This window comes from Bubalus kerabau, chromosome 21 (assembly GCF_029407905.1).
Source record: "Bubalus kerabau isolate K-KA32 ecotype Philippines breed swamp buffalo chromosome 21, PCC_UOA_SB_1v2, whole genome shotgun sequence".
NCBI classification, from domain to species: domain Eukaryota; kingdom Metazoa; phylum Chordata; class Mammalia; order Artiodactyla; family Bovidae; genus Bubalus; species Bubalus kerabau.
In genome coordinates this window covers 44,701,893-44,807,404 of record NC_073644.1, presented here as the reverse complement: position 1 = coordinate 44,807,404, position 105,512 = coordinate 44,701,893, and the positions used below count along the sequence as shown (strand labels likewise).

The 105,512-nt window shown below is 43.8% G+C and overlaps 2 protein-coding genes and 2 long non-coding RNA genes across 10 annotated transcripts in view; 1 reads left to right on the top strand and 3 right to left on the bottom strand.

Moving 5' to 3' along the window:
* Positions 1-11,282: 11,282 nt before the first annotated feature.
* On the bottom strand, positions 11,283-52,435 carry RALBP1 (ralA binding protein 1). 7 transcript variants are annotated; one of them, XM_055559759.1, is made up of 10 exons: positions 52,303-52,435; positions 30,165-30,461; positions 28,383-28,841; positions 24,822-25,171; positions 23,263-23,424; positions 22,137-22,268; positions 17,221-17,328; positions 13,461-13,582; positions 13,103-13,226; positions 11,283-12,707 (listed from the first exon to the last, which is right to left on the bottom strand). In XM_055559759.1, the coding sequence occupies exons 2-10, from the start codon at positions 30,406-30,408 to the stop codon at positions 12,501-12,503; spliced, it is 1,908 nt and encodes a 635-aa protein (XP_055415734.1). In that variant the 5' UTR covers positions 30,409-30,461; positions 52,303-52,435; the 3' UTR covers positions 11,283-12,500. The 7 variants fall into 7 exon arrangements, with proteins under 7 accessions (XP_055415734.1, XP_055415731.1, XP_055415733.1 ...); XM_055559756.1 differs by lacking the exon at positions 52,303-52,435 and adding an exon at positions 51,802-51,944; XM_055559758.1 differs by lacking the exon at positions 52,303-52,435 and adding an exon at positions 51,417-51,563.
* Positions 52,436-66,835: 14,400 nt separating this feature from the next.
* LOC129636077 (uncharacterized) lies at positions 66,836-73,367 on the bottom strand. The gene is made up of 4 exons (XR_008706622.1): positions 73,236-73,367; positions 72,666-73,114; positions 72,303-72,355; positions 66,836-67,326 (listed from the first exon to the last, which is right to left on the bottom strand). It is a non-coding gene; the product is annotated as an uncharacterized LOC129636077 (long non-coding RNA).
* Positions 73,368-82,863: 9,496 nt separating this feature from the next.
* TWSG1 (twisted gastrulation BMP signaling modulator 1) lies at positions 82,864-103,232 on the bottom strand. The gene is made up of 5 exons (XM_055559206.1): positions 103,017-103,232; positions 101,394-101,550; positions 91,022-91,121; positions 87,456-87,722; positions 82,864-85,975 (listed from the first exon to the last, which is right to left on the bottom strand). Exons 2-5 carry the CDS (start codon positions 101,514-101,516, stop codon positions 85,794-85,796), a joined length of 672 nt encoding a protein of 223 aa, XP_055415181.1. The 5' UTR covers positions 101,517-101,550; positions 103,017-103,232; the 3' UTR covers positions 82,864-85,793.
* Positions 103,233-103,489: 257 nt separating this feature from the next.
* LOC129635883 (uncharacterized) overlaps positions 103,490-105,512 on the top strand; it is a 34,929-nt gene continuing 32,906 nt past the window's right edge. The window contains exon 1 of the long non-coding RNA XR_008706512.1: positions 103,490-103,668. This is a non-coding gene — a long non-coding RNA (uncharacterized LOC129635883). The remainder of the gene's footprint in view (positions 103,669-105,512) is intronic.

Here is a 105,512-nt window from a genome sequence, read left to right as displayed (position 1 = left end):
AGGGGGTGGGCGCCAGGACCCTGAGGGGTGGTGAGGGGCAGTGTGTTGGAGATAGGGAGCAGCCAATGTGAAACTGACCCCAACAGGAAAAGCTCTGTGTCTCAGGCACCAGCTGCCAGCACTGCCCTCTCTGAAGTTCCAGGAGATGGAAGCAGTGGGCAGCAGGAGGAAAAAGCAGAGGCGCCCAGGAGCCCAGAGCCGAGCCCCTGCCTCCGGAATGGTGGGGGTCCTCCAGCCCAGAGCAGGTGAGCCTGGGAGCAGACGTGGGGGAGCAGGCCTTTGAGGCTCCCCGCCTTTGCCTTTGTGAACGTGTCGAGCCCCGCGGGGCGATGACCTGCTAAGGTCGGAGCTGGACGTGGGGTAGGTGACTATGGGGAGGGAGGTCCAGCTCTCGCCCTCCACCAGCAACTCCAAACTGGGGGTTTTGTGACCACTTGAAAGTGAGGGTTTTGACCCGGTGGAGATTTGACCTTGAGGACATTTTGACTATTTATAAACACAGAGATCCTACTGTGACCCATTTTTGTTGAAGGCCTCTTCTGTGAACAGTACTAAGTCATTATTCTGCAATGTTTACGTAGAAGACTAACCGGCTAGTTTTAGTCCGATCTTAACGACAGTTATTTTCTTTTAAATTTTTTTCCTAGAAAAACCCTAAGTGATCAGATTTTAGTCCCTGGAACGTTTTACAGCACTATTATAGCTTGATTTCTGCTGAATCTTTTTGAGGGCACATTTTGCTGGTTTAAATTTGACAAAATCGGACACAGTTTTAGCCTAACCATGTGACTCTTTCACCCTCATCAGCTGTGTTTCGTGTTCAGGAGTCAGCAGTGGTGGTTGATTGGCTGCAGACGTCTCCTGGGGGGACTGGTGTCTTCAGATGCTTCATGGCGGAGGCCATCAGCCGCTCCTGCACTGGGCTCATCCCGGGGTGTCCCAGCGAGAGCGGGTGGGCAAAGGGTGATATGGGGACTGGTCCCCAGGCCAGATGCCCAGGGGAGGACGGCCTCACAGCGAGCAGTGCCAGGCCTGGAGGACATTTCCTGTGGTTCAGACAGAACAGAAAAAGAGACAGTGGAGAGTGCATGCCTGTGCACGTGCGGGGCTGTGTGTGTATAAGTGTATACATCAAGCGGTCACAAAACCCCCAGTTTGGAGTTGCTGGTGGAGGGCGAGAGCTGGACCTCCCTCCCCACAGTCATCTACCCCACGTCCAGCTCCGACCTTAGCAGGTCATCGCCCCGTGGGGCTCGACACGTTCACAAAGGCAAAGGCGGGGAGCCTCAAAGGCCTGCTCCCCCACGTCTGCTCCCAGGCTCACCTGCTCTGGGCTGGAGGACCCCCACCATTCCGGAGGCAGGGGCTCGGCTCTGGGCTCCTGATATGTCTTTGATGGTCCTTCATTTGGAGATTTTTCTGGACTCTTCGTGTGTTTTGGCTTTCAAGTATCTTGAGTAGGTGATTTAGGACAGTGCTGCTCAAACATCACTGTGCATTCAGTCACCCTGGAGCCCGTGAAAAGACAGCCAGTGACCCAGCAGGTCCAGGTGGGGCCTGAGGCCAGCACTCCTACCAGAGCAGGGGGACCCCGTGGCTGTGGGGTCTTGCCTTACCCAGGTTAACACTCTTTCCATAACTTTATCTTAACCCCCAACAGCACAGAATCAAAATGACTGTTCCGCACTCAGCATTTGCATTTTATTTCCTCAGTTGCAAGTCAGTGCTTTGAGATGCTCTGGGTGTCACGCCCACAGGCGACAGGTGGTCACAGCCACAGCGGCTGCGATGGCAGCGCAGAGGTGAGCTGCAGGTGGGCGAGCCCAGAGCCCGGGGTTCCCAGGGCTGCCCTCCTGCACGCCCGGCGGGCACGGGGTGAGAGCGGAGGAGAAGGATGTCTCCTATTAAAGCGGCTTCTCTGGTGCCTGAATACAGCCCCCAGGCGGCAGCATCAGCCCTGGTGCACCTGCTCAGTGGGTGTCCCCACGCTTTTACACACTAGGCCAAGAGCCAAACCCGATCAGTTGTAATCCGTTCTGCTCCCCCAGGCCCACCTGCTCGAGCTGTCAGCGGGCCGTGCGTGCTCTCCTGCACTCACTACACTGGGTCCCCCCACCTCCCCCAACCCATCTCCCCCAAGTATTGCCAGCTCTGACCTGCACACCGCTAGGGACCTATTTACCCTTTTGTATCAGGGTCATCAGCCCAGTCGCTACTTGAGATGCTAAGGCAGCACTGAGCTAAGTCACTCTAGTCTTGTCCGACTCTTTGCGACCATATCCTGCCAGGCTTCCCTGTGCATGGAATTCTCTAGGCAAGAATACTGGGATGGGTTGCCATTCCCTTCTCCAGGGCATCTTCCCAACCCAGGGATCGAACCCATTTCTTAATGTCTCCTGCATTGTCAGGCGGGTTCTTCACATCAGTGCCACCTGCGCCTTTAAGGCAGGGCATGCCAGACTGAAAATAAACATACAGAAAAGAAGAGGAAAGCCAGTAGAGACAGCTTTTGAGGTCACTGCTTTAGGCAAAAAGGCTCAGGAAAAAAGAAAAAAAAAACAGGACACCCAATGAAGTGGAACAACCTTACATTCAAATACTAGTCACGGTTGACCTGAAATTCCACTGTAACAGGGCATCCGTGTACATGGCTGCCTCCTGGTAAGGCCAACCGATGTCAACTGTTGTCTAACTGGGAGCCACACCTCTGCTTGGGGCCTCTGTCCCCAGGGGGGTGGACCGTGTGTGTTGTGGGCACCCTGCCACCAGCTGAGCTAAGGTTTCATCCAGAGAACATGCAGGCCCTTCCGCACTGCTGCCCCTGGTCTGAAGCCTTACAGCAGTAAAGGATACACTTTTTTATCCCCACGTGAGAAGCAATGGAGTTTGGGGTGGGCCCTCCTTCAGAAGGCTGCCAATACCCCCTCCACCCTGCAACCCCGAGTGCAGCCCTTGCTTTCTCCAGTTGCAGCCGGAATGTGCAGCGCTGCCTGCAGCTGTGAGGCCTGGGACACTCGGCTCAGATGAGCACCATGCTTGTCCCTTCTCCCCACGCCCAGCTGTTCCGATCTCGTTGGAGGTTGGGGCCCAGTTTGTCGGCTGGTGCCAGCTCATCCCCTCTCGGACTCAGGGTATGTGCGGTGCCGGCAGCTACACCCAGGGGCTCTGAGCCTCGGTCTCGACTCAGGCCCAAGATGGAGAGAGGTTTATGTACAGCCCTGGCCTGAATTAACCACAGCTTCAGCTCTCCCAGAAACGAATCTTCAAGCCAGTCAATCAGGAAGCACCTGACAACCCCCGACATCTCCTAAAGGCAAGTACACACCTCATTTCATTGCGCTCAGCAAATTTTTTTTCTTTAACAAACTGAAGGTTTGTGGCAACCTTGAGTCAAGCAAGTCTATCCAATAGCAACTTTTAAAAATTAAGGCATGTAAATTGTTTTATGCAAAATGCTATTGCACACTTAACAGACTACAGTGTAATGTAAATGTAACTTTTATAAGCACTGGGAAACCAAAGCCCTCCTGTGACATGTTTCATTGCAATACTCTCCTTACTGGAGTGGCCTGGAACCAAACCCACCATGTCTCCAGGTCTGCTGATGACCTCACGATAATCCACGCACCTTTAGCCCAAGGTCACTTCCTGTTCCTGCTCCTTGGAACTCCTTTTAGCTGCTAGAGTGCGTGCCACCTGCTTCAAGTCACTTTTATTCAAATCAACTTAAAATGTTTTTCTAGGCCCCAATTCTTAACAGTTATGGCATCAGAAGTGGGGCCCAGAGCCCCCGATGGTCCCGCGAGCAGCACACTGCCAGGCACAGGTGCTCTCTGGGCCCCACAGCTTTGGCATCCTGAGCTATCAGACTATCTGAACATCTCTTCTGGTCTGGGTCCTGGAAATCAGCTGGTGTCAGACTAGGTCAACCTGGAAACAGGACTGGGTTCAGGTTTGACTGGGTCTGACTTGTGAGCCAGCCACATCCGTGCTTAAACCGGGTCTGACTTCGGCTCAGCTGGGTCCTTGAGGCCTCAGGTGAGTAAAGGTCTGAGGATGAATAAGCAGGTTAATGCTCTATCAGCGTCTGTAGAGGAGAGCTTCTAATGTAGAGGAGTTCCTGTCTCCTCCACAGCATCCGTTGACCAGAAGACACCCCCGGACACAACTCGTCCCAGGGCCTGCAAAGGGAACCCTGGGGAACCTGGAGAAGCCAGCAGGGTGAGAATCCTGCCAAAGCCAGCTCCGCCCGCGTCCGCCGCGGCGCCTGGTGGGGAGGGGGGGAGTGTTCTGTTGTCACCTGCTTTCCGGATCCAGACCAGCAGGCAGACAGTCCTTGTGACACTTGAGTGGTTAACTGTGCTATGTGACTGCTTCCAGGCACCCACTGGTTGGTGACCTTTTCTCTCCCAGGGACAGATGTTACCTTCTTACTGGTCTCATTTTGTGTCCTGAGAACTTCGCTTAATTGCCATCAGGTCGGAGATCAGGCAGAAGTGAGGGCCGCACCCCAGTTGCTGCTCGGGTCCTACTGACTGTCCAGCTCTCAGGGGAATCATCTAAAGAGCTCTTCCTTTGGGCCCTTTAGGGGTGGCTCTGGATTTTGGGGGCATGTGTTGCACCCTCTTTGGGGACACCCCTTGCATTCATGGGGTTGTTGGAATACTTACCGAACCTGAACAAGATATGTGAAAGTTTTTTTTCTCTAGGTAGCTCTATGGTCAGAAGTTGGCCAAATTAGCAGCTCATATTCAGAGCCTAATATGAACTTTTTGTAAGCCTTCTCTCCAAAGCTGGAATGAAACTGTATACCCACAGGGAAAGAAAAACATTCTGAAGCCTTTAGAATGTTTTAGTAAGTCCTTCTGCAAAGATACACAGCTCTAAACCTAGCACATGGGAGCTTTTGATTTTCATCTTGACAGACCCTGACCTTCTCGCTGATATGAAGAAGCCAACGGAAGATGATGCAGTTGGGAGGGTGGGCAGCACCTTGGTACCATTACCCATCTCTTGGAAGAATTTAACAACTGCACTTGTCTTACAAACCGAGTCTTCCCAAAAACAGTAATGCGGCTCTAGAAACAAACCAAACCTCCACCTGTGCTTTTTCTCCAGCCCTCAAACCTCCCTGTTCGCCCCAGAAGGCGTGCAGACATTAAAAAGACAGAGACTTAGGGAGCGGAAGTCCTTCCCCGGTGGGAATTGCATTCTTTCTCTGTGCCTCTGGGCTGTAAGTGCTCTCCCTGCTTTCTCTAAGCAGCTCTCATCAGAGGAGAGGCTTCTGAAGACTAGGGCTGTGTTACACTCTACTGTATAGCAGTGATTCAGTTATATATTCATCTTTTAAATATTCTTTTCCACTGTGGTTTATCACATTGAATACAGGTCCCTGTGTTGTACACAGGACTTGTTTATCCATCCTGTATGTAATATTTGCACCTGCTAATCCCAGCCTCCCAATTGTTCCCTCCCCCTTGGAAACCACATGTCTGTTCTCTGTTTCATAGATAAATTCATTTGTGTCATATTTTAGATTATATGTATAAGTGGTAACATATTTGTCTTTCTTACTTACTATAATAATCTCTAATTGCATCCATGTTGCTGCAAATGGCAGTATTTTGTGTTTTAATGGGCTTCCCTCATAGCTCGGTAAAGAATCTGTCTGCAGTGCAGGAGACGCCGGTTCGAGAGGATATGCTGGAGAAGGGATAGGTCTATCCATTCCAGTATTCTTGGGCTTCCCTTGTGGCTCAGGTGGTAAAGAACGCACCTGCAATGAGGGAGACCTGGGTTTGATCCCTGGGTTGGGAAGATCCTCTGGAGAAGGGAAAGGTTACCCACTCCAGTACTCTGGCCTGGAGAATTCCTGGACTCTGTAGTCCATGGGGTTGCAAAGAGTCGGACACGACTGAGCGACTTTCACTTTTCATGGCAGAATAATTTTCTATTGTATATGTGTACCACATCTTTATCCATTCTTCTTGATGGACATTTAGCTTGTCATGTCTTGGCTATTGTAAATAGTGCTGCTATGAACATAGAGGTGTATGTATTTTTTTGAATCACAGTTTTGTCTGGATATATGCCCAAGAGTGCACTGCTAGATCACATGGTAATTATATTTTTAGTTTTTAAGGAACCACCATACTGTTTTCCACAGTTCCTGGACAGTTTATATCCCTACCAACAGTGTAGGAGGGTTCCCTTCTCTCCACACCTTCTCCAGCATTTTTAGACTTGTTAACGATGGCCATTCTGACTGCTGTGAGGAGGTACCTCATTGTAGTTTTGATTTCCGTTTCTCTAATAGTTAACAATGATGAGCTATCTCCTCATGTGCCTGGTGGCCATCTGTTTCTTCTTTGGAGAAATGTTGTTTTAGATCTTCTGCCCATTGTTGGATAGGATTATTTGTATTTTTTTGTTGAGTTGTATGAGCTGATTATACACTTTTGGAAGTTAAGCCCTTGTTGACCACATCATTTGCAAATATTTTCTCCCATTTTGTAGGTTGTCTTTTCATTTTGTTTATTGGTTTCCTTTGCTGTGCAGAAGCTTGTAAATTTGACTAAGTCCCATTTGTCTATTTTTATTTCTATTCCCTTGGAAGACTGACCTAAGAAAACATTGGTATGATTTTATGTCAGAGAATGTTTTCTCTCCGTTCTCTTCTAGAAATTTTACAATGTCTTTAAAATCATGGCTAAAATTTTAAAACAGACACTACAAGGTATCTCCTTATGTCTACCTCCAAATGGTATTGCCAGAGTTAATTTGTAAAGAGCTCTATTTAGGTTATATAGACAGGTGTGACATAAATCATATTCTCAGAAATATGGAAATTAACCTAAATGTTTTTCAGGTTCATATGATCTAGGATAATATTCAGTAAATAAAAGCTAGTTTAAGTCTGTTGGTTTAAGTAAAACAAGCATGTCATTAAAGTTATTGGCATAAAATATAATATTTTTATTCTACCTAGGTTTACTAAAAAATAAGCTGTTATCTCTGTTACAGAATTTGTCAGCAAGAAAGATAACTTAAAATGATTAGCTGTTTAATTAACATCCTGTGAAATTTTCATGACTGAACGTAATTGTTGAGAACAAGTGAATTAAATAGAGGTAAGATAAACGTTTATAAATCAACTTTCCAACAATAGTTTTATACTTTACTGGTATGTCTACTTAAAAATAATTTCCAAAATCTTTTTGGTAACTTGAAACCTTAAAGTTATACTGAGAGAAGTTAAGTGATGGACATTCATTATATATCACTGAATATCTAGATCATTTCCAAATAAGATAAAAATTCTGACACATTAATTACTGAACAAATTTTTATCCACTTTTGGTTTTAAAGATATTTGGGTCTCTCTGTACACAAGTTTTATGCCACATTGGAAAATTTAACGAGGATAAATGTGCTTCTAGAAATTATAAAATTATTATTAACTTGCCAGTCCACAGAATGCTAGTGCTAAGGTAGTGTTCACTAGGAATTAAGGATTCTAAGGGTTACGAACTCTAATCACTACGTCAGTGATGGTAACTGCTCAGTATGAAAGTAGATAAGGGAAGTAAAATGGCAGTCCCAGGATGAGAAAAGAGGAGAAAATCTGGGACAGAGCATGGATGGACAGCACAGGCTGCAGAATGTCTGTGGAAAAGGAAGTGTGTATGTGGTCAAGCAGGCTAAGATTGAAATGGACTCAAGTTTTTCTAAAAAAATTAGTTTTTATCAGTAAAATTCACTGGTGCAAAATTAAGAATTTGATTTTTCCCTCTGTTAAAAGGATAAAAAGTTCTCTTCAATTATTTTTCTGCTCTTTATAAGATATTGTAAAGAGTTTGTGTTTGTTTTACCTTTTAAGTAATCTGTGTGGACAGCAAAAATTTTCTGTTACCAGAATAACTGACTCTGTTTCACGTTGTTTTTATCAGGTCTTTACTTAACAAAACCCAGCCTTCTAAACATTAAGAGCACTAACTTTTAAGGTAAACTTCTGTATTTCCCTTTAATATCTGCTACTGTCACCTTGCTTTAATAGACAATTAAGTATCATTGTATCAATGATCTGTGATCCTACTGAATTAAATATTCAATTCTTTTGACATTTTCTCATCAAATTACTAAATAGAGGGATTTCCCTGGCGATCCAGTGGTTAAGACTCCCCATTTCCACTCCAAGGGGTGCAGGTACCATCCGTGGTTGGGGAACTAAGATCCCTCATGCTACAGCCAAGAAATTTAAAAACAAAGAAAAAAAATTACTAAGAGTTTTTTTTACCTCAAAGTAAACTCAGGTTTTCCAGGAGCCCTCTGGGAAATCAAAAGATTTGCCTCTCATCTTATAAATGAGATGTTAAATACTTGGGTTTAGTTGATACAATACGTGGGAAGAATTGTCAAATAAGAAATGATAATGATAAACCTTCTTAGGTTATATTTGTATGGACATATGTTCCTAATATATATATGGACAGTTATGTTAAATTAAAAAAAAAAAAAAAAAAATACCATTTCACACCAGTCAGAATGGCTGCGATCCAAAAGTCTACAAGTAATAAATGCTGGAGAGGGTGTGGAGAAAAGGGAACCCTCTTACACTGTTGGTGGGAATGCAAACTAGTACAGCCACTATGGAGAACAGTGTGGAGATTCCTCAAAAAACTTGAAATAGACATGCCTTATGATCCAGCAATCCCACTGCTGGGCATATACACTGAGGAAACCAGAAGGGAAAGAGACACGAGTACCCCAATGTTCATCGCAGCACTGTTTATAATAGCCAGGACATGGAAGCAACCTAGATGTCCATCAGCAGATGAATGGATAAGAAAGCTGTGGTACATATACACAATGGAGTATTATTCAGCCATTAAAAAGAATACATTTGAATCAGTTCTAATGAGGTGGATGAAACTGGAGCCTATTATACAGAGTGAAGTAAGCCAGAAAGAAAAACACCAATACAGTATACTAACGCATATATATGGAATTTAGAAAGATGGTAACAATAACCCTGTGTACGAGACAGCAAAAGAGACACTGATGTATAGAACAGTCTTATGGACTCTGTGGGAGAGGGAGAGGGTGGGAAGATTTGGGAGAATGGCATTGAAACATGTAAAATATCATGTATGAAATGAGTTGCCAGTCCAGGTTCGATGCACGATACTGGATGCTTGGGGCTGGTGCACTGGGATGACCCAGAGGGATGGAGTGGGGAGGGAGGAGGGTTCAGGATGGGGAGCACATGTGTACCTGTGGCGGATTCATTTTGATATTTGGCAAATCTAATACAGTTATGTTAAGTTTAAAAATAAAATTTTAAAAAAAAAAAAAAAGAAATGATAATGATAAACCTTCTTAGGTTATATTTGTATGGACATATGTTCCTAATATATATTCCAGAAATTGTCTGAAGTTTCTAGAAATGTATCAATACTTTAGGATAATCATTGGACAGTCAGAGTATTGTATGCCACAGAAATAACTGCATTTCCTTATCAGATGAAACCTCATCAGCTCTTTAATCACAGGCATTTTTAAGTCTTTTGTCCTTTACAGACAGTTACTGTTTTACACGTATGCTTTTGGAAAGAGTAGATTTATGGAAAGCACCCTACAAAAGACTCTTGACCACTAACACCACTGCCAAGTTACAAGGTGTGGAACCTTGGCTGTGTATTTCACAGCTGAAGAGGGCCCCACCAGACATCTGGTCCTGTGCAAATGCTGGAGACCATGAATCAAACCAACCAGGAAGAGAAGTGGCTGACATCATGGTAGGACGCTCCCTCCCAAGAGGACTGAGAACATTTCTCTCCACACCTTTTCCCAACTGCTGCCCCAGGAAGGCCTCTCTGGTCTTCCTACTCACGTTCTGTGAACCTTCCTCCAGCCTGGAAAGAGAATGCTATTGTTATCACACAACAGGGTCTGACACGCATCGGAAGATCCCGTAGTTTGTCCATCACAAACTCTGCCCTGATGCCCAGAGCGACAGTTTCTCTGGAGCAAACTCAACCTTCTCTCTATCATATCAAGACCCTGGGTCTATTTCTCCACCTCTGGTTGGCAACCCCCAAGCCGAGGGAATACTGCATCTAGGTGCTGGGTGGAGAAAGGGACACCAGCACAAAACCACCCGTGCAGATCCTGGCATTTCCCCTCCTGAGCCTCAGACTCAGCCACAGTTAGCAGAAGGCATTCATGATTCAAAAATCCCTTCCCTTGGCAGCTCTCCACTGCCCTGGCTAGGAGAAGGTGCACGAGTCTGTGGTCAGGGACCGCTCCTAAACTCAAGACACTGTAGATGCTGCTGCTAAAGCAAGAGCTGCCCAACAAAACCCCAACTGGCCGGAGTTGTTCTTGACTCCAGAAAACTGCACGGTTACCTTCAGCTGAGCACTGAGGTGTCCGCTCTGGCCAACACTGCTTGCTGTGTCTGGATTAACAGCCCTGGGGAAGTGGAAACTCGGTTCCCTGAAGTCACTGAACAAGCCGCTGGGCTGCAGAAAGTACTGCCTTCAGCAGGCTCTTTCCTGACTTACATGACTTTGGTGTAGGTCTCAGGGCCCCAGACACTCACTGGTGCTGATCCTGCTGGGAAAGCCTTAATGTGTGTGTGTAGCACTCACCAGCAAGCAGACCAAGATCTCCCTAAGACTGGAGCAACAACAGAAAAGGAGCAGAAAGAACCACCAACTTAGACTGTGAACCAAGGTCAGCACCAGTGAATGCCACAAATGCAGCAAAACCTGCACGAGTTCCAATGTGGCAGCTGAGAGGAGCTCCAGTGCCTTAAATCTCAATCAGGATTCTCAGGCTGAGTCTGATTATAAGGTAAGTTAGCAGGCCCAAAACAGAGTCGCCTAAAGGAAGCCCCGCCCTCACCAAACTTGAGACCATCAGCGTCGGCTCCCCCAGAACCCGAGCCTGAAACCATCAGTCTGGAATCACGTGACCTGCACCAAAGAGGTGACCCACTGGACAGACAGACCCCTGCCATCACCTACAAGAAAGTAACCTGGCCACAACCCACCTTCCTGCCCAGTTGGGCTGGCTGACCGGGCATCATTCACAGAAGCCACTGCAGATCCAGTCCAGACAGCCGCTCAGCACCAGCCGGGGTGGGAAGAGGACACAAAGTGAGTTAGCACAAAACATCCTGCTCACAAGCGGACCTTGAAGGGCACTGAAGCACGTCAGACCAGCTTCAGTGCACTCAGGTATTTCAAAGAAAGAACGGGTACAGAAAACAAGAAGCCTTTTTTTCTCCCTCAAATGGCTGTTGAATTTATTTGCTTGATCAATAATGGTCCTGGCAAAAATTAGTTTACCAACGCTGAGACAACTGTAATGAAATACTGATTTTAAAAATTCATGACACCATGATAGAAATTAGAGTTTACACAAACAAAAAAGAAACCTTCAGTATTGCCAGCAAATATAAAATAAATGTAACATGACTGACAGGACAGTAAGAAGGCTTTTATACATTTATATTTGACACCTGACCATATTTTCAGTCACCATAATATCTTCTCTCCAGGTTTAAAAAAATAGTATGCTGATTTCTATAACAAAGCTTTTTTTTCGTACAAAAATCAAATAATGGCCAACAAGTCACAACAGTGCAATAGGTAGAGAATAAAAAACCGCATTAACCAGGTGCTGAAATAAATACTAACCAGGAGAAGAGGATGTGCCCTCATGGGGTGTTTCCATCACCGGGACGTGTGGGTTTGTCTTCACAGCCCAGAGCCTCTTGGAGCCACTTACTTGGACCCAGCGGCACTGGACCCCGGTGCCTGTGAGCCGGAGGCCTCAGGTAACCAAGGTCGTGGGGGGAGGGGGGTCAGGACCACGGCTGACTCCCGAGGAAGTCCGATTCCTAGTACTCAGCCTGGCCCACCGGGCGTCCAGCAGCAGTTCACCGAGCCTGTGTGGACACCGACTCCAATCCTGTGTGAGCGCGTGGCTACCCATCGATATGGCTTATGCAGGCAAAGACACGCTTACATTCGGGCCCGAGCAAGCCACCCACGGCGCTCTGTCCTAATGGAAGGTCGAAGAAACATGCTGTGTGGACGCCCCGGTCCTCCCATGACCCAGGCCACCGGGGTGACTCGGGCGGGGCTGAGGGGAGGGTGGGGGGGCCGGCCGGTCAGGAAGGAGGCCCCCAGGACCCGCACCGCGGAGGTGTGAAGGCACGGGCGAGTGGCGGCAGCGAGATCCTGGGGACGTGGCGGGCGGGGCGGCCCTGTGTGGCTCCCCCACGAACGAGAGAAAAATCCTGATTCTGCCGTAATAAAAAAGCAAAGAAAGACGATTTTTGGTTTAAAAAGAAGCCACTCAAGGGTTAAAATAGTTATTTAAGTTAACAAAGGAAATGACTCTTCCAAGAAGCCGACAGTCTGGGACACGTCTGGGACACCGGTGTGCCGACCAGCCGTCTCTGGAGGTCCGCGCACCCCGGCCGGCTCTCAGATGGGCGTCTCCTTCCGCTCCCTGCCTGGCGACGGCCGCGCCTGCTCCTTGGCGGGCGGGGGCGGCTCCCGGGCGCCGGGCTCGGGCTCAGCCAGGGGTTCGGAGCGCGCGCGCTGCAGTTGGAGCAGGCGAAGCTGCACCCGCAGCTCGATGATGGCCTCGCGTTCCTCGTGAATGGCCTGGTTCAGGTGGTTGTTCTTGATCTGCAGGGACAGATGCAGCGGCCGGTCAGTGAGGGGTTGCGACCCAGAAAACAGGCTGAGCCACTGCCCACGGTCAGCAGGCCTGCCTCCCTCTGGGCAGGGCCCCTCCCCCTCTGTGGACCTGGAGGGCTCCCTCCTTCCCGGGGGTGTTTTCCTGCTCAGCACTAACACGATCTGTCAACTGTGGGGCAGAGCGAGCTGCTGCACCGGGCCTGTCTCCCGGCCCCCCCAAATGGCTCTGGGGCCAGCAACCCCGAGTGGGGGGTCCCGGGTGGGATTCTGTTGTGTCCGAGCCCCTGCCGGAAGGAGAGACAGCAGCCCAGGCCCATAGGCCCCATGTGAGGAGCGATGCGGACCCCAGCGCTCCCGAGGGCATCAGCCCCGCGCATGCGCACCTCCAGCTCCTCGTTCTGCCGCTGCAGGTCTTGCAGGATAAGCTGCAGCTCGTCCTCGTCCTCGCTCTCGCTCTCACTGTCTGACGAGTACTCCTCGGTCTCGCTGCGGCCGTGCTGCTGGCGGCTGTGCGGGGACAGGACAGTGCAGGGAGCGCGTGACCCACCCGCACAGACAGGCTGGTGGTCTGCTTCTGGACTGCCAGCTTTCTAGCGGGTCCACTCGGGATAAGGCCCACCTCAGAGGTAATACAGAAGGTATGGAAGGGGGCGCTCTGCCTGGCCCCATCACAGGAAGGGCTGAGGCTGGACCGCCCTGCTCTCCCCAGAGTCCAAGTGGAGCCCTGACCCCTGCCCTCACCTCTGGATCTCCGCGATCTCCGCCCTGAGGCGCTCGATCTCTTCCTTCTCCGAGGCAATCTGTCGGCGCAGGAACTGCTCCATGGCTAGGAGCTCCTCCTGCTCAGTCAGGATCTCATTCTCCTAAAGCAGTGACACTGGTGAGCACCTCTGAGAGTCTAGGAAACGTTGCTCTTCTGGGGTCTCCTCTATCACCCTGAACTGTTTACGCCCATACACACAACACTGGGGCTTCTCAGGTAGTAAAGAATCTGCCTGCAATGCAGGAGACCCGGGTTCCATCCCTGGGTGGGGAAGATCCCCTGGAGAAGGAAATGGCAACCCACTCCAGTATTCTTGCCTGGGAAATCCCACGGACAAAGGAGCCTGGCAGGCTACAGCCCGTGGAGTCACAAAGAGTTGGGAGTTGGACAGGACTAAGCGACTAACACTTCATACACGCACGTTAACACACACGTTACAGGAAAGCTTGTAATGCACAACCCTAAAATACCCAGTTTCCCTAATTTCAAGAAAAGCTTTGAGCAAAGATAGACTAAATTGTTTGGAAGGAATGACTAGATTTTCCTCAAGACATAAAACGCTACTTAGGAATCCTTGTTATGTAAAGGATCCACAAGAGGCCAGCTAGCAGGCACACAGCAGAGTACTAGGGACTGTTTCTACCCCCAGCCTTTCTGAACACCTTCTCACAGAGAGTCTGAGGGCCACAGGGGCCTTCGCCAGTCACAGGGAAGAAAGGCCCCGGCGGCCTGCAGCTGTTGTCAGTATCACCTGAAAGCAGAGCTGGTGATGGAAAAGTGTTCACAGAAGAAATCTTTCCTCCTCAACACAAGCTACTGTCCTCCTCAACCCATGTCCCCAAGGATAATATTTAAACAGTAAATATGCATTTAACAGAATATGCGTTTCTAAAACTGACATCTGTCCAGGATCTAGCTAGCCCCTCCAACCCAGAGAAAAGAACCACAGCAGACAAAACTTAGGAGAGAACAGAGATGGAAAGCTATAGAAATGAGCTGGAAGCAGCCAAGGCCTACATTTCTTTCCAAACTAACAGGTGGCGGGAGGATAAGAACCTGTGATCAAATGTGAAAGGCGCTGCGGTCAAGTTCACTTCAAAGTCAGTGGCCCCAAGTCTCCCGTGTGCATAAGAAACCCACAGAAGTCTCCAGTGTGTATAAGAAACCTCTCTTGGAGCTGTGCTCCTCACAGTCCCCAGCGTTTCTAAACACAGATGCTTATCCTTTTTATGAAAGCTAATGTTCCAAGAAACACCAGGATGAAAACTCTGAAATAAAGATGCATCTGGGACCTCACTCTCTCTTCAGGGGAGGAGAGTTACACGACCCTGGTAGGCGTGACAGAAAAGGACTGAAACTTGTAGGACTTTAGTTATCTCTGGGATACAAGGATGGTTCAACACAAATCAGTAACTATGATACGATTTTTATCCTTCATTTTGTTACTGTGTTGTATCTCAAAAGAGTCAAAGAAGCACTTGAAAAAATTCAACATCCTTTCACAATAAAAAACAAAGTGAGTATAGAAGGAATACGTTGCCATGATATAGCTGATATGACAGGCCTACTACAGATAACATGGTATCCCAGTGAAAGGCTCAAAGTATTTCTTCTGAGATCAGAGAGAGGACAAGAGGCCCAGTCTCACCACTTCTGGTTATGCAGTACTGAAGTACCAGCCAGAGTAACTGAGCAGGAACAAAGGTGTCCAAATTGTAAAGAAGTAAAATTGTCTGTTTACAGACAACATGATCTTATACACAGAAAACCACAGAGTCCATCAAATAACTGTTAGAAGTAATAAATTTAGGAAAGTTGCAGGATACAAAATCAACATACAAAAATCAGTTGCATTTCTACACACTAACTACTATCCAAAAAAGAAATTAAGAAAACAAATCCATTAAACAAAGAGGTGAAATATCTATATACTGAAAACAATAAAATACTGATGAAAGAAATTGAAGACACTAAAGATAAAATGAAAGGTACCTCATGTTCATAGATTAGAAGAAATAATATTGTTAAAATTTCCATACTACCAAAGTGATCTACACATTCACTGGAATCTCTATCAAAATTCCAATGGGGTTTTGAGGTTTCCCCCAGAAACAGAAAAAATAATCCTAAAATTCATTCAGAACCACAAGACTGTAAGAACCACAGCAAACTTTTTTTTTAAGCCAAAGCAATCTTAAACAAAAGAACAAAGTTAGAGGCATCACCCCACAACCAAAACAGTCCAGTACTGGCATAAAAACATACATATAGACCAATGGAGCAGAACAGAGTCCAGAAATAAATCCACACATTCACGGTCAACTGATCTTTGACAAGGATGCTAATAAACAATGGAGAAAGAACAGTCTCTTTAATAAATGGTGTTGAGAAACTGGTTTTCCACAGGCAAAAAAGTGAAACTGAACCCTTACCTTCTCTCACTACACACACATCAATCACCTCAAAATGGACTAGAGACTTAAATATAAGACCTGAAATCATAAAATTATTAGAAGAAAACACAGAGAGAGTTTCGTAACATTGGTCTGAGCAAGAATTTTTTTAGGTATGACCTGAAAAGCACAAATATACAACAGACAAATGGGATTGCATCAAACTAAAAGGTTTCCACACAGCAAAGAAAGTGGAGTGAAGAGACAGACTACAGAATGAGAGAAAATACTGCAAACCTTACATCAGATGAGGGGTTAGTATATATAGGAAGAAGTCAAACAACTCTATAGCAAGGAAACAACCCAATTAAAACATGGGCAAAGGACTTAAATTGACATTTCTCAAAAGAAGACATTGAAATGGCCAACAGATCACTGTCACTCATCATCAGGGAAACAAACGCAAATGAAAACCACAATGAGCTATCACCTCATACCTGTCAGAATGGCTTTTACCAAAAACACGAGAGGCAACAAGTGTTGGTGAGGATGTGGAGAAAAGGAACCCTTGTGCATTGTTAGTAGGAATATAAATTGGTACAGCGACTGTGGGAGACAACATGGAGGTTCCTCAAAAACACAAAGCAGAGCTATCACAGTTCTAGCAATCCAGCTTCTGAATGTATAAATGTAAACAGAACACTCAAGGGAGCTGTTCACTGCAGCATTATTCACATCAGTCAATATATGAAAACAGCCCAATGGCTGATGGATGAATGGATAACAATGTGACATGCACATATTCATAAAACATAAGTATACACATGCCCACATAAATATACAACATAGACAACATAAACATAGATACATATGTAACAAATATATTCTGACATAAGAAGGAAATCCTGGCATTTAATAGCACAGATGAACCTGGAGGACATGATAAGTGTAACAAGCCAGACAGAAAAAGACAAATACCATATGATTTCACTGCTTATTTGTGGAATCAAAGAAAAAGTTGAACTCATAGAAGCAGAGAGTACAACAGTGGTTACCAGGCCTTGGAGAGGGAGTAAAATAGGGAGGTACTGGTAAAAAAAATACAGCTGCACTTGTGTTGAAGGACTGTCTAGAGAGGTAATGCTGATGACGACGCTGTACTCAATGGTGGATTATGCCACGAGAGAGTGTCTTTCAGGTGCTCGCATCACAGAAGGTAACTGTGAGAGGGTAACTGCAGCAATCATTTCACTGGGTGGAGGTGCATCAGATGTTTATACCTTAAATATATATTTTTCTTTGTTTTTTTTTTAAAGATCTTGCAAAATAGAAGAGGTACACTTACCTGGGCAAGAAGAATATTTATGACTTCCTCGTTTTCATTCATTTCTTCTTTGGAAACATCCTCTTTTGAAAGACTGGCTATTTCTTGGGCAATCTTAGTTTCACATTCCTGTTCAACAAGAGAAATGGAAGCACTGCTCAGCCCACTGTAACACAGTCAATAAACTTACACTGCCCCCATTCCTGAAATTTCCTCCTCAGCTTCTGGAACTGAAAACCTAAGAGTGGCACAGCCAGCAGACCCTCCAGACGGGGCATCTGCTAACTGGGCTTTGACAGTAACGTGTGGATCTCACGCTGGGGATGCACTGGAGGAAAATGTTCGGTTCTAGCTAACGTGCTCAGCATTTCTGGAACCTTCCCATATAAACTGCCTTCCGTGATCCTTCCTGTTTGGAGAGGGTCTACTTTAAGCCTACTGTTAGCTGGTTTTGCCGATGGTACCAACGGCAAGTAGCCATTGTCAAGTCAAATAGCCACTGTCTATCACAACACCAAACGTCTCCAACACCACAAAGTCCCCTTGGGCTCCTCCGCCACCTGTTGCCGCTGGAAACCACTAACCTGCTTTCCATTGCTCTGGTCTCACCTTTTATGTTTCATATAAACTGAATTAATCAGTAAGCAGTCTTCTTCCTGGCACGTTAAATTTCACAACTCATCTATATCAGTAGTTTGCTGAGTAACATGCAAGGATATGAATGTACCCCAGTTTGTTTATCCATTCACCAGCTGGTGGGCATTTCAGTCCTTTCTACTTTTGAGCTACTAATAAGACCTGTAAAAACCACTAAGTATCTGCTCTGGGAGGGAACATGCCTTCTTCTGCTAGATAAACACTTAGGAGTGGGATTGCTGGGCCAGATGATAACCTGATGCTTAACTCTGAAAGAAACTGCCAAACTGTTTTCCAAAATGACTGAAACCGTCAAGATCAGTAAAGCAGAGCTCCAGCTGCTCTACATTCCTGTCAACACTTGGTATTTCTGATAACCAGTCATTCTGGCTGGTGTGCAGCGGCTTCTCACTGTGCCTGTGCTCTGCACTTCCTCACTGATGAACGATCTGCACATGTGCTTCTTTATCATCCACATGTATTCTTTGGTAAAGAACTTCAGTCTTTTTAAAATTGAATTTTTACTGTAATAATCGTACATTCTGGTGGGGGATATTAACAATGACGGAGGCTGAGCATATGGAGTAAAGGAGTATGAATTCTCTGTACCTTTCCCTCAGTTTGGCTGTCAACCTAAAACGGCCCTAAAAAAAAAACAACTTAAAAAATTGGTTTGTCTTATTAAGTCTAAAGAATTTTTAATATATTCTAGTTCAAGAACTTTTTCAAGTGTCTGTTTTTTGCAAATATGTCACAGCCTCTGGTCTGCATGTTCATCTTTCTAACAGTGTCTTTTGAAGAGTATATTTTGATAAAATATAGTTTATCAAATTTTTCTTTTACAATTCATGAATTTTTGTATCCTATTTAAGAAATCACTCAAACAGCTCATACAACTCAATAACAAAAATTAAAAAAAAAAAAAAAAAAAAAAAAAAAACGAATCAAAAAATGGGCAAAAGACCCAAACAGACATTTCTCCAAAGAAGACATACAGATGGCCAACAAGCAAATGAAAAGATGAAATCATCATTGCTAATTATTAGAGAAATCCAAGTCAAAACTACAATGAGGTATCACCTCACACTGGTTAGCATGGCCATCATTAAAAAGTCTACAAATAATAAATGCTGGAGAGGGTGTGGAGAAAAGGGAAACTTCTTATACTGTTGGTGGGAATTTAAGTTGGTACAGCCACTATGGAAAACAGTATGGAGGTTCCTCAAAATACCAAAAAATAGAGTTGTCATACAATCCAGTAAGCCCATTCCTGGGCCTATATCCAGATAAAACTATAATTCAAAAAGATACGTGCACCCCTAATGTTCACAGCAACACTATTCACAATAGCCAAGACATGCAAACAACCTAAATGTCCATCAACAGATGAATAAAGAAAATATATATACATATATCTATATATAAACACATACAATGGAACACTATTCAGCCATTTAAAAGCAATAACGCCATTTGCACCAACACAGATGCAACTAGAAATGATCATACTAAGCAAAGTCAGTCCCCTTATATGTGGAATCTAAAATGACTCGAACTTATTTATGAAACAGCAAAAGACTCAGATACAGAGAACAGACCTGTGGTTGCCAAGCGAATGGGAGCATGGGGGAGGAATAGACTGGGAGGCTGGGGTTAGCAGATGCCAACTATTACACACAGGATGGATGAACAACAAGGTCCTACTGTACAGCACAGGGAACTCTATTTATCCTGTGAAAAACCATAATGTAGAAGAATGTGAAAAAGAATGTGTATCTGTGTGCATGGCTGATTCACTTTGCTGTAATTAAAACAACACTGTAAATCAACTATACTTCAATTAAAAAAAAATTACTGCCTAAGCCAAAGTCAGTAAGATCTTCTCTGTGTTATTAAGTCTTAGTCTACGATTCATTAGGCACTTATTTCTATATATATTGTGTGGAAAGCGGGAAAAAAAGCTCTCTTTTTTGGCATCAGTTCAGTTCAGTTGCTCAGTCGTGTCCGACTCTTTGCGACCCCATGAATCGCAGCACGCCAGGCCTCCCTGTCCATCACCAACTCCCGGAGTTCATCCAGACTCACGTCCATCGAGTCAGTGATGCCATCCAGCCATCTCATCCTCTGTCGTCCCCTTCTCCTCCTGCCCCCAATCCCTCCCAGCATCAGGGTCTTTTCCAATGATAGATATCCAATTGTTACAGCACCATTTGTTGAAAAGAAAAAACTTCCCTAGTCAATTGTCTTAGCATCTTTGTTGAAAATTACCTGCCTACACATGTGTTGGCCTGTATCTGGACTTTCTATTCTGTATGCCCATTCTTATCGAATACTGATCGTATTGATCACTGTAGCTTTACAGAAAATCATCAGGTGATGAGAGTCTTCCAATGTAGTCCTTTTTCAAAATGGTTTAGACTATTCTAGGTCATTTATATTTCCACATAAATTTTTTTTTTTTCACAGAGATTTTAGAAAAGCTTACTAATTTCTACCCAAAATCACCTGCTTAAATTTTGATTGGAATGGAATCCACAGATGAACTTGGGAAAACCTAACATTTTAACAATATTGTGATAAAAACATATTTCTAATTTATTTATGTATTTTTTTAGGTGCGCTATCCAATATCCAATATTGGATTTTTGCAATATCCAATATTGCAAACATACGGAATACAACAGATGTGTATATCTGATCTTGTATGTTACAGCACTGGTAAACTCACATATTCAATTTTGTATAGATTTCTTAAGATTTTATACAGAGACAATCACATGATTTGTATATAAAGACTAATTTCTCTCCAATCCATATGCCTTCTTTTTCTTGTTTTGCTGCACTGGCTAAAACACCTCCAGTACAGTGTTGAACAGAAGCAGTAAAAGCAGAAATCCTTGCTTGTATACCCAATCAATCCCAGAAGAAAACATTCAGACTTTTACCATGAAGTACAATGTAAATCACAAGACTTTTTTTCTGTAAATGCTCTTTATCAGGCTGAAAAGATAAAGAGTTTTTATGAAGAAATAAATGTCAAATTCTGCTACACACTTTTTCTGCATCTACTGATATGATCTTATCATTTTTCTTATTTTTACTCTGTTAATATAATGAATCTTTAAAAGTCATTTATTCCTCAAAGTTGAAATCAACTTGATAGAACCTTTGGAGCATTCTGTGAATTAATAAGCAGACATGAAGACAGCTTCAAGAAACTAGTAAAGCAGAGGTAAGCCATCCCATTCTGTGTTGGCTCTGGTTTGTTATGTCACAGTTCCTTTATCCAAGAGGGATGCAGAAGCAAGAAAGGAAGCCGCACCCTCAGGGGTCAAGACCCTGTGTTAAAGGCTGATGGGTGACACCACACGGTGGACAATGACCACACGAGGCCTGGCTGGTCTGTCACTAAAACCTGATTCCAGGCCAAATCATGAAGGGAATAATTAAAAACAGGCATTGTAAGCAAAAGATAACCTGGTAAGCAGAGGAGAAAGAAAAATGCACAGAGGGCATCTGCAGGTCCTAGAGCACAGGGCAGACATCTCGTCGCTGCGTCCTCTCTGACAAAGCCACCGCCACGTCCATGCACACCACCAGCCCTCGAGCCAGAGTACTGCACTGTCTGGACTCTCAGCAGAACCACAACTGTGACCACCACGGACCACGTGGTCCCAGTCAGACGAATGCCAACTTGTGTCCCTTGGAAGTGCTCTTGGACCCTGATATTGAATGCGCACGTAGGTGTAAGAGGGGCCAGAGATGTGGGACCTCAACCTCAGACTGGCTGGGACACTCACAGAGTCCCAGCGCCAAGCAACACACTGAGCCAGAGGGAGACCGACAGTCGGGCTTGCAAACCCTGAGCTCATCCGGCAGAACGTGTCACCTGCCTGCTTCCAGGAAAAGAAAACCCCTCCTGACCTTCGGTACCTCCATGTGTAAGGCCTCCAGTTCCCCTGCAGCCTGTGAAATGTATCACCACTGCACTGCTTCTCACCCTGGAAACCTGTTTACAAGTCCAACCAAGCCAGAAACAACAAAACTGACATCTTTTAGTCAAACAGTGTAATTCAAAAACTCAACTTCCTAAATTAAAGGCAACACTTCCCTGATACCAAGCTGAAGGATCAATAATCAAGAACTGGAAACATGTGAACAAATCTCCCATCAGGGAACTTCCCTTCAAAAGGGATTTGTTGTCATACTTAAAAAAAATAAAATGGTATATAAAAGATTTTAGTGCATTCTTTTTACATTTCATCATAAACATGATATACCAAAATAATAAATTTACTCACTTGTCTTTTAGCTTCTCTCAGTTTTCTCTTGAGGGCTGTCAGAATTCTTTGTACTTCCCATAATCTCTCCTCTTTCGATAAATCCTTTATCCCGCCCTGTAGATCTCGATGTAAACAATTCAAAAGAAACTCCTAGAAAGTAATACACCACACACTGAATAGGATTTCACGTCTTATCATCTTAAAGCCACATGCCATTTCTAAAGATGCAAAATCAACCACTTTTCAGTTATCATTAAAGAAATGACATAATGGCACAGATTGTGTTTTCAAGGCTATGACTGAAAAATCCTCCTTAGTTTTTCTGCCTGAGCACCAGGTTCTAATCCATCAGCACACATTGGTTCCCAGCAGTCAATTCACATCCCTTCCCCCAAGAATATCAACTACTAAGAAACAGGAACTTGGAAATGACAGGGAAGAAAAGCAAGTAGGGATCTGATGTGTTACATGCAAAGAAAAGATGCAATAATAATCAAATGTAAGTAAATATCTTAGTCTTGAGTTTCTTACTAGGCTTGCCAAGCACACACAACTGACCAGCTCTATTTCAGAAGGACTGTGGGAAAGCACAGGACCTGGGGTTAAATCCTGGTTGTAAAACTTGGTAATAAACCAGGTGACACAGATTTACCTCTGCCAACTTTCATTATTCTCACCTGTAAAATAAGGCCAATAAAAGCAGCCTTGTTCAGATAAGGCAACATTTTTGGACTGCTTACAACATACCTGGCACCTTGCTGAACATTTTTTAACACATTATTTCATTTAAAGTCATCTTCAGATCAAACCTAGGAGAGGACTCACTTTTAAAGGCAATCCCCAAGTCTTAAGGAGGTTAAGCAACGTGCCTAATTCAGTCAGTCATGAGCAGAGCAAGAATTTCAAGCCAGGTCTTTTGATTTCCAAACCTGTGCTCTGTGTACCATGATATCCTGACTTAATGAGCATGAATCAGCACCACAAGGGAAGTTCTGGCCTTGGTGTGCCATGAAGAGAGTGCCTGAAAGCTACATACACACAGGAAGTGCTCAAGGACCAGGGACTCATGGGCCGTCAGCACCCCAGTCTCCCACAGGGTCAGCGCGAGGGCAGCTCGGGGGCCGGAGGGCGGGTGCGCACACACCTGTCTCCGTATTTCCTCCTTGATGCTCTCCTGGGTCTCGGGCAGTGTGGGCATCGTGGCCATGTTAGACCATCGCAGGGGCTTCGTCACTTGCTTCAGTGTCACATTTCCAAAGAGCTCTTGCACATGTGTGAAAAATACATACAGAACACGATTGCTAATCTAAAAAAAAAAAAGGATTTGCAAGAAAAATATTAAAATCATCATTTCATTTGTGTCTATTGCCTAAGTACCTTCTTTAATCTTCAGGAGTCACAAGACATGCTTTGCTACTTAATGGCCAATTTAAAGAAGAGAATGAGAAAGTACAGGTTAAGTGGTAGACTCAGCACTATGAGGGATTGGGGGAAAAGCCAAGAAAGGGACGCAGAGGCTGGTTATCATTGATTTATTCTGTTTTAGCACTAGAGCATTAACTGATTTTTTAAATCCTATGTTCTTTATTTTCCAGTTACTATGAGGCATTCTAACACACGCAACTGGATCAACTAAGAAACAGGGGAGCCTGTGGCTACAGAGGTGGGCTGAGCATGGGCACCCCCACTCCAGGGACAAACACCTTCCAGGAAACTCCAAAGCTCAGGATGGAGAGGCTAAGACATCAGGATGTTAGGTGGCTAAATAGCTGGTAAAAGAAACTGTTTCCTACCTAAAACTTACTCTGACAACACACCTGCATTTTCTGTGACACCATCATCCCTATTATAGAAATACTAAGTAACAATGTAATATTTACCAAATTCTGAAAACTTAACTAACAGGAAATTTAAGGAACATCTTCTTTCCAAGCTATAAGCAATGAGCAATGAAGGAATCTTCAGTGAAAGAAAATACACTGTTATACATAGCAGTGTGCTATAACAGTGACCAACAAGTGACCTGGTGTATTCACCAAGAGGGCTTAAAACGAAAACTATAATCCCTCTCATTGTTCTGCCCTCTGTTTCTGGCCAGAGTGAAGTATCAGTAACTCCAATAAAGGAACTCACACATTCTATGCCAGCACCAAGTGAGTAGCAGGAAGCGAAGACCAGGAATTTACGTTATAAAGAATCACCACCCACCTCCTTGAAATGCCTCCCCAGGTTAAGATTCTATAAAATACTTTATATAATCTTCATGACTGAAATCTTCAGGTTAAGTCCCTGACCAAATGAATAATGTTAGGCCCCCTTGGGCCTGAATCTGTATGTCTGTGTGACATGATTGAGCAGTAATGCTATTTGATGGAGTAACTGAAATCTTTAAAATTCTGCGGATGAACTGGGACTGCAGGTACCCTGGCTCCTCCTCCACTAAGGACAGGTCACTATCATCAGGAGCTGCTTACAGACCTACACTCAAACCTGGACAATACTCGTATTTCACAGGCACAGCTCAAAGGCCAACCTGATCACCAGCTTTCACGTCAACACCATCCATACTATGAAAGAAAACAACAACACTCAGGCCAAGCCCTTGCCCACTGTCCCTGGCCCACCGCTTGGTATGACTCGGCAATAGGAAGCGCCCTCGCCCCAACCCTAAGGGCCCACATGTGTGCCAGGAAGGCTGTGTACCTGCACAGTGGGGCTGAGCACTATGGAAATGTTCTGGATGTTCATTTTCGTTTCCAGTTCCTTGGCAATAACATGGTCCATGTGCACGATGAGCCAGGAGATGAGAAGGCGGCTGCACTCAGGCAGCTCTTCCAGCAGGCGCTGGAACTCCTGCACCTTCTCGGCCTCCGAGCTCCGGCCACACGCCTCCTCGAAGCGAGGCAGGAGCTCCTTGGTCAGCAGGTTCTCAGGCAGGTCCCGCAGGTACTGCTTCAGCAAACTGGCCACCGTGTTCGGTTCATACTCTTCCAAGTTTGGAGATTCCTCTCTGTCGTAGGCTGCTTTCAGCTCATCCACCTTGGATTTAATTCCTGAGAACATTCAAATTCAGAACAAAAAGAAGTGTTAAGAAAAAAATCAAACACACAGCTTTCTTCCCCAGCATGCCCATCATCACCCCTGGGGGAGATGGGAAAAGAGCCAACCTGGCATGTTAATTGTTTATCTGCATATCATTCACACAATTCCTCCATAAATAAGAGAGAAGGCTACACTCTGAGGACAAATTTAGCCAAACACTAAATGATAATGGAAAAACAATATTCAGAACAAATATCACAGCAAACACAGAAACATTAAGCAAATATGCCAATCGATTCAGGGAAAATATGTTTTTAAAGATTACGTAGGCAAAAGTTAAACTACAATTCGAGAATAAGCCTTCCTCTACATGAGTGGCCAACTGCTTTTTCTAACCTGTCACAAGACTGACAATATAAAATACAACTCAGTACACACAAGCATGCTGCAAAAAGGTGTGGGTGAGTACTTTTTTTATAAATAAAAATTGTATCAAATGGAAAAGGTGAGCTCACCATCTAAATAAACTGTCTGAAAATTATTCCCCAATAAATACCTAATTTCTAATAATACCTAATATCTAATTTCTACATTTAAATTCTTTACATGTTTTCTTAATCTGAAACAGGGCTAGAACCAAAAAAAAAGTGAAACCTGGGTTACTAAAATCAAATTGTTTTGCTTTTCTTACTGGTCAGAAAGAAACACACATAAATGTTTTTAAGACACTAAGTATGTAAGTCTTGACACCAATCTGCATTTAAGACAGAATTCAGTGACACTGACTGCTCGCTGGTGAGAGCACAAAGTAGCTTCCGCTGTCTTCAATACTAGAAACTTCAGGCCAAGGTGTGACGCCACACACACAGAATACCACTCGGCTGTAAACAAGAAAGAAATCCTGTGGCTGGCAACAGCATGGCTCAATCTGAGGGTGTTAAGCTACATGAAATAAGTCAGAGAAAGACAAGGACTTCCTTTATGGAATCTAAACAAATAAAGCAGTGAATGTAACAAAAAAGAAACAGACTCAGAGGTAGAGAACAAGTTAGTGGTCACCAGAGGAGAGAGGAAGTGTGAGGGCTAAGTTAGAGGTAGGGAACTAAGAGGCACAAACTAAATGTGCAAAATAAATACACTCCACAGTGCAGCACAGGGAATATGGCCAGTATTTCACAACTATAAATGGAGTATAATCTTTAAAAATACTGAATCACTGTGCTGTATCTCTGAAACGTCAAGAACACTGTACATCAACCATACTTCAATTTAAAAAAAAAAAACTTTAGGCCAGTTATTAAAAACAAGCCATGAACTGAGGCTGACATTGTAATGGTAAACATTACAAAACTTTTTAATGGCATCACAATAAATCAATAACTTAATCCAGCACTGACAAAATAAAACCAGCAATTCCAAATAGGAAAATAATAATATAGATTTTATTTTGCTATAATCTTCATTTTGAGGTGGAAAAGTTAGAAAATAAATCCTATTTTCTTACTTTTCTGAATAAAATATGGTGAGTGATAACTTTGATTAAAATTCCTGACGCCCTCCTCTCTCTCTCATCAACACCTTGCAGATACATAATTTTGCCCCAGCAGTGCCTGCTTAGAAAATGGCACAAGTGAACAATTAGAATATGTGTTTAGTCTGTTACTCTGAAATTGTTACCAAAATGCTTTCCTTTTAAAAACTGAACACTTCAAAGTCCCAGGTACAGAAAGAGCAGATGACAATAGATTAGTTTTAAAACTAGAACTTGGACATGAATAAGTGTGAATCAAAGTTCTCCATGAAAAAGCGCTACTACTGGCATTCGAAAAGAAAAGTCACAGGCACGGTTCTGCAGTCCAGAATGCTGAATGCAGTGTTCTGCCAGGGCCTCACAAATAAATACAGAACTGATCAAAGCAGGTGCTCGTTCTCCAGGAGCCAAGGACCAGGGGAGCAGCTCAGTGTCAAATAGACAAGACATTCCACACCTCCAGCTCCAAAAGAATACAAACATAAAAAATCAGGACAAAGTCCAAAGAATCCTCTGAACAATGCTGTAGGAAACTTCAGAGAAGCTTTCACCTAAAATGAAATTTCCTCATGCCTATCAAAATCATGAGCGAGAAGCAGCTATGTTAGTACTGTGTAGATCTTTAAAAATCCATCTAATTTTTCTTAAAAGGCAAGTTTTACATGCAGTTAAATATGTTTATGTAACTAAGAAATTGTAAGTTAAAATTCAGTGCCTAATTCATTTTCTTATTTTCTATAAAATAGCAGCATATTAGCCAAAATACTCTTAAATAAATGTTATCTGTGGGCTATGTAAAGGTCTCCCCAGTTATCAAACATGCCTGCCTTTCTTAATAAAGAAAGGGCATATCAAATCTACCTTCATATCAAATCTACCTTCAAGAAATGTGCATGAACCAATTAGATAGAAAAACTAAATCTAGTCTCTTTATTCTAAATGTTTCTAACTCATCATGAACACGCATGAGCAACGACGCATGTACAGCCTTAGTCATAGGAAGGTGATGGGCGACAGCACGGATGTCGCACAGGTAGGACTTGCATCCTGCACCAACACCAAAGCCACACCACTTTGTAAGAAGAGAGTCTCAGTTTTGGACCACACATGTCTTGTTTGACTTTAGACACCCAATAGGAATCACACTCCTGCCAAGTATGAGATGTTAGTTTTCACACACACAGAATGTAGGAAAATGGAACCTAGACTTCACTAGCATTATGTCAGAGCCACATCTAACCTAGAGGAATCCACCCTGCGGTCTAAACACTTAGCAAGAACAGCCCATCCCTCAGCTGGACTGAGGAAAAACTCACATGACAGCGTTAGCACTGTGTCTCGTGGCCAAGACACATTCTGGATGCAGAGGCCAGACGCCTTCCCTCCCCGCTGACCTCCTCCCGGCACCCAGCCTCTCGGGGGTGCCCAGGTGAGGGGTGCTGCCCACACGGGCCAGGCACTGCACAATGAACCCACGGTGAGCCCGCCTAATGGGGGTGTGGGGATCGAGTAAAAAAGGCAGCGTGCGCGCGCGCACACACAGACACAGTGTGGGGGCCTTCATTCACCGGGAAGGACCAAGGACATGAATGAGGCTTAGGACCCGTGTCACAACCTTGCTCACAAGCACTCTGCTCCTTCCTTTGAAACACAGAGGCAAGCCGACCGGTAGCAAGCAGCGCGGCCCTCACCTGACACCCTGTAGATGCCCTCGCACTTCATGCCATGCTTCTCCACGTAGTCCACGCACTCCCGGAAGACCGCGGGCAGCCGCACGCCGTCGTACATCATGGTCCTCTCCACCGCGTCGGCCAGCGGGATCCCGAAGATGGGCCTGAGGCTCGGGACGTCCAGCTGAGGCACCTCTGGCTCCTGAATCGGCTTCTTCTTCTTCTTCTTCTCCTTCCACTGTTTAACCACGTCAGCTGCTGTCAAGTCTTTTGACTTCTTCTCTTTATGCTTCTCCTCTTTGTGCTTTTCTTCTTTATGTTTTTCCTCTTTGGGTTTCTCTTTTATTTTAAAATCTTTCTCTTTCTTTTTAGAAAAGCTGGGCTTCTTGAAGACATGGATCCCCTTGGACCTCTTCATTTTGGAAGGACTTTCGGCTTCATCCCCCGAACTATCTTCCTGAAAGGCAGCATAGCCCTCAGCTGCCAAAAAAACGCAGGAAGCGTGAGTCACAGTCTGCTGAATGTCACACTGTCCATTTTCTATGTTTAAAACAGGTCCAAAGAAGAGTCACCTGGCCTTGGCGACCTAGCTTTCCACCTGTGGCCCAGCCCTCCTGTTCTCCCAGCCACTCATCTCGGCTGAAAGGTGTTGCTGTGACATCTCTCAACCACAAGAGGGCAACATGCCCAGAGCTCGTTACCCTTGCAACTGGTTTTATTTTACACATGTGTGCAAGAGGAACTTTTACAAACCAAATTACTGAAAACAATCATTTATTATTTCAACTTACTTGGAAAGAATCCCACCATCACACACAACATTCCTTCACAGTCGGAAGAACATCCTCTAACCTACACTTCTCTTAGCTTAGGTTTTCCTATTTGGTTCCTGGAATCTGAAGCCGGCTCCAGTCACAATTGGAGATGCAGGACTATGTAGGTGCTCTTTTCCTCTCCACCGCACCTGGCTCCAGGGTCTCTGGCTGGTAAGTTCTCTCTGGGGCCAGCAGCAGGGACGGAGCCTCCTCTGGGGAGGACCGACCAGGAAACCCCTAACCTTGAGCGTTGGCCACGCCCCTGAGTCAGAAAGCCTGGGTTTCACACTAACAGCTACTCAATATCAGAGCTGTCCTAGTTTGGCTTCCTTGTTTTGGGGTTTTTTTTTAAACATCTAAAACTCTCCTGTTCTTTTCTTTAGCCAAATATCTTACAAGCTAAAATAGAAATTAATAATAGAGATTTTAAAATAGAGATTAAAGGTACTGCATAAATTTCCCTCTGGTTAAAATACCACGAACTCCACACCAACCAGAATGGCAAAAGAAGAGCATGATATTGGGTGGCCAAAAAGTTCATTTGAGTTTTCCTGTAACGTCTTACAGGAAAACCCGAACTTTTCAGCCAACCCAATAAAAAAAGCTATCATCCTCCCTACAGAACAGGAATCCCATATGGGTGTGTCGTGGCATCTGCTTAAGAAAACAAATACACTATCTTTTACCATGTGCCCCAACTAGCCTACAACCTCATCAAGACAGTAAGACTCCATAAGCACAAAATTTCAACATTTATTTTTCATACATTATTTTAAAAAACCAACTTAAGAAACCTCCACCAGAAAACTTTACCACTTCTGGAAATTCAGTATTTTTACTTGTGATAGTAAGACCCTAAAATACAAAAACTGAGACCCTGAAAAGAAAATATAAAACAGGAGTCCCTGGATCTAGGATGGCAGGTACACGTGACTAGAGCAGAAATTTACCTAGAATAAAACCACAGCACAGAGGAAACGGCACTTACTCCTTTTTTCCTTTTTCTTGAACTTTCCTTTCTTCTTCCCATGGTCCTTCTCATCGTCAGACACTACGTCGGGAGGCTCGTGGAGGCTGTCGTGGGGGGGTGAGGGCTCACCCGTGCGGTACAGCCCGGGAAACTTGGTGGGGCTGATCTCCTCAGAGCTGGGGGTGCGGGTGAGCCCGCTGCCATGCTCCACCCTGCGGTGCTCACTGGGGCTGCTGGTGGGGGGCAGGAAGCACTCGGTCATGCTGCCTCCCTGATGACAGCGAGGAGGGCTTCTTGGTCACCTACCCATCACACCTGCGGGAGACACAGCATCACGGTCACCTGGTGGCCACCAACGCCCAGGGGCAGCAGATAGACGCACAGCTCGGCAAACTCCCCCCTCAAGAACCGTCGCTGGTTTTGTCATCTTGAGTTGATTCGTGCCTCACACATGCACATCAGTTCTCAAAAAGCTGAAAGCACTGGATCTTCAAATGTGGGGAAAATTAACCAAATGGAAGGACATAGGACATCAAGGCAGGACACAGGGTTTCTCCTAAAAAGAGCCAGCCGCTCTGTAAGGGGTTTCATTTTGATTGTTATCCAACAGAAAACTTTAATTTTTCTTAAGTTATGACCAAACAACCATGAATAACAAGAAGACTCTTGGTATAACTAACACATGAATAGTTCAGTATCATTAGTGAAATTTACAGAACAGTGACAGATGCAGCGATTCACACAGGTACAGGCCATTAGCTGCAGTTACATACCGCATTAGACAAGCCATGTGCTGATACAGCTAACAAAGGAAGAACCTCATTTGCTCATTCCTAAACTATACACAAAACGGTTTTGCTACAATGGACACTACAAAGGACAAATGTGGATAAACAACAAGTTTCTACTGTGCAGCTCAGGGAACCGTACTCAATATCATGTGAGAAACCAGAACGGAAAATAGGAAAAAGAATATATATATGTGTACATATGTGTATAACTGAGTCACGGTGCTGGACAGCAATAATTAACACAACTTTGTAATCCAGCTATATTTCAATAATAAAATTTTTTAAAGAAATAATAAAGTACAAATGTAAGAAAAGTTCAAGATCTGTTCACATTTTTCTTCTTCATAAGACAACGGTACACAGTTTAAGTACCATGTTCAAAAGTGAACTGTGTTAGTTCTTACTCCTCTTTAATGTTTTTATAATATTCATCTGAAAAACTACCAGAATCACTTCTCTTTGCACTGACTTAAGGTGATTCTGAAATTTTAAAAACACACAAACACAAGTGTAACTGATAAATCTGACCATAAACAAAGTCAAAAGACAACCAAATGTGAAAAAAAATGTGTAAATTATGATAGCGAACTTTTCTAAAAAGCAGAGTTCTCACAAATCAATGAAAATTTCAACATAGCAAGAATGTGAAGCAGTTCACAGGAAAATGACTAATATCCACATGAAAATATCATTCAAGTGCAATTGCAATTTTAAGAACATAAGACGGTAAGTTAGAATTTTTATAACATCAGACTGGCAAAGAACAAAAAGGGTCTATAATATACCAGCATACTAAGTGCTGGTAAGGGTGTGAATATTCACTAAGGGAGAATATCCACCAACAGCTGAAGTATAAACCAGCACAGTCTTTTCTGAAAAGCAACTGGCAAAATCTATCAAAATTTTAAATGTGCTCTCTTTGATCTAAGAATTCCTCTTTTTAGGAACTTATCCTTCAGACATCCTTTTACAAGCATTCAAAGATGTGCACATGAAAATAATCATTTTAGCACTGGGAAAGCAAAGACAGCAAAATCTAAATGGCTATCAATAAAAGACACGTTAAATTAGGCTTGATCCAAATAATGGAATGTAAAGTCACACACAAGCCATCTCTGACATAGTAAACCATTGTTAAGTCTCTGAAGTTGTAAAAGAGGAGGGAGAGAAAGTTGTTTTTTTTTATTTTGAGCCTTACCATGCCCATCTATCACTTGTACTGCTATTATCACGTTTTTCAAATGAACAGGCCATGTTTTTTTAGTCTCATAAAAATTGTTTTTGACAATATTTAATATTCTGAGGAAAGCAATTTACAGCACAGTATCAAGTTTTAAATATACAAGCACACAAAAAAATGTAAGAACAAGGGAACCTTAGTAACAATTATCTCTGAATTATAAGGTTATAAGTGATCTTTTCACTTTTTTACGTTTCATCAGTTTCCTACCAGTACAGTATGCCTTACTACTTGCCTAAGCAGGAAAAACATTAAGCGAGAAATTTCATCAAAGGGACTGTAAGCATCGCTGTCACTCTGATTCTCTGGTTTTACTTCATGGGTTCTGACGGCTGGTGTTTTTTTTAAATACATTCTTTTCTTAAGGGATGAGAGTTTAAAGGGAGCTAAGATGCCACCAGCCTATCGGTTATACATCACAGGTGGGGAAACTGAAGTGTGAAGAGCGGAGAACAAAAACACGGGTGCGGGAAGGAGCACAGCTCGCCCCGGCCTGGGCCACACGCCTCCCTGCTCTCTGTCTCCTCCGCGCTGGGACCCGCCTTCCTCCCAGGAGTCCTGCTCAGCCATACTCATCTTTCCACATCAGGCCCGCAGATGGGCACAAGGAATCTTTCTGGAGTGATGCGAACAGTCTAGATTTGGATTGTGGTGATGGTTACGAACTGTAAATTGACATTTTAAGTGAGTGAAATCCTATGGTATGCAAATTACACCTAAATAAAGCTGCTAAAAAAAGGATCAAGTACCAGCACCCCTTTCTCCAGGAATCCCCGCTCATGCCTCACGTGGCCCAGGCTAAGCCGTGCCCCCCTCCGGAGCTACAGAATCATGGAGCACACCTGGACGCCGCACTGGGCCTTAAGGACCTGTGCATGGGGCCATCTTGCCAGTAATTCGCAAGCCCAACATTTAACACAGCACAGGCTGCACGGGAAGTAGTCAGACGTTTCCTTAACCAACTAAACCCACTAACAAGTCTCTCCATATTCTCAATACGCTGTGTCCCGCTGATGACACAAAGATGAGGAGAAATGACTTGGCCCTCAGCCTCAACTTTTAATTACAGAAACAAAGAAAGGAAACCCACATTTCATTTGAGTTCTGTGGCTTCAGGAACTTTCACCTCAACCTGACATGTCCTGTGAGAAAAGTGTTTTTCCAGGTTTACAAACTGTACAACTAAGGCTCAGAGAAGTGAAGTAATGTATCCTACGCCACACAGCAAGAGGTAAAACTAGGATGTGCTTGACGGAAACACACATTCTTTCTACTAAAGTGCCCTCTGTGTACACATGTACACACACACACACACACACACACGAGAGCACACTTACGCCAGGAGGAGCAGCATATTAATGACACAAGCAGAAACGTGGGGCTTGTTATGAGAATAGCAAGAAGACGGGTCTGATGGGAGCAGATGCATGAAGAAGCAACAGAAAAGACATGGAAAGACAAGATGGTTCTGAACTGAAAGCCAGCTGGGGCCGAGCTGAGGAGGTCATCACCAAGTTCAAGTCCAGAAGCGACAACGCTGGGGCTGCAAGGCATGAGGGCAGGACCACGAATCACAGAACGCAGGTGGGTCTGGACCGCCCCCCACTCTGCAATCTGCACACTGGACTGACAAGGAAGAGTCCTGTTCCTGACACCCTGAAGAGATGATCTTGCGAAAACCACTCCAGAGGAACAGCTGCTGCCCTGACTCAGCCTCGCATGGCTGGGAGGAGCGGCCGCCGGCGCACAGGATGGAGCGAGGCCGGAACAGAGGTGCAGGAACGGTCCTGAGCTCAGGGAGCCACACACACACCTCAGCGTCCTGAGTAAGTGGGCAGAGAGACAGGCCTTGAAGGGTCCACGGTGAATTTCAGCATAAACAGCCAAAGGTGAGGGGGGGAAAAAAAGAAATTCCTACTTCTGAGGCAAGAGGAGAAGTAATGTAAACTTGTCAACATTTAAGAAAGATGTCAGCACAGCTAAGAAAAAGATCGCATACTGACAGGCAAAGAAGGCAGACAGGACGGGGCCTCGAGATACGAGGACCAACACTGATCCCAGAGGGTGCTTTCTGCCTCTGCATCGCAGACTTGCAGCAAAACATGCCAGAAACACCAGCGATGACAAAAGCCAGCCCTCTCAGCTGAAGGACCAGAAGGGGGCGGTCCTTCCAGACAGAAAACACAGTCTACTCCAACCAGTAGACAGACAACAGAGTCTACTCCGTGGTCTACTCCACCAGAGACGTAACCATGACAGTATGGTACTGGAGCAAGGGTGGACAGGTTAGTGAACAAAACAGAAACTTCGCAGAGGCTCGCATATACGCAGTCAACTGTCTGTCAACAAAAGTTCCAAAGGAATTCATGGGGCAAGGAAAGTCTTCAGCAAGTGGCGCAGAGTAACCATGTGGGGAAGAGAGAAGGTCAGCCCTCCATTGCATCACCACAGAGTGTGCATGACAAACTACAGACACAAAACTTCACTGCTAATAACTTAAAACTTCTACACAAAACACATTTGTGAGCCCTTGAAGGAAGAATTTCCCAGACAGGAACAGAAAGCAATTAACTACTGAATTAAAAGTCCACAAACTAGACTTTTTATCAAAAGCAAAAATTTTCACTCATCAAAAGATAGTAAGAAGAAAATTAAGAGTCAAGGCCAAGACGTGGAGAACACACTTACAGTGTGTGTGTATGTACGTGTGTCTCACAAAAGACTTAAACCCAGGATATATACAGAACTTCTACAGTTCAACAATAGACAATCCAAAACAAAAATGGGCAAAATCAAGCAAACAATTTACAAAAGAAAATCTATGACTGGTCAATAAGCCCATGAAAAAACCTCCACATCACCAAACATCAAAGAAATGGAAATTAAAACCATGATGAGCTATCAACAGACACCATCCAGAATGGCTGACGTGCAAACAGAACTATAATTCCTAACGCTGGTGAGGATGTGTGGCACTAGAAATTTAATACACTGCTGGTGGGAATGTAACATTTAACCACTTTGAAAAAGTATTACTATTTGGCAGTGTCTACTTAAACTCTTACCATATGACCCAGCAATTCCACTCCTGAGTATCTACCCCAGAGAAATGGAAACATATTCACACATATTCACATGATCAGAGTAACTGTATTTATCACAGATAAAAAACAGAAACACATTGCCATTAACAAGCCTGGATAAACAAGCGGAAATATATTCACACAATAGAATACTAGCATTTTTTGAAATGAACAAACTAGTCAGCCATACAACAAAACAGATGAACTTCAAGATAGCACTGCAGACACCCGAGATTACAAAGTGTATGACTATTTATACGAAGTTCTGGAAGAGGCAAGCTCATCTCCATCGGGAGAATCTAGAACTGGGGTCCTGGGGTTTGGGGAAGAGGCAGGGCCAGAGTACAGAGCAGCTAGAGAGAACTCTCCAGGTTGATGGCTGTGTTCTATGTCCTGACAGGCACATGGGCTACACACACACACACACATTTGCTGAAACACATCTTCATGAAACACCGCAGACACACACCATTGTGTTAGTCTCAGGGTACTGGTGGTTTGACACTTAGGTCCATTTTGAAATGATGACCAGTTGTGAGCCTAGTAACCACCTGTCCCCACACAAAGTTATTTCAACATTATTCCACATTCCTTACGCTGCACATCACATTCCGAGGCTTTCCTTTTAATAACTGGGGGTTTGCACCTCCTGATCCCCTTCATCTATTCAACCCTCCACCTCCTTCCCTTCTGGCAACCACGTATTTGTTCTCTGTATCTATGAGTCTATTTACATTTTGTCTTATTTTTCAGATTCTACACATAAGTGAGATCATATGGTATCTGTTTTTCTCTGTCTGACAGATTATCTCACTTAGCAAAATGCCTCTAGATCTACCCATGGGGTCACCAAAAAAAAAAAAATTAAACTGTGCCTATCACTGAATATACATTACACCTCAATAAAATCTCACAGATAGGGAAAAAACCATGGATGTTATGCAAAGATGATCATGAGCCATTAAAAATATGAACTCTCCTCAAATGTTGCTACTCTCACCCTAATGGTTGACATCCCCTCCCAGCCCCCCACACCCAAAATCACTGCAAGAGGAATGTCTATTTCCAGTTTTTCCCAAATGAAAGCCTATGGCTACCTGGGAAAAATCTCTCTCCAGAGAGAATTTAAGGAAAAAAATGTGACTTCTGTAATAACTAACAAAAACTATTAAAAGTATTTCCATACATCTAGAATTTTACTTTAGAATCCCCCAAATTATACCTTTGAAATTAAATATTTCATGTAAAAAGAACAGTTATGACAGTTTTAACTGGGGTAAAGCCAAAAATAAGTTTCACAAAATCAGACTCAAACTTAATAAAGACTTAAAAAACTTCACTCCTCTAAAGAACCAGGATATACACTGTTTCCAACAGTCTCTTCTGCTCATGTACCAGTGTTAATCAGCACATGTAAGAGGAGCCACTCAACTATGCCAAAGGACAAAGCAGTATCAGCAGGAAAGACCGACTGCTAAACTGAAGTCTCCTGAAATGAGGTTTTGAAAATAACTCCAATGATTCATTAAACTTGATAATATCTACACAGACAAGGGCCTCTTCCAAAAAACCAACAGCTTGCTTAACTAGTTCACAAGTTAAACACATCCAGTATTTATAAATGGATTTTTATTAAATACAGCCTAAAAGTCATTGGAAGCAGCTTTTCCTTATTTTTATGGTTTTAAAAAATAGTCTGTAAGTTAAAAGTCTCTAACCTAAATCTCTACAAGGGACTCCAGTTACTGGCTCGTTAGAACATACTGAGCACTGACCCCCCCCCATAACCTACTGTCCAGGGATGGCCAACTTCATAAGCATATGTCCATGCAAAATACATTCTTGTTCTTCAAATTTTCTCAGAATTAAAGAGCATCCAGCTCACAAAGGGCCACTAAGCACCCAACACCATACATGCAGAGACCCATCAGAGCACACCATGAGGTCTCAGGGTACAAGGGACAGAGAGATGATCCAGAAAGACTCCTAGCGGGCAGAACAGGACAAGCAAATTACAGAAGATCACAATCGATTTGCCAATAGGACCATGGAAATTTACAGACAATAAACAAACATACTCAAAATTCTGATAAGAAAACCAGTTTCAACAACCACCCGAGTGTACAGGTAGAATAAAGATACTTCAGACACACGGCGGCAAGGACTGTATTCCCTGTACACTTGCCCAAGAGACTTGACGACCTGAGATGCGACCTGACGGGCAGCAAGGAACCCAGGAAAAGCAGGCCTGTGGCCAGCTAGTGACACAGTCCCTGTGACCCCGGGGAAGAAGGGTTCCAACACATCTGCCTGTGCGGAAAAGAAGAACAAGACTGTAGCTTTGGGGACAAATCTGTCATAAGAACAGAGTAAAAAGCAAATAACAGTAAGAGACGACCGTTAACTTTAAGAAAAAAGGTAGACAGGAGAATGAAACCGTAGTCCTCTGCCTGGCTCAGGATTACACAGTGCTTCTGTAATAACCACGATGAAAACGATGGATGCTGACTGATGGAACCAAGCACTGTGCAAGCCATGACTATGCTGGAGGGCTGGGGGCAGCGAACCCGGGGAGGATCTCAGAGACCCAAATCCTTATCCACCTAACACCCAGGTAACAGAGGACATTCAAAACTGCCATCTTCAAAAACAGCAATTTAAGGGTATTACTTAGGTAAAGGAAATAAACACCAAAAGAAATAGCTGAAAGGAAAGCTTCAGCTATAAAACTCGGGAGGCGGGGTGCTGGGGCAAGGTGGGGACCAGCATTTTGCCTGAGTCTTGACACTGGGCTGGGGTCCCCAAGGCCACCCCGGGGTCGGCGATTCGCTAGGAGGACTCACATCAGTAAGCACACAGTCACGCTCAGGCTGAGACTTATTACAGAGAAAGGATACAGAGCAAAAAAAGCCAAGGACAAGGGGCCGAGTCCAGAGGAACCAGGTGTATGCTCCCAAGGGCCCGCTAGCAGGGGAGACATAGGGACACATAGGAAGCGCCAGGGGTTTCTGCCTGCTCCTCCATCAGCCCAAGGTCCCCGAGGAGCCCAGTCACAGCGGCATTCTCTGCGGAGCGGGTACTGAAGTCCCAGACTCCCAGAAAGAAGGCAGGCACTCTGCGTCAATCAGGCTATTCTACAAACCGCTGAGACCCAGTAACCACACTTTTCACTTACACAAAATTTTATAGGCCATAAGGAACTTGACTCATCAAAGGATTTCTCTTCAGACATGAACATTACTATTCAAGAAAAAAAAACAAAACCAAGTTTACGAGCTGAGATGAGGCAAATAATCCTTCAGATGAAGCAGATAAGGCTTAGGGAGTTTCCTATCGTCCACAGCGAAGTCCCTGCCACGCTAACACGCGCGAGGTTCACAGCCTATGCCCGTGATGCACAGCAGTATCCACAGGTGCAGAACCACGCACACCCCCACAGACCAACTGTCAGCCCTCTGGGTTGTTACCTGATTGGTCCTTTCAAAACTCCCAACTTTTGTTCAGGTCTGTGAGGACAGATGAGCCTGGCGGGGTCGCAAACAATCGGGCACGACTGAGTGACTAAACAACAAGTACTTTAATAGACATTTTACTCGAGTTACTGTTTCTTTTCTGCAGTCATCTTATATATCATCAAATTTAATCTTTATTTTAATTTCTCCCCAACCCCCAGGCACTTAGCCAAAAAACTTTTAATTAGTGCCCCATATGCCATAGAGAAATTCACTGAATGACACAGTGATTTATGTTTTCCACTCAGCTTCTCAACATTCTCAGTGTCGTTGATTAAAATATGCCTAAGAGGGCTTCCCTGGTAGTCCAGGGTCCAATGCAGGGGACACGGGTTCGATCCCTGACCCAGAAGACTCAACATGCTGCAGAGCAACTAAGCCCGTGTGCCGTAACTCCTGAGCCTGCGCTCAGAGCCCGGGAGCCGCGACCTGTGCTCCACAAGAGGAGAAGCCACCGCAACAAGAAGCCCAGGCACCACTGGCAGGCAGCCCCCATTTGCTGCAACTACAGGAAGTCCGTGAACAGCGATGAAGACCAGCACAGCCAAAAGCAAACAGATAAATAATAAGACATCTCTAAGATATATGTTACCAAAATCAGTTTAAAAGATGTGAAATTCCAAAGTTCATGATAATGAACACGAACGTATGAATGTCTTTTTAAGGCTGACAATAACTATTACATGACTATTAACAAGAAAACAGAAAAATTCACATTTTAGGAAACTGATATAATGCAATATAAAATAAACCTCTGGATGAAACAGAAATCTGCAAAGCACAGACTATTGCCATTATTTAGGTGAACATAAAAACTCTGAGGTTCAGAACTCCAGGTGTCAGGAAATGAGCAGCCAGAACATACAGTATCTAGCAGCCAGAAATAATTCCACCTCTGCCTGGGCTGAAAGGCTGGGGAGGACACAGTTCAGTTCTGCACACAGCTGTCCAAATCAAAGGGCATGTATGTATAGTAAGTATGGAGAGAAAAGTCCACTGCCTTTACATGAAATCCTATAAGTGCTATAGGATAGCACTGAAAGTGCTATATCATAAGCAGTCACAAACACCAAGGACCAAAAAAAAGTTTTCTTATTAAAAAAACCTTGTGACCTAAGTGGGAAGGAAATCCAAAAAAGAGGGGGTATGTGTATACATATAGCCAATTCACTTTGCTGTACAGCAGAAACACAACACTGTAAAGGAACTATACTGCATTAAAAATTAAAATTTAAAAAACTTAATAAATATCATTTGGAATGTAACAATAAAACAGCACATTTTTAAAGTAACAGGTGGGAGACAGGTGGTATCTTTCCTGCCACATCTCATATAATCACATGATCCAGTCTCAAGCAAATCTTAAATCAGAACTTGGCTTGGAAACAGGGGAGCCCAATAAACCTCATTTAATAATTTTTAAAATGCACACCATTGGTTACAATAGAAAGTGGGTAAAAACATCTAGTCCATGTTCCCCAACAGTGCGCAGACGGACCCAGGGCACTGTGAGCAAACTCCACGGGTCTGAGGTAGCTCAAACTAAGGGAAGCACAGTGCTACTCGACACCTGTCAGTCACTGCACAGCTACCAGAAAAGAAGGTGGCTTCAACACTCAACTGTGCACATCCCCTTCAACAGCATACCTTCATAGAGCAGGGCTTTATAGCGGTTTTTTAAAAATCAACATGGAACAAGAAATAAGGGTGGTGATGTTCAATCTGATTGCAAAGTATCATAAGCTGCACAGTGTTTAATGGACACACAGAAACCACTAATTTTAGTTAAGATTAAGATAAAAATGATTTTCTTTTTTAGCTTATGTGTATTATTTTTTTCAAATGGCTACTAAGTTGCCTGTCAAGTGGGCCTTAGTAAGCATCACTAGGAACAAAGCTAGTGGAGGTGATGCAATCCCACTTGAGCTATTTCAAATCCTAAAAGGCAATGCTGTTAAAGTGCTGCTTTCAATATGCCAGGAAATTTGGAAAACTCAGCAGTGGCCACAGGACTGGAAAAGGTCAGTTTTCATTCCAATCCCAAAGAAAGGCAATGCCAAAGAAATGTTCAAATTACCACACAATTGCATTCATCTCACACACTACCAAAGTAATGCTCAAAATTCTCCAAGCCAGGCTTCAACAGTACATGGACCATGATCTTCCAGATGTTCAACCTGAATTTAGAAAAGGCAAAGGTCTGTCTAGTCAAAGCTATGGTTTTCCAGTAGTTATATATGGATGTGAGAGTTGAATTACAAAGAAAGCTGAGTGTCAAAGAATTGATGCTTTTTAAACTGTGGTATTGGAGAAGACTTTTGAGAGTCCCTTGAACTGCAAGGAGATCAAACCAGTCAATCCTAAAGGAAATCAACCCTGAATATTTACTGAAAGGACTGCTGCTGAAGTTGAAGCTCCAATACTTTGGCCACTTGATGTGAAGAACTAACTCATTGGAAAAGATGCTGATGCTGGGAAAGTTGGAAGGCAGGAGGAGAAGGGGATGACAGAGGATGAGATGGTTGGATGGCATCACCGACTTGATGAACATGAGTTCGAGCAAGCTCCGGGAGTTGGTAATGGACAGGGAAGCCTGGTGTGCTGCAGTCCATGGGGTCTCAAAGAGTTGGACGCAACTGAGCGACTGAACTGAACTGAAAGTTGCTAATAAATACATATTTAGTTGTGTGAGCCTAACAATATAATTTAACATACTATTAAACATTTCCATTAGGCTGACACCAGGTCAAATACATGAGATATGTTATGAGGCTGAAATATCAAGTCATAAAAGAAATGAAAGATGCTTGGAATCAAGACAAAAGGACTCAGAAGTCATCTAGAAGATGCTCCCACTGGCCAAAGATGCCAAAGAGAACCAATAAAATTAATAACTGCCACGAACTGAAGTATCAAGTATATTTAAATCCACGAGTTCATAAAAATATTTAAAAATAAAATTCACTGATCACTTTGGAGGATATGAGAACTAGAGAACCAAGTAGTTGTTTGGAATAACTGGCAAATAAGGGGGGGGAGCATTTATTCTGAACCTCCTATACCAAGTATAGTTCAGCCAAGTTTCCTTTTATCAAAATCTTCCATGTAATAAACAAAGAAATAAAAGACTATCACCACTTAATAAGCAATTTAAAAATAGATATTGGCAACAACGGCTGTTAATATCACAGACAAAAAAAGAGACACTGGCCTGGAAAAATTAAACTGATAAAACCTGATTCTGATTAAGTCTCAAAATATAGGGACATACAATTTAGTTTATTTAGCTAATACTAAAGAAAAAGAGGGGAAGGAAGAAGAGTGGGAGAATGAACATAAAAATTAAGAGACTTAAGACCGAGAGGAGAAGGGGACAACAGAGGGTGAGATGGCTGGATGGCATCACCGACTCGATGGACATGAGTTTGGGCGGACTCCGGGAGTTGGTGATGGACAGGGAGGCCTGGCATGCTGAGGTTCAAGGGGTAGCAAAGAGTCGGACACGACTGAGTGACTGAACTGAACTGAAGACTGAGTATGAGAAGACAAGCCACAGACTAGGAGAAAATATTTGTAGAAGACATACCTGATATAGGACCACTATCCAAAATACACAAAGAACTCTTAAAACTCAACAATACGAAAACAAAACAATTTAAAAATGGGCAAAAGCCCAGAACAGAAACATCACCAAAAAAGATACAAATGACAAATGAGCATATGAAAAGATGTTCCATATCATATATCATTGGGGAATTACAAATTAAAACAGCAATAAACATGACAAAAGTAAATCTAGATTTAAAAAAATTTTTTCATAACTGTGTGTGGTGATGAATGCTAACTAGATTTACTGTGGTGATCATTTCATAATATATACAAATTTCAAATCTGGCTCTCAATTTGCAGTGCTTCTGATTTAATTTAGCCTCCAAATGATTATGATCATGCTTCATTTTATCAAGTATCACTCTGAAAGCAACTCCAAACAAGTTCTGCTAGCATTTTTGTTGTTCAGCTAGATTTTTGTTTTTAATTACTTTTAAGGCAAAAGCTTTACATTTAAATATCTATACAATCTTTCCAGGTGATCAGTTTGATGGACTTCATTCAAACTGATCAACTGCAAAGAAAGAGACCTAGCGCCTGGTGTAGAGTAAGCACTCAATAAATAAAAGCCTCATTCCACGATTTACACTATGATTGTTTAGAACAGAAGGTATACATGTTTATACATTCTTTGCTCGTATGTGTATAAAACACCTCTGGAGGAATATACCAGAAAAGATTAAGTTGTGATCTTTTCAGTGTTATCCTTAATGGCTCACCCAGGCCCCCAGTCCTCAGTAAAGAAATTGGGAGAGACCCTGATGGGGAAAGAGAATGTGGCACAGCTGCAGGTCTAAGTACCATCACTCTTCATAGATGGGGTTTCCTTATCTGTCAATATTGACACAGAACTGCCACAGCACTGCCAAGATTAAACAAAATAGTATTCATGGTCTACAGCAGGTACTCAGTAAGCAGCAACAATAATATCTACACAAAAGCAACAATATAAAATTCCTGGACAAAACTTGAGATTTTATAAACTATATCCTCTGCCTATAAAAGTGTGAAAAAGGAAGAGTTTTACTGCTTTTTCTTTCCTTGACTCCCATTTTAAATAACGTTCGGAAAATCATAAGTGCACTGTTAAAAAAAAAAAGTCATAAACAAATGTAAGAAGCCAAGAAGAAACCTGGAGAAAAAGTACTGGCACTAGACATGACAATTACTTTGCAAACTAATAAATAAAAACAAAAAGCGATTGAGGATTTGAATCTGAAGCAAATACTTTTAAAATGAAAAAACAGGGAATTTAAAAGATTCTGTTTTTCACCCACCAATTTTCTAAAGAGGAACAAGTCTGATGCCCAACACTGGAGGGTGTGATGAGCCAGTCGCATGCTACTGGTAGAAGTGCAAACTGATTCATTCAGAAGGCAATTCAGCAGCATCTACCAAAAATTAACACTCCGACCTAGCAAATTCACTGTTAAACCTTGTCCCCAAATAGACAAAAGTAAGCAAAGCACTGTTTTTGATGGCCAAAAACCCTTTATTATGCTGCATCTCTACAAGCACCTCAAATTCTTTAGGAAAAAAGCAAAGAACAGAGAAAAATACTAACCCAACTATATGCTGTCTACAAAAGATTCACGTAAACTATAGTAACAGAGGCAGCCTAATAATGAATGGAGTGCTAAATAAACAGATGGAGTGAGGTTAAAATGATAGCCTGAGTGCTCAGTTGCTAAATTGTGTCCAACTCTTTGCAACTCCATGGACTGTAGCTCTCCAGGCTCCTCTGTCCATGGGATTTCCCAGGCAAGAATACTGAAGCGGGTTGCCATCTCCTTCTCAAAAAATGATAGCTTAAGGAACTCCAAAAGTTTACCCTCAGAAGAGCCAACTAAAATCAGTCAGAATCCACTTTAACCCTGGAAACTAACCAGAAGCCTGTAGCAACAATTCAGGGAGCATTTATTCAAGAAAAACACCTGAATCTTAGTGAGAACGTAGGATTCTATGATATTTAATTCACTCTGATCCTATCCTGGGCTTCCCAAATCAGTGGCAGCCTTGAAAATAATAGCCCACATTCCCAGCACTGGCACAGCAGAACAAACCTCATTCGCAAACAAACTGAATTATTCCAGTCTCTCTGGAAGACCTACCTGTAGAAGCAGCCCGCCTTATCTCACCTAAACGTAGTTACCTCAGAACTCCCCCCACGCCCAGGGCTACGCCGCTAGGGGGCAGCCAGAGAGGTGTTAGCCGCGCTGCCCGCTGAAGCAACAGGCAAGAGCTGAAGTGAACACTCCCTCCAAACCATGAGAAGAAAGGCTGAGCAGGGAGATGTTCTGGGGAACAAAGACCTTGAACTGCTGCAACAAATTCCTGGAAATCAGGATAAATGTGGATGCCCAGCACCACACACATGCTCAGGACACAGAATTCCTGGCTCATCATTTTTCCTTGCAGTAGTGTGACTGTGTCATCCCACTGCCTTCTGGCTCCTGTGGTTTCTGATGAGAAGTCAGCTGATGATGACACTGAGGATCCCTTTTATGTGACAAGCCACTTCTCTCACTACGTTCAAGATTCTCTCCTTGTCTTTGTCTTTAAACCAGTCGATTAAGAATTGTCTTAGGTGGATCTCATGGAGCTCATCCCACCCAGGAAAGCCCTCCCCACTCACCTCTGGATGATCTTGACATCTGCAGACAGAAACAAAGGCTAAGACCAAAGCTGTCAAGTGGCTGAGTGCTGAAGCTACACCCAAGAGATACACAGCTGTCCTGGTAGCTTACTGGTCTGCTAATGACTGGACATTAGCAGCCAAGAGAATAAAACAGGAATAAATGTAACCAAGGAGGTGAAAGACTTATACACTGATAACTACAAAACACTGCTGAGAGAAGTTAGAGTAGACCTAAATAAACTCCTTTTTAATGGGACAATTCAGTACTGTTAAGATGACAAAGTATTGCTGTAATTCAAAATGATCTATAGACTCAGGCAAAATTTCAACAAGCCTTTATTGCAGAAATGGAAATCTGATCCTCAGTATGGAATCGCAATGGGCCTCGAATACCCACACAAAAATAATGAAGAAACAGAGGGGGAAGACTCAACACTTCGTAATATCAAAAGCAATTACAGAACTAGAGTAACCAAATCAATGTGGCACTGGCATCAGGATAAGCATCCAGACCTACAGAATCGATTTGAAGAGTCCAGAATAAACCCAAACATCTATTGTCAACTGATTTTCAACAAATGTGTCCATTTTTACTCCATGGGGGAGAAATGGTCTCTTCAACAGATAGGAACGGGATAATTAGATTTCCACGTACAAAAAACAGGCCCTATCTCAGACCATATACAAAAATTCACTCAAAATGAACCAACACCTACATATAAGAACTAAAACTATAAAACTCCCAGAGGAAAACACAGTGTAAATTTCACGCCTGTGGATTTGGCAATGGATTCACAGGTATGACGCCAAAATCACAAGTAACAAAAGAAAAAACTGATAAATTCTACTTCATCAAAATTTAAAACTTCTGTAGATGAGAAGGCATTATCAAGAAAGTAAAAAAGACTACCCAGAGAATGGAAGATTTGCAGATCACATATACTGATAAGGGGCTTCCCAGATGGCTCAGCTCCTGGAATGCAGGAACCACAGGAGATGTGGGTTCGATCACTAGGTTAGGAAGATCCCTGTAAGAGAAAATGGCAACCCACTCCTATATTCTTGCCTGGAAAACTCCATAGACAGGAGTTTGGTGGGCTACAGTCCATGGGGTCTCAAAACAGTAGTAAACAACTGAGCATATACTGATAACGGTCTACCATCCAGAATATACAAAGGAACTCTCACAACTCAACAACAAAAAGACAAACAACCCAATGCGAAGCTAGGAAAAGAACCTGAATAAATATTTCTCCAAAGAAGATATACAAATTGCCAACAAGCACATGAAAAGAAGTTCAACATCATCAGCCACCAGGGAAATAAATGCAAATCAAACCCACAATAAGTTACCAATTTACATCTACCAGGATAGCTTAAATTTTCAAAAACCAGAAAATAACAAGTGTTGGTGAGGATATGGAGAAATGAGAATCTTTACATTGGAGAGGGAAGTGATGCAGCTGCTTTGGGGAACAATTTAGAAGTTCCTCAAACTGTTCCAACATAAAACTCAGGACATGATCTGGCCAATTCTACTCTTAGGTATGTACCCAGGAACAATGAAAACATGTATCTACAAAAAACGCTGCACATGATTATTCACACCAGCACTATTCAAAATAGCTGTAACAAAGAAACAACTTAAATGTTAAACAACTTATGAATAAACAAAATGTGGAATATTCCAGCCAGTGTAATATTCTCAGCAATGAAGAGGAATGGAGTCCTGACACCTACTACAAAATGGACAGGTTTTGAAAACATGATGCTGAGTAAAAGTTGGTCACAGATGATCACATAGATGATTCCATGTACATGAAATGCCCGGAAAAGGCAAACCCACAGAGTAGAAGTAGATTAGTGGTTGCTAGTGAGTGGAAGCAGGGAGGATGGTGAGTGGCTGATAACAAAGAAGTGCAGAAATGAAAGACTCTAAAATTGATTGTAGGGGTGACTGCAACCCTACACATACTAAAAACACTTTGAATTGTACACTTTAAAAGGATTAATTTTATGTTATATGAATATCTCAAAAAAAGTAGCATAAGGAAAAAGCCTACAATTTCACGCTCTTCTTTCACCCTCATCAAGAGGCTCTTTAGTTCCTCTTTGCTTTCTGCCATTAAAGTAGAATCATCTGCATATCTGAGGTTGTTGATATTTCTCCCGGCAATCTTGATTCCAGCTTGTGATTCATCCAGCCTGACATTTCGCATGATGTACTCTACATGTAAGTTAAATAAGCAGGATGACAATATACGGTCTTGTGTACTCCTTTCCCAATTTTAAACCAGTCAGTTGTTCCATGTAAAGTTCTAATTATTGCTTCTTGACCTGCATACAGGTTTCTTAGGAGACAGGTAAGGTGGTCTGGCATTTCCATCTCTCTTTAAGAATTTTCCAGTTTCTTATGATCTACACAACCAAAGGCTTTCATGTAGTCGAAGCAGATGTTTTTCTGGAATTCCCTTGCTTTCTCTATATCCAGCAAATGTTGGCAATGTGATCCTCTGCCTTTTCTAAACCTAGCTTGTGTATCTGCAAGTTCTCCATTCATGTACTGCTGAAGTCTACCTAGCTTGAAGGATTTTGAGCACAACCTTACTAGCATGAGAAATGAGCACACTTTTATAGTAGTTTGAACACTCTTTGGCACTGCCCTTCTTTGAGACTGGAATGAAAAGTTAAGATCATGGCATCTGGTCCCATCATTTCATAGCAAATAGAAAGGGAAAAAGTGGAAGCAGTGGCAGACTTTATTTTCCTGGGCTCCCAAACCACTGCAGATGGTGACTGCAGCCATGAAATTAAAAGACATTTGCTCCTTGGAAGAACAGCTGTGGCAAACCTAGACAGAGTATTAAAAAGCACGTACACACTTTGCTGACAAATGTCCACATATATAGACAAAGCCACAGTTTTTCCATTAGTCATGTACGAATGTGAGTGTTAAACCACAAAGAAGGCTGAGTGCTGAAGAAGTGATGCTTTCGAACTGTGATGCTGGAGAAGACTCTTGAGAGTCCGCTGGACAGCAAGGAGATCAAACTAGTCAATCCTAAAGGAAATCAATCCTGAATATTCATTGGAAGAACTGATGCTAAAGCTCCAATACTTTAGCCACCTGAAGAGAAGAGCCAATTCATTCAAAAAGACCCTGATGCTCAGAAAGATTGAAGGCAAAAGAAGAGGGCAGCAGAGGAACAGATAGTTAGTGTCACTGACTCAACACACATGAATCTGAGCAAATTCTGGGAAATAGTGAAGGACAGGGAAGCATGGCGTGTTGCAGTCCATGAGGTCACAAAGAGTTAGACATGACTTAGCGACTGAACAACAAAGAAAAAGCAGGCTCAGGTCTTTGCCAAATTAAAAGTTCCTTCCTATCCCTTTATTAACCTCTGGTAACACTTCTTCCTAGTCTTCTCTTCACAGCTGAAGATTTGTTTATTCTTGAAATAACCTACATTGGCTTTCTCCACTCTGACTTTCCATTTACACCTCAATTCAATCGAACAGCGCCCTCCCCAGATGACAGCACTAAGTAGGATGCTATGAAAGTGCTCTCAGTTATCAAACTCAACCAACTCCTAACAACCCAGTTTTCCTCAAGTTCTCAAAGGAAGCATATAGCTTCCTTTATTATTATTTTTTTTTCCTGGAGAGGCAGTTGTGAAGTACAGCTTCCTTCTGAAATGATCCCATTTGGGCTTCTACACCATTTTCTCACAATTTCTCGACATTTCTAAACACACAGGAATTTCCTGTTTCAGTTCTTCTTCAATTTGGCTTCAAATGCGACTATTCTCCATCCAGAAACTCTTCCTATGCTGTGTTACCTAATGAAAAGCTTCAGGTACCACCTATGATAGATCCTGATGACTCTCCCATCAAGACCTCTCCCGTGTGCTCCAAACCCACACACCTGACCCTGTAGCATTTCCACCTGCATGTTCTATAGGTAACTCCTACTCAATGTATCCAAAAGCCAAAATACTGTTCCTCCCCAGACCTGCTGATCTCCCTGAATTCCCTGTCTCAGTGTACTTTCGTGTTGTCTATTCAATCACCCAAATTAAAATCCAGTTATCTCGTCCTACTATTTCTCTCTCACTTCCCAAATCCAATTCTCACTGAATCCTGTTAATTCTACCTTTTTAATATTTGTGCTATTAACTTACTCCTCTCCACTGGAGAAGGCGATGGCACCCCACTCCAGTACTCTTGCCTGGAAAATCCCATGGACGGAGGAGCCTGATAGGCTGCAGTCCATGGGGTCGCGAAGAGTCGGACATGACTGAGCGACTTCACTTTCCCTTTTCACTTTCATGCATTGGAGAAGGAAATGGCAACCCACTCCAGTGTTCTTGCCTGGAGAATCCCAGGGACGGGGGAGCCTGGTGGGCTGCCGTCTATGGGGTCGCACAGAGTTGGACACGACTGAAGCGACTTAGCAGCAGCTGCATCTCCCCTGACCCTACCTTATTTTAGGCCCTTATGTGTCACCTCAAATATTACAAAAACTGCTCACTGTCCTCCTACATCCTGCCTTGTCTTCCCTCCATCCCTTCTGACATCTATATGAGACCAGAGTGATTTTCCTAAGATGAAAACCTTATCATGACTCTTGCCTGGTTAAAATCCATACGCTCTATTATTACCAAGAGAAAAAGCCCTCGAGAACCCTTAGAATGGCATGGGGACCAATCTGTGCAGCCTCACCTTCTGCTACTGACCCCATAAGCCCAATGCTACAGCTGCAGAGAACGACTTTCCATCCTCACAGTCCTCTGGTTCAACTTTCCCTTGGCCTTAACCTCTTCTGCAATTTCTGCCTCCCTCATGCCAAAGCCTTCAAGTTTAAGGACATCAAGTCTAAAACACCTAATACAATGCCTGACACATAGGGGAGAGTTACAACGTAAGTCTGTAACTCTATTCCCTATGAGAGAGGCTTAGGCCTCTTCATCCTGTCTCAGTGACTCCCCTCTGCTTCAAGCTAAAGCTGAAATTACTTCACCTGTCTACAAGACTCTTCCTAATGTGACCTATGCCTACCTCCTGGGTTTCACAGCTTGCCACCACCCTCCACCCTTGTGGGCCATACCTGCAGATCCCACACTCACTCTGTAAGTTTGGACTCCTGGCTTTTCTCAAACAGATCCTCCTACCAAAAAGCCCATCCTGTCTGAGCCTGTCTCCTCACTGTTCCCAGCCCTTCCCATACACTTTTCCCTACCACTGCCCCCTTCCACACTCTCCTCCCTGCCCCATTAAAACTGACCACTACCTCCCTTGTATACCCACTGTGCCCCTGGCCTTCCTCCAGTCAAAGCAATCTAAAAAACACACTGTCTTCATGGAAGTTCAAGTAAGAGATAAAGTCTTAGCATCCTGAAGGCGGGGGCACTACCTTATCCATCTGTAAGTCTTCACAGTACCTGCTACACAGAAATTAAACTAAATGACCTGCACTTTTACTTATTTCCTCTACATATACTAACAAAAGCTTCTATTGGAGATTTTCTTCTAAAAACGAAAGAACATACTTTTGGATTACATTTTGGGCCCAATCTCTCTTTGTAAAGGAAACACCGTAATTACAGTTATTATGCACTTTCTGATACCACTTCTATTTTTCTAAATCTAGGGAGAAATGGTCCCTAGAAGACCTAAAAGGAGGAATACTATTTTAAAGAGATAATAAATTATCTCTCGCAGCTTCGAGATACTCTGTTTAAAAAATTACTTCCCAGCTAGCCCACCTCGCTTCCTTTTATGGGTCACTCTGAAAAGTGGAAGCCCCTCTGCTAACTAACTTCCTTCCTGCCGGCACCATCTGCCGAAACAGCTGACAGCAATTAACTCGTCCTCAGGAAGACACTCAGAAAGGAGTTACCAAGTGGCCAAGCTAATTCGGAAGGCGGAAAATGGATTACCTTTCTCATTTCCAGACAAGACTCCGTGACCAGCGAACCGCCCGTGGCCGGCGCCTTCCGGAGAACGTGAGCGCCTCTCCGCCGAGCACCTGCACCACCACCCGGGCCGCAGGGCGGAGACCCGCGGTGACCCGCTCCAGACCCGGCGCGTCCACGTGAACGCGGCGTCCAAACCACAGCACTTTCACCCGCACCGTCAAAACCGCTCGAGTTAACACTCGATCACCTTCGAGCACTCAACCAGGCCTTAGGATAAGATTCTCTGCTTGCTCGGGGGGAGGCTCTGGAGTCACGACTCCCAAACCCGAGGGGCGTGAGGACTTGAGGGAGGCTCGGGTGTGGGGTATGAGAGGAAACCTGTTTCACTCTCACAACGTTTAAAACAAGAAACAAACAAAAAAACTGAAAGCCACGCCACAGTTGACCTCCACAAGAGCCTGTGGGCACAAGCCCACCTGACGAGGAGTTCTGAGAAGAATTCCCAGCTCGAACTTGCCGGCGCCCCTGGAACACGCCCGCGTCCACCAGCCTCCCTCCGCGCCGGAGACCGTCCAGCATCCCGGCCGCGGTTACGTAAAAGCCCGAGTCCCTCTCTGCCATCCGAGGCCCGCGCCCCGGGGAAGGGCCCGGCTTCCACCCTCCTCGTCCGGACCCAAGGCCGGCGAGCGGAGGAACGGGCTGCGCGGGCCGGAGCCGCCGACCAGCGCCCTGCACAGCCGCCCCGGCAGCCACGCCCCCGCCTCGCCGCCCGGCCGCGATGGCCCGGCCCGCTGCCTGACAGACGCCACGGGGAGGCGCGCGGACGGCTGCAGGCACCGGGCCCCGCCGCCCGCCACTGACCTGCGCCGCCGCCGCCGCGCGACCGCCAGCCGCCGCAGCCGCCGCCTCCTTGCTCTCACGCCGCTGCCGCCGCGGCCGCCTCCTGCGCTGCGCCCCCGGCCGGCCTCGGGCACCCCATTCCCACCCCGCCCCAGCCTCCGCCTGTTTACAATGATTGGGACAGAACCGGGCGAGCCGGCCCACCGCGCACGCGCACTCCCTCCGCCCGCCGCAGCCAGCTTCCCGGCTCCTCCTCCCAGCGCTGACGGCCGGGGCCGTGAGGGCAAGCGCCCCGTGACCCCCGCGCGGGGCATGCTGGGAATAGTAGTCTTCGGAAACCTAATGCCCAGTCCTCAGGCGGCCCTCCGCGGGAGGCGCACTACAACATCCAGGAAGCATCACGCCTGCCCGGCCCAGGGGCCCGCGGGCGAGACCCGGGAGCGCGCCAGAAAACGCGTCGCGCCAGAGCGCTGCCGGCGCCTGCGCAGTTCCCGGTGGTGGGGGTGCCGGATGGTCGCGTACCTCTCCAGCGCGGGCTCTGGGAGGACTGCTGCGGGCAGTGTCGGCCGAACTCCGGAGAAGGGCAGGAGTTGTCCGGTCCGCGCTCGGCACAGCCTGTTCCCTAGCTCCCGAGGCTCAGACCATCTTCACCGCGGGTTTCAGTCCCAACCAGTTAAACCGGCCCGGAGGCCGGCCCAGCAGCCGCGGGGTGGGGCTCATCCCGGGCTGGGTGGGGAGTCTGGCTTGGGGTGGGGACTTGCTGGGAATTTGGACAAAGGAAGCGCCCCGCGCTTCTAATGAGGAACCTGCTAGAATTTCGTGTCGGCCTTGGCCTCAGCGTTCCTTAAACAGGGGTCGACTAGAGCCTCCCTCGATCCTTGCACCTTGTACCGAGGAGCTCTTGAGTTAGCTGCCCTTCGCACGGCAGGCGTGCGCACAGAACTAGATCTGAAGGAAGACGGAAATAACGGCATTTTCTCCAGAAACCCTTCACAAAGGCTTCAGGAATTGTCCTGCAAATGTTCTTGTCTTACAAAGTTTGGCAGTTGACTTGGGGGATGTCTCCTGTCCATCGAATTCCCCAGGGAAGAATGCTGGCGTGGGTTGTCATTCCTTTTTCCAGGGGATCTTCCCGACCCGGGGATGCAACCCCGGTCTCCCGCATTGCAGGCAGATTCTTTACCATCTGAGCCACCGGGGAAGCCCCAAGATTGGGGATAGATAGCCCTTCCCTATCACCTCGATTCCTGCCTGTGCGCCTCTTCCTACAACTTCATTACATGTTTAGACTGACCTCTGTGATCCACCCTACCCTGTTCCAAATCAGCCCGCCTCAAGTCTGACGATAGATCCCTCCCTTGTACCCTGCATCTCGCAACTCAAAAGTTCCGCCCCCTTGGCTTGACGCCCAGGAAGGGCCCACAACAGACCAAGATGGTCTGCGGTAGCCATTGTATTCTGACTTTTAGAAAAGCTTTCTTACTGCCCTTCTGGCAACAGAACCGTGTCCTCTGTCCACTGGGATGGGCATGTTATCTTTCCAATTACAGTACTCTGCCTCTGGCAACATTGATTGGGCCAAGGGATGGGCACTGACCATGTTGGCTATTGAACCCTTGTTGGAAGTTGCTATATGGACACACAAAAGGGAGGAAAGATAGCATCTTATTGATGGTCATGTTATTCACAAAGAGGTCTTTCTCAACTTCACTGGTAGTCCAGTGGTTAAGAACCTGCCTGGTAATGCAGGGGACACAGTTTCAATCCCTGGTTGGGAAAGATCCCACATGCCTCGGGGCAACCCCATGCACCAGAACTACACCCGTATGCCTAGAGCCTGTGCTTCGCAGCAACAAGAGAAGCCAATGAAATGAGAAGCCTGTGGACCTCAGGGAAGACTAGTCTCCACTTGCTGCAACTAGAGGAAGCACACACATAGCAACGAAGACCCAGCACAGCCATAAGTAAATACATTTAAAAAAAAAAGGCATTTTTGCAGCAGCAATGAAAGAGGCTAAAAACAGTGGGCAGTTGGGGAACAGGGGGAGAGGAACCAGGATCTGGCACTAGGCAGACTGGCTTCAGCTTCAGAAGCCATGGTTTGTATAGCTCTTTTGAAGTGCTTTGAGTATGTGAACCTAGCTAGGTGCAATTACTCTGTGGTTATGGAACATATTTGTTGGTTGCCTCTTGAGAGTCATTCCTCCCATTTAAGCCATGCAGCATAATCATTCCCTTTGGTGGCTGAGCCTTTCAGAGGTGGTAACCCAATCAGATCCTGATGAGACCCAATGGGATGTGGGCTGGGGCTTCTAGTAAACTGCAGCATCCTTGCTCTTCCGGCAGGGTATACATTTGTGAAGTCTGGACAGCTGGCAGCTATTTAGCTTCTACAAAAAGAAAGTCTGGAGGGAAAAGGTTTAGGTGAAAAGGCAACAGTCGGGCCTGAAAATGAGGTCAGTACTGTCAAATGTGCCCTGTTGCATCATTAGAGCTGCACTGTCAAACCTCACCTCTTTGACCTGTCTTATAGACAGTCCTATAGACTGTTAAGAATGTCCTGTGTTGATTCAACACGTTTACATTGGGGAGTTTTCTGTAACTCAAAATTCTAAAAGTCCTAACTGATTCTGTTGGATTTCTTTTACATGATGTTAACAGGCCCTGACTAATACAGGTTCCTACTTGAAGAGAAACTGTGGAATAGACTTTCAGCTATGGTTATATGTTACGGTCAACAATTCCTCTGCACACAAAGCAAGTATAACTTGGACAAAATTGTCAAACCCAACCATTTCAGAGCATTGGAAATCAAACACAGACAATTTGAGAATCAGCTAGTCTTAAAAAACTGCTAAAGATTCTAGTAGGAAGAGTAGATACCTGTAACCTTGCCCAAGGCTGCCCTGTTGCCCCAGAACTGAAATTCTGTGTAGGTGGGGCTAGCCAAGAAAACTAGCAGCTTTGCTCCCAGAGGGGATGGACTCGATTTGCTGTGGGAAGTCAAAACCCATGGCTTTGATGGCTGAAGGGAATATATAATAGTGCATCTGCTATGGAAGACAGCACAGTGGTTCCTCAAAATACTAAACATAGAACTACCACTTGATCCAGCAATTCCACTTCTGAGTACATACCCCAAAGAAATGAAACCAGAGAGAGAGAGATTTGTAAATCCATATTTGAGGTATTATTTGCAATAGCCGAAAGGTAGAGGGCTTCCCTGGTGGCTCAGAGGGTAAAGCGTCTGCCTGCGATGCGGGAGACCTGGGTTCAATCCCTGGGTCAGGAAGATCCCCTGGAGAAGGAAGTGGCAACCCACTCCAATACTCTTGGAAAGTACTGTAGTACTCTTGCAGTACTCTTGGAAGATCCCATGGACGGAGAAGCCTGGTAGGCAACAGTCCATGGGATTGCAAAGAATCGGACACAACTGAGCGACTTCACTCAAAGGTGGAAGTAACTCAGGTGTCCATTAATGGATGAATGGGTAAACAAAATGTGCTACATACATAAAGCGAAACACTATATAGCCTTTAAAAGGAAGGAAATGCTTAACAAATGTAAAACAAAAATCATAAGAGCTGAAAGGAGAAATTGACTGTTCATTTGCAGTTGAAGATTTAATCTTAGCCATTGATTGGACAAGATAAAATCAACAAGGGTATAGAAAATCTGACTTACAACATCAAACATCAACCAACTTGTAATACTTGACAACTATAGAAAACCATCCAACAGCCTCAGAATACACATTCTTTTCAAGTGCAAATGACACTCCAGAATAGACCATATTCTGGTCACAAAACACATGTCAACAAATTGAAAAAGATTAAAAACATACAGAATATGTTCTCCATCTACAAAGAGAAATTAAATTAGAAAGCCACAGAAAAGTAATCTGAGAAATCTCCAAATAGTTAGAAATTAATATATTTCTAAATAAGATACAGGCCAAAGAAGAAATCACAGGGAAAATTAGAAAACATCTAATTTTAATTTAGTTAGAAAATATCTAATTAATTGAATTAAAAGAAAAACATCAAATCTAAGGGAGTCAGATTTAATTGCCTCTATAAGTGTGTTTGGGCTTCCCTGGTGGCTTAGCAGTAAAGACTCCGCCTGCAATGCAGGAGTCACAGGAGACATGGGGTTCAATCCCTGGGTCGGGAAGATCCTCTGGAGGAGGGCATGGCAATCCCACTCCAGTATTATTTTTTGGAGAATCCCATGGACAGAGAGTTTGGAGGGCTACAGTCCATAGGGTCACAAAGAGTTGGATACAACTGAAGTGACATGGCACGCTAAAGTGTGCTTAGAAGGAAATTAATAGTCTTTTAAAAACTTAAATTACCAGTTTATATTCCCACTAAGCTCCCCCTCAAGAAAATAGCAAAAAAGGAATGAATCAAGCCTAAATTATAGAGAAGCAAGGAAATAGTGAAGATCAGAATAGAAATCAATTAATTTAAAAAATAAGAAAATAGAGAAAAGGACCCAAATGCTGATTCTTTGAAAGATCAAACTGATTAAACATTAGCTACACTGATGAAAAAAAAAGATAATACAAACACAAATTATGGAAATGAAAAATAAGGATTATAAAGAAGTATTATGAGCATCATAATTTCAATAATTTTTAAAGTAGATGAAAATGAAGGCATTCCTACAGAGAACTAATTACCAAACTTAAAAAAAATAAATTGAAAATCTGAACAACTATATATTGAGGTAAAAAAATTGAATCACTAAATACAAATATTGCCACAAAGAAAAAAAAGCAAGTGTTAGTCACTCAGCCATGTCTGCCTCTTTGTGACCCCATGGACTGTAGCCTTCCAGGCTCCTCTGTCCATGGAATTTCCCAGACAAGAATAATGGAGTGGGTTGCCATGGCCTTCTCCTGGGGATCTTCCCAACCCAGGGATGTTCTAACCCACATCTCCTACATCCCAGGTGGGTTCTTTACTGCTGAGCCACCAGGGAAGCCTACCACAAAGAAAAGCCCAGGTCCAAATGTCTTTACAGATGAATTCTATCAATATTTTAAGGGGGGAGGAACCCTCAACCTAATAATTAGTTCAGTTCAGTTCAGTCGCTCAGCTGTGTCTGACTCTCTGCGACCCCATGAGCTGCAGCATGCCAGGCCTCCCTGTCCAACACCAACTCCCAGAGCCTACCCAAACTCATGTCCATTGAGTTGGTGATGCCATTCAACCATCTCATCCTAATAATAACTTTCTAGAAAACAGAGAAATAAGGAACATTTCCCAGTTTATTTTAGGAGGCCAAATCACCCTGGTACCAAAACCAAGAACATCATAAGAAAATACAGAAGTACAGACGGAAATCCTTCATAAATTATACATCTTAAAGGGATTGATTTTATGGTATGTGAACTGCATCTTAATAATGCCATTATATTTTTTTAAGATATGAGTGTTCAATGAAATATCCTAAAGAAAAACTATACCTTTCAATGAACAGAGTGGAAGAATCCAGCGCCTGTTGCCTGTGTCCTCAGAAGTGGCACTAGGGTCTTGATTCCTAAACGGTTCACTGGGTCATAGCACTGTTACATGATTGAAATGTTCTACTTGTATATATTTAAAATGTGTGGTAAAGCAGATACATTACTTTGCCAACAAAGGTCCATCTAGTCAAAGCTATGGTTTTTCCAGTAGTCATGTATGGATGTGAGAGGTGGACTATAAAGAAAGCTGAGCGCCGTAGAATTGATGCTTTTGAACTGTGGTGTTGGAGAAGACTCTTGAGAGTCCCTTGGACTGCAAGGAGATCCAACCAGTCCATCCTAAAGGAGATCAGTCCTGGGTGTTCATTGGAAGGACTGATGTTGAAGCTGAAACTCCAATACTTTGGCCACCTGATGCGAAGAACTTACTGATTGGAAAAGACCCTGATGCTGGGAAAGATTGAAGGTGGGAGGAGAAGGGCACAACAGAGGATGAGATGGCTGGATGGCATCACCAACTCAATGGACATGAGTCTGAGTAAACTCCAGGAGCTGGTGATGGACAGGGAAGCCTGGCGTGCTGCAGTCCGTGGGGTCGCAAAGAGTTGGACACGACTGAGCAACTGAACTGAACTGAATAAAATAAGCGTCAGAACTGTATGAGTTCATTTTTGCTCTTTGCAGCAATCTGCCCCACAGCTTAATGATTTTAAAGTTTTCTGCTCTTCTTGTGACTGTAGTAAGTGTTAAGTGGAGGTGGGCTCGCTTGGAGCAGCTGCAATGGTGAGCCTGTCTTACGGGCTCTTGGCTTCCCACTGAGGCTGCATTCTCAGTGCACGAGCACTTTTCAAATGTTTGCATGTTGTCTACTGATGGGATACTGGCCAAACCAAGTCACATACCAAGTCCCAGACTCAAGAGATGGAGAATAGACTCCACCTCCAGATGGGAGGCAATGGAAAGAATTTATGCCATTTATTTGTAAACTATGACAAGAACTCTTGAACCTCCTTGGCTCCTATGGAATGATTTTATATCCTCCAAGAATCTATGATAAGTCACTGTGATTGACACCTTTGCTAAACCAGCCTCTCAGGTTTGGCTAACACTGTGGAAGTAAGTACAGGACCAAAAATTAAGCATGTTCACCATTCTACTTCTGATGACTGGTAGAGTGCCTGGCACATAATAGATGCTTAATAAATTTTTCTGCAATGAGGCTGTTAAACTCTTTTTGGTAGCAAGTGATAGAAATCCAATTCAGATTTGCTTAAACAAAAAAGGAGAATTTATTCACACACATAAGCAAGAAGTCCAAGATACTGACTCTCCACACAGCTGGCTTTAGGCTTTAACTGCATCTTGAGGACTGTCCCTTACCATCTTTTGGTTCTCCTTTGTGTTGGATTCATTTTCTGACAGCCTCTCCCCATGTGATAGCAGACACACCACTAAGTTTATATTCTTGGATAGTGTCTACCCTGTAACTGTATATATCTTCTGTGTATGAATAATTTATAAAAGTGAAAATGAAATTTTAGAAAATGTCACAGAAGGTATTCACATACTTTTAGATGCTGAGATTTCTCTAAGAGTTAATGCAATCATGTGGGTCTGATCCAGTATTTATATGACTGAGTCTGCTGCTGCTGCTGCTGCTAAGTCGCTTCAGTAGTGTCTGACTCTGTGCGATCCCATAGACGGCAGCCCACCAGGCTCCCCCGTCCCTGGGATTCTCCAGGCAAGAACACTGGAGTGGGTTGCCATTTCCTTCTCCAATGCATGAAAGTGAAAAGTGAATGTGAAGTCGCTCAGTCGTGCTCGACTCTTAGCGACCCCATGGACTGCAGCCTACCAGGCTCCTCCGTCCATGGGATTTTCCAGGCAAGAGTACTGGAGTGGTTGCCATTGCCTTCTCCAATGACTGAGTCTAGCTCAGGGCTAGTCACAGGTGTGCCATGTAATGAGCCAGGACTGCCTTGCCTTTACTGTACCTTCTATTTTCTGGAAAATTGGTGATTGCTTTTTGACTTTTGATTGATTATTTAGTTTTCAATGTACTTACAAGTAATTTCCTCCAAGTTGTGTGTTCTGTGTATGTAAACACCCAGATGTCTGTTACTTCTTGAGATGTCTCTCCAGGAACTTGTGAGCTGCTTGTCTCCGTGACTTGCTCTCTGTAGGCCTCTGCCGTCCTCTTCAAGCATTCCTTCACCAGCATCCCGGGCTTTCCCTTTGTCTTGCTATGTTGGATCCTTCATTAGTTTCTAGGGCTGCTATGACAAAGCACCACAGACGGGGTGGCGTGAACAGCAGCACATTAGTTTTGCAAAGTCGTGAAGGCTAGAAGTTGGAGATCAGGGTGTGGGCAGGGTGGTTCTCCTGAGGCGTGTAGACAGCCATCTCCTCCCTGTGTCCTCACGTGATTGTCCCTCTGTATGTGTCTGTCCCCTCTTCTAATCAGGACACCAATCATGCTGGATTAGGTCCCACCCAAGTGACCTCATTTTCCTTTGATTACCTCCATAAAGGCCCTACTTCCAGATACAAACATATTCTGAGCTTCTGGGGGTTAGGAGGTCAACATGTGAATCAAGCCCATAACAAACCCTTCTTTCCTGGTCTTACTCTTTCTTAGTTTACTCTTTCCTTTCCACAGAGAACATCTTCCAGTAGACTTTAGAGAATGGATGTGTGGAGATACACTTTTTGGAGACCTTGCGTATCTTAAAGTACCTTTTTTTTCTGTGCTGACAATTAATTGACTTGGTTGGACCAGGTCTACCTCAGATATTGACAAGTCAGCTGCTGTCTTCCCACCGTCTAGTGTTACTATGAAAAAAGCCAATGCTTTTTTGATTTCTGAGCCTTGTTAAAAAAAAAAAAACTTCAACTTCCCCCTTCTTTAAGGAAAAAATATTTTAAAATTCTCTATTTTGTCCCTGTTTTTATAAATTGAGCTGGGATTAGCTTTATTCTTTGTGTGGGTGAGGTGCCTAATGGGCCCTTTCAACCTGAAGACTTGTGCACTTCGGTTGTGTGGCATTTTCTGTATTTATTTCATGATTTTCCTCCCGCACTGTTCTATTCTTTATTTTTGTAACTCCTGTCATTTCTATCGAGTCTTCATACTTCTCCTCTGCTTTTAGGGTCTTACTTCCTATTTGTTATCTCTTTGTCTTTATACTTAAATTCTGGGAAACCTCTCCAACTATGTTTTCAACCTGTTTATTGAACTTTTCATTTCTGGTTTCATACTTTCAATTTCCAAGGGCTCCTTTTTGTTTTGCCTTTTTTGTTATTGTTTTTCTCTTAATTATTTATATGGTATCTATTCTATTCTTATGTAATAACCTGTCTGATCTTCCAGAGACTAGTGAAAGTATGTATATTCCTTGCATAATCTATGGCTATTTTTCAGGTTGTGATTTTTTTAGTTTTGTGGCTGTTGTTTGTGTTTGTTTTGGTCTCTGACTTTCATATGAGAGATTTTTCTCAAATGTTTGGTGATTCTTGGCTGTCCAAGTACATTTCAAAGTGTAGAAGTAAGCTACAATGAGATACCACCTCACACCAGTCAGAATGGCCATCATCAAAAAATCTATAAACACTGTTGGAGGTGGTGTGTAGAAGAGAACCCTCTTATACTGTTGGTGGGAATTAAATTGATACAACTACAATGGAGAACAGCATGGAGGTTCCTAAAAAAACTAAAAATAGAGTTGCCAGAGACCCAGAAATCCCACTCCTGGACATATATCTGGACAAAACTATAATTAAAAAAGATACATGCTCCCTTATGTTCACAGAAGCATTATTCACAATAGCCCAGACATGAAAACAATCTAAATGCCCATCAACAGAGGAATGGATAAAAAGATGTGGCACATATACAATGGAATATGATTCAGCCATAAAAAGCAGAAAGTAATGCCACTTGCAGCAACGTGCATGCAATTCAAGATTATCCTACTAAGTGAAGTAAATCACAAAGAAAAATTCAAACACAATATGGTATTACCTGTGGAATCTAAACTACGACACCAATCAACTTACCTACAAAACAGAAACAAGACTCACAGACAGAGAACAGATTTGTGGTTGCCAAGGAGGAAGAGGGTAAGTGGGGGGAGGTTTGGGAGTTTTGGATTAGCAGATGCACACTAGTATATACAGGATAGATAAACAACACGGTCGTACTGTGTGGCACAGGGAACTGTATTCATTATGCTGTGACAAACCACAATGGAAAAGAAGATGCAAAAGACTATAATATATAAAACTGAATCATTTTCTGCGTAGAAGAAATTATACAACATTATAAATCAACTATACTTTGATAAAATTAAAATATATATATATATATATATTTTAAAAAAAGAACTCCCATCAAGTTTTCTGCAGTCACCTAAGCAACCCCCTCTAGTTCCAAGACCATGGCATATGTATGACTTCCATGTAACTGACTGGGATGACCTTTCCCCACAGACTCTGAATTAGTGACTAATTGTACTGTCGTCCATGACTCTAACTCATCCATAAGGATACTCGAAATACTATCTCAAACTGCAGAATTCTGTTACACAAGGAGCAGGCATAATGAGATGATTTAATGGGGCACAGGTTCTTTTTAATTTAATAAAACTGAGTTTGAATGTTGTCAGGTCTCCGGGGCAGGGGGTGCGGGGCGGCGGTGCCACATGTCTCTCTCCGAGCTACCCAACCCTGCTGCCCTTCTGTCGTGCAGAGACACCATCTCAGCAAAGGAGTGTGGCTACTTCTCTTCCCCCCAAAACCTTTATTTAGAAAAACAAATGAAGGACTAGATTTGGCCCCTGGGCCATGCTTTGCTGATCTCTGCTCTGTGAACTAGTTTATCACAGTTAGATCATTTGCATAAATGCTCATGATGCTAACTACTTTACAAGGTTGTTTTGGCACTTGTATAAAATAGTAGGCACCACGCAGTGCAGTGGGCCCAAAAGTCAGAGAGACTCTGGCCGGAGCAGGGATCGGTCACCACCTACTTACAGATGACCTTGGGCAAGTTGCTGAACCTCTCCTTGCTCTGTGCTCTGGCGGACTGGACAGAGCCTGGAATAGCTGGGACTGCACGAGGTAGTTTCATGGCTTTCCGGTTCACTGATCCATCTGGGGTTCTGGCTCTTGTTCCAGCCACACAGATATGCCATTTGTGACTCAACCAAACACCTTCACTTTAGCTCCTAGTTCTTTGGAAGCTCTTAGTAGCTTACTTTTTAGGTTGCGGTACCCCCTTTCTCCTCTTCCTCACACGCCTCTTTCTATTCTTCCCCCTCCTCCTTCCTTCAGTGGCCAGCAGACCTTTCCAAACAGGAGGAGAGGGCTCAGGCTTAATCATAAATGCAGCATCTCAATCCTGTTGGATTCAGGGATGCTGATGGAAGCGTGCCTTTAAGGACAGAAAATCGAGTTTTCAAGTAAAGGAGTTCCATTTTTTCACTGAGGTTGCAACAGAAAAGAAAAGAGCCTTAACCAAAACAAAGCTTTGAAGTTTGCCATCAAAAGGACTTTCTTCTTAAGGCTGTGGAAAAGCTTTTAGAGCTACATAGACTTTTAAAAGTAAGGTGGGTTACCATTTCCCTGGAAGTTAATGTGTGGGTCTAATTACAACAAAGAAGCATCAGTTGAAACAATCTCTATAGAGTCTGAATGAAATGGCGGGGAGTCTTTCTGCTAAATAAAGAATGAGAAATGTCCCTCTAGTGAATATTTAAGAGTTCCTTTGTTAAATATTCTACTTTGCAGGTTTCTAGAAGCTGAAGCAGTAGCTAAAAAGCTTGCATCCTCTTGGTGGAACTGTAAATGGAGCAGTCTTTTGAGAGACAAATTGAGAACATCTAACAAAATGCAAAGTGTGTATAAAATGTGATCCGGAAACTTATTCCAAGGTTGTAAGATGACAAGTGTGGCATGCATACATATTACTGTTTTTAATAATGAAACACTGGAAAAACTAAAGACCCATCAACAATGGATTGATTAATTCAATTATGACATATTCATTTCAGTAGAATATTATGTATTTTTTTAAAGTCTATGTATCTTTATGTTTTGGCATGAAAGATGTCCATGACATTCAACAAACAGCAAACTTAGTTATCTGGACGAAATATGTAGGACAACAACCTGTCAATGTGATGTCTGTTAGGTATGATTCTCTAGAATAGGATATTCTGATTAGTCTGATTAGACTGATTAAAGTGGCCTGATTAGTCAAGCTCTAGAAAGAGTATGAATGAAAAAAATTAAGGAACAAGTAGTCATTACACTGTTGACACTTACCTGATTATAACACATATTTGACTCTTCAACCTAAAGCATAATTTCTAAAGAATTTGTTTATTGGTAAACAGAAATAAAGTAAAATTATGAAAAACTTTTGAAAATATTAGATGTTAAAAACATGTACTTTTGAAAGCCTAGCAGGAAAATACCTGGAAATCATGGTTTAATAAACTAATGTTTAAAATCTCTAATATCAAGCATACTAACAATTAAGGTGGCTCTCAAGAAGCAAATCTAGATACAAAAAATCAGGATATACAATGTCAATATAAATTTTAAAAATTCATTTTATGCTGTTTTAATATTTATTATTTTCCTAAAGCTGCTTAACATATATTTTCTTCCTTGTCCCTTGGGGGGAAAAATGTATCATGAAAACAATATTTCACTTGTCTAAAAATGTTTTGAAATAGCAGAATTCTCAGTTACTATACGGAGAAGGCATTGGCACCCCACTCCAGTACTCTTGCTTGGAAAATCCCATGGATGGAGGAGCCTGGTGGGCTGCCGTCTATGGGGTCACACAGAGTCGGACACGACTGAGGCGACTTAGCAGCAGCAGCAGCAGCAGTTACTATATTTATCTTATTATTCAGTAAAACGTTGTGACCTACAGAGGTAAGAAGCCATGGCCTGTTGACCGCAGAGCTTCCAGTACATTGGGTTTAGAATCATCTATTCTGTCAGAGAAACTTATCAATGGAAAATTGACTATCAGAAAGTTTCTGCTGCCATCCTGTAATAAATGACAACTCTTCACAAGGGGTAGTTTCATGAATAATAGTTATTCAGAGAGTAAATATGAACATTTAAGGATCCCCAGAAATGTCAGAAAATAAACAGCAAAAAAGAAAGTGCCAAAATAAACAGAAAAATGTATTTTGGAGCAACAGTGGTAAGTCAAGCTATCTTGACATTAATTTTAAATTATTTTCGATTAAAAATGCCATATACAAACTACCCATTGAATAAGAAAGCAAAATAAAGATATTTGCACACATAGAAGAATTTTTTAAAATGTACCTTCCACATATTACTTTTTAGGAGGTTCTGGAGGATACATTTCAGAGAGATGAGTGGAAGCCAAGAAAAAAGTTGTGAGAATCGGCTATGCCCCAATACAAGATAAAAAGCTTAAAGTTTGAGGAAAAAAACAAAAGCAATAAAAAATTAAACATATATTCCCCTCCCCGCAAAAAGTTAGAAGATGTAAGATACAGGAAACAGAAGCTAGCTCAGAAGTCTATTAAGAAGATAGTTTCTTTTTTTTTTTTTTGGTATGTTTCTTTTTTTTACAAGAGAATAGAAAAGCACTTAGATAAACAAATAGGACCTAATCAAACTTACAAGCTTTTGTACAGCAAAGAAAACAAAATGAAAAGACAATGTATGGACTGGGAAAAATATTTGCAAATAATGCAACTGAAAAGGGCTTAATTTCCAAAATATACAAATTCAACAACAAAAAAAACAAACAACCCAATTGAAAAATGGGCAGAAGACCTACATAGACTAAAAGACATAAAAATGACCAACAGGTACATGAAAAGATGATCATCATTGCTAATTATTAGAGAAATGCAAATCAAAACTACAATGAGGTACTACCTCACACCAGTCAGAATCCTTCAAAAGTCTACAAATGACAAATACCGGAGAGAGTGTAGAGAAAAGGGAACCCTCTTACACTGTTGGTGGGAATGTAAATCAGTGCAGACACTGTGAAGAACAGCATGGAGGTTCCTTAGAAAACTAAAAATACAATTACCATATGATCCAGCAATCCCACTCCTAGGCATATACCTGGAAAAAACCATAATTCAATGATACATGCACCACTCTGTTCATAGCAGCGCTATTCACAATAGCCGAGACATGGAGACAACCTAAGTGTCACTCGACAGATGAATGGATAAAGATGTGCTCTCTCTATATATATTTATATATATACATATAGACACACATATACACAATGGACTATTACTCAGCCATAGAAAAGAGAGAAATAATGCCATTTGCAGCAACATGGATGGACCTAGAGATGATCATACTAAGTGAAGTAAATCAGAAAGAGAATGTCAAATACCATATGATATCACTATACGTGGATTCTAAAATACGACACAAATCGACATACCTACAAAACAAAAACACAGAGAACAAACTTGTGGTTGCCAAGGGGGAAGAGGGGAGGGGAGGGAAGTTTTGGGAATTTGGCATTAGCAGATGCAAACTATTATATATTATATATAGGATGGATAAACAACAAGGGCCTATTGTATTGCACAAGGAACTATATTCAATATCCTGTGATAAACCATAAAGGAAAGAAATATGAAAAACAATGTATATGTATGTACAACTGAATTACTTTGCTGTATACCTGAAACCAACAACATTGTAGATCAACTGTTAATTGTTGTTGTTCAGTCACTAAGTCATGTCCGACTCTTTGTGACCCCATGAACTGTAGCACACCAGACCTCCCTGCCCTTCACCATCTCCTGGAGCTTGCTCAAACTCATGTTCATTGAGTGGGTGATGCCATCCAACCATCTCATCCTCTGTCATCCCCTTCTCCTTTTGCCCTCAATCTTTCCCAGCATCAAGGTCTTTTCCAATGAGTCAGCTCTTCACATCAGGTGGCCAAAGTATTGGAGCTTCAGCTTCAGCATCAGTCCTTACAATGATTATTCAGGGTTGACTTCCTTTAGGATGGACTGGTTTGATCTCTGTGCTGTCCAAAGGACACTCAAGAAGTCTTCTCCAGCACCACAGTTCAAAAGCATCAATTCTTTGGCCTTTTTTTGTGGTCCAGCTCTCACATCCATACATGACTACTAGGAAAACCATACCTTTGCCAACATAGATCTTTGTTGGCATTTAGCCGTAGGGAGCATTAAATTGTACTGGATGGAGAGGACTTTGACATAGGGACTGCTATATAGCAACAGCAATTTCATTGCTTGTCTCCCATGGCCTCAAAGTATTGGAGCTTCAGCTTCAGCATCAGTCCTTCCAATGAGTATTCAGGACTGATTTCCTTTTGACTGATTTGATCTCCTTGCAGTGCAAGGGACTCTCAAGAGTCTTCTCAAACACCAAAGTTCAAATCAAGACCAACTATACTTCCATAAGATAAAATTTTAAAAAATAGGCCAAAGCAGCTGTCTTAAATTTTTTCAGTTTTTGGTTAGAAAACATCAGTTGGTTTATTTTTATGATTTTTCTGTTTAGTTTCAAATTATTTGTTATTATTCTTTCAGAAATCATATATTGTAAATAGAAGACTTTTTCCCTCCATAAATGAAAAGCCAAGTTGGATTTTTTAAAACTGTGTTCTCTCTTTTAACACTGATTTTTTAAGAATTAGAGATAATTTGATTTGCTGCATAAGAATTGTGGTCAGATAAATACGTCATAGATCTAGGGGAAAATGTTCATGTATTTTCTTCAGAGAAATGTACATTTAAGGCCTTTGCCCATTTTTAACCAGGCTTTTTATTTTTGTTATTAAGTTTTAGGAGTTCTCTATAGGTTCTGGGCGGCTTCCATTCAGTGGGTTTCCTGTTTTGTTGTTATTCAGTCGCCAAGTAGTGTCTGAGTCTTCGTGACCCCATGGACTGCAGCACGCCAGGCTTTCCTGTCCATCACCATCTGGAGTTTGCCTAAGTTCATGTCCATTGCATTAGTGATGCCATCCAACCATCTCATCTTCTGTCGCCCTGTACAAAACAGCAAACCCCCTGAATGGGAGAGAATATTTGCAAATCACACATCTGATAAGGGATTCATTTCCAGAAGGTAAATGACACAGAAGTAAGGATAAAAGCCTGAGAAGGACTTAACAGGCCTCTCGAAGAGCCGTCTTAGAAGCTGGTACAGAGCCAGCTCAGCTAGTCTGTGCACCCCCTAAGCATTTGGTGGCTCTCAAACTTGTTTTAAGGCTGAAATTTTAAAAAAGCAGATACTGTGCTGTTTTTTAAAATTGAAATAGAAACAGTGGCCATTCTATCTTCTAACAGAGTAAATCTTTTGAACTCTCAGTTGGGAAGCACTGCCTGCTACAACGAATCTGATTTTTGATGTCTTTGCTTTGACATCATCCAGGACTCACTGGGTGGCCTCCTCAGAGTGGGAGAGGCTCTAGAATTTTCAGGCTTCCCTTGTTCCTTGTTCCCTCATCAGTTCCTCCCTCTCAGACTCTGTGAGCTAAGCCATTCACAGGAGTCCTCTGTCACCTCCACATGGGTGAGAACTTGGAAAAACAATTTTAGAATTTAAAGATGACACCAGGGCTTCTCTGGTGGCTCAGAGGTAAAGAACCCAACTTCCAATGTGGGAGACATGGGTTCGATCCCTGGTCCGGGAAGATCCCAAATGCCACAGAGCAACTAAGCGCATGTGTCACAACTATTGAGCCTGTGCTCCAGCACAAGAGAAGCCACTGAAATGAGAGGACGGTGCCCACAATTAGAGAAAAGCCCGTGCAGCCACAAAGACCCAACACAGCCAGAAATAAAAAAATAAAATCATTTTAAAAATGATACCGGCATATTTGCCAAAAAATTACACTCTGTGAAACCCCTTTCTAACCTAAGGAAGATTCAGACCTTGAGTCTTGGTCTCTGGCTCAGGGGTCTCCCTGACAGCTCAGCAGTTGTTAGAACAAGTGGAATCTGAGGCTGGGGAGCAGCACGGCCCTGGAGAAGTTCCAGGCGGGAGCCAGGACCTCAGATGAACATTGGCCCCGCCCTGAGCCCCACAGTCGACCACTGTGTGTCTGGTTAATAACCGTACACGAGCTAACTAGGAAGGAGAGTCTGTGCTGTTCTTACGAAAACAAAGCACCAGGTAGCATTATACTTGTGGCTGTTTGAAAGTTCTGTGAGAGAAAAGCCCAGCTGTGATCTTGGGACAATTAATTATAAGACATGATTTCAAAGGCTGTAATTCTATTTCAAGAATTCTGCTGATTGCCAGCATTTGAAAAACACTCTCCACCATGCCTGTTTCACAAAGATCACTTTGACATGTTTTGCTTTGGGAATTTCTTTCTCGCCAAAACTTATAAAAGCATTGAACTGGGTGAAACTGCCACTCTAAACATTTGAGGTTCGTCTTTGATTCAGAAAAGAGAAAGAGAAATGGAAGGGAAAGGAGGGCCATTTAACATCATTAAAAACGTCTTTGAAGGGGTGATAGGCTAGTGCCATGAAAACCTAGAATGAAATGGAGGACCACAACTTTCCTCACCCTGCTCTCCAGAGACGTAGAAGCCAAATCTATATTAGGGGACCCCTGCACCTCCAAGACACAGCCTGGTTATAGGAATGCTCCTGCTGGACAGGTCGGCACACATCCAGTCCAGGTAGGAGGCCCCGCCAGTCTGTCTCCTGGTCACATCACCTGCCTCCTAATTCTAAATCATCACTAGAGCTTCCCTGGTGGCTCAGTGGTTCAGAATCCGCCTGCCAGCGCAGGAGACATGGCTTCTATCTCTGATCTGGGAGGATCCCACACGCCGCAGAACAACAAAGCCTGTGTGCCGCTGCAACTCCTAACCCTGTGCTCTAGAGCCTGGGAGCTGTAACTGCTGAGCCCGCCGGCCCCCACTGCTGAAGCCTGCGCTTGTGCTCCGCAACAAGAGAAGCAGCTGCAATGAGAAGCTTGTAAGCCACAACGACAGAGTAGCCCAGGCTCACCAAAACGAGAGAAAAGCCCACACAGCAATGAAGACCCAGTGCAACCATAAATAAACTAATACATTTTTAAAAAGCATTTAAAAAAGGTCAACAGCAGCAAAAACAATAGCAGAAAGGACACAACAGCCACCTCCTAATTTTGAAAGTATGGTTGTTAAAAAGAGTGAGATGGCTCCATATATGCTGACACGGAATACTCTCAGTGCAAAAAGCAAGTCACAGGAGAAGGAAATGGCAACCCACTCCAGTATTCTTGCCTGGAAAAGTTCATGGACAGAGAAGCCTGGCAGGCTACAGTCCATGGGATTACATGACTGAGCATGCCTGCATGAGGTGGAGGGAGATGGGTTGGTAGCAATAAACTGGTAGAACTAAAAAAAAAAAGCAAGTCACAGAGAAAGTCAATATGGGCTTTGACTCAGAAATTCATTTTTAAAAGGAGGAGGGGTGACTTTGGCTTGTCTCCAGGGATATTGGCCCGCCTGGGGCAGAGGACCCCTAGACTGACCTGCGTGCCCTGGTGGGTTCATAGAGGGGAGAATTCCCCCTGACTGTCTGGTAAGGAAGTATGGGGCTGGGGCAGGACTTGGGACCCTGGGGCTCTAGGGGCAGGGTACCCCCTTCACATGGTGGGGATGGGGGATATCGAGAGGCCTGAAGGAGGAGCAGATGTCATAAGTCAAGGTCATTAGGCCCTGGCTCAGGCAGGAAGGGCGCTTTCTGAGGGTCTTCCCCCCCACTTGCTGCTGAAAAATGTACAAAACCACCTGGAAAAACCAGCCAAGGTCAAGCCTTGTGAGCCCAGAACTTGTTCCTGTGACACTTGGTCCCGGAAGGTTGGCCAACAGTAGGGCAGCCCTGTGTTCTCCAGCCGGAGTCCATCCTCTGAAGGCCGACCGGGGTTCCCCCACCGTGGTGCTCAGACGGTTCACTTCTTGGCGGCAAAAAGCACAGAACAGCCTGGAACAACTGAACTCCAGTGTCCTTCTGCCCGCCTCTGTGGATCGGGCCAAAGTCAGCCAGCATCTCATCAGAAACTCGAGGCCTGCCTGGAGCCGTGGTGTTGGCTACACCTGGGAAGCGTTCAGGATGGCGGTGGAGGGAAGCGCCAGGTGCGCTCATCCGTGGCTCAGGGGGCATCTTGGAGCACCGGGGCACAGTGGGTCTGCCCCTCTAGCACACCCCCCGCCTCGAGCGCTGTTTCTGAGGGCTGAGCCGCCCCTCTGAAAATGGCCAACTAGAGAGACAGCGTGCAAGCAAGCAGCCCTCAAGTCAAGGCTGAGTCAGTAGCCCAGGTTCCAAACACTCTGTGGACTGCAGATCTCTGGAAAATGGCCTTCTCTCACTCCCCACCAGAAGCAGAGGCAAAACTAGAACCTTAGGGTTTAGCAACCAATTCCGTCTGCTAGTGTGGTTTCTGCAAAGAAGCAAGCAGACGCGGGGGTGACTGTCCACAGCTTGGCTGTGAGGAGAACAGAGGATCTGGATGAGGAGCAGCGTGGCTGTGGGCTCACGGAGGGGACCCTGGAGAGCTTCCCCACAGGAGACTGTCGACAGCTGTGCCTTGAAGGTCATGCATGCGACCTGGCTGCCAGTCTGTCCTGGCAGCTCCAAGACTGCAGCCAGTGGGTCACCTCTCCTGACAGTCCCTGTGTGCTGAGGGCGGGGTGGCCTGTCACAGTCAGGGAGTCCAGGCTCGGTCTCACTCAGCACCTCAGAGGGTAAGGAGGGTGAAAGAGGGGACTGTGTGACCTGAGAGAAAGTCAGATGAGGGGCTGCCTTAGATTTGGAGCCTAATCCAAGAGAGGAATTCATGAGGACACGGGGTGAGATACTCAACCCTCCCCTACTTTCTGAGGTTGTATGGGTATACTCTTCCTGGGAGATGACAAAACATTTCACCTCCTCAGCAGAGTCACAGACAAGGTGGCCTAGACATCTGGGCAATTTCCAGGTACAGTACACTCAGCCCAAGGTCTCCATAGAGCCAGTGGCTGTTGGCACCATGACCAATGTTTCTTCCTCCTAGCAAGCTTTCTTTTTTAACGTGTGTGTATGTGTGTGTGTGGCTTCCCAGGTGGCACTATTGGTAAAGAACCTGCCTGCCAATGCAGGAGTCTTAAAAGACGCTGGTTTGATTCCTGGGTTGGGAAGATCCCTTGGAGGAAGGCATGGCAGCTCATTCCAGTCTTCTTGCCTAGAGAGTCCCATGGACAGAGGAACCTGGTGGGCTACAGTCCATAGCACCGCACAGAGTCATGACCAAAGCAACTTAGCCTGTGTCCATCCATACATACAGGTGCATATGTACACAGGTGGTGGCGGTTCAGTCGCTAAGTCATGTCCGACTCTTGCAACCCCACCGACTGTAGCCTGCCAGGCTCCTCTGTCTATGAGATCCTCCAGGCAAGAATACTGGGGTGGGTTGCCATTTCCTTCTCCTAGAAGCTATTTTCAACAACCCCACTAAAATTTTTCTTAACAAATTTTGTTTGTGTTTGGAAGATTTTTTTTGTTTCACCCTTGGCTAAATGTAGGCCAAGTTTGACAACTGTATTTTTAATTTCAACTGAAAGTAATTATATAAAATCCCTGTTTGTTCTGTTACTGCCTTAACAATCTTAATCTTCCTTAAATACCTATTCATCTAATAACATGGCCCCGCCTGTTTCATTTCTCTTTAATCTCTGCCTTTCATTAAGTCACTAAAGACGCACAGCTGTGCTTTTTAATCCATAGTGACCGCCCATTCGGAGAGAGATGATTTCTCCTAGCTCTCTTTGCTCCTCTGCCCTCTCATCCCAAGAAGATAGTCAGGTCTGGTTCCACTAAGAACACACACCTGTACTGGGAATCCCCTGACAGTCCAGTGGTTAGGACCCCATGCTTTCACTGTCAGAGCCTGGGTTCAATCCCTGGTGGGGGAACTAAGATCCTGCAAGCTGCATAACAAACTAACTAACTAAATAATATACAATAAAAATTTAAAGTAAGCTATTAAAAAAAAGAATACTCACCTGTATCAATCCCGCGAGGTGATCGTGTTAGGTTAGGTGAAAGCCCGACACCTCTGTAAAGCAAGGTTTCTACTCAGCGGACCCTCATTAATATCAGGTTTGCTAAAAGTTTTGCTAAAGTCATTCAAGAAGCAATGCCTATTGGCCAATCATAACAAATACAATCAGACATAGGCAAACACAGAGAAGTGCACAAACCTAAAGGCTGGGACCGTGACCTGGGACGCGGGACCCTAACCAGACCCGCTGAGAACCTCAGCGCCTGGAACTTACCATGTCTCTCCAGGGTGGGACTCTAATCTGCAAGCCCGATGAGGTTATTAGACAATTTAGGCAGAGGTACATTTTAACACGGTTACTCACCCCCACAGACACCTGAGGCTGAACCAGGAGCTGTTCTTTTCAAAAGCAAAGTAGCTCTGAGAAACCTGGAGCACCACGATGGGGAAGCAGGAACCCAACCACCCACCGTCCAGGCAAATTCGGTCTGAGTTGGCTGGTCAGGATCAGTGGTGAGGGCCCATGCCCACCGGGGGCTACAGTGCCTCGGGCAGGTGGTCACAAGACTTTACTCCCTTTGTGGCTGCCAGAATTGTTCCTGGGCAACAGCTTGCTGCCTGGGACTCACTGAAGCTGACGTTATGGCACCAGCCTTTGAGAAAAGAAAGAACTTTATTGTGGGGTCAGCCGGCAAGGAGACAGATTCGAGAGCCTTCTGTCTCCGCGCCAGTCCACCTGGCAGGAAACCTTTCTCTTCTCAAGGCTGGTGTCGCAGTAGTAACTCCTGTGCAGCCGGGCAGTGAGTCCTTGCTCTGTAACAACACGGCAACGTTTGAATAAAAAAATAAAAAATATTACATAAGAAGTATGAACTTAGTAAATACTGAGCTTGCACTTTATAACTTTGTGAAATAAATGCAGACTACACAATACCTCCTTGTGAATAAAAGAGGACGTTTCAAACGTATTCCAGGGACTTTGCTGGTGGTCCAGTGGCTGGGACTCCATACTCCCAGTGCAGGGGGCCTGGGTTTGATCCCTGGTCAGGGAACTAGATCCCGCATGCCACAACGAAGACTGAAGACGCCACAACGAAGACTGAAGACCCCACACAGCCAAATACTTAAAATAAACAAATATTGAAAATATTTTTAAAAACCATTGGCTCAGACAGTAAAGAATCTGCCTGCAATGCAAGAGACTCAAGTTCGATCCTTGGGTCAGGAAGATCCCCTGGAGAAGGAAATGGTAACCCACTCCAGTATTCTTGCCAGGGAAATCCTAAGGACAGAGGAGCCTGGTGGGCACCCTGGGGTCATAAAGGCTCGAACAAGACTGAGTGACCAACACTCTCACTTTCAATGTAACTATCACCCAGCCAAGAGTTCTCCATACATGGCCAATCCCATTTCGCTTTCATCCCCCACCTGGCAAGTCTCAGATACAGGACCGGTTCATCAGTAACTGCTCATGTGATTGTTTTAAGGAACAGCTTATATAACAGAAAGCACTCGATTCAGAAGGTAGAAAGCAAAGTCAGGAAGATTCGACACAACGCTTGCCTCCCTGCAGTCAAGCCCCACCCCCAGAGGCAACGATTATAACTCGTTTCTAGCTAATTTTAAATTCTTTTAAACGGAGGACCTCTCCGTTCCATGAAAAGGAGATTTCACCTAAGAAACCAACATATGAATCAGTAGACTGAACTTGGTATATTTCATGACGGCGCCCATGGTGAGAATGTCAGGTTGGACTATACTTATAGATCAGTCAGTATTTGTGACTCCACTGATCCTGGAGTCACCTGAAGACAGATGCTAATCAAAACTGAGTTTTAAAGCACACGCTGTGCACCTCTGCCTCAGCAGCACGATAACTGTAACAAGAAGGGCCTCAGCACTAGTTTCCTGGAGCCCCAGCGAGTGAGGAAACTGAGGTACAGCTGATGGCAAAGGAGGGCTCAGAATCCGGTTCTCCCACGTCCAGCTCTCTGTCCACCGAGTGTCCTACATTCTTCCCATAGGCCTGTCCATGCTGGAGCACACTCGGTCCATGTGACAGGCATCGCCATGACCTGTAATTGAGGGCAGATGCTGCAGGCTCTGAAATTTGCCATTGGAGAGGAATCCTAAGCATCTGCCATTGAACGTTTGATGGAACGGCCAATGGTGTGTTTCATGCACAGAATCGGCCACAGACAACTCTTCCCAGGACTCAAGACTTTCTCCGACAGAACCCATCTGATGAAACATCACCAAGGCCCCCCCAACCCCGCACCCCGTGGGTTCTGCTTCTGTCCCTGGGCTCACAGCAGGTAGGTCACCTTAAGCTCACAACACTTTTGTGTAGCACTGAAAAGATTGTAGGTTTCTCTACATCCAACAGTTCACAGATTCCTCCTCTTTTTGGGCGGGTGCTTGTAACCCTGGTTTTACATAAAAGAGAATGAGATTCAGACTCGCTTTGTGACCTGCCCAGGACATCCAGGCAATGCTGGGGCTTAAACCACGGCCTGAGGCCCCGCCCAGCGCACCATCTTCACATCTTGTCTGGCTCACAGATGAAGCTGGGCACGTGTCCCGATTTAAGGTGAAAATATAAAACTTGTCCATGGTTTTGGAAGCCCGTGAGTACAGTATGTGTTTATTCTGGCACCAGTTCTAATTTGCTGATTCAGGAAAGGGCATTTCCAGCAGGAGGCAAGCAGGACATGTGCAGGATTACAAGTCGTTGAGCTTCTGGGGCACAGGATGGGAGCCAAGCAGGGGCGACAGCAGAGACTAGGGCGGTGGGCAGGAGTCACTCTCGGAGGTGGACTATACACCATTAGGAGCTTGGCTCTTAATCCTCTAGGGAGTAGGCAAAAGTAACTGTGGATTTAAAGCCACAAGTTTGGAGATTTTGCCCTTTACAAAGGTCATGTGGTGACTATGAGGAGGACGGGTTGAAGGTGCCAGGACCAGAGGCAGAAAGAGCAGCCTGTGGCTGCTCCTGGGCCAAGTGAGAGCTGCGGGGGGCGGGGGGCTCGGGGGGCAGGACGGGACATGAGACCCCATGGCCAACCAGGGGAGCCCATGGGAAATGCTGACTTATTTGCATCCTAATGATATTGGGCTTCTCAGGTGGCACTAGTGGTAAAGAACACGCCTGCCAATGCAGGAGACTAAGAGACGTGGGTTTGATCCCTGGCTTGGGAAGATCCCCTGGAGGAGGAAATGGCAACCCACTCCAGTATTCTTGCTTGGAGAATCCCATGGACAGAGGAGCCTGATGGGCTACAGTCCATGGGGTCACAAAGACTCGGACACAACTGAAGTGACTTAGCACGCACACACGCTATTGTTATTAGGCAGAATAATATGTGGCACTATTCCCTGGTTTCACTTTTTTATTGGAAAAAATTTAAGATATAATGAACACACAGCCAAACGACAGGTATTCAGTGTTCAGCCAGGTCAGTTCAGACAGCTGTGAGAGCCATGTGGGCAGAAGGAGGGTGGCTGGCTAGTGACTTCAGGTGCAAACACGTGGGGGAGTGAGCACCTTTTTCCTTCCCTTTCTCCTGCCGTGTCCCGAAGACACGCGGGAGAGGACAAAGCCAGCACCACAGCCTTGCAGTTTTTTTCCTCCAATCTGGATGACCCTAGAGAGACTGCAGAGGGTTGGAGGGCAGGAACAAACGTGGATGTGCACCGGAGCCTTGGGGTTTAGTGATGCTGGCAGTCCCACAAACGCAGGGGTCAGGACGGCACTCGGCCCAGGTCACCGCCAAGCCCGTCCTCACCACAGACAGCACTTGATACCAAAAGACGCGGCTTCTGTTGCAGCTTGTCTTGATGACAGATTTGTTCTTTTAAAAATGTCACAAAACAAGTAGAACTGGAAGTTAGGCTTATGCCTCTCTGTGGCTCATTTCATATTCTTTTGATAGTTCCAATATGTTTCTGCTCTTGAAAAACTGGTTTTGGTCCGAGACAGTGAGAACTGTAGCTAGATGTCTTGGGAGGGCCAGGGGAGGGTGAAGGTGGTGGCCAGGACTGGGGCTGGACAGACTCTGGGGGGGACAACTTCACACAACTGGGACGTGGGTTTCTGTGGCAGATGGTTTCCAGTAGGTGGGCAGCAAACTGGACTGGGCTATGATAATGGCTGTTCAGAAGTCTGGGTGCCTGTCAAGGAAATTCTATAAAGCCTTAGCCATTTTTATGAGAATTCTCACAATATATTGTCAAGTTTAAAAAAAAAAAAGACTGCATTTCACTGGCCCGGTTCTGTAAGAAAAAGTACACAGTTACATGTGGGTAGAGAAAAACACTAGAACATTGGGTTACTTGGGTTTTGGGGCTTTGAAGAACAGACTCACTGAAATTTCTCAAGAAAAATGGCTTGTTGCAAGAAAACACCCACACAAGAATACAGGAAAAGCAGAAAACATGAGGCTGAGATCATTCTGGGTTTGGGCAGGCCTGAGCCCGTGCCATGCGGGCTTCGTTCTGTCTTGTGACTGGGCAGCCTGTGACACCCCTTTCTGTTCCTCCTTGATTCTGGCATGCACAGGACTTGCCAGGCTGCACTGGTCCTCCTGGCGTCACTCTTTCAGCTAGGCCCCACTGCAAGCAGCTCCTGGACCTCACACAGGGAGAGAACAGCTGGGCTCCACATCGTGGGGTTCACCTCACTGTCAGACTGCGGCTGGGAGGCAGGCTGCTTTAGGTGGGACACCTCTGCTCCCTGGTCCAGCCGGCATGGGACCCGGGTCCCAGGGTCACCTGACCGGCAGGGCAACCCCAGGTGCGCTCAGATCATGCACACACACGTTGACCTAACCATGGATGATGGGAGAAGACGCAGTTCCGCATGGTGCCGTGGCGCCCCCTAGAGGGCGGTCGTCACCCGCAGGCTCCAGACCAGCAGGTGGACGCCCCTCACGCACCCCTTGAACTGCAGGGTGTGGAGCGAGGCTAGCTTCCCGCTGCTGTCTTGCTCTGTGCTCAGTGTGGATTGGAAGCATCCGGAAGAGCCCCAGACCCGTCTGTCCCCATTTCCCAGGAGAAACATCTGAATTCAAAAAATAATTTAATCATTCCCTCCCCCATCCCAAATCCATTCTGTGAATCCATTACTATCAGGAAAACCAAGCAGTAAATAGTTTTCTCCTTTGCCCTATGTTCAGTGGATGTTTGCTTTTTATCTAGAAATCAAAGAGAGAAAAAGAATGGGAGAGTCTTGTTCACAAAGACGTGGCTGTTAGGAGACCTGAGTGCTGGAGGATGGGCCGCAAAAGCCCACACCTCTGGGCTGTGGGAAGGCCGGGGCCTTGCTGTTTAAATACCGTCTCCAGAGTCGCCGAACACCTGCACCTCCTGAACATCACTCAAGATTCCTGATCAGTGAGTATGTGTTCTTTAAAGGGGTCAGGTCCACTTCTGGAGCTTGGAGAGGAGCCTGCCTGGCGCCCTGCCACAGCCCAGGGATTCCTTGAGTCTGTGCTCTGGGCCCTTGTGGAAGGAGCTCTTTGTGTCTGTACTCAGGTCAGAAGGTCCCTGGCTCAGAGGATGCATAAAAGGAGGGTTTTAAACACTCTGGGAGACAAAGGTTTGTTTTAATAAACTAGCAATCACCTTGGAACAATGACATGGCTCTGCTTCCTCCTCCCCCCAGGGCACTGCTGCTGCTGCTGCTGCTAAGTCACTTCAGTTGTGTCCGACTCTGTGTGACCCCATAGACGGCAGCCCACCAGGCTCCCCCGTCCCTGGGATTCTCCAGGCAAGAACACTGGAGTGGGGTGCCATTTCCTTCTCCAATGCATGAAAAGTGAAAAGTGAAAGTGAAGTCACTCAGTCATATCCGACTCTTAGCGACCCCATGGACTGCAGCCTACCAGGCTCCTTCGTCCATGGGATTTTCCAGGCAAGAGTACTGGAGCTGCCAAAGTTGCTGGGCTCTTTAGAAAACAGGCATGGACAAGGACACTCCGGCTCAAGAATGTCACGGAGGCCCCGCTGCTGGGCGGGAGGGAAGGGGATGTAGTACAGCCATGAAGGCGGCAGTTCCACAGCCGGTCGGTCGACGTAGCAGCAGAGGCGAGCCCTAGGTCAGCATGCTTTACTTGATCAAAGTACATTCTTCTTAAAGATCATTTTCATGGGATTTTAAAAATCAAGGTTTGGAGTTTCTTGACGAGGTTTTTGTTTATTCTGATTAGTTTAAGGAAGTTGAGATGTGGCTGTTTAAATGAATACTGACTTTATATTCTTAAAGTCCTTTATAAGGATAATGAAGTAAATCCCAGGTAAGAAAAAACACAGACCATAGGACTATCTGTCCTAAAATTTTATTGCTCGAATCTTAGATCCCGTTTGGAAACTATTTATTAGAATTTGAGAAATGAATATATGTCATTGGTCTGTCAAAAAGGTGACTAGATCAACAGTTTGAGGGGTTTTCAGTTACTATCAAGACTCCTGCTGACAAAGAAAATTTGGTCCTTGTCATATGTTGTTAGCATCTTTATTAGAAATCAGGTAGCTAGTCATTGAGAGGGACTCAGTTTTTGCTGGGCGACAGAATAGATTTTTTTAAGGAAAAATATTTTATGGAAAAATTCTGCTAGTGTCTTTTTGAAAATTTTAGTTTTAGGTATGCATTTCTGAAGAGGCAACACATGCTCGTGGCTCAGAGTTCAGGGAGTAAAAGGGTCGGTCCCTTTCCATCCTGCCCTTCAGCCTCACGTTCGCCTGCTCGGAGGCAGCCAAGGTTTTCATCCTGTGAATCCTTCCAGGTATTTCACGTGTACAAGCGAATGTGAACATTGTAGAATACCATACGTTTTAGGGTTCCTCAGTTGGCAGCCCCCTGAAAATATTCCCAGCAACCCAGCTCTCCTGATCCAAAAGGATAATGTGAGTGGAAATGGGACTAGATGTAACCACTAGAATCAAACACATCGGAATGCTCCTTTAGGCAAAACCTACTACAAACACCTTTGGTATGCCTGCGCCTCACTGACTGGCCGCCCCCTTGTCTGTCCAACTCATACGTATGCTGAGGGTCCCTAAGAGTAAAGACACTCAGAAATGCCACCACTTCCTGTCAGTGAGATCTGTACCCCAGATCAGTACAGACATCAATTCCACCAGTACTTGCTTTATTCCCCAAATGCCCATAGGCATGTTTCAAAAGTTTAATTATCAATACTCCAATTTATTTTCTTAAAAAACCCCCCAAACTTGAGGAACCTACTAGCAGTACCTGGAAGAAAATCTCAGCAACAATCCAGGGGGAAAAGCCACTTAAACAAGTGCAAAGCCAAAAGCGTTACAAAAACTATAGAACACGACCCCAAACTCTGTCCAAAGGCAGGGAATACAGGATCTGACTTGGCAGATGGAAGGAATACTCAACACAGGTGTTTGTACTCAACATGGAGAGTGTAGAAATATTAGTAAGTATTTCCTGAGTTCCCTGTGGCCCAAGTATAGGCTCTAAGTAAGTTCTTGAATGTTTTGGTTGCCAAGAGTCAGCCACCTGGTTGTGGTGGGTGTTTAGTTGCTAAGTCATGTCCAGCTCTTTGTGACTTCATGGACTATAGCTCGCCAGGTTTCTCTGTCCATGGGATTTCTCAGGCAGGAATACTAGACTGGGTTGCCATTTCCTTCTCCAGGGGATCTTCTTGACCCAGGGATTGAACCCAGGTCTCCTGCATTGCAGGCAGGTTTTTTACCATCTAAGCCACCAGGAAAGCCCCCGAGTTAGCACCTACTAAAGTATAAAATTAAAGATTATAACAAATTATTACTGCATTATCCTCTTGTGAATTATGAATGAGCTTAAAATAACAGATGTAGCAGTGGAGGAGTAAATCCTTGTTGATTAATGTTTAGAATGTCCTTTATTGAAACTCAAAGCACATTTTTTTTTAATCCTCAGAAAATGTCTCATGCTTGAGAGTCAAACTGGCTTTCAGACAAGTTCTTTTTGTACTTTGGCTAAAGTACTATTTCTTGACTGATTTACTAAATTATATTAGTAAGAATTTTTACTATGTTAAGCAAATAAAGGAGAAGGAAATGGCAACCCATTCCAGTATTCTTGCCCGGAGAGTCCCATGGACAGAGGAGCCTGGTTGGCTGCTGTCCATAGGGTCGCACAGAGTCGACTGAAGTGACTTAGCCTGCACGCATGCATTGGGGAAGGAAATGGCAACCCACTCCAGTATTCTTGCCTGGAGAATCCTGGGGACGGGGGAGCCTGGTGGGCTGCTGTCTATGGGGTCACACAGAGTCGGACACGACTGAAGCGACTTAGCAGGCAAATAAAAAATATTAATTGCCAGACCTCAAATGAAAAACTGGAGGTGTGAAAACATTTTAATGCAGATTTTCTGTTGTTTGATGGTGAGATGAAGAGGCATGAGGCGAGCCTGGCGGGGTGAGTGGGATCAGACTGGGGGCCTGAGAGGCCTGCTGAGGAGCTGGGTCTTGATCTGAGGCTGTTGAGGAGCCACTGTTTTAAACGGACATCTGATAGGATCTGCTGAGTTCATTCATCCATAACCCAGTCAGGGCCAACCACCAGGGCGCAGGGTACTGTGTTTAAGGCAACCACAGAATAGAAAAACAAGGCCCCTTCTTCATGGGCTCTGAATGCTGGGTGAGAAGAGATGAGTAACAAGAGACACTGGTAGATACTTTGGCGGGGGGGTGGGCGGCACTGTCACTGCCTATTAAAACAATGGAATTGGAGGGGGGTCACGGGGAGGGGTTGCTGCTTTAGAAACAGAGGTGGAGAGGCCTCAGCTGAGGTCTGAGTCAGAACAAGGAACCAAAATCTGCACAAACAGCACAAGTGGCTGAGGAAACAACTCCTGCAAAACCCAAGGGTGGAGTGAAGCTGCTGGGCTGGGGGCAGAGCCAGCAGGGGTGGACAGAGAGAGGTGGTTTGAGCGACGAGGTTGCTGAGGCTACAGGCTGTGGGGCTAGGGAGTTACGGCCATAGACCCAGGGGCACCTCATGTCTCCTTTCCTTACTTCTTTAAATCAAGTCTGACCCTGAGTTCCGTGGCAACCAACGTCAGCCCGAGAGGCTGTCACCTGCCCTGTGTCTCACAGAGCCCTGGGGCCAGTGTGGGGGGCCCTGAACAATGAGGGCTGAAATCTCCAGAAAGAGGCATCTGCAGGCTCAGGAGCCCGGCCCTCTGCATGAGCTGGCAGCCCTCTTAGAGCTCCAGCCTTGTCCAGGGCCTGCAGAGGCCCCAAGGTTGGCGAGGCCCAGACCCCTTCTGCAGCCTGCTCTGCGCTCTCTCCCCTCCCCTCAGCAGCATCCCCAGGGACAGGTGAGGCTTCTGGGAAACAAAAGCAGGAAGTCTGCCTGCCTGATTCCTCCTGGGCACCTCAACCCTCTGGGGCACAGGAGCACTGAGGCCTGGCTCTCCGCCTGGAACTGGAGCTAGGATTAGGTGCTGATGACCACACAGACAGTTTCAGAGGCTTGCCCTGGCTTCAGTGTGAAGCATGAGCTCCAGGGGCAGGAACCATCAAGACACTGCAGGGGTGACCATGTCTGAATGGGGGTGGGGTGGGGGAGGGAGGCTACCTTCAGGTAGAGTCTCTGCACTCTCCAGCTTCCTCCATCAGTCCCAGCAGCACCAAGAGGACTGGGGGCCCTTCTCTCCTCATCTCTGCTCTTCGAGCTCTCATTTCAGAAGCCAGATGGCAGAGCTGTAGCTGCCTCCATCCTGCCAGCATGACTTCAAAATAAAAAGACTTGAATTTATTTTTTGGAGGTTAGGAAAAACCTCGAAGAACTCAAGAGCCGCAACTCCTAACCAGCAGCTGCAGACTTGTCTGTGGGCACTGTGGCCTGGAGCTGATGGGTCTTCGATAGAAGCCTGCTGCCTGGGGTCCGCCCCATCAACTTCGCAAATTCAGAGGTCCCCCTCCTGACTCCAACCCCCGCTACGTCAGCTCCTCACGACCGCTGGCCTTGGACACCATCAGCAAAAGAACAGCTTTCTGGATCAAATGAATAACCTTTCCTGAAATTGATTCTACCCCTCAGGTCCGTCACCCCTGATGTCAAGCAGGCGGGCAAGGACAGCCTGTCCCCTGGACCTTTCCTCTCCAGCGGGCTGTCACAACGCAGAGTCTGGGAACAGCCCTGACCTCACTGCACGAGAAGCCTAGGGCACTCAGCTCCAGCAGCCCTGCCTGTTGAGTCAGGGTGGGGCTGATAGGTAGGCCTCTACCCTCGGCGTTCCCAGTGCTCCTGCTGACCAACTGACCAACCCTTGGAAGTTCACGTGAGGCTGTGTGGCTTCACAAGGCCCGCAGGGCAAGGAGAATGTATGTATTTCATTTCCAAGGTTTTCCCATGTTGGAGTAAAGCCCATGAAAAAGCAGACAGCAAACTTGTGAAAAAGCCTTTGTTTCAACAGATCTGTGGGGACATCCAGAGAGAGGGCGACATGTCTCAGCTGACCCCTTAAACAATAACTGCACCAGCCAGAAATAGCAAACTTATTCTGCTTTGCCACGTCGACATTAACAAAGAACACTGCACACTCATTTCAATTTTTTATTAAAATACTTTTTTGTTCATAGGGACAACCAAAGGAAAAAATACATAATTTTATATGTCATAGATCACGTAAAATCCAAAAAACATAAACTCTTGGGAAAGAATAGATTTTAAACATCTTCAATGAAGATTTCATTAAAAACAAAACTTTAATATGTGGCTTTTTACATTTACCTCATTTTCCAGAAGCCTTGGTTTCTTTTCTCTATTGTGATGCTATTCTATTAATAAAGTTATTCAAATATCCTAACATTTTATCAATTTTGCTTTCTGAAACTTTAGAAATCATACTTCTAAATGAATGACTCTTTTACAGCATCTATGTATCTCCCTGCACTTGGATTATCATTTGATTTGGTACTACTGCTGTGAGCAGTCTTAGGAGTAATTAGATGTTATGGAGGGGCAGAAAAGCACAGACATGTCTTACTAAAGGACAGAAACTTTTATATATGACTTTTAGAACACCTACTGGTTTAAGATTTAATTTTTTTGGATCAAGTTATAAAAAAGGTAACAAAATGACTTTTGATTTTTTTTTAAACCAGAGCTTCAATATAGAAGTGAATTGTGCTTAGAATGATAATAGATGGTATAGAGCTATCAGTTTCCCAAATGCTATACTTTTAATTTGGAAAACTATTGTTCAAAACCTGAAATACATTACAGAACTGGAAACGGAATTGTTTAGGTGAATGCTTTCTTTTAACTCCTTCATAAGTCAAAAAGTTAAGTAAATTTGAATGTAAAACTTACCATTATATTTAGGGATAATTTCTATTGGGAGAAATAGTGATAAGAAAAATCAGTTAAAACACAACATGGTTCAAGAAATTATTCTTCCAATAAGTGATATTATATTTTAGAGTTTAATAATGAAAACCAAAAAAGGAAGATAAATGCAGTTTAAAAAAAGCTTGCTGACATATTTATGGAAAATTAAGCATGTTGTCAATAAACACAAAAGCATTCCTCTATTCCTTAGTATAAGTGACTCTGAAAAACAGTAAAGTGGAAATGAAGCAGCTGGCTGCAGATTTCTTTAAAATTTTCTCTCTTAAGTTCAAGAAAAACTTCGGTTTTATAGTTATTAGTGAAGAAAGGGAGCTAATGTTTGTTTTCAAGGCACTTGTAAACAGAGGCATTCTAGGTAAAAGAAGACATCCAAATGTTTTCTCATCTGAAAAATACATCTATGAGCTAAATTTCAACCTTTTTTTTTTTAATTTTTTTTTTTGATGTAGACCATTTTTAAACTCTTTATTGAATCTGTTACCAGATGCTGCTGCTTTATGTTTTGGTCTTGAGACATGTGGGATCTTAGCTCCCTGTGGATAGAACCTGCGCCCCCAGCACTGGAAGGCGAAGTCTTAACCCCCGGACCACCAGGGAGGCCCCTAAATTTCAATTTTTTAAAAGGCTAAAGTACCTTGAGTGTTCATTAGAGTTATCTGAAAGAGAGAAAAGGTATCAAGTCTTTATATTTTATGAAAATTAATCATAATATCACATATGATCTTGTAACTACTGTTCAGATAATGAATACAAAAAGCATTATCTATTTTTATATACTAAAATATTTAGATATACAAAGAGGTATTCCTAGAAAGTTATTTATAATTCAAATATATACTATTTGAGAAATTAATAATTTTGTAAAGCTACGAGTCTCTGAACATAAACATGTACATTTCAGTTTCACCCTTGAAGATCAAGATTTTATTACCAAGAAGGGCACATACTATTTAAGCTTATCTTCATTGACACAATGTTCTGTAGTGTATTTAGAGTTAATGTCATCTTGAACAGAAATATCTGGGGGTTGGGGGGGGGGGCAGGCAGCAATTCATAATCTTAACCTCCTAGTGTGTGATTTCCTATGTTTAAGGAGAACACTTGATTCAGATACAAACCTAAAGGAAAGGTTACAAAATAACAAAATAATGAATGTAAATAGTTTTAAGTTTGTTTCTATTAGAATCCAGGCATTTTCAACCCTCCCCATTCATACCTGGATTCTCTGCTCTGTCCCCTCTGACCACCCGTCCACTGGAGGACGTGGCACTAAGCCTGAGCGGGCTCATTCCCCCATCCAGCAAGCACAGCACTGCCATCTCCATACAAGGGGCGCTGTGTTCCTGGAGTCCAGGTGGCAGTAGTTTCCCATTCCTGGAGCTCTTTACGCTGGTACCTTAAGTCAGAGAAAGCTCTCTCTTCCTGTGTACCGAGCCGTTCTCTTCACAAAGCCTCAGGTATGACAGGCAATTCTTGTAAAGATGCTTCATATGACCCACACCAGCACTCTGGGCCTGGGTTGGAGGAGGAAAGACTCTCCCTACAGCTTTGTCATATGTGGAGTGCAGGACTGAGCCAGAACCAGAGAGTTCTACATTGTAAAATACAATTTTATGGTGATCTTTTGGTGAGATCTCAGAATGATCTATATGAATATCTACCCTATGCACAGAACGGGTAAATAATACCAGGCACAGTGGAAAATGGCAAACAACTCTAAAAACTCAGTGTCCTAGGAGTGGTACAATGAAGAAATCATAACTCATTAACATGCTCTAAACCTTTGACACAAGAGGCTTCTGGAATGTGGCAGAAAATGACAAGAGGCTTTGTGTTAGAAGCCTCTCCTCTCTGCAGGCATTCTCTGTGCACTTGCTCCTCACATGACCAAGGCTGTAGGTGTTTAGAAGAAAGGGCTCCCGCCAGCAGCAGGCAGGAAGAGCAGTCAGAATTGGAAGTCAGCATAATCCTCGATTTGTCAGACTTTAAAAGTAACTCGGTCCAAACTCTACATTTTCTCAACCTGCTGCATTTGGATGCAACCAGTAGACATCACTGAATAGCTTTCCATATCATCCCTCTGACGAAACTGCTTCTGTTTGTACATCTTCTCCTTCCTTAAAACATGCAGTTCATACATTTGACAGTTTTGCTACCATAGTCGATACACTCTGGACCAATGCACTCGCAGCAGGCATTGTGGAACCAGCGATACTTGGAAGCACCCATGGACTCACAGGATATTTTACACTGATGTATGGACATGCAGTCATCAAAGTAAACCACAGTACACATGTGTTCTGAAAAACCAAAGATTAAGTAAGGTTTCAGAGCAATGAGCAGGAAAAGCAGGAAATGCTTTAACACCTAGCTGAACACTACTAACAAGTTATTTATCTAAGCTCTCTTGCTGTGAGCCTGCCCAGGACGGTGGGTGAGGTGTGGGGAAAAGAACACATCTGTTAATCACATCGAGAAGGGAGTCTCCTGCTCCAGCTCAGACACAGAGGGCTTCCTTTACCGCTTCCTCAAATTTCACTTTGACCTGGAAGGAGATCACCGGGCACCTCCAATAAGGAGAGGATCCTCCAGCTAAAACAAGTTTGGGAAATACTGTTCTAAATTTATACTGAAAATTTACAATAAAATAAACTTAAGAAATTCAAAGGATGCAGTGTGGTTAGCAGTGTGGCACAACTCAGCATTGGTTATTAGAAATTACCCTGGTTGGTGTCTCTAGTAATTAGCTTCGTGCTTATTATTAGTTCATGAATTCGAATAATCTTTGAGAAAAACTTATGAATTATTTAACATCTAGCATGTTGATTATCTGTATTCCAATAATGGGAAAGTGGTAGTAAGACATTCGTACATTTCTGAAGTTTCCCAAGACCCAGAATTTGTCTTATAAAGCACTTTAACCTGAGAGGAATTGCGGATTCTTACTCTTTATTAACAAAACCTGATCTGCTTTTACTATTGAGGGCTGAAGTTCATACTACTTCAGACAGGTAGGCTTGTAATGGCGGGCACAACAAGAAAGGCAAACAAAAAAGCACAAATTATACTGCTTGTGCATAACGCATCTCAAATTTTAAGAAACAACTGTAATACTCAAACCTGTCTTATCCTTCCACAGTGGACCTGTGTGGAGAGTTATATTTGGAAACATCACAGACTTTATGAAAGTTACATCCCTCTTACATTCCAAAGTTCAGGTGTGACTTTGCTCACTAAGACATGTTCCTAAACACGCTTCTCTGAATCTTACACGTCACTCTCTCATTCAGTTTCCCTGCTGACCAACAACACTCACTTGCAGAGCAGTGGCTGGGCTCAGGCTACACCTGGAAATCAGGTGTCTGTAATACCAGCTGGCTCATTATGAAACTGAGCTGATGGCCTGGCATCATTCATGACATCAATGTTATTACAGAAACCTGGGCTCCTAGGACGCTCTGGATGTTACCTGATGATGAACAGCTCTGCATAAGGTAAGCAACCCTGTTGCTGTCTCATGAAAATAACAACGAAAGCCTAATGCAAATAAAATTAGAACCAGGTTATCTATTTTTCAGTGTAGCCTTTATCACTGAGAGTCTGAAGGAGTTGTGAGAACAACTCCTTGTTTACTCAGGGATGGGGTTATTAAAGTCCATAACTTACTTAACACTATACATACTCAAAACCAAAAAGCTGCTCTAAAAGGTTAAAACAGGCTTCACAGACCACACAGAAAGCAAGGGGGGCAAGAGAGAAAAAGTCGACCTTGGCAGTTACCTTTGTCACTAGAATATGGAGCGTGAACGTTGTTACTGGGAACAGACACGTTCTGGTGGTGGGGTTGGTTCACGGTTTCTAAAAATGAAACCAGGTTCTCGTGATGTGAGAGCTCTTCTGCAACAGGGAAGGAGACAATGTTCCAGTTCAGCTGGGTGTCTCCTTCTGTGAGCGCTCGGAAGAGGGAAGGGATGGGCTCGTGAAGCTCCTCCACTGTGCTCTTCGAAGTTGGTGGCGTGTCACTATAGTTTCGAGGATTACACATACCTGGCAGTGGGGGTAGGGAGATGGGAAGGAAGGCAAAGAGAATAAAATTTCTTTTTCTCACCGATTGAAATGTCGTTGAGATATTATTAGGTAGTAACTTGAAACCCAAGCTGCAAAATTGTAGTCAGGTGCCTTCTAACATTGTACACAGACACTTTCCTAGCTTTTTGGCTAAGACGGCTAGAGGCAATGACACCCTAGTAACATTGAGTACACCAAGGGCCCAGATCTTGTGTTCTAAATACCTATACTTGGCTAAGAGGAACAAAGCTCCTTGGGGAAAAGAGTGACTCCAGGGGTGGGTTAGGGAATGTCCAAAATGACCCTGGGACACCTTTCTGTGCCAGAAAGTAAGGAAGTGATTAATGAATGATGGACATGCCAAAAGACACGGGAAGCAACCTGAAAAGGCTCCCATTGGCCAAACTGACAATTTTAACATTAAAATAAATACTGACAATAATGGATTACCACTCTATGAATAAAATAGGGATCTATGGGTCTTTATATTATAAATAAATGAATTTAAAAATGGAGGAGAAGGGAAAGTTATTTCTTTTAGTCTTCCAGTCTATAGGAAATATAGAGGACAGAGCAACAAGTTAAATAACCACAAGAAGCTCTCAGTCAGACCCAGAAGGTGGCATATTTTCCACCAGAACTCTCTAGTGCCTTCATCAAGTCAATGGAATTTTAAAAGGTGATGAGGGGACGTGGAACTTTTTTAGAACAAAAGAAACTGAAGAAACATAACAATGGAATATACTAAGTGGACTCTGATGGATCTTGCTTTGACTAAACAACAGTAAACAGCCCTTAGGCAACTAGGGCAGCCTGAGCAGGGCTGGGGGTCCCACATGGAGAAGTGCCGAGAAACACGCTGCTGTGGCACCGATACCATGTTATGTCAGGAAGCTCAGTCTTTCTTCAGATGGATAACTAAAGCAGTTTGGAGGTACAGTAAAACTATGTATTTACTTTCTAACAGTCCAAACAAACAAGGCGGGGACAGACACACAGACAGACGATGGGGGAGCAGGTGTGGCTGATGGCACTGGGGACCATTAAACAGCAGTTCACCGTGCTCTCTATTTCTGTGTATATTTGGAAAAGTAAAAACAAAACAAACATACACATACCCAAAACAAAGCCTGTGGGTAGAGATCCAGGATTAAACACCACAGCATCTGAGGAGCACGTTGAACAGCAAAGATGAAATAAGCTATGGCAGTTCCTCTTAAGAGAAAATAAGAAAAGAGGAACAGATGCTCTTACACAAGGAGTTGGAGGAGAAAGCTTGCCGGACAAAGTGCATGGTTCAAGTCCACAGTAGGAGACGGGACAGGAAGCCTGCCTGCCCTCTAATCTGGGTCCCCTCAGAAGTCTGGACCCCACCCACAGAAAGTATGGGACGTGTTTCCACTTAGAAGGGAGGTGCAGCCATAGGTCTCCAAAGGACACCAAGGGAGCCCAACTTGGAGGAGAGCTGCCTACAAGGAGGAGAGCACTGCTGCACAAAAAGAACTGGAATATCTAAACCTTATGCTAGAAACAGCAGCTGAAGTTAAAATGAGAGATGAAGTTATGTAATGAATTAACTCAAAGTTGAAAACCAGTCATTAAATCCTTAAAGGTAAATAATATTTTGGACGGGGCAACTAGCTAAGAAGCACACCAGTTACTTCTAAAATTGTAGAGATATGAACATGTATAATTAATCTTTCTCAGTGGAAGAACTCTTCCTAGAAAAAGCCTAATGGCACTATTGTGTGATGGTTAAAAGACACACACTCCCTCTCTCACACACACACAACCTCTTTCTCTCACACACACACTCTCACATACACACACACTCTCTCTCACTCACACAGTATTTTAGGTAATGATAAAAGTACATTCGTGTATATGGCCTCCATGTTTATGATAAATGCTTTTATGTGTTTGCTGCTGCTGCTGCTAAGTCGCTTCAGTCATGTCTGACTCTGTGCGACCCCATAGACGGCAGCCCACCAGGCTCACCTGTCCCTGGGATTCTCCAGGTAAGAAACACTGGAGTGGGTTGCCATGTCCTTCTCCAATGCATGAAAGTGAAAAGTGAAAGTGAAGTTGCTCAGTCGTGTCTGACTCTTAGCGACCCCATGAACTGCAGCCTACCAGGCTCCTCCGTCCGTGGGATTTTCTAGGCAAGAGTACTGGAGTGGGGTGCCATTGCCTTCTCCATGTTTATCAGGGGTTAATACCACTGTCTCTTTTTTGCTTTCATTACACATACTAAATTAACTTATATTTAATGCTCGAAAACAATTCAAACTTCTTTTATTTCAGTTAACATCAAACACTCACTCACAAAACTACACCCATCAAAGGCAGAGAATAAACTGTCCATTTTGGGAGGACAATGCAGTAAGAACTCATTTATTTGACAGTCACAAAACACTGGCATGCCTTCTGTGTGCCAGATACTGTACCAGGTACTATCTTAGATTCTGAGATATAGGGGCAGGAGAAGGCACATTGGCTGCGGCTGTCTCAACTCAGTACAGCGCAAAAGAGAACAAGACACTGAAACATGAACTCCTATTTGGGAGTCCAAGAGCTGAATGTCTCTGCTACAGTCTCCCTCAGGCCCATGTCACCATGGAACTCTGGGAAGATTCAGGAGCAGAAGACCTATTTTATCTATAAAACAAGAACTGCATGCCCCCTTACAAGGACAATCAGAAGAGGGCACTTGGAAATTAAAAATGAAAGCCAGTGGAATTCCCTGGCAATTCAGTGGTTAGGACTCTCCACTTCTACTGCAGGGGCCACAGGTTTGATCCCTGATCGGGCAAGTAAGATCCTGCATGCCGCACAGTGTAGCCAAAAGAAGAACCAACAAACAACTCTGCTCTCTGCCAAGACTGACCCACCCCCACCCCTGGCCCCCAGGCACCTATTCCTGACCTATCTCATTTAAAATAATAAATAAATTTTAAAAGTAAAATAAAATTTGCATGACTTAAAAAAATATATATATGTATAAACAGTACAAAAATTAAAAATAAAGGGTAAAAAAAAAACTTCCACTTGTTCCTCCACTCTTATTTCACATTCTTCCCACACCTTTTCTATAAAAATACAAACACATATATATGTAAATACTATTCGATACAAGCAAATGCAATGATGTTCTATACACCTACAATATCTTATACACACCCTAGTCTATGCACATAAAATACATTTATACTATTTAAAGTCTCTTAAAGTCAAGGATTCTGTGATAGGAAATATTAAGAAACATAACATCAACTTACCAACACAGTCACAGCACTCATCCCAGAGGGTCCCAAGACACAGCATGCACTCCTTACAGCAGGAGCAGTTTCCTTCTCCAGGGCGGCACTGGCAGAGCTCCTAGAAATGAAGCAGACTTTCAGACTTAAAATTCCAAATAACTACATTTAAAACTGCTACTTGTTTGCAGCAAAAAAGCACTCCATAATAACTGCATTTATAGTAATTTACTCTTGGCACATTATTTTTTTTTAATTTAACATCATTAACTATTTGTAGGAAATAAATATCTACAAAGTAGATATTCAGACTTGGAATTAGATTCAAGTACTACTTAGATCTCAGGAGATTTAGATTTTCTTTTGGACACATTCAATGAATGCATTTTGGATCCTTTTATCTTATTTTGAAACAAAATAAAGAGATTTTACTTCATAACCTATAACTTCATCTCCCATATGAATGTAACACACTCAGTACAAGAACAGAATCCACTTTCCAGCTATTAGATTCACTGTCAAATGCATGGCCAGTTGACTTGTAGTGGGAGCTGTGGCTCCTCAATACGTAAAGTGTAAATAACAGCATCTTTTAACAGCTATTTTCATTGATCTAAGCATGCCTGGCGTGGCTGACTGTTTACAAAATGGGCAGCAATCCTTCCCCTCCCCATGTCACCCTCTTTGCAGCTCCTCTGATCAAGAGACAAGGGTCTATTTCCAGACCTCTTGAATGGAAGTCATCTTGAAACTTGCTCTGATCAACAGAATTTGGTGGAAGTGATTTAGTGTCAGTCCTGAGTGTGGGCCTGAATAGACCTGGGATGTTTCCTCTCCTTCTCTTAGAATTTTGCCCAGCTGCCATGTGAAGCCCCAGAGAGGGCCACATGGACAAGTCAGTCCATCCAAAGCCACCCCTGCTCAGCCATCCTCCAATCAACCAGCAGCTGACAAGAGCCACAAGAATAAGCCCAGAAAACCTACTCAGCTGATAAAGGCCCAAGCTGCTGATCCATAGAAAGAAAAGCAAAATAAATGGTTATTGTTTCAAGTCACAAAGCTTTGGGATGGTTTGCTACTGCAGGAAACTAATTAACGCAGCTTGCTTTGTACATGAAGCTTCAAGGTAATTCCTTTAGCCTCTCCTCTACCCCTCCTCTGGAGAAGGCAATGGCACCTCACTCCAGTACTCTTGCCTGGAAAATCCCATGGATGGAGGAGCCTGGTAGGCTGCAGTCCATGGGCTCACTAAAAGTTGGATACGACTGAGCAACTTCACTTTCACTTTTCACTTTCATGCATTAGAGAAGGAAATGGCAACCCACTCCAGTGCTCTTGCCTGGAGAATCCCAGGGACGGCGGAGCCTGGTGGGCTGCCATCTATGGGGTCACACAGAGTTGGACACAACTGAAGAGACTTAGCAGCAGCAGCAGCTACCCCTCCTCTGGCCACCAGAGCCACTGCTAAACAAACCCAACCTAAGGGAAACTCCGTGAACACATGGCTTACTTGGCTTTCTCCAGTTGGTGACATTTTATATATATATATAATATACATATATAAACATAGCACAATATTCATCCCTATTAATCTTACTATGTTTCTAGACCATTAGAGTCAATCCATCATTCTTATATGACATACTTTTTTGCAAGATGATATTTCCAGTTTTGGTGAGAGGTAACTGACATACATCACTCACTGTAATTAACACTGACACACATTAAACTTTCACATTTAAGGTGTACAGCATGATGGTTTGATTTACATTTATTGTGAAATGATCCCTGCAGTAGGTTTAGCTAACATCCATCATCTCATATAGATAAAATGAAAAAAAAAAAAATTTCTCTTTACGATGAAAACTCTCAGGATCTACTCTCTTAACAGCTTTCCTGTACGTCATATAGCAGCAGTAACTACAGTCGCCATGTGGGACATTACAGCCCTAAGACTTACTTACAACTGCAAGTTGGTACCTTTTGATCTTCCTCCAATTTCCCCTCCCAGTGAACCCACTTCTGGTAACCACAAATACGACCTCCTTTTCTATGAGTTTGTTGGGGTTTTTTTTTTGCACTTATTTCACTTAGCACAATGCCTTTAAGGTCCATCCATGTTGTTGCAAATGGTAGGATTTCCTCATTTTTTTATGGCTGCATAATATTCCACATCTGTGTGTGTGTGTGTGTGTGTGTGTGTGTGTGTGTGTATTCATATATATGTATACAAATATATGCAAATACACACACACACCACAACTTGTTTATCCATTTATTCATCAGTGGAAACTGAGGTTGTTTCCCTATCTTGGCAGTTCTATGTAATGCTGCTATGAACATGGGGGTGCAGATACCTCTTGGAGTTGGGTTTTTGCTTCCTTCAAATATATCCCCAGATGTGGAACTGGTAGATCATGTGATGTGCGATGGTTCTACTTTTCATTTTTTGAGGAACCTTCAAAATGTTCTCAACAGTGGCTACACCAATTTACATTCCCATCAACAGTGCACAAAGTTCCCTTTTCTTCTGAAATTCTTCACCCCTTTCACAGCCTGTCCATGTTCCAGTACCAGCTTCAGAAAGATTATTATCTTCTACATCACTTTTACTTCAAAGTCACTATCTTAACCCGAGAGCCGGTTGTGCTGAGATGTGGGATTTCTGTGTGGACTGGTTGTTTACTAGTTCACTAAACTCCCCGTGACCAACCCTGGGCACCACTCTGTAGGCTGAATGTAGGATCCCAACCAAACTGGACGTCCACAGAGCTGGAAAGAAAGCCTGACCTATTGCCTCCACTTTTATCCTGCCACTGCCTCCCCCAGAATTCCTAAGTGGGTTTTATGTAACATAAATAGGCACTGTGCTAAGAGTTTTGTATGCATTATGTTAAAGCTCATAAAGCCCTTATCAAGTTATTATCTCTATTTTTATATAATGTTATGAATTTGTACATCATTTAATTAGTAAGTGGCTGAGATCTGACCCCGGTTCTGGATCGCTATTCCTGCTTTTAAAACATAAAGCTTATTAATATAAATAATAATATAAAGCTTCTCATTAATTTAGCATTTCAGTAATTATAGTTATTACTTTCTTAGAACAAGCCCATAATTAAACTTAGCTAACCCTTCAGGTTGCTTAATCAAAGGCACTATTATATCTTTCACTCTCAGTACTTGAATACAACAAGTGCTACTGCCCAAGTTTAATCATTGTTTGTAAAGGTAAAATAAGTATCATTGGCATGAGCTGCAAAACCAGTGAGTTGGGATTTAATACCTAATTCTGTTTTTGCTTCAGCCAGTTAATGATCACATCACTGCCTCCCTGGTCTGCAAGTCTCAGGGAAAGTGTGGGTGCTGCTCCTGGTCCAGATGAAAGGCTGGAGGGGGCGGGTCAGCAACCCAACCAAGCCTCCAGTGTCCTTCTGCCTCAGGGCTGCTCCAGCCTCAAGGCCTCTGCGAGCCAGAGCCAGGGGACATGCATCTCCACCTCTGTGCAAAGTACCACGTTAGGGGTTCTTGATGCATGGTCATCACACGGTTCAATACATTTACAGTGGAAAAAACTGAAACCTTATACTAAATAGAAAACAGAAATTTATACGTTTCAGCTATCCTACATTGACCAGCACGAATATTTAGAGATAATTTGGAAATCTGCTTCAAAAGCCTCTATGAAATGAAAACATGGCAGGATGAAAAGTAGTGGGACAAGTCTAATTTAAAATGTATTTTTACTATGTTAATATCAGTGAAAATCTTGAATATTACAAAGAATTTCAATTTTTTCATGCCAAAAGACAGATTTCATATGATTATTTAATCTTTAGTGGAAAATCTTATTCTCTGTATGACTAAGGTGCTGGTGAGATCTTAATCCTCTATGCAAAATAAAATGGGGGGCATTATTCATCTAAGACTAAGCCAAGACTTACAGTTTCATTTTATAAACTCTTTATGAAAGAGTTCGTTTTATAAACTTCCATACTTCCAGGTCAGAGATAGAAACTGGTCACTTGAGGGAAATTTTTATTTATATTCTGATGTAAATTCGCTGGTAGATATCTCCACTCTTTAACTGTTGCCAAAATCTGAGATTTGTTAGCACCATTGTTAAAACAGGGAAATATCATCACTGGAAACAGCATTAGAGTCTAGTGGACAGCAAACGACTTGCATTTACAGGGTCTGGATTCAAGTCCTAGCCCGCAAAAGGCAGCATGTCACACCAAGTCTCAGTTTCTCAGATGCTTTGTGATCCAGCAGTCCCACTCCTAGGTATTTACACGAGAGAAATGAAAACATACATCCACACAAAGACCTATCCATGAAAGTAAATAACTTCATTCATCACCACCCCAAACTAGAAACAATCCATGTCAATCAGCGAGTGAACGGATGAAGAAATTCACACAACAGAACATCACTCAGCAAGACCACGAAAGGACTCCCTGACACACACAGAGCTGCGCAGTCAATCTCAGAAGCATTCTGCTAACTGAAAGAAGCCAATAGGCACAAAAGGGAACACACTGTACGATCCTGTTAGCAGACATTCTGGAAAAGGTGAAATTACAGGAACAAAAATCATCCAGCGCTGGGAAGGTACTGAGGATGGGGAGGAGGTTAGTCTTGACTCCCTGGGCACGAAGGGACTTTTAAGGGTGATGAAAACATTTCCTATCTCAACTGCTATAGTGGTTACATGAGCATATGTGACCAATCTTAGCCCCCAAAAGCTTTGGGAGACTAAGGAATATCTCATCTCATCTTTGAAGGACCAGTACAGTACACTGAGGCCCATAAATTTATTAAACAAATCTGACCTGAAAAGTATAAAGCATTATATAAACATAAACTGGTATTAAAAAAAGTAATGCAGAAGATAGTTCTAAAAATACATTTCTCTATTTTAATTTCAAGCTAAATTCCTCTAACATATATTTTTTAAAAAACAAAGAAACATAAAACAATGCTGGTGAAAAATGCAGAATATGAAAGTTGTATTGATATACAACAACCTTTATTCTATATTTAAGGGTTAAAAATCACCTAAACATAGAATAAAAAGGACTGTATCAAATATTAAGAGTAGTCAGTATTTAGATTCTAAACAGGACTATAAATTGCTTCCTTTCCTTTTTCTTCTTCTATGTGTTTTGTGGCGTCCCTTTGAGAACACAATATTTTTATCAAGGCAAATAAATTTAAATTTAGGTAGTAGGACTTCTTAAGATACAGTTTAATTGCATATAGTACAAAAAAAAAAAGACACTCAAAAACATAAGCTGAGGTCCTGAAATATTAAACTGAACAAACCGTAACTATTTGTAATATCATGACCTAAAACCCCCAGGAATGTAAGAACAAAGGTAATTATGAGAATGAACGCTGTGAGAACACCAGTAACCGACAAGGCGGCAGCCTGTACCTGTGGTGACACAGTTTTCACCCTGACTTAGGTCAAACGCGTGTTTAAAAACCAAATATAAACAACACACCTTCAAATAACTAACCTTTATTCGAAAGAATAAACATAATTATAATTATGTTAGTTACAACAAATCTGTTTTGACATACGAATACTCTTTAAGGAGGACATCAGACAGACTTTCAAACTTGGGACAGAAATAGCTAACCCAAATCTTATCAACATGTTTAAATTCTAACTGGCAAACTTTTGCCTTGAAAATAATATAAACTTAAGTGAAATACTACTAACATTACGAAAACAGAATTTATCCTTTTGGTTAAATAGATCAACATACAAGTTCATGTATATACATGAACTACCAAAGTACATTAAATTACACCCATTTCTTATATAAATCTCGTAACAAAACTTTAATCCTACTTCAGAAGTACCCCAAAGCATTTCTTTAAAATCATCCAGATGAGGTGAAGTGGGAGGAGGTGGAGCAGTGCTGACCACTGCTGAAGCTGAGTGATGGGTAAATGGGGAGTTATTTTACTATTCTCCCTATGAACATTACATTTAAAAACTTCCAAGTGTCCTGATAAAATCCTCATCTTTGGGGTGTTTTTTTTTCGCCCCACCATGCAGCATGTAGGAAAGCACGAAGTCTTAACCACTGGACTGCCAGGGAAGTCCCTGCAACTTTGCTTTGAAGGGAAACAATGACTTATTCTTCCCTTAAATTACATTAGGTCTGACTTATTATTTCTGGATATTAATTTCAAAGATTTTCAGGAGGCGTTCCCTGAAGCAAAACAGGACAAAAATAAGTCAGAGTCACAACCTTTAAAGACAGAGAAGTAGGAAAAAAAGAGGGAAAACATAGTAATGTTCATAAAAGGAAAGAAAAAACACTGCATATTATACACCAAATATTACTAATCTAGTAATAAAGCAAAATAACTGTAGCAAAAAACTAACATGGAATTTAATTAGCACTGGTTAAGGCACAAGGGAGAGAAAGTTAATTTTCTAGTTTACTGTGATTAAGAAAACCCTGAAGATACCTGAACTATTTACAATTTTAACTTGAAATACATTTAAAAAAGCTAGAATTATTAGTGAGAAACTACTTTGAAATTTCAACTTATTTCAGATAATCTAAGATTTATTGAGTAGTTAAATCACTTTTTAGAATTAAAAAAAACCAGACTGTTGATTTAGTTCATAAAAGTGCAAAATAAATATTCAGACAACTGGCAAAGTGCTAAAAGAATGCATCAGTGATCTCTGAACCCAAGTTTGAATAGCTTCATGAAATATAATGTTTATCTCATCCTAAATATGACCATAAATATTAGCTAAAAATACAAGTCAATAAGGGGTTTTTCAGTTCTTAATACAAAAAGGGTCTGGAGATTTCTGCGGTAGAAGTATAATATTGATCCAAATTTTAAGTATTCTTTTCAAAGAGGCAGAAGAAAAAAACAGGAAAGATTTTGTTAAAAGCAAAATCTTGTATTACCATTTTTCCCCTAAAAGAGGACAGCTCAACCACCCGTTATATGAGCAAAGGAATACACCAAGATGACAATATTGCTTTCCTGATGTTAAAATTAGATTTCTTTCCTGTCAGCACAAAATAAATACTTACACAGGGACCACCCTTCTACACAGCAACTTGTAGGAGGGGTAGGAATGACTGTGTTGGTAAAACACATTTACACAACTCTGAGCTTCCAGGGAAAATGTTTTATATTTAGTTATTTCATGAGTTGCCGAGGGCTCAAACATAAACAAATGTTCTAACTTATCCTCACAGTACATCATTTCAACACTACAGATGTTGTTCAAACCAAACCAAAAGAACAAAAAGCAAAGCTAAATGCCCTCTTAGGAGGGAAGTTTCTTCTACAGCATGGCCTTCCTTAAAGTTCTTATCTCCCATCTCTGTTTCTGTGCATGTTTTTCTGCAAGTTTAAGGAGAAAAGCTATCATTGCCATCTAAAATGTCAACATGCCTTGATCTATGTTGAGTGGAAATGTGGAATTTTAATAACTCAGTATGTGTGATGACAAACAAAGCCCCAGGATTTCCTCACCTTCTCAGGGCCATCAACCACTCTAAGAACCTCCTGAATGCTAGGGACTCTTTTCTTAGAAAGCTGTACATATGCAAATTTGAATATAATTCTGGGGATCCCCTTTAAGAGAAGCATTTACGAGGCCCAAAGACCCCAAGCTGACAATTCTTAACGCGTGAAAGGTCAATAGCCAATCTATTCTTCAAGTGAAGAGAAGAGGAACAGAAGAGGCCATTCAAGTTCAAGTTTCTACCTGACCAGTCAGACTACCCTCCACACAAGGGCAAAAAAGACAAGAGCCAGGTATCTACCAATCAACTACCACCCCAAACACAGCACAAACACCAGCCATTCAAAACAAACAAACCAAAAACTTCACTTCAGGAAAATGATCAGCCTCTGAGCAGATCCAGCATCGAGAACTTCTCTGACCCTCAAGCGATACCCTCCAGTCTACGTATGCCAGCTCTGCCACAAACAGTCTGGCCAATCAGGCTTTTATGCTTCATTCTTAACTATAAAAGACATCAAAGGAATATTGTACATTTGAGGAAAGCCTCCTGCATGAAATAAATATACATTGAAAGGAAAAAATTATCTTGGAAGAAAAAGAAACCTAGGTAACAGAATGGGCTGGGGGAAGGGGAGAGACATATCTCCATCTCCATCAATAAAACTTCTAGTAATTCTCAGAGATATCTGAGAAAATGGCATATTCGATACAAGTAAAAGTGTTAATATGAAAAATTACCAAGCAGAAAATAAGTTATTGCTAAAATTTTAAAATTCAATTGAAAGGGTTTTAAGAAAATCCTCAATACTCAAGGCCTCTATCATTTTAACCTTACACACTCTGCCACTACGTACTACCAAGGGCGATCTCCACTGTTCCAGAAAAGGAGTAGATGATTCCTGGCTCTGAAGGAACAGGAATCAGAAATGCTCACATGAGTGAAACCACGTTTGTTTGTTTTTTTTTTTAAAGAGTCCTACGTTCTTCCAATGAGTTTACCAGAATCACCATTTAATAGGAGAAGCTGCACCTGATTTTCCAGTTTTTACACATTTTTTTTTAACCTACGTTTGGAAGCATTTTGTATTACAGATTTTTTAAATTAAATCACAAAACAAAAACTTTTAAGAGTGTTTATTGACAGTAACCAAAAGCTTTCTTCTTTAAATACTGCCTTACCAAGCAAGGTCTTTAAATAAAATCCAATTTTTAATTAGCTGAATAATGGAAATCATAGTCTTGGAGAGTCAAAAAATAATTTGAGATTTAAGTAGATTTCCACCTAAACATGAATATAGCAATTATTATGAGACTATTTCTAATAGTATGTGAATAGAATAATGAAGCTACATTGAAACAATATGGGAAGTGGCACGGATTCCCCTATGACCACAGCATAAAGCTGGACTTCATGAGAAGACTACAAAATTTTCAGCCACCATTAAGCCAGTGTGTCAAATCAAAACTTCCAGGTATAAAACTATATGATATTAAATAATTATTGTTAATTTTTAAATTGCTGATAGCTGTGTTCAAGAGTTCTTATCTTTCAGAGACAGACATTAGAATTTGATAAAATAATGTCAGGGGTCTGCTTGACATTAACAGAGATGGGAACCCTAACAGTGCAGGGGAACAGAGATGAGGCAAGCGAAGCCCTGGGTTAGTGACTGCTGTAACTGCTGACGGTTACTGTTGTTCATTATACTCTTCTCTCTTCTATTTAAAAACATCCAGAGTTAAAAAAAAAAAAAAAATTAACAACCAACCAACCAGCCTCTCTAGTTAAAAGTTTTGGTTTAAAATGCAAAGTGAGGGTACGTGGAGTATGAGATGGTGGTAACCACACTCACAGAAAGGCCAGGCTTCCCAGAATGTTAACTATTAATGAGCACCAAAATGTCACAAATCAGCACAGAATACCTCTCATCTACAAAACTCATGATCACTTCTAGTACATATGCACAAGCGCTCTCATATCAGGAGTACAGGCAAGAGTTGTCTCAGCCATACTTCATACAGAATTCAAATATACATAGTTTCAGCAGTGCACTGAATTTCTTAGCCAACAGCTAGAACAGAGGCTAATTAATACAGACACAAGACTGCTGACGGTCTAACAGGATGGGAAAAGGGAGAACAGCTATATAAGACGTGAAGTTCACCACTAATTAACCCAACTTTATGGACAGTAATAATCAGTATGCATATGGAAAGGCCATAGCCTTCGTGTTCAGACATAGGCCACGTTCCACAGTCACTTATTAGCTCTATGAACTAAGCCAATCGCTTAACCCCACTTTTCTCTTCAGAAAAGCTTGCCTTGACGGCAGAGAGAGATCACTGTCAAGTATTTTGAAAGCAGATTCTCCCCACACTTGCGACCTTGAGAAACCCTGACCCCAAACCACCCAGCTCAGCTGCTCCTAGGTTCCCAACCCTCAGGAACTGTGTAAATAATAAATGTTTACTGCATTAAGCTACTCTGTTTGGGGTAACTTGTTACACAGAACAGACAATTAGTACATTATATTTAGAGAACAGTCTGTCTATGATTTGACTAGCTAAATTTTTTTTTCTAAATATAGTAAGCAAGCCTCTTTGCTATGTAAACTAGATTGTACAACAGAACCCTTTAATTCACCTGAATAGATAGCTCATCACCTTGTAACGGCCTGTTTACAAAGCTGGATATTATTTCCTGTACTGAACTCCTTGAGTCTGAGTTTGCTTGTGAAGTATGGGGGCAAAACCCCAGACTAGTGTTACGGTTCTTACACTGTATTACATAGACACTCTCTGTGTATTTGCATTCTGTATCTGCTATACAATAAATTTTAATAGTAGTAAAAAGAGTATTCTTAGTCCTACCTGAATGAGGCATTTGCTCACATCACTGGCACAGAGTGCTTTGTTACAACTCAGTGACATAGGGACCCATGTCAGGAACACCAGAATGGTGAGAGTAAGCATAACAACAGAGGGTGACTTCATGATTCTTCAAAGACAATCAGTAACTCCCAGGAAGCTAAACAAACAAAAAAACAAACAAAAAACTTTAATTCAAAGGCAAGTACTAAGGTAAAAACAAATACAAAAATGCAAAACAAGTAAGTAAACCAAGACTTGTTGTTTGTGTTAGGACTTCTGAGTGATCATTTATAAAGATTATTCTCAACAAAAGATTACTTATACACTAAAAAAAAGTTACAACTTTATATAGTAACATCTTGTTAGCCATCTTCAAATGTATAGAATTCTGAAATTCCTCAGAGTACCCAGAAATGGTGACTGTGAAAGTTAAAGCAAATAAGTAGTTTCAATACTACACCGTTACTATTCAGCTTTAGTTTCAGGCCTACTATTCAACTTAAAGCCAGCCAAAAAACCCAAAAAACTATTAATATTGCACTATAAATTTTTAAAAACATTTAATGATATTTTAATTTCCACAATTAAAATAAAATTTTAAAATGCAAATTATTCTAGTCGTTACTTATTACTACCTCATTTTGTCTAACATAATTAGCTAGAATGAAGCAGCTCAACGGAAGGAGTGGGCAGTTGTTCCTGACATACTTTAGCGATTAACAAAGGGAAGAGTAAATTATTGACTGCATTAAGAACTCTGATTTATCAAAATGTGACGATATTCTTTTACTTCTTTACCTTAGCTATCAGAGATTCTTCAAAGTTACTGAAAAAGATGTTACAGTCCAAAACGAGAAAGACCAGCACAAATTCTGACGGTGGTAAAAACAACCAACACGGTCATTAAATTTTCAAAAAGGAGAAAATAAAACTTCCTAGGGTTTAAAACACACACTCAAAATGGAATCAATGAAATAAATAGGTGAGGTGAGACGGATAAAAGGTACATTTATGGGCCTTTCAGATGACTGTAAACCTTTATCCTTAGTGTGAGGAAGAACAATAAAGCAAAACCACAGAAGGTAGAAAGAGAACCGGGGCTCTGTGCCCGGGCGGCTCGGTTTTGGACGAGAAAGCCCGGGGACGGGGCCAAGGCGGGGCCCCTCCAGGACCGTCGGACCCACCGCCCGCCGCACTGAACCCGGAGCCGCCGGCCCGTACTCGTGGCGGCCCAAGAAGGCGTAGGAAAATGGAAGCTTCCTGAACTAGTTATCAGCCCCAACCACTGAACAGTGGGTATTTCCCCACCTCACGGCTGTCCCCGCGCCCCTCCCCGAGCCGCCTCTAGCGGGCGTCCAGGTGAACGAGGCGTCAAGAGGCAGGTAGCCGGCTCCTTAGCCGGGGGCGGCTGCCTCCGGGGCCCCGGGAACAAAGCGCCGCGGCCCCGCTGGCGGCGCTGACAGCGGCCCTGGAGGCCCGCGATTGGAGCGACGCCCCGCGCCCGGCCCGTCTTGTCCCCCGCAGGCCGCCCAGGCCGCGCGGGCCCCGTCTCCTCCCGCCGCGCCGGCCCAGCCGCGGCCTCCAGACCCTGAGCAGCGCCCCCGCCCGCCCCCCGCCGCTCACCGTGCGCAGCGAGCTCGCCGGGCCCCAGTTCCCCACGGGTTGGCCGAGCGGGCGCGCCGCGGGCTGTGGAGGGAGGCAGGCCGCGCCTCCACGCCGTCCTCCGCGCGGCGCCCGCAAACCTCTGCACCGAAAGAGGCAGAGACCCGCCAGTCGCCGCCTCACCCCCGCACCCCGCTTCCCTCCGCCCCCTCGGCTCCCGCCTGGGCAGCCGCCAGCTCCCGCCAGGAGGCGTCTCTCACTACCCCCGCGCTCCTGTCAGTGCGCGGCCCGACTCCGCCCCCCGACTAGGCCCCGCCCCCGCCCGCGGCCCCAGCGCGCCTGGGGTCCCGCCCCGCTAGGGCTCCGCCCACCATAGGCCACACCCCCGACCGGGTACACCGGCCCGGCCCACGCGCTCTGTCCTTTCTCCCTCTTCCCTGTTAGCATCTCCGGCCCCTGCCCGGCAGCTGCTTCTTCCCACAGACACTGCTGTCCGGCTCTTCTTGCTCCAGGCTCGACTTGTCCTGGTCCCAGAGCTGGGACGTGATGTGCACGAGCTCCTCGAGTCCTCACGGCCATCCTGGGAGGGAGCTGGTCTCCGCCTGGTTTTGGGGATGCCCAACTCATCGAGGCAACTCGCCGGTACCCAGTGCAGCTGACACCTGAGCCCAAGGTTGACGTCAGAGGGAGGATTTATAAAAACCGCAGGCTTCTGGGGTCTGCCCTCACCTACTGAATAAGGGTCTCCAAGAGTAGAGCCTTCAGAGCACTGGATGCTGCACCCTTGGAGGGCCCCTGGCCCTGTGCTCAGCCCTGGAAGAGGGCAGGGGGCCCCGTGATGTTGGTCCAGAGGGTGCTTGGCCAGAGAAGAGTGAAACCGTTTGGCGTCGTTCCGGGGCTCTAAAGGGCTCCAGTACACAATCATTTACCTCTCTTCACAGAAGCATTCAGCGAAGAGGCAAAGTGATAAATAAGAAGTGTTTTATTAGACTAGGATGCTTGTAAGGCTTACAAAAGAGTGGGCAAAGGGGTGTCACATCCCTAGGCCATAGTTTTATAATCAAAGGAAAAGTGGGGAGAGGGAGAAGAACTTCTTTATCTTTCTTGAGTAGACATCATGCTTCCATCAGTTTCTCCTTCGGGTTGGACTTGGGAGTTTTGTCAAGCTAGGTCCACAAATTACTTTTTTGTGTGTGCAGAGAGCATGTCTGAGGGGTCATTAACTTACTGAGCTCATTGGGGAGGATGTGGGGCTCATTCCACCAGTGTTTTATTGCTTGGGGGTCATGTCCCATGCTTTTGTTGCATGGTTTTGTTGCTAAGCACGCCTGCTTGGTTTTGTGGTTAAGCAAACCTGCTTTCTTGAGTAACCATTAAATTACAGGGGTCTCCCATATTTTTCTATTTACAATCCCCTAGTGGGATAGACTGGAGACAGCAATGGCAACCCACTCCAGTGCTCTTGCCTGGAAAATCCCATGGACGGAGGAGCCTGGTAGGCTGCAGTCCATGGGGTCGCTAGGAGTCGGACACGACTGAGTGACTTCACTTTCACTTTTCACTTTCATGCACTGGAGAAGGAAATGGCAACCCACTCCAGTGTTCTTGCCTGGAGAATCCCAGGGACGGGGAGCCTGGTGGGCTGCTGTCTATGGGGTCGCACAGAGTCAGACATGACTGAAGCGACTTAGCAGCAGTAGCAGCAGCAGCAGCAGCATCAGTGGGAGAGACTACACCAAAGCTTTTGACTGTGTGGATCACAACAAATTGTGGAAAATTCTTCAACAAATGGGAAAACCAGACCACCTTACTTGCCTCCTAAGAAATCTGTATGTGGGTCAAGAAGCAACAGTTAGAACTGGACATAGAACAACAGACTGGTTCCAAATTGGGAAAGGAGTACATCAAGGTTGTATATTGTCACCCTGCTTATTTAACTCATATGCAGAGTACATCATGCAAAAAGCAGGGCTGGATGAAGCACAAGCTGGAATCAAGATTTCTGGGAGAAATATTAATAACCTCAGATATGCAGATAACACCACCCTTATGGCAGAAAGCGAAGAACAACTAAAGAGCCTCTTGATGAAAGTGTAAGAGGAGAGTGAAAATGTTGGCTTAAAACACAACATTCAGAAAACCAAGATCATGGCATCCGGTCCCACCACTTCACAGCTAATAGATGGGGAAACAGTGGAAACAGTGGAAACAGTGACAGACTTTATTTTCTTGGGCTCCAAAATCACTGCAAATGGTGACTGTAGCCATGAAATTAAAAGACACTTGCTCCTGGGAAGAAAAGTTATGACCCACTTAGCATATTAAAACCAGAGACATTACTTTGCCAACAAAGGTCCGTCTAGTCAAAGCTATGGTTTTTGCAGTAGTCATGTATGGATGTGAGAGTTGGACTATAAAGAAAGCTAAGTGCTGAAGAATTGATGCTTTTGAGCTGTGGTGTTGGAGAACTCTTGAGAGTCCCTTGGACTGCAAGGAGATCCAACCAGTCCATCCTAA

Bases quoted from the DNA above. Each gene is read 5' to 3' on its own strand.
- RALBP1 (XM_055559759.1), bottom strand. From the start codon at position 30,408: ATGACCGAGTGCTTCCTGCCCCCCACCAGCAGCCCCAGTGAGCACCGC. The intron at 17,329-22,136 runs GTGAGTAAATTT...CTTGTTGAACAG, and splicing joins TGAGAGAAGCTAAAAGACAA to GAATGTGAAACTAAGATTGC. The intron at 12,708-13,102 runs GTGCGCATGCGC...CTGTCCCTGCAG, and splicing joins GGCAGAACGAGGAGCTGGAG to ATCAAGAACAACCACCTGAA.
- TWSG1 (XM_055559206.1), bottom strand. From the start codon at position 101,516: ATGAAGTCACCCTCTGTTGTTATGCTTACTCTCACCATTCTGGTGTTC. The intron at 91,122-101,393 runs GTAGGACTAAGA...CTTCATTTCTAG, and splicing joins TGAGCAAATGCCTCATTCAG to GAGCTCTGCCAGTGCCGCCC. The intron at 87,723-91,021 runs GTAAGTTGATGT...CCCCACTGCCAG, and splicing joins TGAGTGCTGTGACTGTGTTG to GTATGTGTAATCCTCGAAAC.